The sequence below is a fragment of the Heterocephalus glaber genome, unplaced genomic scaffold (genome assembly GCF_053883595.1).
Source record: "Heterocephalus glaber isolate CG9 unplaced genomic scaffold, H.glaber_assembly_v1.0 deba00001523, whole genome shotgun sequence".
NCBI lineage: Eukaryota > Metazoa > Chordata > Mammalia > Rodentia > Bathyergidae > Heterocephalus > Heterocephalus glaber.
In genome coordinates, this window is record NW_028258327.1 from 26,735,929 (window position 1) to 26,880,107 (window position 144,179).

Here is a 144,179-nt window from a genome sequence, read left to right on the forward strand (position 1 = left end):
AAATTGAGTAATAATTTTAATTTTCAATAAGCAGTAAAGGCTAAAAAGAGATATTATTTTATAAATATAAAACTGTATAATAGAAGAAATACTGAATTCACAGTCTTTTAAAATTTAGTACTACATCTAAGGTCTGAAAAACTCAATTATATTATTTGAACTTTATTTTTATCTTATCAACAATAGAAATAATCTCTATTTTATAGATTTGTTATGACAATTAAATGAAATGAGATTAAAATCCTTTGAAAATAAATACCACATAAATGATTAATAAATTGGGTCTTATATTCTGTTTGTAACTCAAAAGTAGTTACTTTTTTCTAAAAACTTATGAAGATAAGACTATTCCTCTTAACGGAGAAAATATAAACAGGCTATCTAAGATTTTTCATGGCAGCCTACAATGCCAAAAGACACGTTGATGTGGTTAAATTTTGAATGAAGGAAATTATGACTCAAGATATTATAACTAGTCATCAGGGCAATTTGTCCTAAAGGCCTCAAGCGCTAAGTAACTTGCAGAGTCAATTATTTAATAAAATGTCTTTTTCTAAAAGTTGCACCAAAAATAAGTTAATTAAGTGCCAAAGATAAATAAATGAAAGAGAAAAGCTAGATATAACAATGGGATAAATTATTTAACAATTTAAATATCCAAATAAACAATTATGGAGATTACAACTACAAAAAGAACGTAAATGTTAAATATCTTGAATATGTAAACTGTCAATATGGGTTAAAACATCAAGGTATGGAAGATGTAAATGTGTATTAATCCTATTTTTTATAATATGAATTGATCAGTTGAGCAAAAAGTTTAAAAATAGTGCTTAAAATCATAACAATTTAAACTTAATCGTTTTTATTGACTATTTCTGTATTCACAAACATTAACACTCACAAATGTTAAAAAACATTAACTCTTTTTAGTAAGAAAATACAACAGGTTTAACACTGCCTTGATGTTTACACTGGATTTTTTTCTGTAAAATAAATTTTAAAATTTTATTTAAAAATATCAAAATATCCAAATGTTAACATAGAAACATTTAATCTGTTGGAAAATAAAATAGGTACTACTCTTGAAGACAAAGGCATAGACAAGGACTTTCTGAATAGAACTCCAATGCCACAACAAGTAATAACAAAAATCAACAAATGGGACCTTATTAAATTAAAAATCTTTACAACAAAGGAAATAACCAAGCGAGTAAAGAGACAATCTATAGAATGGGACTCTCACCCCAGGAATAACATCAAGAATATGAGGACTAACATCTAGAATATATAAAGAATGCAAAAAAAATTATACATCCCCCCAAAAAAGACTCAATCAAAACATGGGATACAAAATGAATAGACATTACTCAGAAGACGTACAAAGAACCAATAAATACACAAGAAAATGTTGATCATCATTAGCCATCAGAGAAATGCAAACTAAAATTACACTGAAATAGCATCTTACTCCAGAAAAAAATGGCTATCACAAAAAAACTCTAATAATAACAAATGTTGGTGAGGATGAGAGGAATAAAAGGAACTCTACCACATTACTGATGGGAATGTAAACCGGTACAACCATTGTAGAAATCAGTATGGAGATACCTCAAAAACCAAAACTAGAAATTCCATCTGACCCGCTATCTCCCTCCTAGGTGTCTTCCAAAAAAAGATAGATCATCATGTTACAGGGATACATGTATACCCGTGCTTACAGCAACAGAATTTATAATAGTTAGCTATTGGAAAGTGGGCATATGTCCCTCAACAGATGAATGAGTCAGGAAAATGTGATATTTATACACAGTAGAGCACTATGCTGTCATAAAGAAAGGTAAACATGAGGCATTTGTAGGTAAATGGATGCAGCTTGAGAATATAATGTTAAGTGAAATAAGGCAGATACTCAACCTCAAATATTGCATGGTTTCTCTTATATGAGAAATATACATATGTATACAAATATATTTGTATATATTATTTATATATATTTGTATATATAGTGCACTTGTATATATATTTGTATATGTGTATACATATATATTTGTATATATGCACATATACAAATGAAGAAGAAAATAGAAGAGAGATAAATAGGAAGTAGGGAGAAGTTCACATAGTTCCCCAAATTATATGTTCCATTGTTTTAAAACTATTTCAATATATGTGCTAATATATTATATATATTGCATTTTTACTAATACTTTATCTCAGTTTGTTGAAAAGAAAGTTTGTGTTTTATTGTTTCTTTTTTGTAAAAGTCTTTTTGGTTTATGTCTTCTACTGAGTAAGTACATTCAAGGTAACGATACACAATATAGTAACTATTGTTATTCTTATTATTCAGTTATGAAAATTTGTTTTATTTTTTCATAAAATAAATGAAAATATCAAGGTTAAATTATTGTTTTACATAAATATGTAGATATTACCACTTTCTCTTGTAAAAGCTAATTTCTCAACTTCTTGCTCCATGTCCAACTTGGAGTAAATATATAATATAGTTTTGGCCCATGAACTTTAAACAGAATTCTGCTGAAGGTAAGATTTCCCTGGAAAAAGAAAACTTTATGTTCTTGGTAAGATAAACACATCTTGATCTTGCACTTCTCTTTTCTTCATACCTTGAACAGATATACATGGATCTAAAATAGCCATTTTGAAACCATGAGGTCAAAAAGGGGGGATAGACTAATAATAAAGCAGTAATAACAAAACAAAAAGACACAGCCTTTGATTTTCTCACTGAGTATCTATACTATACTTAACTTTTAATTATGAAGGGAAGAAGTAACCTTTATTTACCTAAACTATTATTAATTTAGGTTTCATTAAATTGCTCTACAAACTTTAATTAATACACTGATGTAAAACAACAAATGTACAGATATTTGTAATGTCTATAATAAACAGAGAAATATGTAGCATAAAGTACTGTTACACGTTTTAGTAAGGTAATAAAATTCTGATAGTTTTCTGTTTATAATTTGATGAATTGTTCATATTTTTCATAATCAGAAGATATCAACTTTTTAAAGTCATTTTTCTGAGCTTTTGAGGTTTGACATCATTATTTAGTAGACAATATTAAAGAAGTTATGCTGGGCTGGGGATTTAGCTCAGTGGTTTCACCACCCGCTGTGCAAGCGCAAGGACCCGAGTTTGATCCCCAGTACCAAAAACAACAACAACAACAAAAAATGAAGTTATGTCATTGTGAACATATCTGCAAGGTATGTTTAGCCTGAAAAAGTATCGCTCATGTTAACTGCAATTTAATGGGAAAAAGACAATATTATGAGTTTTTAAATGTGCGTTGCTAACTTGTCTTTATATAACCACTATCGATTAGTAATAATAATCATTTCAGCTCTATCCATGAACTATGAAAACACAAATAGTCTTTTATTGATTTTTAGACTTGAATTTAGGCTTTGTTTATGCTTTAGTCATACATATGAATATTTACATGCTATTTAAATGGATAAATATGCTAAAATAAACATGTCCAAAGACACAGGAGAAAGGTTCCTATTTAAAAGTATATCTTATACTTGAGAATATTAGAAGTGTGCATTTATTAACAGCAACTGATTCTGACTTATCCATTATATTAATGTTAAAAATGCATCTTTTAATCTATAATATGCTTTAATTTATCTCATGTCAAAATAAATGCAATGTTTTTCCTATAAATCATTTAGGTTATCTCTCCACCTAGGCCTAAATGATTAAGGCTTTCTAATAAATGGCATAATATATCACACTCTGAGGTTTTTACTATTATATCATTCAATCAATCTCAGACTCTAATGAATACTTAATGCTAATCTTTTAGTCTTTGGTTCCATAGTGCTTTTTGATCATAATCAAATTCATACTATTCTCCTCCAGTTAAAGACTGTTTAGTTTCATTATGTGTGAAGTTTATTAGTGAGAAGTACCTTGGAAGAAAAAATTGAAAACCTGTTCACCTTGATTTGAATGAAATAACTTGTATTCTCTGAGTATTAGTTAACATACCTATAACTTAAACCAAATTAGATCAATAAGGATTTCTGCTTTTTTTCAAGGATCAAGTAAGGTAGAGGAAATTGCTTTTATTAGCACTATTTCTCAATTGTAGTTAAAATTCCAAATTAAAACACATGCAAAACAAACTAGTCTAAATTATTACTCTACTTATTTAGTAGAGCTTTCTCCCTCCCTCTCCTTCTCCTTCCTTCTCCCCCACCACTCCCTCTCTTGGGTTTGTCTTCCAAAATCTGTCTCATAAAATTCTTGGTCATTTTTTGGCATTTCTTTTTCTGTGCCTTGGAGCACTTTCACAGAATTTCTTCGGAATAAGACAAGTAACAGATACAAACGTTCACCAATGTGATTTTAGTATACAAATTAAAGCCTCTAATGGATACCACACATATGGCGTAGCAGTAACCTTAAAGAAAAGAGGATATGAAATCCATATATTATTGTTAACTCATTACATGATTTGTAATCCTTTCCTGTCTTAGGTCTAAAAAGAGCTAAAGTACAGATACCTGAAAAAGAAAGAGGAATTTTTGAAGCAAAATAATTACTCTGTGCACATGAACAAAAGAAGAAAAGTCGAAGCATTCCCCACCCAATGAAGGGGGTGGTCAGGGAGGAGTAGACTGAGCATTTTATTTTCCCTCATTGTTCTTGTTTATTGGTAGAGTAATAAGAGGAGTTAATTTTTAAAAAATAAATAATGAGAAGGTCAGAATCTTGTGTATTTATTTTCTGATATGTGTCTTGCTGTGTGTCTGTATGTGAGTCTTTGTAGTTAGTAGCTAGATTATTCATGCATGTTTTATGAATAAAATAAAATGTATTTTAGGTCAAATGTATGATTGCACAATGTATTTGATTTAACAGTACAGCAGTGAACAAAAGAAAGCAATTATACCTCATGTTGTTAAATTACTTTAAATTTCTGCTATTAATTCTTCTTGGTTAAACTTTTGATTAACTGTTCAGTATGTGGTATTGCAAGTCTGCAAGGTCTCCTAGGGTCATCACATCCTGGTTGAATACTTTAGTAGCAAAAAAAGTACATCTTTCTCTTTTAATAAATACTTTTTATGTTGAAGGGAGAAAGAAGAGAAAGCATTCCACCACAGTCCCCTACCAGCCTGAATTCTCCTACATGTTACATGCTCCACCTTTGGACTGTACCATTTTGCAGATAATATTGGGATTCTGTTTTGTTTTGAGGCAGGGTTTCACTATGTAGTTCAGGCTGGCTTTGAGCTTATCATGTAGCCCAGGCTGTCCTTGAAGTCATGGCAATCCTCCTGCTTCTGCCTCCCAAGTGCTAGGTTTATAGGCATGCACCATCATACCCGGCAAGATAATATTAAATATATGTTGACAAATGAGTTACTAAAAGAAGCTAGTTGAACTTTAAGGTCAGTGATCCTCTGAAAGAAGGGAAAGATAGATTTTAGATAGATGGAATGCCCAGAGAATAAAAGATCCAAAATACCCAATGAAACCTTGGACTTCATCTGGAAATAGTGCATTGGGAGCTATCCGAGGTACTAATCAGCCCCAGTTTACCTGGTCTGATTATTTTCTCCTTGGGAAAGAGGGGGAAAAATGGTACAGAAAAGGGAGAGAAGTTCTACCGACTCTAAAATATAAATCCTCCCTTTGATTATACAGAAAAGTTATTTAACTTTCAATTTTTTAATTCAGAAATGGCACACTTAATTCAGACACAACACACTACTTATCTCCTAAGATCTTAAGATGTCATGATAAACCCATTAATGCACATACAGCATTTAACACAGTACCTGGCAAAGAACATGCATTTTATAAATGTTAATTCATCGTTATTCATTCATTCAAAATATAAAACAACCACCATCAAAGTATCCATCTCTAGAATGACTGCATGTAATATTTTGCCAAGACATCCTCAGATTTAAATGGAGGATTTCCCCTACTAGAATTTTACATGGAGTAGGGACAGAAAGCATGCTACTTTTTTACATTATTACCTAGTGATTGATTCAAAGTAGTCTCTTAACACACACATGCTGAAAATTAATAAAAAGGAAAAAGTAATAGACTACCTGTTGTGGCTTGTATCTAAATATCCCCCAAAGCCTCATGCAGTCTTTTTGGAAGGTAGCTAAATCTGGAATGTATGATGCTAGGATTAAGTGCGTCTAGTTACTAAATCACTATGTATGAGTTATTTTTTTGTCAATGTCCTAATTGAAGGACCCTAGTTAGCAAGACAGACTCCATATTGCTGCTGAAGACCCACCTGCCTGCCCTTTAGATGAACTCAAAAGGAGGAAGCTTAGAAACCTCCTCCCCTTAGAGTCTCTTAGAAACAACAATTAATCAACTATTGTTTTACAAATGTCCTAACAGCAGGACGTTCCGCTTCTGTACCTTTTGCTTGCTTTACTAGTTCTACGTCATAGGGGGGGCCTAGAAACTGCTGGCCTCAAAGGTGTATAAAATATGTTAATCCCCCCAGTCGAGGCTCGAGTCCAATGCTTGGCTTGGGTCCCAGCCGGTAATAAACTCCTGTGTGGATTTAATATCGGTCTCTGGTTGGTTCTCTCTCACTGGGTGTAACACTAATACAGGTAGTTTGAATAAGATAAAAGGAACAGAAAGACATTGTTAAGGTTCCTTGTTGCTTTTTGTTGTCTTCTGCTGCCATGAACTGTTTCTCTTGTTGCCTTTGCTACCTTGTGCATCCCATGTTGTTTCTCTGTGATGTCTGTTTGTCATCCCTGCCTTGAAGCCAGCTGATTATGGACTGAAATCTCTACAAACTGTGAGCTAAATAAGCCCCCTTTCCTCTAACTTTGAGGGTCAGGTATTTTGTCTCAGCAGTGAAGGAAAAGCAAATTACCAATGAAGGAAAGAACAAGCTACCAATGAAGGAAACTAACACACTACCTATGAAGGAAAGAGCAAACTATATTGCAAAGGTCACTGGAACAAAATGCTAGTTTAGTAAAAAATGTAAGGGAAGACTTTAGCAACAAGATAATCTGCATTGGTATTCCAGAAGTATAAAATATTGTAATTTCTACAATATGTGTTTCAATAAAATATTTTATGATTGAAGATAGTTTTCAGACTGTCTGACCCTTTAAGTTTGTCTGTGTGTACAGGCATTACCTCAGAACTGCACATGCAACTGCACTACATAAAACCAAGCCACTTACACCTTACTGATGTTTACAGTCTCCAACTTAATCTCCTATAAACATTTATGGGGTTAAGAATCCAAATTTGCCTCTGAACTCTCTTGTACTACGATCTCAATAATTATCTTCTAGTAGATGGGGCAACTTTGCATTCTGTGCCTGATATTTCCCCCATTCCCTCATCTTTCAAATCTATTTGCCGTTATGACTACATTTTTAATTTTTTTCTGATATTTTTTTAAGAGCCAATATGGATATATATGTCAGAAAATACTACAGCTCTGTGGTTTAAATGCAAGTTTAATATCTGACTCCCATTCAATATGAAGTTATTCGGGAAGAATGTGTCTTAAAGAAACTCAGGGTAAAGAAAGATTGATTTATAATCAATTTATGTTAATTTATAATCAATACCAATTGATTTATAATTAATATAATCAATTGATTAATAATCAATCTACCTCACTAAATCCCAAAGCAACAAAGTTTGATAAGGATAGAATTCTTGAAATCTATTTTATGTATTTTCTAAAAGCCATCTGGCTTTCTGTGCAGTTACATCAATGTCATTATATTCAAGATTTTAAGAACAGTAAGTATTATACTAAAATTTAAGTATATTTACTTATAATAAAAAAATTTTTATTCTATAGAAAGATATTAAATACAGCCATTAAAGGATAATTGCTCTAAAAATAAATAATTAAAATGTAATAGTCCTATATAATTATAGTAATGATCAGGATGACCTGAGTTTGTTTTCTTATAATTTTTATGGTTGTATGAGGTTACATATGCTGCATACACATTTAATTTTTATTTTACTCATCATAATATTCTTCATCCTTTAATATATGAGCCAAAAGAGAATGCTAATTAAATATGAATATTACTCTGGCAAATAAATGTACATAGAATCATAAATTCAGACTGACTTATTTGGATGCCTTGAGGAGACCATATACTGTACTTACTTGTCAATGACTCCCATAACTGTAGATTTAGAACAAAGAGGCTAAAAAATCTCCTTCTATATACCATAATTGCATACTGTGTCGATTTGGATTTTAATAGCATGGAAAAAGAAAGGTACCAGGGATCGAACTCGGGTCCTTGAGCTTACGCAGCAGGGGGCGAAACCACTGAGCTAAATCCCCGGCCCAGTTGTGTGTTTTTTAATTCTGTTTTTTTTTGGGGGGGGGGGGTGTTGTTTTTTTTTTGTGCCAGAGATCAAACTCAGGACCTTCCCCTTGTGAGAGAGGAGCAGTGCCACTGAGCTAAATCCCCAGACCTTTGTAATTGTGTTTTCATAAGTTGATTGGACTGGTTATACATAACAATGCAAGGGAGACATGGGTGCTATAAATTGTTTAAAATGTTATTAAGAATGATTTAAGAAGTTTTAATTCAATTTAAGATGTAATCATATTACAAAGGCCAGTTAGTTATCATAGATCACATTCATGTTATGTGAATTGCCTCTGTATTCTCATTCCCATTTCAAAGAAAATAAACATAAAAATAAATGCATCATTTTATAAATTTTTTTGGAATTCTATCTTACTCACTGACTCCAGGGTGATTTTAGTAATTATATCTGCTTAAAAGTCACGTAAGGTCAGATAGTCTACTATTTTTAGTAATGAAAGTAGAGTTAATTCTCTTTGAGAGTACTGAGAACTTGAATACAGTATCAATTGTATGAGATTAAAATGAACACAAAAATATGTTCAGTAAAACAAAATCCAAACTTCTAACCTAGTATTGCATAACAATAACAAGTTAATTAACCTCAACTTCTTTTGTTATGAAAAATTATTATTTCAGAAATTATTTCAGCCTAATTTTTAAGTATTTAAATTAGTCAAATAATTCTTGTTCTAATTTCATAGTGTCTAAACAATTTGACTTCTGTAAAAGAGATTTCTGAATAGGATAACATGTAGAGCAGCCACCATGAGTATCTTAATTCACATTATGTTGTAAATTTCTAAAGGTTGGCCATTCTTAGGGAAGCAGCCAAAGTAGCATGACCTTTTCTGACCCACTTTCAAAGATCACGCAACTCCCCTTGTACTAAATTCAACTGGCTATAAATGAGTCACTATGGCTAACCTAGAATTCTATACTTTTCTCCATGGCGTAAACACGTGTATGTGTGTGTGTGTGTGTGTGTGTTATTCCTTGTTTTTAAATCTGCCTTCTTGCAATAAAGTATATATTTCATGAATGCAGGAATTTTGCTGTTTGTGGTTTGTTCATTGACTCAGCATTAAATATTTCTACTCTATAATGGAAACTAATAAATATTTATCGAATTGACCATTGAATGAATAAATTTTCATTTTTGGTTAGATGTAAAAATAAAGAGATATTATAAAACAAAGTGAATTGTCAAAGCTGGCTGTTATAATAGTTCAAATCTTTAGTTGATGAATGATATTTCATCAAATACCATATCTAAGACATTCTGTACAAAAGGCATTTCACAGACAGGTGTGTTGGTGAGATTTGAATGCCTGTTAACTCTAGGAAAATCACTCTGAAATTTACCACATGAACAATTCCTAAAAACATTAACATTAAAAAATCTTAATCTTGTTCAATTTTCTTTCCCCAATTTTTTTTTTTTTTTGTACTGGGGATCGAACTCAGGACCTTGTGCTTGCGAAGCAGGCAACGCAACCACTGAGCTAAAACCCTGGCCTCTTTCCCCAATTTCTGTGGAAACATCTATCACCTATGTAGCAGACTAGTTACTTAGTTCTCATGAAGCTAATTTTTCACAGAACACATTTTAGCCCAATTCACTCATCCAAACTTAATTTATTGTTATTTGGTGCTGAAAGCATCACTCTCTGATAGTACCACAACATTACGAAATGAAACCCTGGGCTTCACTTATTGGAGAGCAGAGGAAGATTACTGGAAAGCTGAGAACACAAACTTAGTCTCCTTTCTCACCATACCTTCTCATATTTGTAGACACAACACTACCTTGTACTCATCCTGGACAGATGGTTATTCTCTGCTTAAAAGCCCCCAGAGGTAAAATTCATAATTATCCTCAGTAGTCTGCTGCATTATTTACCAAGTCAAACTCAAATTGTAATAGGGTGAAGTTCCATTCTACAGGGAAATCATTTTGTTTGTCTTGTTTAACATGTTCCATTAAAAATAATAATTTGTGATAAATTTGCAAGTACAATTTTCACTTGTGCCTTAGCCAATAGGGTGGTGGGGCTTGGAGCAGCGTCTTCTGCATGTACTCAGTCCTTGGCTGCAGGCCCCAGTTTAATGACAGCCTGAGTCCTGACACTCGCAAGCCCTGCCCAGTGAGGCTCCCAAGGGTTTGTCATAGTCATGCACATCAGTCAGTCACAGGAACGGAATGTGACATGGTCCACAGTGCAGTAGACCCTAAGGCACAGGGTATCCCAGTTCCAAAATGCAGACAAACAATAAATTGTTTAATAAATAAACAATTTATTGCCTTTTTACTCAAAAGGCAAACTCTATATACCCTACTGAAATAATATGCACACCATAAAATCATTAAATTATCAAATTCTATCTTATTTCCTCAAAGATTTTTTAATAATTCCATTCACACAAGGGCATAACTTCATTTATAAAGATATTTTCTTCAAGTAAGTATTCATCCATCTGTTCCATTATGAGATATAATAACCAGCACCTTTGGAAACTGAAGATAAAGCACTATGCAAGAAATCTCTTAGGCTTTGTATTCCCCCGGGTCTGGTTAAGATTCAATATCTGCCTCATCAATTGCTCTATAACCTTTAGCAGGTTTCATAACGGAGACAGGGTTCACATGTCTATAAAACAGGTATAATTTCACTGTTGTTTGTTTGTTTTGTTTTCCAGTACTAGGGATGGAATTCATGAGCTTGTGGTTGCAAGGCAGGTGTGGTGCCACTAAGCTAAACCCCCAGCCCAATTTCACTTCATTTTTATGAAAACTGAATAAAAGTACTTATTTCAAAGTCACCAGCATGACAACACAATTGGTTTACAATATTCTTTCCTGTTCTCTTACATAAAATTAGAATTATATTTTAAATCCATTAGAAATTTAATCATTAAGAGAAGTTTAACTCTTTAGGTAACATTATACTCTCCAGTTCTACCCATATTTATGCAAATGGTAGGATTTCATTCTATGACTGAATACTATTCCCTGGTGTATATGAACTTTATTTTTGTTATCCATTCAACAGTTAACAGATATTAGGGAAAGTATACATATAAAATAAAAGGAAGCATATCATTGAAGCTCTCTGTGTAAAATATTTTGGCAAAAGTGGAATGATAGAAGTCATGTATAACAAAGAGAAGAAATATCTATGACACAGTTGTGATAATAGGTGATCTTTGGTATTGACCAACTGATAAAACTGCAAACTTCCAATGTCATGTTTATAAAGTTACACTGATACATAACCAGGCATTTCACTCTTTTCACAGAAATGTGTACATATACTTACCAAAACACATGTGCCAGAATATTTATAGCAGCACCATTCATTAATAGCACCCATATAGGAAACAATGTAAATGCTTGTCAACAGTAGAAATAACACAAATTATGATATATTTATACAATGAGACATTGTATATAATTGGTACCAAATGATATATGACAAAGAGCCACATTGAGGAATCTCACAAACATAATGTTGAGCAAATTAAAGTACACACACAATACAATTCATTTTAAATAAAGTTTAAAGACACATAGAACTTTTCTATTAATAGAGTGATTATTCTTCTGAAGGTAGTAACTAAAAGGGATTTTGGGTTGCTGATAACAACATCTGTTTCTTTGGTTATATCTAGTTTGTGAACATTCATAGAGCTGTACACTTTCATCAAACTGTTTTACACTTTAATAAATTATCATAAAAACTTTACAAAACTAAATGTTTTATAATTAAAACAAACTAAAACATTACTTCTGGCATGACCCAAATATTTACGAATCAATTTAACATCAAGAAGATACTAAAATAAAAATTTTAAATAAAAAATAAAGTTTAGAGTTGAGTTTTTTAAGAACTACATATAATAGAGAAGAAAATATCATGTACTTGAGATTGTGTCTAAACATTTCTAAAGGAAAAAACTAATTCAATAAACTAATCAGGCTAAAGAAAAATAAAGCTATTAAAATAATTAAATAACTAAGCTGCAAATATTCATTCTAGAGATTTCATGTAATTCCATTTATGCATATTCAGTACCAGTAATTGGAGATGTTCAACACAGTAGAAGACTTCTGTATCACCTAACGAATGAGCATCACACAAGAAATCGTCTCCCAGTTAAAAAGAAAAGTACCGTGTGAGTTAAATTCCCACTGCTGGGATCTCTAAAGACCAGCATATTTTTGTAATTCCCACTATCTGTACAAATTCACAAAATTTGGGCCCCATGCTACTTCCCAGTTTTTGCTGCAGTATACCTCTGCTACGTCTGCCAATTTTGCAGGTTTCTTAAAACCTGTCTAGCTCTAACCAGTCTGCTCGCTTTTAGAAAATGGGTCTTGTTCCAGTTCTTTTTGTTATGGACTGGTAATTTATTTTAAACTTCTTGAATTCTCTTTGGATCCAAGAACATGCCACCAGCCTAATTGGAAGTACTCTATTTCATTTGCTGCTAAATACACATCAACCTGAGTAGGCCTTTTAGCTATGGATATCATCACAGATCAGTCTGAAGTTGCATTGTAAGCATAAATATTACATATTTGCTTTGTGAGTGTCAGCCCTAAGCCAGGCCATTCCTCCAGAATGACTTATTTGTTTCTGATAGGCCACCATTGTGATTCATGCCCTATAGGCAAAGCCCATGCAAAATATGATATTGTGGGTAAAGGTCATAGTACATATCTTTTGTTAGAGATTCAAACAAATGAAAATATACTAAATTATTTTGAATCTTAGTAACCCAAAAGCATGGAAAATTCTCTAAATAAAAATAAAAACATTTTGGCCTTGCAAAACATGCAAAATTCAGATGATGATTGCAGTTCTAAACTTTAACTCATTTTCTATAAACATGTACAAACATTAGAAGGTTAAAATTCAAGTTCACTTGTGTCTCCAACTATAGAATCATTTTGTATCAATTGTCAACCAAATCTGCAAATTATAGTCATGTAGGGAAAAGAAACATACTTTGACATCTCACACCAAAAGTATACCCTCTGGGCATGTTCAGATGAAGTAAAATTGTTTATTTTAACAATGTAATCTGAAAGCAAATTAATAGTTACATAACCTAATCTGAAAAGGCTAAGATTTAAGAAGAAAAATTCAAAATGCTCAGATTTCTAGCTATGTATCAAAGAAACTACTTGGAACCAAAATTAAATATCACATGGTTTCTCATGTGAGAACCCCAATAGATAAATAAAGTGAAAATAAAGAATAAACAGTAGGAAATAGTAAAATGCATCTTTTTCATATGAGAAGGGAGCCAAAAGAGAGGAAAGGGAGCAGGGCGCAAGGAGATTAATAAAAAGAGGGTTGGGATTGTAAAGTGCTGTATTTTTGCACCAAGTCCCCGTGAGGAATATGATCATCATGTACTACACACATTCATTTAAAAATATACATATATAATATATGTATTATGTATATGAAAGAGTTCAGGGTGAGGGAGGGAGAGAAGGTAAAATAGGGGAGAACTGAGAAATATGTACCATCTCCTCATGAGGAATGTAATTATAATAAACTACACACATATACCAATAAAAATGAAATTTAAATTTTTTTCAAGTAATTGTATTACACTATTATCAAACTAAAGCAATTCAACTGGACTTTATTGTTTTATTATTGTGCAGTGACAGCCTTGTTCAGATCTTATGAGTCCATTGGCTCCTCTTGGTATGAGATTTCTACTGCACCATGGTCTACTTGGCCTAACAACCACAATTCAGGCAATGAGCAAAATGAATTATTGTGAAGTGATGTTATTTTTCTCAGGATAATGGTCAAAACAATGATTGATGTAGGCACACATATAGGTAGATATGCCAGTTGGATACAACTGAGAAAAATTCTATATAATGTCAATAGGAATACATGACTAATTACCAACAGATTCAAATCTCTAGCTGCTTTAGGATTTAAGTGGCTGCAGGATTGTGTAAGTGGCAGCATTATCAGAGCATAAGTTCTCAGTATCTGAACATAGGCAATAGATTTGGCATAAAGTGTTGTCAGGGAGTTCTGTAATTATAGGCTAAACTTGATAAGTTGGAATGCCTAAAGCATGAAATTGGAAAAAAAATTCCCCAGTCCAGTAAACATGTTTTCTCTGACAAAAAATTTAGAATAGACAACATTTCTTCATTAAATCTTTAAATATATGCTATTGGCACACTCAAACATAATGTTTCTAGTTCATTCTGCTTAATAGAAAAAAATGGCAATGCAAGGTGTTACTCTAAACAGTGACATTTATCTCTTTTTCTACACTCATTAAAAACTACACTAATGATGACTTAGGTACATTTTAAATAATAAGGTACAAATTTTCCCAATTTATTATTTATACGAACCATTTTGTATACTGTGCAAAGCACCAAAAATTTAAACCTTTTTAAACATTAGCATTTACATTTAAAATTTATCCAAATTCAAGAATCATTACATCTCCTGCAGCAAAAGAGGATAATTACACCAAAATATAAGATTAGTGCTTCATTTATTTATTTTTTAAAAGTTATTTTCCATCTCAGATACAATGTAGAGTATCCTAGAAATGTAGTACAAGGATGAAGAGGACAAACAAGGAACCCGTATCTCTGCAGTATTACATTCCATGGAAGAAGGAGAAAGAAGAGAAAGAACAGCTGGGCAAACCATGAAAAAGAAAATTTTAAGAAAAATATTGTGGCTTGTAGTAAATGCTGAAAAGGAAAAGAACTGAGTGGTAATGATGGGAAAAGAGGGAGATGGGGCTAGTTTAGGTAAGGAAAGGAGAAGTTTCTGGTGTGATCTGAAATCTGAAAAAGCTTTTTCTCCAAACATAAAGTTAAACTTGGGAAAGTCAAATGGAATATTTTTGAGACAGAAGACACAGTAAGTATGTAAAGTTCCAGAGGCAGGAAGGTTTTGTTATTTTTATCAGGGAAGAAGTAGCTGGAGTATAGACGGAGTACAGGAAATGAGGCAAAGATCAGTAAGAGAAATGACGTGAGGCAGTAGAGAAAAAACTATCTAAATCATAATAAGAAATTAGACTTTTATTTCAAATGAAACTGGAAGGTTTTAAAATCTTTTAAGTATTAAGATGAAGCCATTTGATTCATGTTTAAAAATATCAGTTTGTCTGCTTGGCGGTAAATGGACAGTATAGGAGGGAAAGAACAGAAGTTGTGAGAAGACAAGAGACAGCCATTCCTCTGGGGCAGGGAAGGGAGGATGCAGTGGTGACAGGAACAACAAAAATATAATGAATTTGAGGGAATTTAGAGCAAAACATACAAGGCTTATTGATGAATAGGATGATATAAACGTTTGAGTTTCTTGCTAGAGCATTTGGCTAGATGGTTTGATATTTATTGAAATGCGGAAACCTGGGATAGGAGTGTGATGAAGGATTCTTGTTGAATTACTTATTGATGATGTTTCCATTGTTATTTCGTGGATAGAGGGGGAATAGGAATCAAGAAATCCATTTTCCTTATAAAAAGTGAAATAATGCTAATACCTAGATATCCAATAAGATATTGGATATATGATTCTGGAACTCAGGCCAGATAGATAGATAGATAGATAGATAGATAGATAGATAGATAGATAGAAATAAATGGAGGTCATCAGTGTGAAGATATGACTGAAAATGGAGGTTAACTCAACAGGAACATGAAGAAAATAAAATGAAAGAAAAAGCTGTCAGTTGAGGTATTAGAATCCAAACAAAGGGACCAAGAACCTTGGGCTAGAACTATGGGTAAGATCAAGAAGAATGTGTGTCAAAAGGCATTTTTCAAAAAAATAAAAATGATTTTATTAGAGATACAAAATAAATATGTATCAAGAATTTATGTAACAGATTGATTAATGAGGAATCAGAGAGATGCCACAATCAATTCAAAGGGGGAAATTAAAGAACTACAAGTTTATGTGGAGTAAAGGAATGTTGAAATAAATGTACAAATGGAATAAACTAGCTTTTTGTGGGGAAAGGAGGGTTGCGAGAATTGTTCTCCCTATTAGAATCTATTTTCTATTCTATAGACAAGAATTATTTCCTTTGCTTTCAATTGTCTATCATTTCAAATTATAAAATATCTCAAAGGCGAGGCTCAGAGATCCAAAAAATCAGATAATCCCTAAAGCCCACACTGCATTGAAAATACATCCATCAATCTTTTTTATTTATTCTCAAGGCAAATTATGCCTTACATGACTAACCAAGAAAATAAAGTGTCTTAGAAGCCATGAGAGAAAATTATTTCAATACAGAGTGAGTGGTCATCTATATTGAGTATTGCTAGGAAGTACAGAGAAGTGAAGACAGAGAAGCATCTTTTGGATATGATAACATGGAAATCATTGGAGTTTAGGTAATGAAAAATTTAGAAAGGAAGAAGGAAAGCAGAAAACTGGAAAGTAAGAATAAGTAAATGGGAACTAATGAGGAGATAGTTTATTTATTTTATCTTATTAAGTAAAATATTCAAATAGAATATGAAAGCAGACTTGTAATAATGGATACATTTTTGCTTTTTTGTGATTATATGGAAAGGCTATTGATTGTATTTGAATCTATGAAAGTCAATAAAAATATCTAGGAAAGGGGGAGAAGTTCTAAAGTAGATAAGAAAAAGAGAATAAATATAGAGTAAAATCATTGCAAAAGAAAATTAGTAAGATCAAATCTATATGATAGGGCATATATGACAGGAATAATACAAGAACAAAAATGGAGATTAAGTGGAACTTTTCATTCCCAGGTGAAAGAATTCCCCTCATGGTATCGAAGTTCTGAGACTGTCTTTCAATAATCTTCCCAATTACCAGTTTTCTTCTTCAGTTTTCCCATTATCTGAGAATCATCCTGCCTTCTCTCCCTGTATGAAGCCTGAAACTCTGTCTACTGTTGCATTTCTAGTTGTCAAATTCACTGTCTCTAATCCTTGATCTGGATTCATCCACTGTCTTCTAAAAGGATTATCAGGACTCTTTAACTTACTTTGTGCTTCTGCCTCAGGACAGTATTCACTTTGTTGTTTGCCTCTTGAAGGATATAAACTTTTCAAATCATCCTACCCTCTGGTGCTCATGGCTCCATTCTGGGAACACGAGGCTCTGCTCCCTGGTCTTTGTAGATGAAGCATGTCCTTGGTTAAGATTCACCATAAATTCTGTCATGGGGCATCTTCACTAAAGAGTTTTGACAAGTATCATAAAGGCAAAAATTATTAAAAATCTTATAATCTAAATAAAACTTAGAAACAGTATCATCAATTGCATAACACTATAAAAATCTTTCTCTTCTAGATTAATTTATAGAAAAATAATTATGTGTCATTAAATCCTACCAACATGGTCTTGTGGAACAGAAATACATCTATCTGATGTAATCATATTACACTAGGTAAGTGAGGGAGAGCCCAGAATTTCCAGATGTTTTCATATTTCAAAATAATGGGTAGAAAAATTTTCCCCTCCATTTTCTGGAGACAGTGGTCCTGATGATCTTCAGAAACAATCAGCATAAATGATAGCTAAATAACTATGTTGTGTTAATCTTGTCAAATCATCAAAAGTAGCCAATTTTTGATAAATTACCTTCTCTCCACCCACAAAAGAATATGTTGGGTTTTTTTATTATTTCCATGGACATTAAAATATTCAACTTCATGGAATCCTTAATAAGATCTTAAATATCTATTCATAAATTTTAAATATTGCAATTCTACTTAACAAGTTTATATTAAATAATAGGCCTAGGGAGGGCCTATTTTGTATATTTCTAAACCTTCATTTATACAAGTTAGTATGATCTATACTGAAGCAAAGAGACCATTGGTCAATCTAGTTCAGTGAAGTATTTTAAGAGAGATTCTGCTGTATTTTATCATTTCGAAAGGATATTATTTACCATGGCAATAATGTTAGTACAACACAAGATTAGCATTAAATTTAATATAAAGTTAGTATTATGTTCCCGGGATAGGCTTATATAAAAAGAACATTTGAGTTAAATCTCAAATCATATACAACTAGGCCTGAATCACAAGATCACAGTGTCTGGGTGCCTTAATTATGAGCTCTCAGGCCATACTACTTCCCTGAATTCACATTTTCTATATGTAAAATAAAAAAACAAACCATTCCCCTGTAGAGATGATAGAATTGAATAATATATTACTTGTGACCTACCCAGGTACCGGCATATGCTAGATGGTCGGTAAATATTGATACCTTCTCTTCAAATAAGGAAAACAGTTGAGAATTGTGCAGTGAAGCACACAGTGCCCCACAAACAAGTCAAGCAAAGGAATCCAAATCAACCTCCTTTTCTTCACTTACAATAACAATAAATTTATTTGAAATATGAAAAGTACAGTCAACCAATATGTTCTGTTTCTAAATATTAACATGATTGGTTACATACAATAATAACAGCTCCTTGTTGAAGACTTCACCCTCCCCGAAATCTCAGTTAGCACTCCAGAAATAGAAATGATCTGGGACCAGACATAGGCAGGATTGCTGTTTCTCCACAAAGTTCGGGAAAAGGATCTGTGATGATGGGTCAGTAGCGCCATCTATGTGTGAGAAAAATAACATGTTTCTTGGTGACATCTTTTTCTATAGAGTACTGTTTTTTGGTATTTAAGAAGGAAAACAGTTAGACTACTTCTTAGATTGTGAAGCATGAAGTTCCTGCAGGGACCATGGTCAACTTCTTCAATTTTCTAAGTTGGTAATTTAGATTACGATATAAACAATTGGACTAGGCAGATATAGGAAGTGGTTGAAAAGAATTGTATCAGGAGGAAAAATATTTTATGAATAAATAATAAAATCTTTGGAAATTTCATGTCATAAACTGATATTTATATACGCATGCCTCATCTAAAAGGCTAGTAAATTCCTACATAAAGAGAAAAATTCAAATGTTTTATATTATATTAATATTAAAAAGAACTTTGATATTATTCACTCATGTATATGAATATTTATATAAATATATTATAAATACATTTCACAACATGAAATTTGCCATTTTAAAACACTTTTAAGTGTATTGTACATTACTGTTTACTATGGGTATAATAGAGTGCTAGAACTCAATCATCTTGCTTAACTGAAATTTTATGCCCATAGTTTAGTAATTCTCCCTCTTCCAAGGTACTGGCTATTAGTTTTCCACTTTTTGGTTCCATTAATTTGATTATTTTCCACCTTATATAAATGGAATCACACAACATTTTCTTTTCTGTGACTGGCTTGTTTCATTTACATATGCTTCAAGTTTATTCATATAGTTCACTCATATATTGAGAATTTACTTCTATTTTAATGGTAAAAAATATTCTTCCGTGTGTGTGTGTGTGTGTGTGTGTGTGTGTGTGTGTGTATGTAATGTCTGTTTTTCTGTCAATAGATCTTTAGGTTGTTTCCACATGTTGACTAGTGTGAGTAAGTATGCAATTAACATGAGGAATTTTTTGGAGATCCTGATTTTATTTCTTTTGGATAAATACGCAGGAGTGAAATTTCTGTTTCATATCAAAGTTTTATTTTTAAACTCTATACTGTTATCCAAAGTAGCTATGCCAGTTTTTTATTCCCATTAATTCTGGGTAAGGAATTCATTTTCTCCAATGCCTTTTTCCTGCCTTTCTTTCTCTTCTTTTCTTTCTTTCCTTCCTTTCTTTCTCTTCTTTCTTTCTATTCTTCTTTTCTTTCTGTTTTTCTTACCTTTCTTTTCTTCTTTCTTTCTTTATTTTCAATAATAGACATCCCAATAGTTTTGAGGTCGTGTCTTATTGTATATGTTTTACATTTCTTTGAGGATTAAGAATATTGAACAATTTTAGTTTTGCTTTTGGCCACATGTATCTTCCTCATAGAAATCCTTACATCTCGCCTTATTCTATTATATTTTGTGCTTCATAATACAGTAAGGAAGATTATTAATAATACTTTCTGCCTTTAAGGTAAACTACCTTAAATTGTACTATTTAAATCAAAGCAGAACAAAAATACTAAAATGTCCCTCAACAATGAATAAAATTCAAGAATATTTTTAGCAAGTCAGTGATATTATTAGTAATGCTTTATATTTTACAGTATACTTGTCATTTTTATTTAAAAAAAAGTATTGGTTTTTCTGAAAAGTAGCTTTGTAATTTGCTCTCTGTAACTAAACTTGAAAAGAAATATTTTTCAAAACACGTAAAAGTTCATTGACATTTTGAATTAGGTAAATTTATCTCTGATAGTTTTCAAGTATTAATTTTTGCTTCATAGTAATAATTAAAACAAGTATGGAGAAAATAATAACTAGAGCTATTCACATTTAATATATTTATATCCTCACTTGGAGAAAATAACAGCAAAAGCTGTTCAAATTGACTATATTTATATCCTTATTTTTCTAAAAAAAAAGTTGACATGTCAGATGGAAATCCTTATTCCATTAAATTTAAGACTAAAATAATGTCTGAGAATCTCTCATTAGCCAATTGGAAAGGAGAAGAGAAAGAAATCACATCCAATCTCCTGATTTCGTATCTTCCTGACATTATCCTAAGTCATGTGGTCACTTGACATTTCTTTTGGCTTTGTCTAAACCTGAAGTCCTTCCAATATTATATCAGTAAATTTGAAACATATTGAATTTGCCAGTATGTAGAGAATAAAACTATGCTACTTTAAATATTTTGCCAAAGTTTATGGTGTTCTTTGTTGACAAAATCTCTAGCTTTCATGTGTATTAACTGTTTTTTTTGTCTCATTAGTACATTTAAATAGAAAGGGTGAAAGGTAAAAGAGACTAACAATTATTGAACAACTATTTCTAGGTACTTTACACAAACTGTCTTACTTAGTCTTCCCAGCAGTGATTCAAGAAAGTGCTGTTGTTTCCATTTATAGATGGAGAAATGGAGGACAGCAGGGATTGATTTATCAAAGACCAATGAAGTTAGTAAATAGCAGTCTAGATTCATATTCCAGTTAGCTCAACTTAAATACTCATGTTTACCTTGGTACCCTGGTCAGCATACATATAAAGATAAGAAGTGATATTAAAATATCTGCTAATTATAAAAACCCAAGCAAATACAATGCCTTTTAATAAAGTGTTCCAAAAATTAGGTAAAACTAACTTACAGTGAGTGTTTGAAGTCAGGACAGTGGCTGACTTTGGGGGAAGGGATAAAAGGAGGTTCTGGGGAGCAGATAATGTTCTGTTTCTAAACCTATGTGTTGATAATTCATAAAAGATCACCTTGTAACAATTCAGTAAGTTATACATGTATGATTTCTATAGTCCCTGTATAATGTACTTTTAAAATATTCACTTTTCAGTAGGTTGAAGCATCTATTATGTGGCATTTAAGATTGAATTAATTTCTTCAAAATACATCTCTTTAGCTTATTTAAAGTCCAAAAGTCTTGTATTTGAAGAGCTAGTCAGAATATTTTTCCAAATTGTCTTGCATTTAAAACATCTGTAATTTTATTTCTTATCCCATCAGATCCTCAGAGGTCAGAGATGAATACTTTAAAATAAAAATATGAGCACTTTGTATACTGCCAGTCACATTACAGGTGACTCAGATTGAGAATTGGGTTTTGTTGAAGATGATGTTTTTTACTGTTACTGTATCAGATTGCTTGGCCCAACCATACCTTGAAGATACACTAGTACTGATTTGTCTTTCAACATTGAATGTGGTGTGGTAGAATATGAAGGAAGGAAAGAGGGAGGGAGAGAGAAAGAGTTAGGAATAAGTTTAATTCATGATGTATCTCTGCCTATCACTTATTGCCCGACTGAATGGGTCCTTTATCCTGTCTTTATAGGAGTAGCAACTTTTATGTAGCAGACAATTTATAATCTTGGGATTGAAAAACATAAAGGAAATGATAGAAAAATAAAAGAGAAAAGAAATATTGGATAACGAAGAGTTAATTCTATTTTTAGAACTATATTTAAAGTTTTTTGTTATTTTATAATTTTTCTTCTGTCCCTATTTTAGAGATAATATTTATATATTTTTAAATAACAAAATTTAAATCCAAAAATATTAAAAGGTATTTTACAAATGTCAGTCTAAGTTATAATTTTAAAATGAGATATAAATTAAACAATTCTATCAAATACCATCAAAAATATTTAACTAGAATCCCCTCAAGCCTTCGCGTCTCCTTTCTAAGCTATAGGAAAGACAAGGTCGAGAGGAAAAAAATGAATCCACACTCCAACAACCTTCATTTGCACTTTCTCAATGTTGGCCCTGAAATCTCAGGTCCTAGGAAACTGTAAGTAGTAGACAAACTAGGAGAGTAGAGCACATTTGATAGACAATCAAGACAAACTATCAATTATCTCATTTTAATAATATTTTGAAATCTTTCCCATTTAGAAGTAAGAATATTGTGGATTTGACTTTCTGATGATTCTTCTGCCAAATGGAAACTTCTCTCCATTCTGAATTAGGTTTTTGCATAAGCAGTTTACTTCCTACATGATATCTCAAAGTATTAATCTGTTACAAATCAAAGCTTGGTATATTAACCTAAGAAGATACTTTGGTAATATTCCAAACAATCTATTAATCCTCCAAAATAATGAATCTGGCATGGATTATGAAAGAAGACTTGGATTCAAGCTATGATTTTAGGATTAGTAAAGTGGCTTTATTTTTTAAAAATTGATATATTAATGCCTATTTATGATCAAATTATTCAATATATTTAATACAAAGATTCTACTTTGAAGATGCATTTTAGAATCATGTCTTGTGATCTAGGAAATCCCCTATTAATTTTATTAATTAATTGAAAAAGAAAATGTGTAAATGACATCACTGGCCACAAAGTTCTGCAGCTACATCCAAGAGAGACAACCAAATGGACCAAGCCTGTCAAGAGAAGAATGAGAATCAAGATAAACATGAATGGCCTTTCAGTAGTCAGTGGTGAGTACAGAAGGTAGCAAGTTTACAGAAATTAGCTGAGAAAGGTTGTTAGCAGTTAGATGTAGGAAAGCAACTTGCAATTAGATATGAAAAGTCATGCTTTCAGAGATATTCAGTATACCATGAAACACGTCTTAGTCCTAAAGTTAAATTCTGGGCTTAATTTAACTAAGGAAAGAGCTAAAATACAAGAAACACAAGTGAAGGACATGTGGAATGACATTTTCCTAACACCCCTCGAATGTGAATACTGGAAATGTGCCACATAGCCAATATGTTTTTAAAGACCTAACAAATAGAATTGCATTATACATATTTATTCAAGTGTTTCCTATGCTAACTTTTGGTAAATTAAATAATACTACTTTAATTTATACTGTTTATTTTCTATATTAGACCTGAGAATTTTTTTCAAGTTCTTACCTTTTTATTTCAATGTAGTTTTCAAAAGCTTTGCAACTGTTTGTACAACGTTTGTTAAGCTAAGAGGATATTTTGGTAATATTCCAAACTATTAATCCTCCAAAATGATGGCAATAGATTGACCAGTAAATACCTTAAAGTAAATGTCAAGATATAATTTCAGAAATTATACTATTTGCTCATAATCAAGGTTTGCTAATTCAGACAGCAAACATTAATACATGTATGAGCCAAAAGATATAAAGAGAATTCAAAGAAGAAATTACAGGGTAATACAATGTGTACCTTAGATTTGGTACAGATGGTGTTTACAGACTATTGATTCACAAAGATTAAAGAAAACTGAACTTCCTTGTCAGTATTATTTTTACTTCATTGATAAAGCTTCTATGATGAAAAGACAAAACCTATTTTATTTACTCTTATTGATAATTCTCCAAGTGTTCAATACAGATTGGAAAATATTACTGACATTCATCTGTACTTGAAATCTTTATTAGTAGCATGTAGACCAAAATTTTCTTTTGAAAAATATCATTACTACTGAGAAATTATTAAGCAAACAAACTGTTTAAATTACCTTAACTTACATGTAAATCAACTAACATAATAGTACCCAATGCATTCATTATGTTAGTTATCATTAAATTTGATCTTTTTTTTTCTTTCTTCCTTTTTATTTTTGAGTGGTCACCAATGAACATGTCAAAGCTTTAAGTGACAGCAGCTTTTTCGGTTTTGTCTTTTGAAAGTTTTATACACAAACAGCAGGATCCATTTTATTTCATAGGAGGTCTATTTCCACTCGGGCATTAAATTTTTATAGAAGTATGTTCACTACAGTTAAAGACTAGTTCTTGACAAAACAGGAAAAGAGGTTGCAGCTTTCATAATGCTCAAATTTAAGTTTCTTAGGAGTTCTTTAATTATTACTCACTTCCCATTTTTCTGGCACCACTAGATTCTTGCCACCACTCACCAAGATTTTTGCCTAACCTTCCTATGTGGTCTTAAAGCCCTCAATGTTTTTATTAATCAAAATTTTCTTCATCTCTACTGAAAAATTTTATCTGTCTAAGCAAACTTTGATCACGTAAATTCTCTACTTAAAAATTGTTGACAGCCCTAATTAAGGACCAGCCCATCCCCTATTCAAGCCCTTCCTCAAGAAACACTATTTTCTACCCCAGACTCATGTGATAAATTGTACAGAAACCTTTGTCAGTCAAACTGATCTGTTCATTCTTTTCTAATATGCCCTAAACAATTCCATCTTTTCTTATCCATCAGAAATGTGTTCTTCTGAATAGGCAAAATTTTTAAATAATTCAAACACCATTTAAAATACCATCCCACTCTAATATCTTCAAACAGATGTCATTCATTCCACCTTGAAAACCTCATGTCACTTTGTTTCCCCAGATGTCATTTACTATACTCTGTCTGTGTTACTATTATAAGAAAACATTATACCTTCAGTACTTAGATGTTCTCTGAGAGAGGGTAATACATATGATAGACATTTTTTATGCAAAAGTACCTAGTACTGCTAAGCATATAGAAGGTATCCAGTAAAAGGTTTTCTTGTTTGTTTGTTTATCCTGAGGGGGGATACAATATATATTAATATATATTTCTATACTAAAACATTGTAATGCTATACCATGAATCTGTTTGTACCCTTGATAAACTATCACTACTAATGCTTCAAAATACACTTTTAAGTTATACAGGCTCAATATTGATTTAAATACTTTCACTTTAGCACTGATCAAGTTTCTTTTCTTCTCTCTATTGCCATCTGTTGTAGTCAGGGTTTTGGCAAAAGAATATTTACTACAGGACACATAATTTATAGGATGATTTTATAATAATTACCCAAAAAGTCAAATGCAAAGGACTGCAAGAGAGATTAACGACACACTAGAGGCCCAAAGAATCCATCTGATAGCCTGGATCCCATACAAGTCCAGCTAAAGGCTTAGAATCCAAGGCAGTATCCTCCATGAGTCCAGCCAGTGGCCTAGAACCCACAGCAATGTCTCATGCTTGTCCATTTTGAGGATCTGTACCTGGAAGGCCCAAAGGCCAGTGGTGGAAGCCAGAAAACCTATGTCAGTGGGATGAAGGATTTGTGCCACCAAGCTGAGGGATCTACATTGGAGCCAGGAAATAATACTCATGGTGAAGATCAGAACTCCCTGATGAAAACAACAACCATTCCCAAGCGACAGCGAGAAGGAGAGAAGCCCGAGCTCCTCCTCTGAGAACAGCCTAGTTCACATCAGGAAAACCATCCAAAGCAAGCTTCTCCTAGAAAATCAATAGGCCAAGATCTTCCCCTCCTGTTCTCTTTTTATGGGTATTGACAACAATCCTCAGGTAGATCCTCCACACTCAGACTACGCTGATGCAGTTCAGGTGGGCATTACAAGTTTACCATTAGGTAATCCACTACACATCTATTTGAGATCCTTAAATTATATGATACAAAAGTTGTATACAAATCATTCCTTGGTTTATCTTAAAAATTCTCTCCTGTGGTATTTGAGCTCACAAAATAATCTCAAATAAATTGTTAAGAATAATTAAAGACATGTTTTAAAATTACAGCTTAAACTAATTTGAAAAGTGATACCAAATGTCAGCATACCATAAGGCTGAGCATGGGAAGTCTGTGGAAGGAAGACACTTTACAAAAAATTCTCCAAGATGTTAGGAGACTTTTGTTCAGTTAATTCAATAATTTTGGAAAGAATTTTGTTCCTCATACCTAAACACTGTGTACTAGGAGACATTTGCTCCATTTTTTTCAAAAGAGTGAAACTGAAGAAAATCTAGTCTTTCAATATTGTGTTGCACATTGGGCTTTTTAAAATTTATCTATATGGCATATAAAAATAATCCAGGGACAAATTAGGGATTAATGAGGTTGTCTTGGAAATCACTTAGGGAAGCTCAGTTATTTCTCATTTAAATAATAGTAACTTTTCTTGAGCTCAAATGTAGCATGTCATAATGCCAGCACGTCAAATTGTTCATGATTTTCATTCACTTTTGTAGCTATGAGTCTCCTGAAGTTTAATTTACCATATTGCATATAGAAAAGTCAGGAGAAAAAACTATTTACATTTTACAAATTGGTTCTCTCATTTAAACAACACTCACAGGGTAGAAACAAGTCACTAAATCTTACACAAAATGCTAGCTGGTGTTCACTAAAATTCCTAGCAGCCACGGATATTCATTTTGGTTAACTATATAATCATTCTTTGCATTTTGTATCTTTTTACAAAGGGGGAGAAACATGGCCCTATATGAATCTAGTGCCAAGAAAAATGTAAGCTAGTGCTCATTAAAATGCCTGCTCCTTGCCAAATCTAAATTCTGCCTCAGAATTGTGTGGGAAACACCCATCAAATGCTTTTGGTGCCACAGTAAATTGTTTCAGCCATCTTCCTGCTATCTAAAATGTGAAAAAAACAAAACAAAACCATCTTCTTGAATGCATTCATTACCTTGAAAGCACTTGAAATACTGGTCATGCTGAAATGTGTATGGTATTGTAGCTTTTGTGGTATAAAACACTTTTGCTTCATTATAGTCTCACGACAATGTATGTTATAATCTTTCACTTAACAATTGCCAACAAAACTTTCCATTGAAATTTTCACCCTATAGAAACAAACTTACCTGTCTTATTTTTAAAAATGAATAAGATACTTCTTACCAAAAAAGAAAAAATAATCCTTAGAAATGAGAGATTAATTGCATGGTTTGAAGAGTGCAGACTCTTCACCATTTCAATATCAGGACCATACCTGCAGATAACAAATGGAGAAAATCAAATAAATTATGAGTTATTATTGTTAATCTTTAGTGAGTGCTTTGGTAGAATCAAATTTAAGATTGTCATGGGAGAGAAAGATATTTTAATTGTATATAAATTGCCTTTACTTTCCCTTATACTATATTCTTTGTCACAAATAATGAGCTGATTTTCTTGCTGGAGTAAATGCTAATCACTAGTAAAGAATAATATGCTTAAAGAACATTAATGATTGAGAAAAGTTGAAGTGGATTTTTTTATAAAAATTAAAGAAATCATATTTAAACTAATGGTATTCAAAACCAATTAAGTTTCAACTAAATAGTGAGTTGGGAAGATTTCTTACCAATAAAAAAATTACTACTCTTTCTTTATAATATAATTATAGTATGCTATTCCCTTTTACCAGGTAATGAGTCTCGCCACAAACAACCAGAAAACACCTGATCTTATTGTGATATACAGTGCCTACATTCACCTCTCTTGCCCTGGCTTTTGGCATGTTTGGCCACATCCACTTCTCTGCTGGCCTCATTATGCCTCCACTTATGCTAGTATCTAAACTGCTCTTCCTTTGCTTTTCCTATGCACTAACTATCAACAAACATACCGACTTGGGTCAAGAATGACTTTTTTCTTTTTTGAGTACTAGAGATTGAGCCTATAGCCTCACACATGCTAGGCAAGTGCTCAAAAATTAACAGATTTTATTAAGACTTTACTGGCACTTTACATAACTGAAGAAGATTTACTTTTTAAATTTATTTAGGCCATTTAAATATAATACATATAAAACTTTAATGAAGGCATCAATTTATATTCCATTTATCAGGGGATGAGGATGTCCTTCGGTGCTTGCCTAGCACATGAGAAGCCCTGAAATTGATCCCCAGTACTGAAAAGAAAGAAAGAAAGAAAGAAAGAAAGAAAGAAAGAAAGAAAGAAAGAAAGAAAGAAAAAGGAAAGGAGGTAAATTTCTTTTATCCCTGAGAAAATGAGAAAATCCCATTGGTCCTACTGCTAAATATATCTTAAGGTCACTCACTTCTCTTTGCCTCCTTTACCACCATTCACCTCAATCCAGGCCAAGCCCATATTCGGTTTACTGACTCCAATATGTGTGTGTGTGTGTGTGTGTGTGTGTGTGTGTGTGTATCCATTTTCTTTCCTTTTATTTTCAGTACCTGAAATATGCTTTTGAGAGGCCACTGGGCAGTATGTACACAGTTAAACCATATAATTGTTCTAATAAGAAGTCCTGTGAAGAGTTCAATTCAAATTGGATTTAACAACTTAGTAATGTAAATGTACAGACAGTTGTAGAAAATGCATCTTATTGTTTTCCATCTTCTATAATGTTAAAAAATTTTTGGTGTTTACTTTTAAAAAGTAAAAACCAGCCAAATACTTAAGCAGTATGTACATTTAAATTTTTGGTGGTGGTTTGTATTTTAAAAGAAACAGCTTCCTCACAATTTGCCAAGAGAAGCACATTCAAAAATACTGATTTACTTTGGTACCAAATGGCTGTTCTTTGAAGGTTAACGAAGGTAGACAAGACCATTAAAGTGAAACAGGCTATTTCAAATACTCAATACTGCACATAGAATTTTTTAAAATATTTTTTGTAACAGTGAAGCATCTGTATCCACTGATAGCAATGCAATACCTAATAATATAACAAAACAAATGCCCATAAGAAAAAAAATTCTATTTTAATTTTATCTAAATTTACTTTCAGTCAATAGTCCAGCAACATTTTCCTTTCAATAGAATACTCCCTCTTTCTCTATAAGGCTGTTCCTGGGAGCCAGACAGTTTAGATAAATTATTTAGGAGTAAATGCTTACAGTTTTAAACAGACAGTAATTTTTTTGCTTCCTTCTTAAGGTGCTAATAGTTGTGTCTAAAAAAATACTATTCTTAAATTTTAGGTACCATTTCTGATTTCTGTATTATCTGTAACCTTTGGAAACTAATCACATGAAACTATAAGATTAGCAAATGTCTTGAAACCCGTATATAAAATATAAATTACCTCTAATTTTAGACTCTCAATTATTAGTGTACCACTCAATCTTTAAAAAGAAAAATCTGCTCCAAAGATAGTTTTATATCATTCTTTTAAAAAGGAAACTATTCCTTTTAATTTTACACCCATTCCACCCCCCAATTCAAAACACATCATTTAATTGTCTTGGTTATGGACATTTCCCATAGCTTCTGGTTATCAGAAAACCAATGCTTTCCTTTATTGAAAGAGTTTGGTCGGGCTGATGTTGGCATATCCCTTCCAGTATTTGTCATCCTCATCTTTGCTTCTGGAGGCATTTCCTCTGGTTCACTATCTTCATATTCATTAAAAGCTGGTGCTACTGAAAGGTTTTTGGACCAAGAGGTGGAACAGTTTCTTTAGGCTTATTTGATACAAGTTTGACGGATACAGCTGATGTTTTCTTTGTTGTCTGACTACCTACGGCAAATCCAAACTTGGCGATCTTTGTAGGCTTTGTTGGAAGGTCTGCAGCTTCTTCTTCAGCTGATTGCTTCTCAGCGCTGCGACTGGAGCTTTCTCCTCCATTACTCCGGCGGCTCCAGCTCGCTTGGACTTCTCAGACTCCTCTCCCGCCTTTCTGCCTTTTCCCGACCGCTGCCACCTTGACTCCAATACCTTTATAATTTACCTCTCTTTTTCTACCCTGGTTCTTTTCTAACCCATATTCCATATAACCTCTGGAGTAATCTCTTTAAAACGTCATCAGACTAGATCAGTAACCTATTTTAAGTCATCTAATATGTCCCTATTGCTTTAAGATTAAAAAAAAAATCTAATGTCCCTCTATGGCCTGCAAGGCCTGCTGTAAATCTGGCTCTACCTGTCTTTGTAACCTCTTCTCAGATCCTCCTCCCTCCTCAACTCCTCATCCTTCTCAAACAACACTAGGGTCATTCTGTTCTGCAAACACTCAAAGTTCTTGCCTGTATCAGAACTTTTCTGTTGCTGACCTTCACAACTTCTAGTTTTCTTGTGGCATTTTACTGTAATTTTTCAATTATCTGTTCAAATGTCATGTCTACAAGCTTTCATCTTCAATGAAAGGTAGCCTCACCTTCTAGATTGCATCATCTTATTTTTCTATAATACACCAGACGCTATGTGTTGATTTGTTTACTTGCTCACTGTATGTCTTCTACCCTAGAACCTGAGAGCTCATGAGGGTAAGGCCCTTGATTGATTGAATACTGCTGCATCCTCCCATTTTAACTCACTGTGTGATCCTGGGTGGATGCTTATTAAACATTTGTCTCATTAACTTTTCCATTTACAGCATGAATTTGAAATTTAGGATCATGACTTACTGCATTTGATTTATATAATCTAGAAGAGTGCTTAGCATAATTTAAATTATCCATAAGTTACTGTGGATAAAATATGTGAAAGACTATATTTTTAAATGTGGTTAGTATACAACATATATAGACCCAGCTCTCATTTGAGGCATTTAATAAACTTTTGTTGAATACAGTATGAACAGTGATATCTTATTTACGATAGTACACTTGTACCTTAAAATATTCATGACAAACTGGGACTTAAAAACTCAATACTAAGAAAGCAAATGAGAAGAGGTCATGATTTGAAGTTTTGGGGGGTTTTTAGTAGTTAAAATCTATCATTTAAAGTACAATGAGTTTCAGGTGTTAATGTTTAGTCTTCTTCCCAATTATAATAAAATGAGAAAACATCTGGAACTTTATATTAACATAGTCTATGATTTCTGAAAATATTCCTCAGTCAAATATTCTGGCCTTGAAAACACTTTTTCAAGTAAAAAAGATTAATTTGGCAAGCATTACTGCATGTTCTCTAATCATAAAAACTTCTAAATTGTTTCATTGTCATTCAGAACAATGAAAAGAATTTCTTTGAACCAAGTGGTTGATAACCAGCCCATAGTCTGAAAGTGAATGTGGGATTTGGAGGGATGTGAGGGCAGGGGAAAAACATTCTTTATAAATATTTTACTTTAAGAAAAACATAAAAGATGTGTTGGGATTGAAAGCAATTGTCCATTCTTACATATAATTTCAAATATAATCTTAAATCATAATCATAAGATTAGAATCATAGATCCTAGATGTAACAAAAGATCAGTTTACATTAAAACAACAAAAAACAAATGCAATGAAAAATCTTATATTTGCCTATTACCCTTAACTCTTCCTATAAAACATACTTTTGAAGTCTGTTTTCACAGGAAAAACACCCATCCGTTCTTTGCTCCTTAGAATCTACTTCCAAATAACTGCATATATCTATTACAGAGTTAGGAGATTTGAGTGTCATACAAAATAAAATTGTACATGAGATATATTTGATTAAAATTCAAGGTTTGTTTTTTTTTTATAAGAGAAAGCTTCTTCAAGGGAATGAAGTCAGAAAAGACGAGCATTTTTTTCAGATGAGTATTTTTTATGGAAATTAAAGTGATTAAAATTGTAGTGTCATGATTGTGCTCTCTTGCTTGGCATCCTCCATTGTGTCACCCCTCCCACCACAGCTACCTTATATTGATTGTTACTATGAACCAGATTCTCCACTAAGCACTTAACATTTACTATCATTTAATCCTTACTCTGAGAGTCAAGGTATTATATCTCCTCTTTCTTCTTGAAGGAATGAGGCTCAGAGAAATTCAGCCATTTGCCATTTCTTTTCAACATCTTCATTAAATTCTCCAAACCTATCATGTTGACATATTCTCCATATCACTGTTCTCACACCAGCATGAAAGTTCATACCTAAGACCTCAATAGTCATGCAAATTCTGAGGCTCCTATTCTATACCTACTGAATTAAAAACACTGGGATTGAGTGTGTAAATCACAAACCTGTGTTTTAATAATCCCTCTGAGTCAATTTTGCTATATGCTAAAGTTTGAAGGCATTGTTCTAATTATGGCAAGCTCAGCCTGACTAATCACATTGTTCTGATTTCCATTATTATTGTGGCCTTAGTATTCAGCTTTCTCCAGGAATGGTGTGTTCAAGGTCAGGTTGGGCCTGAGGTCTATTATAGCACAAATATTAAGGTTTATCTAGATACTTTGATCTGCCATTTATTATGTTAAATAAAGGTAATACAGGCTGTGACTGTGAATATTCTTTAGACAGAGTCACCTTAATCATAAATAATCTCAATATCACATTACCTTTTTAACCAGAAACATTGGCTATAATAAACATCAGAAAAAGAAAATACAGAGTTGTAGTTTTCTTAGTCCAATATCAAAGTCACAGAATAGTAGCATGATCCATCCAATTACATATTCAGGCATTCGGTAGAAATTAAAAATACAAACAAATTGTTTGATGGTTGATCAGTGATTTCACCAGTTATTTATATTACTTTCTGGAGGCCATAAATTGTTGTAGTTCAAATCCAAAATGAGCTGATTATTAGAAATGATTTATAAGTGATTTTCTCTAAATTTTAAAAATTTTCAAAAAGGAAAGGGCCGAGGATTTAACTCAGTGGTTACGCCGCCTGCCTCGCAAGCCCAAGGACCCGAGTTCGATACCTGGTACCAAAAAAAAAGGAAAACTAACCACAAGAATCTTTAAAAAAATCATATATCATATGATCATCATATATTATAGGGATCATCATATATCTTCCATGCTCACAGTGTTAATGTCCTCAAATAGCTGATAGAGCTCTATGGCAGTGGGAGACTATTTATACATTCCAATTGTATGATCAAGATTTAAATAATTTTATTTTACTATGATTGACTTCCTAGAACTTCCCTGGGAAGAAAAAGCATTAATCACAGAAACCTTAAATCAATGAACTTCTATTAATTACACCACAATTTAGTAGCAAAGGAGAAGAGATAAATAGATGCTCACTGTCCATAACTGCATTAGAAAGGCAAAGGAAAATTCCTGCATGTATTTACTCTTCCATATATTTTTTTTCCTTGTAAAACAATGGAACCAAACCAGACACAGTGGTGGCATGTACCTAGAATCCCAGCTGCTTGAGAGGCTCAAGTAAGAGGACTGCTTGGGAACAGGAACTCAAAACCAGTGTGGGCAACATAATGAATCCTCATCTCAAAACAACAGACAAAAAAATCCTAAGATCTACAATTAAAAAGCAATTATGGTGAATTAGGAACAATGGTGCCCTACACAGCCTCATTTTGACATATTTTTTGTCCTTTTATGATTACATGTTTTTTGAGAGGCAGAAAAATTACCCCTGGGATTTTAAAATACTTCCATAATACTTCCTAACAGTACTAGATCCTAGATGCCAGTGCTAACTCTGAGTCATCAATCCATAAACAAATTCCTGTCAACAAATTAATGTCTAAGGCAATTAGCACCAAGAACAATATTGAAGTCTAATTTTTATGTAATCCCTAAAGAAAACAAGAATGGAATACATAAAAACAGCTCATTGACAAAGCAGTAGAAAAAGCGGAAAGAGTTTTAAAAGGAGTCATCAAATTTTATTTTCAATATGACCCATAGATTTTGCTAAGGAAATTTCAACTTCTAAACTTTTTTAAAAGAAACTTTCTCTACTTTTTAAAAATTTCCAAATATGTACAGCTGCTCAGCTCTTAGTAAAGAGATTAATAAATGAGAATATGTGTCAGAATTTCAGAAGGAAAACATCTATCCATAAATTTAGCAAAATGAGTTATGTGCTTTCTCAGCTGAAAAAATTCATTCTAATAAAGTATTTAGAAGACAGTGAGAAACCAAGGTTATCATGAATAATTTTTATGCACCTATATTTTTATGCATAATTATCATAACCAAATAAAATAATTTGAAATGTACTTAGTAGTGTAATGATTTTTTTTGCAGGGTTGATAAATTGAACACTGCTTAAAAATATTTATTTAGATAAAATAAAGCTATTACCAGATTATTAACTCCCCCAAATACTTCCTTTTCACTTATATACTTATTTGCTACTTGGTTTTTGCTTCGTTTTGACAGTCTGTTTTTAAGGAAATATTTGTAACTCCTTCCTCCAATTATGCAAACATAATCTTGTGGCACCAAAACCAACTAAAATCCACAGAGAAGAAAATAGAGTTCCACTATTGTTTGTACCATTTAATACAAACCACTTAAAGGGTGTTTAGCAAGTTATCAGTTGATTGGGGAAATAATACACAATTTTTAGAAGTAATAAAATGGATACATAATTAAAAATTGAATTTCAGCTATCAGCTTTTGTGCTTGCAAAACTTTATTTCAAAATCTTTTAAGTAACCCATATTTCTGCAGAGTCAAGAAAATGAATAAAATTTAACTTCTGTGAGTCAGAGATGATTCTGTTTTTTCACTGATATGTTCAAAACGCTGACAGCAGCATCTAAATCATAGTAAATATTTAATAAATATTTGTTAAATAGAAAAACAAACTATGCCAAACCAATTAAATTGTTGTTTCACAAATACAAACTTATTTTAATAAATAAGAGCTTTGATTTAATGTTTTTGACAGTTGATTTCACTATTTTGTCACTTTAATAAATATAGAACCACTAGTTTCATGTATAGAAATTGATGTTTTTAAATTTCTCATAAAACATATTTTTCTTTCAATAATTACAAAGTTCTGTAAAGTAGGAAACATATTGTCACCTTTCAATTAATAAAACTTGTTTGTTGAAGCATAAAATGTTCTGCCCCAAACCATTCAATTATTAAACAGAGATATTTAAGCTATGATATAACTATCATAATATTTCATCCTATGATTTTTTTATCTGTGTGGAAAAGTCAGAGTCTCTTCTCAGTTGATACATGCATGTGTTAGATATACTTGGACTATGAGGCTTCAGCCTAAAATCCTGCAGAGGAAGAGTGAGTTTAGAGTACGGGAAATAACCTATAATCAATTCAACTAACTTTCAGGTTACATAGAAGACAGAACCACCGCTTCAAGTGGGACTGGCCCCAGGGTAAACGATGGATTCTGAATTTTAGAATTGATGGGAGATCTTGAAGATAATCTCTTTCACCTGCTTCACTTTATATAAGAAAACTAAAGTTCAATGAGGATAAATTAATTGTCTAATATCACATAACTGACAGACCATGAAAGTAATTAGAACTCCAGATGTATGACTCTTTCCAGTTCAATTTTTACATAAAGAAACATGGAAAGGAATCATAAATTTTTCATAATCTTCATCTTGGAAATAAATTCTTAAAGCCTGAGAGTCCACACAGTAACAATGCCAGGTTTTTAACAGTTGCTCATATGAGGAACTGAAATGGTGAAATCTGCCTGTTCTCATGCCATAGCTGCCTGTATAGTAACTGGAAATTATTGGCCCTATACCATTTCTATCATTTTCTTCATGCTTCATGTCCCCCCACCTTTGCCACCCTAACCTCATTTCCTTTGCTGCTTTAACGAGATTGCATTTCACATGTGTGAGAAGCTGATTTCTGCTGTAACAGCAGAATCTAAGCTCAGTGTAAGAATAGCAAACTATATTTCTGCTATGGACCTGGAATCTGCCAAGTGGCTGGCTTCACATGCTGCCAGAGAATGAAGATTGAAGCCATGTGTCAAATCCTCTCCTCCCGGAGAAGCTCAAGTACAAGCTTTGCTGCTGACGAGAAGATGGACTTGGAAACACCCAATCTGCAGTATCAAGAGCAAATAAAAAACAAGGCAATGGTAAAAGGTGAACAGTGCATTAAGTTTTTTAAGAATTACCAACTTGGGCAAGCAGTTGTGTAAAGTGAGTAATCAGCAATCCCTAGTGGACTTGAGGGGAATGATATCACACTGACAACTCACTAAAATTAATAGAATAAATTCAGATAATTCCATTTACATCATTGCTTAAAGATTTTATTTTCTGGAGAAAACTGACTCAAAAATAATGACTTGGGCCATTATTTCCTTTCTTCTGTTATCTTCTCAGTCACTTATTACTACAGGAACACAGACCACCCACAAAGTTCCTTCATTCTAGCACCACCCCAGAAATGCCCAAAGGAATAACTTCAGCATTATTGCTGAGAATTGGACTCAAAACTCCTTCCCTCAAAATAGATGCCTATTTCTACTTGTAGAATACTTTTTGGGTGGCTGTGAGGTTGTGGTTCCCCAAACCTCAAGAAAATATCTATTTTAAGAATTGTTATATTTTGGTTTGAGAGAAATTTTATTTGATCTGGGTCTAAATAACTTATGGGAAATCTACTTGGCCTATGTCAATCAGTGGTCAAATTTTGCTGTAGACACCTTGCATCAAGTTACAGTGACTTCAATCTCAGGTTAGTTTCTTTTTTAAAGTTATTTTACAAATGGTGAGAATATAACTGAAAAGCAATTTTGCAAAGCATGTTCATCTCTAAATTTTAAATCTATGTTTCTAGTTATTTTATAAAAATGCCATCAAGTATTATTTAAAGGAAATGTTATGCATAAAACTTAAGTATCTTAGAGATACTTTTAAAATATATTTCTAAAAGGTGGAGGTCATCTTTAGAGAAAAGTAAATGAATTGAAATTTAGATCAACTATCTACACGTAAGTATATTAGGTAGGTTATGGGCTTGCAGAATTAAATGATTTCTTGATAGCCTTTCACATCTTAAATAAATATACAAATAATTTTATAGAGTTTTTATTCTACCACCACAGCTAATATTTAAGCATATGCAATATTTTAAAAATAATTTTAAATATTTGTTTGTTTTATAGCATGTTTTTAATGTCTAAGGTAATATAGAATATTTGTAATAAATTTTAAAGTAAAAGCAGGTGAAACAAAATGAAGATCAAAGTAATGTTGCTACTAACATAATCACAGCTAAGCTTTGTGTTTTATGTCCTTCCAATTCTCTCATGAATACTTATGCATGCATTATTTTTAAGAAAATTATAAAATGTTGTGGCTCTAATAGTTTATACTTTTAAATAAATAATTCATTGTAAACAGTCATTGGTGTGCAACATAATGTTAATATCTAAATAACAGTCTATTGTATGAACATAAGTAATATGTTTAATATAATATGAATGAACACAGAACATTTCCAATATATATTCTTAATAGTATTATGAACATCTTTGTATAAATATTTTGTATCTATTCTGATAATGTCCTTAATATACTATTTACCTATTTAAATGAAATTTCTAGCCTAATGAATATAAGGATTTTTATCTGCTTAATTAATATGCTTAATTAATTTTACCAATATATGCTCTCAAGAAATATTTCATATGTAAAGTAATATATGTTTATACATATGTGTGTATATATATGTGTATATATATATATATTTATATATTCATTCCTTCTCCTTAGTCTTTAGCTGTACTAAACAGTAACAGTTTTATTTTACTCTTATGAGCGTTTGTTGATGGGAGAGAGGAGTGAAGAATAGTTCTATAGAATGCTATTATTTCCCTGAGTTGCCATGTTTGCTCTTCTAGTTACATAAATCTGTTAAGTGAACCTTTTGTGGGCTGGGCTCTGATCCAGTAATGTCTCTTTCTCTTTTAGTGATGGTAGCAATATTTAATGAGTCCCAAGAAGTGTTTTTAATTTTTTTTGAGTAAAAATTCCTGGTTATCAGAACTTGGAAATTTCCTTGAAACACCCTATTTTAAGCTCCTGTTTATTTCAACTTATGTAGTAAAATAACAGAAAATACTAATAAGTGGTTGATAGGCAGAGCTGAACACATCTAACCAAGTCTTGTGCACTTCTAAGTGTTTTTTAAAGAAGTGATTCTTTTTTGAAATAGTACCAATTAAACTCCCAATAATTTTTAACAAGGTAGACCCTTAGGAGTGGTAATAGTTATTGAAGAAGCTCACCTCCAATTTGATGATGATGATCTGCTGCCATTTCAAACTATTTCTGACTTCTAATTTTCTGTCTTTCTCAATGGAATAGCCATTGTCTAAAGTCAGAAGAATTAAAGCTCATGAATCACCCTTTACTCATTAGTGTGTCAATTCTATGCATAATGTACTTGCCCATTTCTTTCCTTCTGTTTCCTTTGCAATCACTTTAGGTCAGGAGTTCATAGCCTTTCAACTTCACCATGGGCTTTGGAACTCAATTTTAGGCTTTAGAACAAACAAAAGAAATTGGTCATAGTCCAGAGAAGAACATAGTGACCTTGACATCTGAACCTTTCTCTGCTTTAACTTGATGTAATTGAAGGGTTTATGCATAGGGTTACTAGATTATGGAAAAATACAATAGAATTTGCATATCACATAAATAGTGAAAACTTTTGGTCAAGGTATATTTCAAATACTCATGTAATATAATGTACCAAAACATTACCATCACTTATCTGAACTCCCTTTCAAACCGAACAGCCTGTACTTTATCTGATAGGCCTAATTGTGAGTGGAAGGAAGTTTGTTAAGTGGTGATAGTACCTAAGTCAAAAATGCAATGTTCCTCATGTATAACATCTAAAACAGAGCCTTAGTAGAGCAAAGCAGGGGGATTACTTTTCACAGAAGACTAGATTTTAGGGGCCAAGATCTTTTGGAACTTTCAGTGATGTAGTTGCACATCATTGAATATTGATAAATATTTGAAACCACTCTATAGAACCTAGAGAGTCTAGAGCATTCAACTTGATTAAGTGGAATGAGAAAGAATTAAATTCTACTATTAAAGCCAGTATAGACTTACCCAAAAGAAACAGTTTTGCTAAATAGATAAAATATTTCAGGATATGAAACTTACTGAAAGAATAGCATACAAAAATTATGTGTAATTCAACATGATAAAAGCCATTTATGCCAAGATCATATTAAATGGGGATACAACAAAAGATGTCCATTCTCACCACTTCTGTTCAACATATGCCTAAAAAAATTAACCAGAGTAACCAGGAAAGAGAAAGAAATTAAAGGGATATGTAGAGGAAATGGTGAAGTAAAAATGTCATTATTTACAGATGACATGGTCCTCTACTTTCAAGACTCAAAAAATTCCACCAAAAGACTGATAGAGTTAATAACCAAAATCGATAATGTAGTGTTATACATAATAAACACACAAAAATCAATAGCATACTTAAAGACCCATGATAAACTCACCAAGAATTAAATAAAAAATAATAGCATTCACAATAGCATCAATAAAAATTAAACACCTGGGAGTTAATCTAACAAAGGAAGTGACAGACCTGTACAATGAAAATTACTTCACTCTGAAAAAGGAAATTGAAGAGGACATCAGAAAAAAAGAAAGATATCCCCTATTCCTGGAAATGCAGAACCAACATAATCAAAATGCTTCCAAAACTGATAAGCATATTCAACACAATCCTAGTCAAAATTCCAACAGTATTTCTCAGAGATGTAGAGAAAAGAACTCTAAAATTCATAGGGAACCAGAGAAGCCTCAGAATAGCAGAAACAATCCAGAGTAACAAAAGGAAAGCAGGAGACATCATAATCCCTAATTTGATGTTATACTACAAAGTTGCTGTGCACAAAACAGGCACAAAAACAGGTATGTGGATCAGTGCAACAGTATAGAGGAGGCAGAAACACCAGGCACATTCAACTATTTAATCTTTGACAAAAGAGACAAAGACATACACTGAAGGAAAGATACCCCTTTAATAAATAGTGCTGGGGAAACTGAATATCCACATGCAGAAGACTGAGTCTAAACTCGTATATCTTGCCACGTACTAAAATAAAATTAAAATGGATCAAAGATCTAAATGTTAAAACAAACTCTCTGCTGAAAGACACAACAGGTAAAACTCTTGAAGACATAACTGTAAGAGATGGCTTTCTGAACAGAAAACCAGTAGCACAATAAGTAATACCAAGAATCAACAAATAGGATTATATCAAATTAAAAATCTTCTGAATAGCAAAAGAAGCAACAGAGTGAAGAGAAAATCTACAAAATGTGAAAAAATTTTGCCAGCTATTCCTTAGACAGAGGACTAACATCTAGACTATATAAACACTCAAAAATAACTAGACCCCTCAAAATAAAAGAACCAATCAAAAAATGGACAACCAAAATGAACAAACACTTCTCAAAACACATGAAAAAATGGTCAATATTTCTGACCATTAGATAAATACAAATTAAAACTTCATTGAGATACCATCTTACCTAAGAAAGAATGGTTATCATCAAAAAATCAAATAAGAACAATGGTATCAAGGATGTGGGGAAAAGGAACTCTTCTAAATTGTTGGTTAAAATGCAAATTAATACAACCACTATGGAAATCAGTATAGAGATTCCGTATAAAGACTAAAAATAGAAATTCCATTTGACCCAGCCCTCCTCCTTCTGTGTCTTCCCAAAAGTATTAAAGTCATCATAATAAGAGACACGTGCATACTCATGTTTATAGCAGAACAATTAACAATAGTTAGATCTTGTAAACAGCATACATATCCATCAGCAGATAAAAGGACAAAGAAAATGTGAGGTTTATACAAAACGGTATACTATTCTACCTTGACAAAAAAATAAGCATGAGGTATTTGTAGGTAAATGGTTGCAACTTGAAAACACAATGTTAAGTAAAATAAATCAGACACATAAGCTTAAATATTGCTTGGTTTGTCTTATATCGGGAAACTCAAAATGTAGATAGATAGATAGATAGGTAGAGAGATAGATAGATTGTGCAAAAGAGAAGATCAATAGGAAATAGAGAGAAGTTAAAAGTAATTAAGTTATCTATGCCATTGTTTCAAAATTATTTTAAGTTGTATGCTAATTTGTTTCATTTTTACTACTAGTTCATTTTTCTTCATTGAAAAGAAAGATTTATCTTTTTGTTTGTTTCTTCTTTGTAAGTAAGAGTCTTTTTTGTCTATGATGTGTACTTTGGGTAATATTTGGTCATTTTTTTGACATAATAATACACAGTATATTAACTATTGTTATTATCTAATTACTTTGTCATGAAATTTTATTTTATTTTTTTAGGAGAAAAGGAAGACCTTTTTATATTTTCTTTATTAATATGTACTTGTAATACATCAACATAAAAATTTAAACCATGAAAATAATCTATGCATTTAATACATGTATTACACATGTATAAAGAGAATATAATGATACTTTTTTTATATATTTTATACAGACAGACATTTACACAAATATACATAATAAAAGATTAGAAGAAAAGACAAAAAAATTAACTCTGCTTATTTCTGGGTGATGAGCATACTTTTTTAGACATTTTCCAAGTTTTCCCCCACAGCCCTCAAAATGCAGATTCCTAGTGTTGCCCAGTATCAGTAAGAAATTTTATTCAAATACATAGCAAAATGTTTTAAAATATCAAATTTTCCAAACTCACAAACACTCAACATATTTCCCAATGTCTTTCTTTTCAAACCACGTACGAAAATACCCTCAAACTTGACTCTACTAGTCAAAACACTTTTAGTTCCAAGTCTTAGATAACCAACTCTGAATAAATTAACTTGGAGAAAAAAAGAAAATGAAAACACATTGGTTTATGTAACTGAAAAGTCCAAGGGTGATTTTAACTTCTTGGATAGTTATATTGTCAGGTTGGGTTTTTATCATACCTTAGAGGGTGGATTCTGTCAACCACACCAATTATTCACTGGGAAATTTGGCATATTACTATTCCATTATAAAAGTTACCATCTGAAACAATTCTTCAAACTGTGAGTTCAATTTACACATCATTTATTCTATTTATCACTGAGCCTATTTCAATAATCATTTGTAACTTACATTTTGCATTAGAATTATGTATATTCCCTTAAATATTTCAAACTGTATTTGCAAATTTAATATATTTTATTTTCTTTTAAAGTATGCTCAGATGAAGTGAAATAAATCTTCTTATGTATTTCAGTAATTATCATAAAGGTATGCTTAGAAATATGATGATTTTTGAGATTTTGTACATATTCTATTATTGTTTTAAAATGCTATAAAATTACAAGTTTGCACCAATTATTCAGTTTGTCACTCAGTTATTTCTTTGTTATGGTAATAGGATAAAATGTTTAAGTTTTTAAAAATGTTTCAAATGCCAAAGCTACACAAATTATACTTAATCACAAAGAATGAAAATAGTATAGGTTTGACTTATTTCATCTCTCTATAACTAATTCTCAGAACTAGAACTTTAATTTTTCTCAGAGATAAATACATGCAGCTCCTTGAAGGCAATGACTTCCTCAGCTATGAGAAAGAGGTTGCTTGAAGAGCAGAGCCCTAGCCCTGGACATGAAATCTGGAATTGGACATTTCTAGGCCAGATATCATACTCTAAAGGTTAAGTTAAATTTATTTTTAAGATAAGTGTGTCATGAGGATTTCTTATAAGTTCACAAAGTCCACATCTTTGGGATAAATGCCATTATTTCCTACTTCTGACCTACTCATGGAAAATTGAAACTTTTCAGATAAATCTCACTATCTAGAGTTACTAAGGTATGAATATAGATAAGCATAAAGATGTTAGATGTAAAGTTATATATGTGTGTATCTACATACTATGTGTAATTATGTTCATAATATATATATAGCTTTTGTATGTGTATACGCGCGCACACACACACACACACACACACACACAATCCTTAAAGAATGTTCTGGTCTTGTCTTCTTCAGCCCTCCAAAGATGTATCTATGACATCTACTGCTGTTCTAATGTTGAATCGGCAATGGATATGCAAAACTCCAGAAAGCACCATGGCCATAGACTTCAATGTGAATTAGACCTGAAATTGTGGACCTAAAAGGGACTGCCACAAAACACTAAAGCTTATATTTGGGTCCTTGATATTCTTTCAATTGGATAGAATTTTTTTTTAACAAAGGAAAATGTTTATGAATTTAGGGTAGGCAAGAACTACCTAGGACACAAAAAACATGATGTATAAAAGAAAAAAATTGATAAAAGAGATTCCATCAAAATTTAGAACTTTAAATGACATCATTAAAATGAAAAGTAGTCCTTAAACAGACCATATTTACAATGCATATAACCTATGATCAGAATATATAAACAACTCTTACAGCTCATTAATAGATAACCCAATTAAAAAGTAGACATAAGAAGATGATAAATAGCCAGTACAGCACAAGGAAAGGTGTGCAACTCTAGATTCAGAAAAATACTAATCAGTACAATAACAAGATTGAATTATATACTCATTAGGGAGATGAAGTTAAAATTTTTTAAAGTCTTGTCATGACTTTTTCTTTTTGTTGGATTCTCCCCCTTTGCGTTTAATTTGTCACACCCAATGGATTCATTCTGCTGTGCTTCCTGGAGTTGTGATCCTCATTGTCTTTTCCTAGGGTATTGTCTAAAATTTTTTGGAGTGCTTGTTTGGTATTCATGAAGTTCCTGGGGTGCTCTTTATCATGAAAGCATCTTATTTCTCCATCAGTTTTGAAAGACAGTTTTGCAGGGTGCATCAATCTGGTTTGGAGGCTGTTTTCCTTTAGGGCTTGAAATACCTCACTCCAAGCTCTTCTTGCCTTGAGGGTTTGCATTGAGAAGTCTGCTGTGATTCTGATGGGCTTTCCTTTTTATGTGATTTGTTTCTTTTCTCTCACTGCTTGTAGAATTTTGTTCTTCTGTTGGATTTCTGGAATCCTAACTATTATATGCTTATGTGTAGATTTTTTTGATCAAGGCTAGGTGGAGTCCTATATGCCTCACTTATCTGTATGTCAAGTTCTTTTCCTCTCCTTGGGAAGTTTTCTGCCACCACTTCTGTGAACAGTTTTTTTATGTCATCTACACTCCCTCTTGTTTCTTCATTGACACCAATCAGTCTTATGTTATTCTTCTTTGCATTGTCTAGCAGCTGCTGGATTGATTTCTCATGTTCCCTTACAATTTTAAAGCAATTTTGCTTTTCCTGGTCACTGTTTGCAATCTTATCTTCTATATCTGAAATTCTAACCTCACACTAGTTTATTCTACTGCACAGACTTTCAATGGAGTTTTTAATCTCTTGGAAATCTGTTTGCATCTGTTTTATGGATTCCATTTGTTTCCTATGTTGGGATTCCATCATGTTCCTCAGATCCTCTATTTTTTTATCTGTGTGCTCTCTAGATTTATTAATCATGTCTCGCACCATGAGCAAAATTTTTGCTGTTATCTGAGAAATTATTTCTGATTTCATTTTTCTGAAATCCTCTTTTGTTGCCAGTTCAGAGAGTCCAGGTGGTAGAGTATCAGATTGTTCCATCTCGTTTCCCTTTGGGGTTGCTGTAGGTGATTTGGAAGTCTGTTTTTGAGGCTTGTTTATGTGTTTTCTCATTTCCACGGGGTGGGGAGGGGGTGCTTCTGGTACCTGCACGGCCCACTTTCTCTGCCCTAGGAGCGTGGAATTGTGGCGGGAGAGCCTCCTTCCGGGTGCTGAGACTGGCTCACCTTCTCTGCCCTAGGAGCATAAAATGGCCCAATTTGATAGAATCTTGCATGACTATATATTTTTTTCACCTTCTAGGCTTACAACTCTAAAATTACTTTAAAAACCACATTTGATTAGATTCTCTCATGTCTCTAAAAGCTTAGTTTTAGCTTTTAATGTCATTCCAATGACAACCCAAAAGGAAATAAAAAGTTTTTCAAGGGAGATCTACCCTCACATATAACTGGCTCTAAGACTCTAAGACAGGCAAGGGTCTCTTTCCATCTCTTATTTCTTATTTGTTCTCTCTCTCTCTCTCTCTCTCTCTCTCTCTCTCTCTCTCTCCTTCTCACCCTCCCTCTCTATCTCTTAAGCTAATTCCTAAGCAATCTCTTCAGAAATAGCCAAGAAAGTGAACACCAGGAGCTCTATAAAAGTTAACTGCTCACAGTCAGATTCAGAGTTAGAATCCAACCCTTCTCACTAAATTACTGTGAGATTTGGGACAAGATATTTAATCTCTCTGTGCCTTTCATAATAAGAATAATAGAGTTCTTCCAACAAAAAGCTTTTGTGAGAATTAGTGAGGTATACATAAAATTTTTAGCATAATAACTGACAATGTATATTTCAACAAAGAATGTGGAAGAGTTAAGAATATACATGCACCCCAGGATAAAAATCTTAGTCACTCTTACTTTCTAGATTGTCCCTTCATTCTACCAGTTTCTTTCTTCTCTTTCTCATAGAAATCCCCAGTCCTCTGTGATTGCTTCTTTTTATTTCCACTGCTCTTCTGGCTAACAGTAGTCTCACTGAGATTCAGTAGGTAATTCCCAACATGCCAACTTTCATGTTCAGCAAATACCAAGGCTATAATTTTTAAGAAACACAAATATCTTTCTTAGACTATATCTTTGAAATTGTTTTCATGAGCAGAAATTAGATTGAAAGCAAAAAGAGAAACAGAAAAATATTTATTTCAATTTCTGAATCTTTTTATATTTACAGAACTCTAAATGCTCAGGTTCTGTTGATGTACATGATTACTGAGTAAATTCAGGGTTGTTTCATGCAAAATCACTATTTTCCATTGTTTGTTACAGTAATTGTGTTTCTTCTAGTAAACTATAATAGAGATAAGTAGAAGTCAAATACAATGAGTTTTATATCTTTCCATCACCCCTAAAACCTAGGACAGACCTCAATAAATACCATAATAGCATATGCCTACCTCCTGCAAAATAATGGAACAAAAATATGGTTAATACAGTGGTGCAATTCAAAAATGATCTAGAAATAAGAGGACGACTTTATTTAATTAAATGATTAAAATAAAATGGAAAGAGATTTTACAATAGTATAAAATGATAGGAAAATCTATTAAAATGTAATAAAGTATTGTCATTTAGAAAATACAGTGGGCCCTTGAGTTATGAACTCAATTCATTCACAAGGGCTTGTTGTAACTAAAGTTGAAACTCAAGTTCAAGACTGTACATCAAGTGTATTTTTCTCATAAGAAATAATGGAAATACTCATAATGCATCCTGAACCTCCCAAAGCACCACTTGACTAAACTTTTCATCATAAAAAGGGTGGTATAATGTGTATAAATTACCAGAAACACCATTAATTTCCCTAATGTATTCACCAAAATCTATAATATGTGCCTATTTTATCAGAGACAGCAATTTCATACTGTACTCACCATTCAAGTTGACATCTTTGGCTTGTAGGAAAGGTGAATGAAATGGAAAGTGGTTATCGTTGGAAGGAGAGGGAGGATGAAATGAAAGGTGATTATTGTTTGGAAAGAGAATCCCCCTCCATAATAATATCAGAAATCTGGCTCTCCTGTGTCCTTTCTCTCCTTTGGAGAATCTGTAGGCCATTAGGATCTGCTTCTGGCTTACTAAGTCTCAACCTTTTCAGAACTAAAAACTGGACTATAGTTGTCTGTTTCTATCTTTTCTTTAACACTATTTTGTAGTATGACATGGCATTGTCTTTTAGCAAGTGAATGCAATAATTGGTTTTTTCCTTGTCTGGTTGGGTCTTCTCTACAAATGTTTGTATCTCTGTCCACTTTTTCAGGACTTCCTATATTTCACCAATTGTTGATACTTCTCCTTTTCTTCAGAAAGTTCCTCAGATGCCATTCTCTGTTGCTGAAATTCCTCTGTAGGCAATTCCTCCGAGTGTTCCTCCATCAGTTCTTCAACATCATCACTGTCTACTTGCAAGTGTATGGACTCTGCTATAGTGACAGTGTCATCAACCACATGGTCAATTGAAGGCTCCAGCTCCTCTACACATTCTTCAAAGTCTCTCTCCTGTAAAATTTTAGGTCATACCCTTCCAGGCAGATATTAGCGTCCTTAGAGAGATATTGGCCCAGGGTTTCTCACACAGGAAAGGATGTTGTAATTTTCCTTCTAGAACTCCTTAAGGGTTAAATCTGTATCTGAGATCATCTGAAAGCACTTAAGGAATGGTTCTTTGGTGTATAGCTTCTTAAAGTTAGCTATAACCTGCTGGTCCATAGAATGCAGTAGAGGAGTTGTATTAGGTGGGAAGAACTTGACTGAGAGTCATGGGAATTCTTTAGCCAATTCTTCCAAATCTGATGGGTGACCAGGAGCACTGTCCATGATAAAGAGAGCCTTGAGTGGTAAACTTTTTTCCTCCAGATATTTCTTAACAGTAGGACAGAAAGTCTCCCTGATCCACTCAATGAAAAGTACTCATTACTCAGGGTTTTGGATTAGATCTCCACATGACCCCTAACCTATTTTTCATGATTTTATGTTTTCTGAACACCTTAGAGGTCTCAAAGTGATAAAAACAAGAGAGGCTTTATCTTGAGATCATCACCCATATTGGCACATAGCAATAAGTTTAGCTTCTTCTTTATAGTCTTGTAGCCTGGTATTTTCTTCTCTTCTTGGGTAATGTATTTTCTCCTGGGAATTTTCTTTCAGAAAAGGCCAGTTTCATCCCTGTTGAAAACTTGATGAGAGCAAATGCCATTTCTCTGTGTCATCCTTTCAAAGTAGTGTATATAATTTTCAGCAGTCCTTTTATCAGCACTGGCTGCTTCACCATGCTTAGTCTTGCTCTAAAATTGTGAAACCACCCCTTACTGACAACAAATGCTTCACCATTATCACTTTTTGATGGATTATCCTTTGCAAGATCTGCATTTATAGCCCTAGCATTTTCATAAATTGTAGACTTAGGCTATAACCTGCCATCTGCCTTTCATTTATCCACACTAATAATAATAGCCTTTCTACCTCGTCTAACACTGTTGTTCATGACTTACTTATTTGAGTAACACCTTTAGCAACACTAGCTTCCTTATTCAAATCTTTTCTCTCTAAGATTGTTGACATGGTTGATTTTGACACACTGTACATATTAGCGAGATCAGTCACATGAACACCACTCTCGTATTTCTCCACAATTTCCTCCTTCTTTTTGATTGTGATTGATTTCTTTACCTTCCCTTCCTTCCTTAACTTCTTTTCTAGCTTTTCTGGGACCATTTTGATAGTAGTAATTGTAGTAATTATGTAAAGCACTGACCAAAATCACATCCACAAACACATGCATTTGGGTCCAGATTGAAGTTTATATTTTTCTGGCATCATAAATCTTTGTTTAAAACCTCACAACCAGCTGGCATTAGGTCATAACTCGAGATATTTGTCATAATTTAAAACTAAATTTCTGGTCTTAATCCAAGCTGTTTGTATAGGAGGCTGATCATAACTCAAGAGTTCACTGTATAAAGTATGAATAGGCATCTAGAAATAAAAATAAAAATTCTAGAGTAAGAAAAACTTTTGCTGACTACAAGAAAGAATATCTTTTTTTCCTTAGATTCTTTCATTTGTACATTTTAGGTATATAATACATTTACATTTATCACTGGGTACTTGTACCTATATATGACATACCTTGGTTCTTATTTTTTCCCCATTCCCTGTCCTCCCTTCACCCCCTACACCCTATCTTTACACAATTTTGTAGATTAATCAGGGCAAGCTTATTTTAAAGTCATCAATGGATGCTAAAAACATCCCCTAAAGTACTTCCCAACCCAAATTACCATTCTACACCTTCCAAACTAAGCCCTAAGTTGAAAATCACTGACCTTAGGTACAACATCATATTCGAAGAGGTTTTCTGTCCACACTCATATTGTCCAAAGAAAATAGATTAGTAAAATGAAGTATATTGTCATAGTATTTCATAAAATTTTTTTACAAATGTCATTTCTTTTGATCTTCACCATAACCCTTTGAAGTATTCACTAGTCATTCCTGTTCCCATTTTTAGCCAAGAAGAGAGACTGATTTTTTCCCCAATTTTATAGGAAGAGACAGACAACATTAAAACCAAAAATGATGGCAAAAATAAAGTTGGTATTACACACCTGCTCTGAGTGCTTTCTAATAACAAAATACATACTGTACTTTAGAGATATAGGTGAAATTCATTGACAGAAGTACAGGAAAATCTGCCAAGAAAATATTATACTATGCCTAACTGTAAAAATGTTTCTTTACTTTTTAAATGCCCTTTTTTGCTTGCTTGTCTGTTTTCAAAACTTAAGCTAGTGCATAACTTACAATAATTAGTAGTTAATATATTACATATCAAACATTGAATGGAATAATTAAAAATTAATAGTCCAAAATATGCTTTCTTGAATATTCATTTCTTCATATAAGCGTAACAGTACTTAAAGTCAAATATAGCCCTATAAATAACTCCATTTAGTTAAAAAGGTATTTTGCTATAATAATAGTGATCACTCAACACATAAAAATCTGCAGTTGAATTTTAAGGAATTTCAGTGTATAATTTGAGGGCATGGCTTGGCTCAGATTGTTGGGTTCTGACCAGACCGTAAGAACTGAGAAACACATTTATCAAAAGAGAAAAATATTCAATGACTCTTTTTACTATGTACTGAATACACTGTGTACCTATAGTGATTATGAGTTTATGACTGAATGTTCAGTCTCCTTGGTTTTGAACATAAATGTGGGTTTCCATTTATATCCTAGATTATATTTTTCAGGTAATATGTGATATTTCCCCAAGGCAAGTGAATTGAAAATATAAAGAAATCCATGTAAATGTGTGATGATTAGTAATACTAATTCCAACTCATTTTTGCAGAAAATCATTTGTAGAGTAACTGAAGGGAAGTTACAAAGTTATTAAATAATGCACTAGAGATGTATGGATAATAAGTAAAATAATCTTTACCTACAGTATTTATTTGCTGAAGTTTTGTTCTGTTATTCAAAATATCAAACCCACCCAGAGTCTGTGGGCTGATTCACTGCCTTGCTTTACTGTGAAGGAACTGTGGCCATAGCATCAATAAATCTTCATCATTACTCACTATACTCTTCTTTTGTGTCATTTAGAATAGCTTGCTTTTTGTATTCACCTGATGATTTATTTTATTAAATCTCTCATCCCTCCTCCACTGGATCCCAGGGTTGGGGGGACAAAGATCGTGTTTCTGATTTGCATAACATTGTACTATAGAGCCCAGCCAAGGGTCTTCCTGGCCCATGGAAGAGTGGCCAAAAGGACAGGAGATGTAGCTGAAAAGAGATCTTCAGTGCACTGAATGCACTCACAGCACATCTAACATGGCTCACTTGTCTTGGCAGAAGGGGCAACTACTATGTTTGTGTATGTTGGGTGGATACATGCATGAAATGTCACAACACTTTGTGCCCTTTCTTATAATTCTCCAACCTTCTTGTTCTCTTTACTACATTTTTGATTTAATGTTTAACAGCAAGAAATTATGTCTATTCCTGAATATCTATAATTGTCTTTGGGAAAGGTGAAGTTGAGGATACTGGAAACTACAGCAGTGCTCAGGGAAGAAGAGTAATTTGGGACTTTGTGGGAATAAAGAAATAAATGGGTCAACAGAGTCCTGTGGCCAGAGGAAAGACAGGGTGGAGCTCTATGAAAGAACCAAAGCACTGAGTGGAAAATAAAGGAGGCCAAGTGTAAACTATCTCTAAAAATGACAGATGTGGCCCACCATCTGCACTTTTATCTCATAAAGCATACAGTATGCAGAAGGAAATCATCTAGCTTTAACATATTTCAGTCCAAAAAGCAACTGCAAGGTAGCATGCTATATTCTTTATAGAAAGAGACAGGTTGCCATTTTACCTCATTGTTCCTTCACAATTTTGGAAACCTTAATGTTTCAGACAATATGTATACCTTCTCTGGTACACAGTTCTACTTATTTATAATTCACAAAAAGTATTTCAAAATTATCAAGTTCACATACAAGGGTTGAAAAGCTTTGCTGCTCATGATTGTATCTCCAGATTCCCCCATCCTTGCCTTTCTTAGTCATCTGATTTTTCCCACTTCAGGGAACCCCAACTGCTGCAGAATCACAGCAGGCTAAGAGAACTTCACTTGCACATGTTCATGCAGACATCAAAAGTCAGGGTTTATTTGCAGACTATGTCTTTTACCCTATAATACATTTTCATACCTTCTTATTTTCTGCATTTTCAATTCTTGTAGTAATATACAGGAGTTGTATTAAATGGAAAAAATAAAAATACAATAGTAATAAAGCTCTACATAAAGTAAAAGAATCAATGTCCTTTTGCACCTTTAAAGACTTCTTTCTTTTGCCTGCCATTGCAAATTCAGTTGACCTTTTAAAAATATAGGGTTAGGATCACCAAATGCCCTGGAATTGAAAATCCAAATATAACTTTTGACTTCCAAAAAATGTAGCTACTGATAACCTGCTGTTGACTAAAAGCCTTGCAGATCAACACATGTTTTGATTTATATGTACCATACATGTAGAAAAATATGCAGGAAACCTAGGAGATCATTTTTACCCCAGTTCACAATTTAATAGAGAAAGAAACTGCTTATATCAAATAATTAGCCTCACCATTGGCACTGTCTACACTAGTAATGGGGTGTAGATACAGAATTATTAATGTTCTATAGTATGCTACAGTTATTTTATGTAGTTAAGATGTCATACTGCATCCCTATACTTACATTTCTCTCAAATGGGAATGGTGTTATATGGAATCTCCAAAAGTTCATGTGCATAAATTTTGATACATTTTAACTTTTCATAATAAATATGTGTACTTTATATTAGTGAATGATAAAGTACACTTTTACCTATATATATTTATGACACATCTAACTACAGTAATCTTAATATTTTCAACATTTCTAAGCTTCATAGTTCATCTGTGAACTTTTTTCACTGTGTCAAAAAAGACCACCCATATATAAGGGGTATTTTAGTTACTTTTCCCATTTCTGAGACAAAATACCTGACAAAGTTAGAAGAAAGGTTTCTTCACCTCAGAGTTTGTAGGGGTTTCAGTTCATAGTTGGCTGGCTCCAACGCAGGGTGGCATAGCAGGGAGTCATCACAGAGGAGAAACAGTTCACAGTGGGAAGCAGGCATCAAGGTAGAGAAGTAGCCAAGAAGCAGCAAGCAAAAAGCAACCAGAAACCTTCTTTCTGTCTCTTATATCTTAACCAGGCTACCCACTATTAGGGTGGATAGCACTCACGCCCAGGAGGGGGCAACCTTAATCCTACCCAGAACTATACCAAACCAATCAGTGGACTGATTTAATAGCCACATACCCTTGATCCCAGCATCACACACTCCAGATACAGCCACCTCTGAAAAGCCCCACCTATGATTGCATCTAGCTTTGGGAGGATGTCTAGACACAAACCATAACAAGGGGACACATACATTTGAAACTCGTGTTATTCCAAACTCAACTGTGTTTTACTGCCATCATTTGCTGTCCTCTACCAGAAGCATAAGTGTGGGCTCTTGAGGGATACATCTGTGACAGAAAACATTCCCTTCATATGCCTTGATCCTTGGTGCTAAAAAGTATACACTGTGAGATGCAATTTTTCTCAGTTGTAAATCATTGTAAATTAACAACAAAAATATAGTCAAAAGAGATGATGTGATTTACAGTAGAAGAAATAAAGATCTCAGAAATACTGTTTTAAAATCTTATTTTTTAAAGCATTCTGTGATCTCAAGTTTAATCTTTGCCTTACTTTATCATAACCATTTTGGAATTTCTCTGAAAAATTCCAAAGTATATTACATTTGAATAATTTGCAAGTACATGAATCATTCATTATCAAATGCACTGCATTTAAAAGAGAAGATTAAAGGAAATAAAAATGTACTGTGGAATTGAAGTATATTCCTACACACTTTAAAGATTTAAACTTCCAAAGCATGATCCACGGCCACATAATGCCATTGTTAACTTTAATAAAAAAGTTGTACAAATGATATTATATCAATGAAAAAGAAATCACAATGTCAATTATTAAATGCTTTTTCTCATTATACACCTTGTGAATCATTTGAAAATAAAATATATGCATGCCATCTTTGACTACTGATAACTTTAAATAATGAATAAGTTTGTGAATCTGAATAACATCATATGTTCTCTAGGAAAAAGTAGCTGAAGAAACATTTATGTTTTCTTCCTCTTAAACTTATTTTATTTTCTATTCCAGAGGTTTATGATCAGAGGTAGAGTATAAAATTAGGTGATTAAAATTAATTGTTTAATGCTAACAACAAAACCAAATAATTTTTTTTTTAACTTTTGAGACACATTCTTGAAATTAGAGCTGAATCAAAAGCATAGAGTTCAAGACATGTCAAATATGGCAAGGCAGATGACCCAAGGGTGTCCAGCAACTCATAACAGTGTACTCAGCACACAGTGCAGACCTCCACCAGATTATCAGGCTCACCGCTGCATCAGGGACGGGCCTCGCATCATTCACTGACATGCTAACAGTTCAAAAGGGAGATAACATTATCTTATCACTTTATTAAAGGGTCACCCCTAAGTCTCCTGAGAATGAAGTAGCAGATTTTTTAAACTTAGTTATTCAACCTCTAACATGGAAAAACAGGAAGAAAGAAATTAACAAAAAAAAGATTGTTACCTGGAAAAAGTGTGACATTAGTAGCAGTAAGAATGGCCATTCCTAGTGATGTATATGAATGGAGAAAATGTTTCTAGAAATTTGTGAATGATAGAAAGGGCATAAAAGCACTTTATATCAGATTCTCCAATGGGAAAAGTTGAAACAAGGTTCATTTTATTTCAAAATTATTTTCTGCAAGTTTCTTAACCAAACTGCGCCCATTCCTCTTACAAAACATTCAGCAGTATACTCTTACACCAAATCCTGGAAAGGCTGGGCCTGTCAAGTGCCCCACATTGAAATAATTTGTTCATAAATGTTCAGTTATAGATTTCATATTTTCACCCCAAAATCTTAACAGTATTTCTGTATTCCAGAATCTGTTGGATATGACTTATTGCCTGGCATATGTTATATTCCACTTATGATGAAAGAAAATTAGTCAGCTGTTGCTAAAACATGTTATTTACCAGATTTTATTGCCTTTCATATTTAGTGAAACCCAAAAACCTAAGACAGAAATCTGGAAGTCATCCATCCTCTTGCCTGTCTTTCAGCACCCATATCACACAGATGTGCTTCCTTATCTATCACAATGATATCACTGTCAGGATGCATCAGTGTTACCCTTGGGCCATAACATAATCCCAAGCCTTCATCCTGCTTCCATTTGTACCCAGTCCCTTTTACTGTCACATTCTTGTCCAGTGCAATAGCTCTAGAGCTCAGGTGTGATCGTCTTATTCTTTCAAGGCACACTGGATTTACGATCTTGCTCTTCATGACTCAGTTTTCATTCTTGCCTCCCACCTTGTCTGCAACGTATCCATAATCTGCTACAATTTCTGTCATATATTCAACATGTCTTGTTCTCTCATACCTTGTTATTCTCTTTATATGGAACACCCTTCTCTCCATTACATATCATTACTGTCTCTTCTCTATAAAACCTTTCATATTCTGCTTTCTTTTGAATTAACACCCCCCTCTAAGTTCTCTCAAGCATCTATATACCTTTAGCATTCCATTTAAAACAATATCCACTGAAAGCTATGTAAAAGCAAGATCTTATTCACCTATAAATTTTCATAGCCCACCAGATATGGCACAGAGTAGACACAAAATAGATTTCTGCAAAATTGAACTGAGTAAACCGAGTTGGATGTTTTTTCAAGACTAATCTTAGGTAACGCCTAGTCAGGAAACAAACTGAAAAAGAAACAAAACTAATAAAGTGACACTGCAAGCAATTAATATTTTATCCTCAAGATATTTTGCAAAAAATTCTACTAAGGTAAATACATAAAATACACACTTAAACAATATGTCTCTACTGTACAATTATAGTAAATAAGGTCCTATTAATGTAAACATGTCTTACTTTGTTGGTTCCACTTATGGACTTATCATCATTCCTTGTAACATACGACCTGTATCTTAGACCCAAATTCATGCCATTGACAACAAAGTACCTCAAAACCCAGACTGTTTGCTTCAGACTGTGATAGCATAGGGTGGAAGAGGCCAAAGAAACCTCAAATGTAGGTCCCAGATTTCAAGCCCAGGTGCATTGTTCCACAGGAAAGCAGTTGTCCAGTCTCTACCTTTAGCTAATCCTTTGATCCAAGGTTTCCTAAACTCCTTAAAACTATCAGTTCATCCACTAAGCACTTTCTGACCATTCCTTTAAAAGCTTGTCAAAGAAAATGCTTTCTAGACCTGCTCCATGATAAATCCAAGTGGGAGAAGAGTGGATTTATTCCCTTTTTCATTACTTTGTTGCTCAGAGTTTTCAATGTCTTTCTCATACTTTGTACTTGTATACTAGTTGGAGACATTGCAAAGTTTTAAATCTTTACACATCTTAACCATTTTGTTCTATGCCAATATCTTCTGATTCCCTTCTTCACATAATACATAAATCTTCTGGGGTCCTGCTTTACTCCTGTGTTTCATACCACAAAACTCAAGAAACACAAGCTTTGGTTCATATTCTCAACTGTTATGCTAAAACACTCTAGAAGATATTTGCAGCCTGACTAGCTCCAGAATATTATTCAGTATTCAATATAATTCACATTTCATGGAATTGGTTTATATGTGTACATATATTCACAAAAATCTCATCTATAGTTTTGAGTACTAGGAGGAACCTTTGGAATTCGACCACACAGTACAGACACCTATTTTTCAAAGTTTTGACAGTTTTGATCCCTTGAATGGGTTTTGTTTCTTTTGCAGAAAAATCTATGTAAATGCAAAAACTGAAAATAATATCTATATTGACATTATTGTTAATTATTGTTCCATATATTAATGAAAATAGAAGCATTTAATGTCTGTGTCAGATGGCCTTGTGCAATTACAAAATGGTCTGGGAATATCAGTACAATTTCTTTCTAAAGAATATTTTTTAAGTTCTATTAGTTGATAAATGGGTGACTACTTCTTGCTTAACTTCTGGAAGTTCGTCTACCTTAACATAAGGTAAGTGCAATTCTATTATCTACTCTCTGGATGTATTTGTTTCTAGAAAAATATTATTTCATAATCTGTAACAATACTGGGATAAAGTTCTAAATTGCAACCAATAATCTATTTTTGGATGAGTGACCTATTTTTAGTTTTAAATGAGTGAAGAAACTTGTCAGTGCCTGTGGTGGAAGCTAGAACACTCATCAAAGATGCCCAGAAATTATTCCTCTCCATTTACCAGCTTCCCTGCAGAGAAGTGCAGCCATGTGACTTGCTTTGGGCAATAAAATGAAAATAACAGTGAAGCGTACCACTTTAAGGTAAAGAAAAGCCTATTTGTGATTAGACCGTCTTCCTTTTCTCTATTGCAGGAACCGGAAAGTTGTGTTTAAATGAGGCAATTGTAAGATGCTAGAAGCTTTATATGGATCTGATTCATGTGTGACACACAGAAATTTGTACTCAAGTTCATTGTAGTTTGGAAACTTGGATAATCTGAGCTTTTACAAACCATAGTAATTCAAAACACTGAAAATTTCTTGCCTTCCGAGCGACCATTGGAAATCTCAGACAGGATTTTACTGGCTTTAGTTTCACTTTAAGATATTTTAGTTTGTCCTTATTTCAAAAACATTTTGAACCTTTCTTTTTCAATATTAGGGATAGCTCAAGGTCAAAAACCAAATCGTCTTGTACAAATGTTCCTAAACCCTTCAAATCCTAATTAATATTAATTGAAACCCCTATTAAGTTGGAACTATCATAAATTGAAGTGCATTTAATATGCTGAATCTACTGAATATGGTTGTGTGGTAACAGTACAAAGTAAAGTGGCTACTGGGAACTCCAGCTCACAGCAGGTGCCTAGCATTTGGTGCAATTTCTACTGAATTCATACCATTTTTGCACCATCATAAGGTAAAAAAGTGTATGTATATATAACTTGAACCATCATAAATTGATGACTGTATCTGGAACTAATGTATTTATGTTACATATTTAAAAGACATGTCTAGTTGCCAGATTCTGACTACAATCTCAAATTCTGCTTTTTTTTTTCCCGTAAGTATTCAGGGTCTTGAAGCAATTATTGTCAACATTTTAGTCTGACTTTAAGTTAATATAGCAAAAACACTGTGACTAGTAGTCCACCAAAAATATTTGCTTCTCTTCATACATGTAAGAATTGAGGCTGAAAATTAGCTGGCTTTCCATGTCCCACATTTCCCCAGTCTTTCTGGAATTAAGGGTGGCCATATCATTGAGTTTCAACCACGGGTATTTGAATAGAAGCAATGAGTGCCACTTAAAGTCTGACTCATAAAATTCCCCTTTGGGGTGCTCCATTTTTCTCTGTTTTGTCATTGGAAGTCTAGAATGGAGGGAACTCTGACAGCAACCTTGAAAGCTGGATGTTAAAGAGGGCAAAGATTCTATAAACCTTGGTCCCTGAAAAACTATATAAAAAAAGAATGACTCAATGTTTTCATCCATCCAGCGCTACCAGCAGAACAAAAATATTATAATCTCTGATAATAAATATGTGTCTATTTTCTAAAGAGGTTAACCGACTTTAGCTAATTGAGAAAATATCTATTTTGTGCAAATGGAAATTGCATTCCTTTTTGAATGTATAAATGATGCTCAGTGTTTAATAATTATGACTTTTCAAGTGTGAATTCAAAAGCATAAGATATAAACTACTTCTAGTTCTTTTTCCTTTACTATGATTGTCCAGTGATGAATAAAACAAAAAATTGAGATAGATTCTTTCCACATAGAGGTATCAACCTGTTCCCAAGATTCCTGTTCAGCATATTGTCACACTTATGAACTCCATATTCTCACTGGAGTTCTGTTATTGGTGTTGGTTCAAATATTTTTCTAAATTGTGACATTTTAAGTACTATTTTTATGATTATTGGTATGGACATTCAATTAAATACTAAGCAGTAAGACCTATTAGATGCGTTAGAAATACAAAGATGAGTAGGACATAATTTCTGATCCAGACTTGGTAACTATCTAATCTAGATATTACTTAAATGTCTTTTTATATACAATTTTTCTTGGGAATGTGGGTGACTTTTAAGTGAACAAAATGCTACTTGTCAAATAAATGTGAGATAGCATTATGTAAGAGCATAGACCTAGAAATCAGAATGCAGTCTCAATCCTATCCGACTTCATGACTGTGTGAGAGTTATTTAACTTCTCTATTTTGTTTTATTTGTAAAATGTAGAAAAAAACTTACCTTCCTACATTGCAAAATGAAATCATAAACTTGAAATGCTTAGTACATAACTTGACATGTAGAAAGGTATTGATAAATATGTGTTATTCTCTTTTCATTTCTTTTTTGGAGAGTTACAGTATGCAATAGCATAAGAATAACCTCTAAGAAATACCCTAATAAATGAAACCAAATCAGAAAAACAATTAACAACAAAAACCCTACACTACATAAATGTATATCCATGTATGTATATATGTATGTGTACATATATGAGATTGTGTATATATATATACATATTAATGAGGAAAGATTTTATTTTTATTGGCATTATACTTATTAGCATTAAACAAAGAAATATTCTACTAGCAAAATTTTGGATGCATTAGTTAATTCACATGTCATGAAAGGACTTGCCTCCTATGGTTTGGATAAATATCCCCCAAAAGCCCATGCGTTGAAGGCATAGTCCCTAGCTCATGGCACTACTGAGAAGTGGTAGAACCTTTAGAAACTTGGGATTAGTGGAAGAAATTTGAGAGCCTAGTTTCTTCTCTTTCTTTCTTTTTTCTTTCTGGCCACCAAAAGGAGTGCAACTTCTTCCCTGATATGTTCCCCTCTTGATTTGCTGCCATAGGCCTAAAAACAATGGGACAACTACAGCCAAAATTTCCAAAACTCTGAACTAAAATAAAACTTTCTTTCTTTTTAATTGGATTTTCTTGGGTATTTGCTACAGCAACAGAAATCTTACTAACACATTGTTCCAAACAGAAACATTTCTTTTGAGTAGAGAATGTCCCAAACTAACTGGATCTTAAAAGATTCCTTAAGGTATGAAACTTAGGTCAATGACAACTTATTTAATAAACAATGTAATGCTCACATCTCCTTCACAGATTATATCTTTTTTGCAAATTATCACAGGCTGAATCCAACACAAGTTTACCCCTATTGCTCAGATCTGACTTTCTGGTTAGTTTCTTCTAATCAGCACATTTCCTCTTCTGGTGGAAAAGTCTAGAATGCTTTACTGTTCAAGACCCTTGTGGTACTTTTTATGTCATGTGACTGTAGTTTATGGTCTTTTCTGGGGGGGGGATTTCCTGCACAAATTTTTAAGGAAAATATTTTATTAAATAAGGTACTTTATTTAAATTTAGCTGAGTACAGTTCTGAAATACATATAATAAATAATGATGTTTTTTCTATTTTGGGTCCCTTTTGTGTATGACATTAATTGTCACTCCAAGATGATTTTATGACAATATGAGGTTTTTATAAAATGGGTATTAGCTCGTTAAAGATTCCAGCGATCCTGATAACACCTTTAGGTATTGATATAACTCATTGTTTAATTTGGTAAAACAATGTGAATATATTCCACCGAGCACGGTGGAATATACCTGTATTCCCAACACTCTGAAGTCTGAGGAGGAGGGCCACAAGGTGGAAACTAGCTGAGGCAACTTAATAATTTACCAAGACCATGCCTCAAAATGAAGAATAAAGCACTGGGGATTTAGCTCAGTGGTTCCACCGCCTGCCTCAAAAGTGCAAGGTCCTGAGTTCAATCCATGGTACAAAAGAGAGAGAGAGAGAGAGAGAGAGAGAGAGAGAGAGAGAGAGAGAGAGAGAGAGAAATGAACTAAGAATGTAAAATAGCACAAAAGCCCTGGATTCAATCCCCAGTATTGCCAAACAGAAAACAAATTTAATTTTTAAAAACTGGAATATGTTCACTTCTTTTCAACTTCGATTAAAATAGATTTAACAATAACAAATGCTGGCGGGGCTGTGGGGAAAGAGGAACCCTGCTCCACTGCTGATGGGAGTGTAGACTGGTGCAACCACTGTGGAAATCAGTATGGAGATACCTCAAAGAACTAGGACTGGAAATCTCATTTGACCCTGCTATTCCACTGCTGGGGATCTTCCCCAAAGAATTAAAAGAATCATACCACAGTGATATATGTGCACCCATGTTCATAGCAGCACAGTTTGTAATAGCTAAAACTTGGAAACAGCCCAAATGCCCATCAACTGGAGACTGGATAAAGAAAATGTGGGTTTTTTATAAAATGGAGTACTACTCAGCCATAAAAAATGAGAAATTAGAGACATTTATAGCTAAGTGGATGCACATTGAGGCGATACTCTTAAGTGAAATAAATAGGACACACATGAATAAATATCAAATAGTTTCTCTGGTGTGGGAAACTGAAAGTGTAAATAAGGACTAAATATATAATAGGTAATGTGAAATAGGAAGAAAGGGGGCAAAGGGGAAGAAAGTGGGAGGGCTAGGGGAAAGGATAGAAGGGAATTGGATTAATATGAGAAAATGGAAAAATAGGAACCAAATCTTTGTAAATAGGGAGGAATGGAGGAGTTGAAGGGGGAGGGCTGGGCAAGGATGAAAAATATGAACCAAGAGAGACTATGTAAAGGTGCAAATTTCCAATGATGAATGTCATTATATTGTATACCTAAAATATACCAATGATTAGAATGAATAATCGATAATGCAAAATAGGAAGAAAAGGTCCAAAGGGGTAGGGGTAGTAGGAGGGGCAGGGGAAAGGAAAGAAGGGAAAGGAAAGATGCTGAGAAATGGAAAAAATGGAAATAAAGTCTTTGTAAATAGGGAAGGGTGGAGGGCCTGAAGGGAGGGCTAGGAATGGGGAAAAAATAAGAACCAAGATGCATTATGTAAAGGTACAATTCCCAATGAGAAATGTAATTGTGCTGTATACCCACAATGTACCAATAAAAGAATTTAATTTAAAAAATAGATTTAACATTTTGTGTCATTATTATAAGCATCAGTTACTGTAGAGAAATAATTAAATATTTGTAACTAATAAAAACACAGTAATTTGCTTCTGAAATAATGATTCTAAATTATTTTTCTGTGCTTCTGCTCACCGTTGCTGTTTATTTCATTATTATTATTTGCTTTGGTAAAAGTATTAATTCTGATTGTTTCTTTGATTTTCATTTTTTTGTAAATCTCACATCTCTCATGGCTGTTTTTAGTTTGTCTGGCTGTGATGGCTAATGTCTCAGCTTCTACTATTATTTCTAATATTTTTGTAATCTTGGAAAGCAAATAACCAAATTATTAAACTTGAGGTTAAAATGTACATAAATAAGATATGAATGCAACATTAAAATAATTCTCTGAGAAATTACTTGAGCATTTGGTGCAGGGAATTTAGGGCATCTACCAAATTTGACTAACAAAGTTTTTATTGTTGTTATTGGTTAGATTCTCAGTAGAAGTGCAGAAAATGACAGTCTAGAGCCTGGAATTCTGGTAAGGCGGTATTTTACTGTAATATTAGTGAACAGAAACAATAGAAGACACAAAGTAAAGATAGAGAAATTAAAATGAGAGGTATAAGATTACACTTTTTTGTATAACTTGTCTTGCTATTTTACGACTCAAAACTCTGTGTACTATATTCAATATGTTCAGACTATAAGTTTGAAGAATTTTTTGCAAGACATGGAATAATATAATTTACAAATCATCTTTCATTCATTGAATACATACAATGAAAATATTTCTTGAAAATTTCTGTTTATTCTAGTGCTTTCTCAGAGGAAGTTTTCTCAGTGAGCAAAAGCAGGTTTACTTCCTACTGAGCATATAATGATTTTCTTTGAGCATGAAATTTTCCTTTTTAAAGCAGTAAAATATAAAAACATAAAATACAATTATCTCATATTTCAAAATGTTGTTAACATTGATTATAACTTTTGATTTGTAGTACATAAAATTTATGAGTCAATGGAATCAAGCAATTGAAAAGTGTTCATAAAAGCATGTTGTAAACTCATGTTTTAATGGAAACAATAATTTGAAGTTAATTTTGAAGTCTGATTGACAAAAAATTCATTATATTATAAAACAAGACTTTATACAAGAATTTAGTTAGAATGTAAATTATGAGGATACCGGGTGTCTTATTTGGAATTTATGTCTATTGTAATTTTGTTCATTTATTTTAAAATTCTTTCTTGTTTTAACTGGAAAGAAAAGGTGATGCTCAGATTTAATCATTGTAAGTGCACAAATTGTTTTGTTATAATGAAAATACATGTGTATAAAAAATTTTTGAAAAGGTAAATTATGAAATTACTTCTTCCTCTCATATTTTTCAGTTTTCATTACTGATTTGTAATTCTTATTATAGCCTTTGCCAGATATTTCTATAGTACATATTTTAACAACACTTATACAAAAAACAATTAATTATCAAAGATGGAAATATGATGTGGATAATTAAAATAGTGTATTGTCTTAAAGATGACTAGTTTTCCTTCCTAGAAATTTAGGGTATTTAGAAATTTAGGTAAAATTGACCATTTGACCCTAACTAGAGAAGGTGAATTTTATTCTGATTTCTCTCAACCTATGAAATAGTTACAAGCAATTATTCAAATGTAACAAAACATATCACTCACATGCATATAATCATGACTTCCCCATTTAATTTAGAGTCATTTTCAAATATAATTACAATATATCATTGTAGTAATTTAGTGAGACACTGTCTCAAAATCAGTGGTAGAGTACTTCCCAGCCTGAGCAAGTTTGCACATGTATACATAGTCCTTACGCTCACTGGTTACCCATTGCTCAAACAGATGCTCAAACAAATAGAAAAGCACAATGCCCTCAGAACCAAGGGGTCTCATGGGTGAAGTAGGCTGGGGCAGGGCTCCTAAGGAGGCAATACCTGAAGAAAGTGAAGGTGTTAGGGCCTACTTGTTTGTTTTGTGGCTTTGAGAAAATTGCTTAGATTAAATTAACCTTAGATTTTTGGATTGAAAAATGAAAAATAATAGATTATTGTGAAAATTAAAATATATCATGGTTATAAATTACTTAATATAACACTTACTATATAGTAAATATCAAATATTTTTATGAAGACAGTTCCTTAAACTCTTTGTTACAATTTGTCATTGTTTCATTAATAATCAACATCTTAACTAGGAATTACCAAACAGAATCTTAGATCTCACTAATATTGCAACAATTTCTTCTCAATAATACAAAAAGTAATTTTTTTTGTTTTTAATGAATAGACTACAGTGGAACCTTGGTTCACAAACTTGATTCTTTCCACAATTCTGGTCACAAGTCCAGTTGGACAAGAACCGAATCAAATTCAATGGTTAGGTTCCATGTTGATCTTATGGGGAAATTTGACTCAGTTCTCCTCCAGTTCAGTTTGCAACCAGAATCATGGAGAGACTTGCATTTGTGAACCAAGGTGCCACTGTATTTTTTTTTATTAAATTCTTTTATTAGTACATTGTAGGTATACAACACAATTACATTTCTCATTGGGAATTGTACCTTTACATAATGCATCTTGGTTCTTATTTTTTCCCCATTCCTAGCCCTCCCTTCATCCCCTCCACCCTTCCCTATTAACAAAGACTTTATTTCCATTTTTTCAATTTCTCAGCATCTTTCCTTTCCCTTCTTTCCTTTCCCCTGCTCCTCCTACTACCCCTACCCCTTTGGACCTTTTCTTCCTATTTTGAATTATCGATTATTCATTCTAATCATTGGTACATTTTAGGTATACAATATAATGACATTCATCATTGGAAATTTGCACCTTTACATAGTCTCTCTTGGTTCATATTTTTCATCCTTGCCCAGCCCTCCCCCTTCAACCCCTCCATTCCTCCCTATTTACAAAGATTTGGTTCCTATTTTTTTCATTTTCTCATATTAATCTAATTCCCTTCTATTCTTTCCCCTAGCCCTCCCACTTCCTTCCCCTTTGCCCCCTTTCTTCCTATTTCACATTACCTATTATACATTTAGTCCTTATTTACACTTTAAGTTTCTCACACCAGAGAAACTATTCTGTATTTATTCATGTGTGTTCTATTTATTTCACTTAAGAGTATCGCCTCAATGTGCATCCACTTAGCTATAAATTGGAGTACTACTCAGCCATAAAAAATGAGAAATTAGAGACAAAAACTAAATTTTTGAAGAGCTAGGGATAGTGATCATGCATGCAATCCAGCATTTGGAAGTCTGAGACACAAGAATTGCAAGTTCCCGGCCAGCCTGGGCTACATAGCGATTTTTTTTTTTTTTTTGTACCAGGAATCAAACTCGGGCTCTTGCACTTGCAAGGCAGGCAGCGGAACCACTGAGCTAAATCCCCAGCCCTGGGCTACATAGTGAGTTCAAGGCCAGCTTGGATTATACAGGGAAACCTTGTCCCAAGAACAACGATGATGAAAATATTTGTCATAATATTTTTCATAAAGTAGTCACTTAAATTACATTAAATTTCCAGTTTTGTAATTCAAAAGATGGTAAAAATTACTAGTTCACATGGTCCAAGACAAATATTAAGTTATAATTAGTCTTGCTATGAACACTAACTTCTATCAATATTTTCATGAAACTTGGTACAAGCACTAATTTATATATTGACCCATTTCAGTTTTTCTTTTTTATTTACTCTTCTCATAAAAAGGTCAGAAACGTCCTTGTACTAAATTTTCTTCAGACATTAGAGACAAGCTTTAAGGATTGTTTTACTTCTGTATGATCAAATTGACAAATCAATTGTGACAAGATGATGTTAAGAAACACCCTGAATTTTCTTTACAAATTTGGATTCTATTGATAAAGTCATTTTCTTGTAAAGAAGATTAAAGACAATCTAAACATAGAGAAAGTGCCTTACAATTTCCCTATTATCAAATAATTAAGGGAAATTATTATCCCCCTCATTATCCTGACCTCAGCAAATTCATCTATCTTTGTGTCTCCAGGTATGAAAAAGGAACTTCCACATAAAATCCTCCAAGATATAGTTGAGGAAAACAATGTGAGTGAGATATATATGGAGATAATTATAAATTCAGGTCAGAACAATGGCACATTTCTGAAAATATAAAAGATAAGGACCTGTTAGCCACAAATCACTAATGTGGTTCATGTCAGCTGAGCACTTAATAGGCTTAGATTTACTCATCATCAATTGAAAATGTATGTAAATGTTTCCTGTTATATTTTAGTACAATGTTTCAACACAAATTTACCTTCTGAGTAACTGGCAATTATTTGAGAGAAAATATTGTGCTGAAAAGATACCAGAGTTGTGATTTAGCCCCTCTTGCTTATTTCACATAACTTATATTAACACTTATCCAGAATACTTAAATTTTAAAATCTACTCATTTTCTTAGAAAAAGTGGCATTTTTATAATAATCAAAATGATGTTGATTTATGCAGCAGATATATTAAACTTACCCTTACTCTTAATTTTAAAAACTCATAAGTATTATCAGTTTTTAATGACGATAATAAGTCAGTAGTCTGTTTTCATGCTGTAGATTTGTCAAAGTGTCACTCCAGAAGAAAGCCTGGCTTAGACTGGTAGTGTGCAAAGCAAATGCATGCACTGCAAATGATTGAATAAAATGTGAGATTATGGTTAGTCACTTTGTGCACTAAAATAAACACTTATCCAAAACTGTCTCTCAAATAAATCCAATGATAGAGAAAGGAAGAATATAGATGAATAGATCATAAACCTACTGATAAATAGTCACGTAAGCATTCATAGGAGTACAACCAAGGCATTACTTCTAGTAACTATGTTTGATAAAGTTGTTGGCAAATGAACTAGCAAATACTAAACTATTGCTCCTAAGGGAGAAAAAAGGCTCTTATGATCCTATGGTTATAATATTTTCATCAATCATTCATGTTTTATGTATTTCTGTTGAAAATCAATTTAATGTAGATATTGGTTTCATAACATTAAACTCATAGCCAACAGCACTATAAATCATGTCTGAATGAAAATATCTAACTTAAGTATTTTCTTCATAAGACTTGTCACAGCTTTCTTTTACTTAGAACCATTAGCAGCACCTCAACACTACATTGAAGGACAATTTTAAACAGTAAAATCTCCCAACAAAAAAGTACTAAAATAGAAAAGATGCAGTGCTAAGTAGGCCATAAAAAAGCTTATGACAACTGACATAAAAATACAGATTATTGCCAGTTGGTGTGGTGCATGCCTATAATCCCAGCACTCTGTATGCTGAGTCAGGAGGACCACCAAGAGTTTGAGGCCAGCGGGAGGTATATAGTGAGGTCAAGGTCAGCCTCAGCTACATAGCAAGACCTAGTCTCAAAAAATAAAAAATAAAATTTTTTTTTAAGTTTTAAAGAATACAGATTATCATCCTGTTTGACAGTAGCTAGGAACATATGTGTCAGATGACTCCATTTTCAATAGTCAGTACATATCTGAGAATTATAAAAAAAAATGCTAGGAGTTAGACATGACAAATTTTAGCAAACAGGCAAATTCACAAATACAGAATCTTCAAATGGTAAGGTAAGGATTAACTATAACTACATGCATAATTACATATAAATGGATGCATCTAATATGTTCATATGCATAATATTATGTAGCAATTACTGGTCCTTTCAGCTTAGAAAATACATTAAGACCTTTTCTGCTTTAGAATCTCAGAAAACATAATAATCTCTTTTTTTTTTTCTAGAAGAAAGTTCCTTAACCTTTTTGTTTGGCTGTGTCTTCCTCATCTTCCATATTTCCACTGACATATATCATTCCAAAGTGTCCTTGTCTGACTATACTTTCAATCTCATTTCTTTTATAATGCTTATTGTTCCAGAAGATTCTTGTGTTTGATATACCTCACTGCAGCAGATGCCCAGGAAAGCACAGGATCCCTCATGAGAGGAGGTCAGACATGCACAGAGTTAAATCATCTAACATTTAAAATACTTTGCTATGTAATGAAAAATCCGTTGACTAAAATTTTTCATATATACTAAAAACCTTTCAAATCATTCTATTTCATATGAATATGTATAGAATTATAAAATAGTAAAAACCAAATTTGTTCAATTATGAATATGTAAATTTGACAAATTGGTTAACCTGAAAAAAATTTGGATGTATCCCCAAATTTTGAAATCGGTAATACTAAAAATGACTTTAAAAGAGATCAAATAGATAACATAACTTAAAAGTTCCTATATGAAATATATTGTGTTTATCTTTAAAAAACTATAGTGATTGAAAATACCAAGAATAATACATCTGTGAATATACTTCTGAAGTATACATTGATAAAAAAAGAAATTCATATTTCACATGATTTTAGATGTTGATGAAGAAGAATGCATCAAAAATATCCCTGAAAAATGTATTTTAACATATTCAAAATTATTTCTTGAATTTTGAAAAACTGAAAAGAACAAAATCTGAAAGGAAAAATTTATTGGAGGAGCTAACCAGGAAATCTGGCAGAAGACATCGACAAACATCAAGAACAAAAAGGGATGCCTATAATCACATCATAGGAACTATAATTTCAGAGGTGTAAAAGTAAGGGACAGGAGTATTTGAAAAAATAATGGCTAGAGTCTTAACAGACTTAATGAGAAACATTTATGCACAGATCTAAGAAATTTAATGTGTTAGTTACTTTTGTTCCATCGCTGAGACAAAATACCCAAGACCCAAAGTTACAGGGGAAGGGGTTTATTTGGCTTACAGTTCTTAGAGGTTTCAGTCCATATTCGGCTGGCTCCAAGGCAGGGTGGCACATGGAAGAGAGGCATTGCAGAGGACAAAGCATGACACTCATAAAGTAGCAAAAGTAACAAAACAGTTTATGGTGGCAGAAGACAGCAAAAAGCAGCAAAGGACCTCAACAGTGTCTTTCTGTTCCTTTTATCTGATTCAGACTACATAGATTAGGACAGTCCCAACCAATCACTCATGTGTAGTGGTTTAGTAAACTCACACTCTTCCTCCTAGCATCATACATTCCAGTTTTAGCTACCTTTGAAAAAACTGTATGAGATTTTGAGGGGACATCTAGACACAAGCCACAACACTTAACAAACTTCAAGGAGGATAAACTCAAAGTGATACACAGTGGGTACCTTACAATCAAACTGTTGAAAGCCTAAGCCAATGAAATAATCTGGAAAGGAATTTTAAAAAGGGTGATTCATCGAATATAAGGGATCCTCAATATGAGTAACAGCTGATTTCATCAGAAACCATAAAAGCTGTAAGGTAATTGGATAACATACATATTTAGAATGTTAAAACTAAAAACAACTGTGAAACAAAATTTTCCATTCAGTAAAATTACCATTCATAAAAGAAAAATTAAGATATTCACAGATAAACAAAAAGTGAGAGTTCATAACCAACATATCTTCCCTTCATGAAATTCTGAATAAATTCTTTCTGGCTGATATGAAAGAACAGTAGACAATAATTCAAATTTACAGTTAAAAATACAGAATACTGGGAAAGGTAACTGTATAGGTGAATATACAAAGGAGTATGAATGCATATTTTATTTTAACTTATTTTCTGTTTTATTTAAAAGAGATCTATGTAAAGCAAGGTTGGTGAGCACACACTACATAAAAATTTAATTTATGGCAACAATATATAATGGTGGGAGGGAGCATACTGTATATGTGAGCCAAGTTTTTGTATACTATTAAAATGAATAAGGCATTAATCTGAACTAGATTACTATAAATTAGAGTATAAAATGTAATCTCTGGAGCAACCATTGAGAAAAAAACAAAATAATTTAGCAAGAGAAATAACAAAGAAATTAAAGAGAATATTTATGTAACACAAAATAAAATGCTAGTGTAGAAGAAACTGAAGAACAAATACAGTGGTATCTCGGTTCATGAAAATAATTCTTTCCACAATTCTGGTCACAAATTGAATTGGACAAGAACTGAATCAAATTCACTGGTAAGGTTCAATGTTATTGAAAACAAAAGGGCCAAGAAGTGCACATAATTGGATTATTAGATGTTTTATCCTCACAGTGTTAAAACATCAGAGGAAGAGGAGAGGTGCCAGGGAGGAGGAATATCCTGGAATTAAAATTTCCACTGGCTAAGATGACAAGAGTGAAGACGACACCAACAAGAAAGGAGGGGATGTTCTAACCAAAAGAAGCACATGAACAGGTACCACAGTATGGCCTGGAGTACTGAAGAATGGAAAGAAAGACATTAGCCAAGAGGATGCCTGTGTTATTTAACAGAAAAGTCAGCTTCTAGAGAAAGCAAATGGAAAGTAGAGTCTGAGGTGGAACAGAGTGGAGTGGATTTTAGGTACATCTAGTAGGTTATGGAGATATTCACACAAAAACAGACACATAACAACATTTACACACACAATCACACAAATTTACCTATTCTACCAATCTTTCAGCACTATTCCTCCATATAAGATTGATAAAACTGAATTCTGTAGGAAGTAACCATTAAGAAACACATTAAAGAGGACAACCCCCTGGGCAGGCACACCAGCTACCAGACTAACCTTGCATCAGACAGGGTAGCTGTGCCCTGCTCCATCTGGCTTGCCCTGCTCACTTGCATCCAGGAGACACCCCCCCACACACACAGGCCCACTGGCCACCAGCTTGGCCACATTGGCACCTGTAACAACAGCTCTCCCCCCCACCCTGCCTCTGGCCTCTTGACTGTGCAGCTACCCGTTTGCACACTACAGAGGCATGGGGTACATAAAGGTCATTGTCCTTAGTCGCAGAGGTGAACAGCAGAGAGAGGGCCTCCTTCAGGCTCCTTGATGAAAACTGAAGCCCACTGGAAAAATGAAGATAATCTCTGCAGTATAGGCACATCAGAACACCGAACTTGGTAACTTGGAGGGATCATCACCTCCCATTTGATCCTGGACAATTTTCAGGGGAAAGACAGCTAAAACCTATAGTAGAGCCTTGTGGAGTTCAGCCCTGTGGGAGGGCGGGGAGTTCAATTTGGAACTTGCAGTCAGAAGTCTGTCTGAATCTCACAGGTCTGTTACTGGCTTACTGGGACTCATTGACTTATAACTGACAGTACCAAAAACAAAAATGAAAAGACATTTAAGCAAGTCACAAACCCGGGCTTCCACCCCACAAAAGGCAATTTCTGGGGAAAACGAGGTGAAAAAGTCTGGACACCCTGCACAGGAAGTAACAAAAGAGATGAATGAGGCTCTAGAAAAATTCAAAGCAGAAATAATCTCCCAGATAACTACAGAGATGGTGAGCAGAGTGAAAGACATAATTAGAGGCTCTAGAACAGAAACAGATAAAAAAATAGATGAGCTCAGAACCATGCTGGAAGCCCTGAATGCCCAGCATAAGAAAGAAACAGAAACCATGATCACCCAACATAAGAAAGAAATGGAATCAATGAAACAGATTCAAACAGGTATCCAGGAGATTAAAAATTCCATTGAAAGTATTCATAGCAGATTGAGGGAATGTGAAGATAGAATATTAGATATAGAAGACAGGATTGTGGGCAGTGACCATGAAAACAGAGGTTTCTTGATAATAATACTAAGGGACCATGAGAAATCAATCCAACAACTGCTAGATGATGCAAAGAAAAGTAACGTAAGACTGATAGGAATCCATGAAAAAGCAGGAGAAAGTACTAATGACTTAAAAAACTGTTCACAGAAGTAATAGTAGAAAACTTCCCAGACAGAGGTAGAGACTTTGCCATACAGATAAGTGAGGCATATAGAACTCCAACTAGCCAGGATTAAAAATAAATCTACATCTAGACATATAATAGGCAAGATCCCAGAAACCCAACAGAAGAACAAAGTCCTACAAGCAATTAGAGAAAATAAACAAATCACTTACAAAAGAAAGCCCATCAGAATCACAGCAGACTTCTCAAAACAAACCCTCAAGTCAAGGAGAGTCTGGAGTGAAGTATTTCAAGCCCTAAAAGAAAATAACTTCCAACCTAGAATGTTGTATACTTCAAAATTATCTTTCAAAATCGATGGGGAAATTAGATACTTCCATGACAACGAACACCTGAGAAATTTCATGAATACCAAATGAACACTCCAAACAATTCTAAACAATATCCTAGAAAAAGGCAATGAGGGTCACAATTCCAGGAGGCCCAACAGAGCAAACCCTGGAGGCAAGGCAAGAAACTAAAGGGAAAGGGGAAAAAAATAAAAAATAAAAGAGTCAACAACAGTAAAACATCAGGATATGGATGAGTCAATATCTACTAATTATAATCATCAATGTTAATTGACCTCAATTCACCAATCAAAAGAAATAGACTGACAGAATGGATTAAGAAACAAAACCCAGCAATATGCTGCATACAAGAAACACACCTAACTCAAAAAGACATTCATAGACTGAAAATAAAAGGATGGAAAACAGTTCTCCACATGACAGGAAACTGGAAAAAAGCAGGGTTAGCAATCTTATTTGCTGACAAAGTAGATTTCAAACCAAAACTAATTAAGAGAGACAAAGATGCTCACTACATCCTTGTGAAGGGAACAATTCAAGAGGAAGAGATGACAATCCTAAATATATATGCACCAAATACGAATGCCCCCAACTATACAAAACAAATATTAATGGACATGAAAAACCAAAAAAGCACTAATACAATTGTAGTGGGGGACATCAATACCACACTATCACGAATGGACAGATCATCTAGATAAAAAATTAACAACGAAATTCTAGAATTGTGGACTTAATAGATGTTTACAGAGTGTTGCACCCCACAAAATCAGAATATACATTCTTTTTGGCTGCACATGGGTCATTCTCCAAAATAGACCACATGCTAGCTCATAGGACATGTTTGAGTAAATGTAAAATAATTGAAGTTACCCCCTGTATATTATCAGACCATAGTGCAATAAAATTGGTGATCAATAGCATAAGAAACCACAAAACCACCATAAACATGTGGAAATTGAATAATACTCTTTTGAACAACCAGTGGGTCACAGAGAAAATTTAAGAAGAAATTAGACAGCATCTACAAGTAAATGATAATGCCAGTACAACATATTGGAATCTATGGGACACAATGAAAGCAGTTCTACGCCAGAAATTCATAGCAGTGAATGCCCATATTAGGAAAACAGAGAGATCTCAAATAAACAACCTAGTGCTAAACCTCAATATCCTAGAAAAAGAACAGCATGACAAACCCAAAGCTTGTACAAGAGAGGAAATTATAAAGATCAGAGCAGAAACCAATGCAATGGAGATTATGAGAATAATACAAAAAAAATCAATTAATCAAAGAGTTGGTTTTTCAAAAGAATAAAAAAAATCAATAAACCTTTAACCAACCTTATCAAAAAAGGAAAGAGAAGGCTCAAATCCATGCAATTAAGAACGAAAAAGGTGAAGTCAAAACAGATCCAGCAGAAATCCAGAAGATCATCAATACCTACTTTGAGAACCTGTACTCTAGCAAAATAGAAAGCACAGGAGAAATGGACAGATTTCTAGATACATATGAATTGCCAAAGTTAAATGAATAAGATATAAAAATTCTAAACACCCCAATTACAATGAGTGAAATTGAAAATGTAATAAAAAATTTACCAACAAAGAAAAGCCCAGGTCCTGATGGCTTCACTGCTAAATTCCAGAAGACATTTAGAGAAGAACTACTGTCATTACTCTTTAAACTTATAAATGAAATTGAAAGGGAAGCAAGGCTTCCAAATTCATTCCTGGAAGCAAGTGTTACATTGATTCCAAAATCCAGGAAAGACTAAACCCAAGAAGAGAACTACAGGTCAATCTCCCTAATGAACATAGATGCAAAAATCCTCAACAAGATACTGGCAAACAGAATATAGAGGATCATCAAGAAGATCATACACTCTGATCAAGTCAAATTTATCCCAGGGATGCAAGGATGCTTCAACATAAATAAATCAATAAATGTAATACTATATTAACAGAGTCAAGGACAAAAACCATATGATCATCTCAATAGATGCAGAAAAAGCATTTGACAAAATCCAACACACATTCATGATGAAAACGCTACAGAAAAATTGGAATAGAAGGTCTTTATCTCAACCTGTTTAAGGCTATCTATGAAAAACCAACAGTCAACATCACACGAAATGGTCAAAAACTGAAAAACTTCACACTAAAATCAGGAACAAGACAATGATGCCCAGTATCACCACTCCTGTTCAATATAGTTTTGGAAATGTTAGCCACAGCAATTAGAAAAGAGAAAGAAATAAAAGGAAAAAATACAGGAAAGGAAGAAGGTAAAATGTCATTATTTGCTGATGATATGATACTTTACATAGAAGACCCAAAAAAATCCTCCAAAAGACTTCTATCCTTAATTGACAGGTTCAGTAGAGTAACTGGATACAAGATCAACACTCAAACAATCAATAGCCTTCTTGTACACAAATAACAGACTCACTGAGAGAGATATTAGGGAAACAATTCTTTTTATAATAGCATCCCCCAAAAATGAAATATCTAGGAATCAATCTAACAAAGGAAGCAAAAGATCATTACACTGAAAATTACAGCACTCTGAAAAAAGAGATCAAAGAGGATATAAGAAAATGGAAAGCCATCCCTTGTTCCTGGGTAGGAAGAACCAATATAGTGAAAATATCCATACTTCCAAAACTGCTATATAGATTCAATGCAATGCCAATTCAAATTCCAACAATATATTTCACAGAACTAGAGAAAACAATCCAAAAATTCATTTGGAACCAGAGGAGACCTAGAATAGCAAAAGTAATTCTAGGCAACAGAGACATGGCAGGCGGTATCACAACCCCCAACTTGAAACTGTACTACAAAGCTGCTGTGAGAAAAACAGACCTGAGGATCAGTGGAATAGATTATAAGATGTAGAAATAACTCCAGACATATTCAACCACCTCATCTTTGACAAAGGAGCCAACCACTCTCACTGGAGGAAAGATAGCCTATTCAATAAATGGTGTTGGAAAAACTGGATTTCAACTTACCAAAGATTAAAACTAGACCCATATCTATCACCATGCCCTAAACTAAGATCGAAGTGGATTAAAGATCTAAATATTAAAACAGAAACACTAAACTTGCTGGAAGATAAATTAGGTAGAACTCTTGAAGACATTGGCATAGGAAAAAAATTATGAACAAAACCTCAGTAGCACGCGAACTAGCACAAAGAATCAATAATGGGGCTCTCTTATTAAAAAAGCTTCTGCACAGCAAGAGAAACCACCAACAGAGGTAAGAGATAACCTACAATGAGGGAAAAAATTTTTACCAGCTGTTTCCTCGGACAAAGTTCTACTATCTAGAATATAAAGAACATAAAAAATCAGACCCCTCCAATATAAAGACCCAATTCAAAAATGGGCATCTGAAATGAACAGGTATTTCTCAGACAAAGAAGTAAAAGCAGCAAATAAACATATGAAAAAATGTTCAACATCACTGGTCATTTTAGAGATGCAGGTGAAAACAACACTGAGATTCCAGCTCACCCAGAAAGAATGGCTGTTGTCATGAAGTCAACCAATAACAAATGTTGGAGGGTTGTGGGGAGAAAGGAACCCTTCTTCATTGTTGGTAGGAGTTCAGACTGCTGCAACCACTGGAAATCAGTGTGGAGATACCTGAAGGAACTAGGACTAATGGTACATTGGATCCAGCTATTCCCCTGCTGGATGTCTTCCCAAAAGAATTAAAAGAATCATACCACAGTGATATATGTGCACCCATGTTTATAGAGGCACAATTTGTAATGGCAAAAGCTTGGAAACAGCCCAAGTGCTCATCAACTGGAAACTGGATAAAGAAGATACAGTTTTTTTTTATAAAACGGAGTCTTGCTCAGCCATAAAGAATGAGAAACTGGAGACATTTATAGCTAAATGGATGAATATTGAGGCCATACTCTTAAGTGAAATAAATAGGACACACATGTGTAAATACCAAACAGTTTCTCTGGTGTGAGAAACTGAAAGTGTAAATAAGGTTTAGAATGATTAAAACAAATAACTGATAATTTGAAATTCAAAGAAAATGTCTAAATGGATAGGGGAATTGGGAGGGGAAGGGGAAAGGAATGAAGGGAGAGGAAAAATTGTAAGAAAAGGAAAAAATGGAAACAAAGTCTTTGTAAATGTGGAAAGGTGGAGGGAGTGAAGAGAAGACAAGGAATGGGGAAAAAATAAGAACCAAGATACATCATGTACAGGTACAAGCACCCAATGATAAAGGTAAATGTGTTGTATATCTAAAATGTACCAATAAAAGAATTTAAGGAAAAAATAAAATGAAATTTCTGAGAGAGAGAGAAAGAAAGAGAGACTGACTCTCATTCTCACCATTGGATACCAAATGTCTTATGTTATACCTGTTCATTGAAGTGTTTAGTTAATATTTTCCAATTAATGAACTCAGTGGTTATCCCTGCCAAAGGGTATGATATCTTACTGAGTTTCCTGATATACTCTTCCATTTTGAGCTTCACTTTTGCTTTACCTCAAAATTATTTCCTGTTTTCAAATTATTTTAATTTACTATATTATGTATCTCCTTAAGAGATATCATTCTAATTTTATTTATTTAAAATAAAGTATAATTAACCTTACTTAGAAAGAAAAAAATCTTATTGAAAAATAGTTCCTAAAATATTCTATTGTGTGCTATAAAACATAATACTATGAGTTCTTAGAAGAGCAAATAGAATTAATAAGTGTAAGATTAAAATTATCAAATAAGATAATTAAATTACTTAGAGTCATACCTGGTGTAGATTCATATAAATGCCATTAAGTCTTGTTAAAATAATATATTCCTAGAATTGCCTATTAATATTTTCCCTGTCTAAACATCAGAATTTTGCCCACAACAGTCATTTGGGACCAATTCAGTCCAGATACTTATTCATAAGGTTTTAGGTTAGAGGAAAAGTAAAAAGCAAAGTAAAAGAAATAGTCCATTAACCAAAATTTTACTTCAAAATAAAGGAAGTTCTGTCTTAGAATTTCTTGGCAATTCTGAGTGTGCATTCATAATCATGTTGTATCTGAGTGGCTTAACTAATTGATAATAATAAATTATCAATTTAGTAGTAATAAATTGATAAAAAGCCTATGCCAATAGGATGTAAAATGATAAAGACATTATTCTGGAAAATTCTATGGAAGTTTCCCCAAAAGCTAATACATTTACTCAGTGACCAGCCATAGCACCTCTACATATTTACCTAAAGTAATCAAAATTTATATTCACATGAAATATTGTACATAAATGTCTGTAGGAATTCTATTCCTAATCATCTAGGCCTGGAGTAAAATAACCCTCCAATTTTCTTCAAAAGGTGAATGGATAAGTAAATTGTGATAAAGTAACATAATTTCATGCATTGTGATTGAAAATAAAAGATTGAATCAACGACTTGGATCACCCAAGAGTGAATTGTCTTAAAAATTCATTTACTGTATGATTCTATTTTTATAATAATCTTCAAAATAAAAATCTGTACTGATGAAGAACTGATTGGTGGTTGCCAGGATTTAGGGGTGGGAAAAGTTTGTAACAAGTGAAAATTCAAGAGTGTTTGGAGTAGAGAGTGAAGGAACTCTGCAGCCTTGCTTTAATGTTTGACATATATTTGTAAGGGTTAGTTTACAGAGCTACACTCTAAAAATGGTCATTTTCAATATGCTAATTGATTTTGAGTCTTATTAAGAAGAGCAAAATTGCTTACTCTTCTGAATTTGAAAGGTGATTTGTTCTGTCCTCTGAAAATACCCGCATAATTTTAAATTATGCAAAAACAGTTACCATTTATCATTTTCTAACACTAATTATGGGGTTTTTTTTTGGTATCGGGGATCGAACTCAGGTCCTTGTGCTTGTGCAGCAGGAGGCGAAACCACTGAGCTAAATCCCCGGCCCACTACTTATGTTACTAATTAATATTTTCACAAGAAAAACAGTAAATGCCAGAGAATTTCCATGTTTCCAGAAATGGCAGGCAAAAGCATTAGTAGTAAATAAGGGATTCAAATACATTAAATGGTTCTTATTTCTCTAAACTATACACAAACATATCAGTCTATGCGTATTCATCATGGTTATAATGAACTAGTTTATCTAACTCCAATCTATTAAATAATTTCTCCAATAAAATAGACTTTCCAGGGGCTGGGGATTTAGCTCAGTGGCACAAGGTCCTGAGTTCGTACCCCAGTACCCCCTCCAAAAAAAAAAAACTTGCCAGGCACTACCTAGTGTGCTGTCCCAAATGAGAAAAAGAAAAAGCTGATTCAGAAGTAGCTGGTAGTCTAAACACAGTCAGATAGAACTTACAGTACCTTTCCCCTCATAGTCATGGTGATCAATAAAGCAAGGAACTAAAAATAACTGCACAGCAGATGGTAAACATAGCGACAATACCTAATTCTGTAATGGTTTTCATCAGTGCTAACCTGAAAGCTGATGCTATGTCAGGAGGGACAGTGTTGGTAATATTCTTGATATTAAACAGTAACATAATAAACATGGATGACTTGTCCTTGGCTACTGCCTAAGATTTTAAATTCCAGGAGCTTAAGAGATCCAGAAAAAGGATGTACTCTTTTTTCCAATGTGTATGATAGCCTCTGGCAGTGGCTCCATGCACAGTATACTCAAAGTGACCAAAGTGTAGATTCACATCTTAGCACAACGCCATGGTGTGAAATGTTACAACTTTGATGTAACAGCCAAGAAAAACTTGAAATTAAATGAGATGCATAAAAAAGCTGTGAAGCATGAGAACAGCATTGGGAAAAAATAGTCTTAGTCCGTGATCACTTTGACCACCCAAAAAAAGTCTCACCATTAGAAATAAGTTCCATTGTACTTACAATTTCAATGACAGCCTTATTTACTCAATTATCTATTAGGAGCCCTCTCCTCCTAGCACTTTCTTGCTTTTATCTGGCAAGAGATATAGACACTATATTGTTAAGATGAAGACGTGCTTTGGGGGAAGTTTAATGGCATATTTCTCTTTATAGCTAAAAAGATATTGTTAATTTAACAAAGACTAAAATAAATGAACTGTTGCTTGAGTATAGATTACTAGTGATATAAATGTTAGGTTTTATGAGAGTTATTGTTCATAGATGTCCAGTTATGCATGTAGCCAATAGACAAATAAGGACTAAGTCTAGTCCAATTTTATTTATAAGGGATTCCTGTAAAATAAAGAGCACTTGTAATTTATCTGCTGAGGAAAACTATTTTTCCCTAGTTCACATAAACATACCAGTAAGCAAATACAGACCTTAAATATGAAAACAAATAATTAAATGAAAAGAATTTACATATACAATAAGAGCCAATAAAATAAGAAAGGAAAATAAAAATGGAAGGTAGAATATTTTTTTTTAATGGTCCAAAAGTTTGGACCTTGAAGAAAGAGGCAAATTTGCCATCTGGAAACAAGATTGTGAGTATTATAGAGATTGGAGTTAGTTGAGACACAACCCAAGTATTCTCCAGAAGCTGCATTATTTATTTAAAATTGAGTGAGGCATCACAGTGGACTGAAATGTATGAGAATGTATCAGCATCTTTGAACTGTGCTTTCACAGTTCTACTCTCTGCTTTTCTAGAGCTTGTCTTTATAGCCTTGTCAATAAGAAGTTAGTTAACATCCCAAAGGATCATTAAGAGAATGACTATAGGAAATGGAAATAGCAAAGGCCAACTCCACCAGTATGAGAATACAGGCATTCTCTGTCATTCATTCCATCCTTGAAGTGATGCTACAAGAAAAAGAGGAATGTATAAAACCATCAGCAAGTAACTTAATAAAGCACATAAAGCCTTCCAACAGGCATGCACGGAGAGTGATTTCTCAGTAAAAGAATTATAGCAAAAGGCTAAGAATGATAACAAAAGAACACATGAACAACAGAAACAGCAGCTGTCACTTCAACAAACAATCATAGGCCTGCTGAAAGAAGCTTCGTGTAAATTTCAATTGAGATAAAAGTTATGGATAATGTTTTCCGACTTGAGCATAGTGAAACAAGGAAAAATAATTTGACTCTTGATCAGCCACACGATAAAAGAACAAGAATACCAAAAGAAAAATAAAACCCTAAAAATATAGTTGACATATTCTGTCTCACTCTTGTTGTGTCTTGACATAAAAGACTGTCCCACCAACATCAATAGCTAAGAGGATGTTTCCTCCCCTACAAAAGACATTTCACCAAAAATTCTTGATATTTCTTTATTCCATGTAAAGCATAAGATAGAGTAGAGTTTCCGGTATCTGAAAGCAAAAAAGACCACTTAAGTAAATTTAATATACTGGCCTCTGCAACTAAAACACACTGTAGTGTGACTGCAATGTACAGGCAAAACCAATAACCAGGAAGCATTGCTTAACCCTCAGGCTAAAGGGTATCTAAATGAAGATCCACCATGCATTACATCTATCTCACCAAGAAACTTTAGTCCAGAAAAAAGGAAGCAAACTCTTTTCAATCACTTGCTAAATTAAATGTCAAATTTCAACCTGTGAGCAGTGACTCTACTTTTATACACTGCAGTTTGGAGAGACCCAACAGCCTTAGTCCTGGTGCATTGGAGGCAATGTGCCAGAAAGAACTTCCTAGGGGCTCAGAGACAATACAGAAACTTTATTAAAACAGAAGAAACTATTTGAAATTTAGTGGATTGGACCCATATCTTCACCTATACAAAACCTTGAAACAACTGAGAAAATAAAATCCTCAAATATCCAAAGACTTGTATCAGGACAACTTTGGGTAGATCTTCACGTTTGCCACCTGCAGAATATAATAATCATAACCCATTCTCACTTCAAGACCCACCTGAGGTACCTTTTCCTTGCTCAGTACCCCAGGAAGAGCTGTGCAAAGGCTTCAGAAGCCTCTTTCATGCTTTTTTCCTAATCACAACAGTGATTTAGTGATACTAATGGCACAGAGTCAGAATTACATGTACCTTCAGTGTGTGAACTCTGGCAAGAAATTTTCTACAATCCATTATCTACAGAAGGGATTTCTTCCAGCATTTTAGTTCACACTTTACTGGGGAGACTTCAATCCATTCGAAAACAGACAATAAGTTCTACTTGATGATTTTGATTTATAATACTATAAAAGCTTGATTATAAACTAAATTCAAGATTTTGAGAAAAATCTAACATCACAGCTAATTGAGTTTTTCTAAATTTATTTTGTTACTGATTTTATCTTATAAAAGATCACTTCATTAAAAACTAACTTGTATTCATTACAGTGTTTGTTACCATAATTCAAAATTATGCATGCAATTTACAGAATGTATGAATATAATTTGTCTCTAATATCTAAGGTGATTGCTGGGATTTCTAAAGTAATCTGTCGAATTTGCTATGTTAAACATTTTTAGAGTTTTCCTTCATTTGAACATTTGTACAAGTCGAGGGGTTAGGGGAGAGGAAAGAAGGGAAAGGAATAAATATGAGAAAAGGAAAAAACAGAAACAAAGTCTTTGTAAATAGAGAAGGGGAGGGGTGGAGGGGTTGAAGGGAGGGCAAGGGAATGGGGAAAAAATAAGAACCAAAATATATCATGTAAAGGTACAAATTCCCAATGATGAGTGTCATCATATTGTATACATAAAATATACCAATAAAGTTAATGAATAAAAAAATTGGAGCTATAGGAGATCTTCTTTTTAATGAACCTACAATAGAGAATCGTGAACAACAAAAATAAGTAGGCAGCAAACATACATTGCATGATGACAAACTCACTAGCTGAATTATTAAATATCTTTGATTATTTTGTAATAATATATATGGTTTTAAAATTACTATGTATAAAGCTACATGATAAAGTGAATTAAATACTGATTTGTTTTTCAAAATAAAATTTGGTTGAGATTAGATCTGTGTCCAATAACTAGGACTTTATACTTTTATCACTATGGGAAACACTTTTATATTTTAAGAAAAATATCCTAAGACATAGAAACATTTTTACATGTTTATTAGAAAATACATTTCACTCTGAAATTTGTTTCTTAGTAGTATAAAGATTTGGGGTTTTATAAAAAATAATTTAAAAAGTAAAACAATCCATTGATTGTTTTTTTGAAAAATACTAATTCTATTGAATAGTCATATGTACAGATTCCAGAATGTACATTAAATAAGATTATCAGGGTATTGAAAAAATATAAAACACTAGCCATCAAGATATTAAAAGTACCAAAATGAGTGATTTTTTTCATTCATTATGTTTATTGGTACATTTTAATGTGAGGAAATTATTGGGGAAAAGAATGTGCTTTTTTCTTCACACAGATGAAGAAATTTAGAATACATTTAAAGAATAGTCTCACAACATTGATATAGAATTTCTATATTTATACCTATTTTAATATTTGGAGTCATGACTCTTATACCTAACCTAGTATAATGTTTCTTGCACTCAAATACGTCTAGAAATAAATTGGATTTTTTTCATCATATTTTCTCTTTCCTTTCTCTTTCTAAGCTATCCATAGAGTCAAAAAATACAACCATATTGTAATAAATATAAGGGAAGTGACCAGGAAGGAAAAGATGACATAAATGAAGTCCTTTGGAGAATAGAAAAGTCCCATAGGGTCTGTTTAGTGCCACTTCCTCCTCACATCTTTTATGCATTCAGGTTTCCTACCACTCATTCTCTAGCACTTGGTGCCATCCCCTTGATGAAGTCTTACTTGGTTTCCTATTCTCTGGTGCTTCAGAGCACTCTATTTAACCAACTGATACAGCACTTACCACAATTCTTTGTGAGAAAAGGACCATGTCTATCCTCAGTCTACCATGAAAATTGGTTAAAATGGAAATAAAGAGTGAGATAGAAAAGCACAAAGAAAGAAAAGAAGGAAAAACTGTGTGTGGAAGGGGGAGATAAATTCTGAAGAAGAGAAGTCATAAAATATGATAGTTTCATCTACATTTAAAAAACTCCTGTGTAAGAAGCCTCATTCTACATGGTTTATGGAACAAATAAATGATTCAGGTAAGAAGAATCAAGAGTTTTTTATTCACACTGTATGAATGAAACTGCAGTTGTAACAAAGCATTATGCCCTTAGTCTCTGTGACTATCCATATAAAATCTGAAAAATACTTTCAAGAGAAGCTAGTGTGGAATTTATACAATAGATAATAGTTGGACCAGAACAAAGATAAAATACACTCAAATATGAATTGTCTTCTTTCACTAAATTCTAGCTAATTTAGGCAATACATTGAGACTTTTTCTCTTTCTTATGTTCTAACCATTCAGCCCTGCACAGAGAACAGTATTTTCAATAAATATTTATTTTACAAATCTGCATTGGTCTTCTGAAAGAATTAAGGACATTTTATGAAATGTTTGTGGTAAGTTAGGTTATCACATTACACAGATTGACATCTGAAAACAGTTTTAAAAGTACAAAGCAATGAGACATACCACAAACAAATATTTTATGCCTACTATACATGAAAGAAAAAGACATTCAAGATATATGAATCATATTTCACATAAAAATGTCTGTGACATGTAAACTAAAACTATGAGGAGACTACTTTTAATAATTGGTATAATTTCTAAATATAGTAATTACACATTTATATCATGTTTTTAGTTTGTAATGTGCATATATCTAGATTGTTTTGTGTTGATCAAAAGTTGCATGACTTTTTTGCCAATATTTGGATTTTGGCAAAACTTGAAGAGAATTTTTCCATTATTTATTAAGCCCATATGAACTTCAAGGATTATTTATGAGAAAGGTTTGATTAATGTGGAAAGGTCCTAGTGATGGATTTGTTTACAAACGCATATTAATGCCTAGAAAATGTACTCAATTAAACAAATGTTTCAGATGAATTTTCCATTCAAGGAAAACTAATTATGAACTTACCCAAAGAGAGAATAAGATCCAAGCTCCTAGGATATGTTTCATTGGTAGAACAGCTATTTGCTGAGTACCAACTCCATGCCAGGGACTTTATATGTGTACCAAGGAAGCCCTGGCTGACTTTATCCCTAAGAGATTTCCTTTGTGATTTAGAAAAGACTAACAAGAAATTGGACTGAGCTTGATGTAGCCCCATGTGAACTAAACAGCTGATGTTCCGCATATGGTATTACTTAAAAAGTAAATAACTCTGACCTTAAGAAAAGAAACTGTCATTTGACTACTATTAGAACTGGGTACAGTGTTATTGTTGGTTTAGGACCAAACAGAGAGTCCCTCTTTGCCCCTCCAAAAAAAAAATGGAGAAAACCTACTAATTTTCTATAGACCTTGAAACTACACTTTTCATACTAAAAATACCAGACTTCTTTACTCAAAATCATAAGTAAATATTAATAAAAATGCAAAGACATGAAGCCATGCGTAACTGTTGATGCTCATAAAGCTTCAGAAAATAAAGAATGTTTAGCTTTAATTGTAGTATAGAAAAAAAAACTTGTACGCAATTTTATGGATAACCGCAAATAAATGTGTGGTACCTTTAAAAAAACACTTATGTATGTTAAACTGATGACTCAATCTTCAGTAGAAGCCAACCTAGAAAAAAAAATTAAAATATGGAGGGGAATTCAACCACTTGATTCAGAAAATATTTAACTATCAACCTTCCCCAAAATTGTTTTTAAACATGTTAATGGTGTTTTATTCCTATGTGAAATCCACAAAAGGCTGAGTGCTCTGATTTCATGACCTGTGCTGGGTGCAGATGCACTGGGCAACAGGAGTATCTTTAAATAACGTGTCTAGAAAGGAGATCTACAAAGTAGTCATCATGTAATATGCAGAAAGCTTGGTAGACTGGGATGAATGTCAGGAGGATGAGAATTTTTAAAAATTGAAGACAATTGTTTCTTTGACTCTTTTCATTTTGAAGATTGTTTTCAACTTTCTTAACCAATAAATTACTATCTTCAGTTTCTCTTTTTTATTTCTTTTTTGCTGATGTTTTTCTTTTTCTAATTTCAAGTGCCCCAGGGTTTTACTGGACAGCTAACCTTTACAATACAAGGACTATATTAAATCCACATATGATCTAGGGACTATGGGGTAGAACCCATTCCTCCACTCACCATTTATACTTATGTAATAACACGTACTATGTGCCGAAACAAAACCTAGAAAAATAAGTGCATGCTACCCTGCTTCTCACCTTGTTCTTTCCTTCCTCATTCCCACTAGGACATAATGTGTTCTTCTTTTGCCTCTAAGTATCCCCATGTTGCCTAGCACTATGCCTTGTGCTTTATTATGCCTTGAGTGTTTATTGGATTTTAAAATCTACACTAAAAAGAAACCATAAATTATCAATAGAGTAAAATGAGAGAGAGGAAAAGCTCTTTCAAAATACTTGATCTTCATAGTGTCCCTTATCAGAAATCAAGTGCTTTTTCTTAATTTCCTATAATTTCAGGTGCACAATATCCCCAAACAATGATTATCTTTTCACCCGTCAGATAATACTTTAGAATAAATGAGGAAGTGAGAGAAAACTTTAAACATCTTAATTAAAAATTTTCCTCAGAAAATCTAAAATAGGAAAAGCTATTTTTATTTCAGTATATTAGCAGATACTGTAGGTTGCTAAAAATGCCCTTTCCATTACCCTACTCTACTGATTACATCCTCCATGATAATTTGAAAATGCTAGCCATTCAACTCACAAATTCAATTGCCAGTAGAAGAGCCACAACAGGATTCCACAGAGATGCTCTGGTTAACAGTTTTCACTCAGTGATTTAAAAAGAAATGCACAAGAGGATATTTCTCTCACCCAGAATTCCCTTTCTTTGTGCCTTTCCACAGGTCCTGCCCTCAAGCATAGACACTAATCTTGCAATATGGAGTGGAGAAGACATACCAAGGGCAAAAGACAGATTGTGGTTGTGACATTTATCTGAGTGTTGTGTGCAATGTAAGTGCTCTGATGGACACTGAATATGCATCAGTTCATTGCATTCTTATCAACCCTATGAGGAAATATCTGCAATCCATTTCAGTGACTGACAAAACTTTAAGTTCTGTAATTTATACCATAATGCTTATTAATCAACTTAGTTTTTATTGATTCTCAATTTGAAAAGGAAAACATTTACTCAAACTAAGTCAATCTTGAATGCTTTAAAGAGATAGCATAAAAAAAGCAATATTGGGGGAAATTCTTAGGGGATGTCTAATTAATTACTACTCATCACCTTGAAGAGTTTTCTGCATCCACACATCATAATATTGGGACATAATATAGTTTACCAAGAGACTGGATATCACCTCTACTCTGAGACTATGCTTTGGTGACGCTCAGCAATGGCAGTTGCACAGAAGGTACTCTGTAAATATCTATGTGTGGATGAATTCACAAAGGAGCTGACCCTTGAGATAAATCAGGAACTGTACACACACAGATCAGGTGAAATGAACACTGAAGAGCCAGAGGAGGCTCATGTAGAAAGTAATAAATTAAGCATTTTTTGAAGAAAGGAAAGAAGGGAGAGGGAGAAAGAAGGAGGAAGGGAGGGAGAAAGGAAGCTAACAGAAATCTTTGTGACAATTTAATTGTAGCCACATTTGGCTACTGTGGCACTAGGTTAAGTCCCTCTATCACTTTCATTGAATTTTAGGGTTTTGCATGTCTCATAGACAAGAGCACCTCTCATACTTTAGTCTTGCATCGTCCATCAGTGGGTTTTCTGAGGTTGGCTTTGGGTATCTCATGGAAGGAGATATGATCCTTGCATCTGGACTTCCATGGCGCTGTTTGGCTCCATATGATTTGTTTCAGTTTTCCTTTAATTATAAGTTTTACTTTTAGAAACCCAGGTTCACATTTCTCATTCTTATTGTCTTTTCTCAAAAAGAGATTTATAGTACAGTTTCCAAAATGACCTTCTCTATGATAAAAAGATTATAATTTAGTGACACATTAATCACATCCAATGATGTAATTAGTAACTCAATTCTCCTGCCTCTCCACCCCCAGCAAAATCTGTACACAAGACATCAGAGCCTTCTGGTGGGTCTAGAGTATGTCCTTTCACACCTCCTCCACAAAGATAGAAATCTGAGTTTTTAATCCAGGCAGTTCATTGATCAGAATCAAGACGACTATCTCAGGCTCCTTTGCAGGTAGGTGTGACCACGTGACTAAAATCAGCCAATGAGAAATAAGTGGAAACACCTAGTGGCAGTTCTTGGCAGCCATTCTTGAAAATCAAGTCTGCACATGCCCTTTTCCCTGGGTTTCTTCATCCTGCTGACTGATGTAGCTATGATGACTTAACAATCATTTGATCCTTTAGATGATTTCTGGCAGAGGTCAGAAAACTACTGCTCATGGAACAAATTTAGCCAGCTGACTGTTTTTTTTTTTTTGGTACCCAGGATCGAACTCAGGAACTTGTAGCTGACAAGGAAAGAATATGTTTTACATTTTTTAGATGCTGGAAAAAAATCAGAAAAGAATAGTATTTCATGACATGTGAAAATCATATGAAATTCAAGGGTCAGTGTCCATAAAAATTTATTGGAACACAGCCACATTCATTCATTTACTTACTGTTTATGGCTGCTTTTTTCCTACACCGGCAGAGTTGAGCATTGCAACAGAGACCATATGCCCCTAAACACCTAAAATATTTGTCATCTTGCCCTTCACAGGAAAGAAAAGAATTGACTCCTAATCTTGGAAATAGAGGCCAAGCTAGGCAGAGCAAGATAGAAAGATAAGATAGAAAACAGAAGACTTTATGAAGTCTTTTGCAGTACAATCCTGAATTGAGTACTTTTATATGCTCTTGTGAAAGAAAAATAAACTTCTGTCTTTTTAATCCACTATTCCATAATATAATCAACACTCAATTTCTCATCCTTCTCTGAATCCTACTTGCCATATGTCTTTAGAGTTCAACTCACAAAAGGAGGCCGATATTTCCCCATTTCCTGCCCTTGGTATATGCCAATTGGATGATAGCAGACAATACATGACCAGAATCTTGAATGTGATGATGCACCTGAGCATGTCCTCTTTGCCATAAGAAGTTGGCCTGGTAAGCCATTCGATCCCTGAAAATCGAGAGACAGATGGACTTGTGTACTTTGCAATCTGCAGCTGAAGCAGAACCATGCCAGGTGACACACAGACCTTCAGTCTTAGTTCAGACTACCCCAGCTGATCTGATTTGTGTGCATAATAATTTCTTAATTGCCACATTCCATGGAGTTTTAGGGTAGTTGGATCTGCAACAAAAAATTATTGATATATATGTCACTATTTCCTGCAGTGAAATTTAAATCTACATTTCTGTCTATGACAATTTTCCTATAACAGAGAAAGAAAATCTTAAGCTTTATGAAATAGCATAATATTACTGTGGAATCTTGCGGACTTAAGTGTTCTCAATCATGGATTGGGAAGAAAAGTACACGTGGATGATGGCTATCACTACCGGACTCCATTGTCTCAAATCCAACACACATAACTGCTAACAAGAGTGGAAAGAATGTGTGAGCAAACCAGCTCTGTAGAGCTGTCAGAAGCAGAATGTAGCCAATGGTGTTACAAATTTGCAGATACAAATACCCGGGGAGTCCAGGTAGTTAATATGAATTTAATCTGAAGCAAAAGCATTATGAGTATAGAACTGGTAAAGCCAAGGAGGAACCTAAAAGGTAGTGTAGGGTGCTGCAAGAAGAAATTCAGTCAGCTTCTTAAACACATTCATAGACACACACACACACACACATGCTTAGGTGCATGCACTTACTCACAGAAATTAAAAAACTATAGCCTGGATTAAACAGAGCCACCCCCTTTCTGTGACTCATCAGTTTTCTATGTCTCTCTGGGACTCAAAAGTTGACAACCATACTCTGTGAGAACTGTGTGCAAAACAATTATTCAGAAACCTTCAACATAAATTCCGCTAATGTAGCTTTTATCACATACAGCAAAATGATACTTTCCTCACTGTAACAGAAAGTTATAAAATTCTCTTGATGTCTTCATTCCCTCTTATCCTTAATTAACCCAATATAGCTAACCAAAATGTCTGCTTTGTATTTCAAGCTACATTTTTTTGTAGATTCTGTATTCCTTGTGAACACAAAGGTGCCCTGCTTGAAAATGTTAATCTCCAAAGCAGTATTAGTTACTAAGTTACCAACTCTATTTCCATGGTTTTAAAAAATATCTCAGACAGAGATTTGGAATGAAGATTTCCAAAATCTGGGATCAATCAAGAAATCACTCCCTAAAAATCTTGTTAGCTCCATTAAGTGTTTCCATCTTAAAAACGAGTTTTACTTTAGAACAATTCCAAATCCTCTGAATTAATTTTCCATTTTCCTTTTCACTGTTCCAGCACTTCTTTTCTTATATGCCTCCCCCTTTTTTTCCAGCCCCAAAGATGTTTAAAAATTGTAATGAATAAATTCAAGTTCTTAAATTAGTTCATAAGAATAGGATTATACAATCTATTTTTGCCAATAAATTATCACTTTAAATTAAATCACTAAGCAACTAGAATTCGTACTCATAAAAATCAGCAAAATACACCAGAGACTGTCTAAATATTTCATAATTGTTTTGGAATGTGCTGTTGCCAGTCTTCATAATCTATATAAATGTATGGGGTTTTGCCATACATTTTTGGTCAGCTGTCCAAATCTTATCAAAGCCCGAGAAAAGGCAAGTGATACTTATGGTTCATGGTTTAAAGCATACGTGGGACACTATTCTTCTAAATCAGGGATTTCCTTACTGTGTTCTAGAGTTCTTGGATTTTAAGAACAAGGGCAGGTCAAAGTGGCAGATTTCAGACCCTATCACTTCCACCTAAACCAAGGTATTTTTACTTGGGACTCTGTTAAAATGTTCATTTGAAAAGAAACTGGGGATTCTAATGCTTAAAAATTATGAAAACTCGCACTGTAATAATGGTAGATTTTCCACTTGTATTAATCCCAACATCAGAGATCTTTATGATCAAACTATAAAACATTGATTTCAAGACAGTAATGATCTCAATATTGTTAAGAAGCCGATCAAAAAACTATACTGCGACATCATCAGGGCAGTTATTGTGAGTGGTTATTGAGATCTCTGTCCACTGCATATTTTCTTGCCTCTCAGATATAACAGCACTTGAGGAAGTTATCATAGAGATAAAAGGCAAACAAACCTTTACATAACAGTATTGGAGAGAGCATATCCAAGCATATTTCCCCATTTCTTTTTATTTCCTAGAAACTTGGAACCAAACACATGCCTAAGAGATAACCACTGTAAATGACTTTAAGACTTAAGATCCTTGTTTTCTTTTCCTCATCTATGTGTTAACATTTTCACCAAGCTACTTTTTTTTGCCATTTTACTCTTTTATCATATAGTATATTGTTTAAGATGTGACCTTGATTATATGCAACAGAAATCTGAATAGCTAGATAGAAATGCATTTTTCTCTCATGTAAAAGAGCTCTGCTTCACAAAATTTTCCAAGGACTCACTCTTTTAAATCTTCAACCTAGTCGTCATGTGCTTTGCTTGTGATGAAGTATCCACCATGTCCACATCACACACAGCATGAAATAAACTGGACTGGGAAAAAAACACAGCCTTTCTTCTTAGGACAACACCAGGAAATTTCACACATCAGTTCCACACATGCAACACTGGTCATATCTGGTCCCATACAGACTTTCTAACTATATCTTCAACTGTGGGTTCTCTTAATAGAAAAACAAATAATAGAATAAACACTGGAGTGAAAGAAACTGATTTATTTTATTTAATATTATAGCTTACACCACCAGTTCTCAAACATTAGCATGCACTAAGTTTACCAATAGAATGCTTATTTCATACAAAATCTCCTAGGCTACACTTTCTGAAATAAGATTTCAAGAAAAGAGATCCAATTAATTGACCATCTAACAATCATTATAGTGGATCTTGACCATCAGATAAATTTAAAAATCCATAAATTCTGTTTGTTTTCAATAAAGTATGTAAGTGAAACAAAGTAACCTATGTATCAATATACTTTTAAATTATGTCGAAAGATAAAGTGGGAAAGGATAGATATTACCTCCAAGCTTTATTTAACACCCAACATGTACTCTCCACAGGAACTGTTATCTAGTTAATTTCTCTCTTTTTACTGTGCCAGCCAGTCCTTCCAAAATTAGGCTGTTTAGGCCAGGCGTGGTGGCACACACCTGTAATCCAAGCACTCAAGAGGCTGAGGCAGGAGGATTGCCACAAGTTCCAGGCCAGCTTGAGCTACATAGTGAGTTCAAGGCCACCCTGAACTGCATAGTAAGACTCTGTCTCAATTAAAAAAAAAAAAAAAAAAAAGAACAAAATTAGACTGCTTTACTGCAGTCTCACTTGAGTTCCCTTCTGTATCTCAAGGTGAGGCTCCACCACAATGCCAAAATTACCCTTGGTGGTTTATACCATATACCATAAGGAAACTACCACACTCGCATATAATAACATTCCAAGATGACAGTTGTTATATTAGAGGTATGTGAAAATTGCTTCCAATGATGAATAAATCAGTGGTACCATGAAAGTATCAAAATATGCCTCAATATGAAAACTGACAGGGATAAAGGGAAGAATAAAGAAACCTGAGCTTTGTGGACTACAGAGTCAAAAAAGGCTTTTTGTTGCCCACAAGCCTATCTCAAAACTCAGATCAGAAATGTGTGGGGACATACTATACACCTCTCTCCTAACACTTCTAATACACATTTGCCTTCAGTTTTCAAGGTGGGTCATAGACACCTCTTCTGAAACCTTATCATTAGCTCTGCATGATAATACTGACCTGATCATCATCAAAGTGGATTTTCCCTATTTGAGTTATTAAGCCAGACTATTCAGTGAGGCAAAGAAAAATTTCTTGTAGCCAGAACTCTTCATTTGCTCACAAATCCTGGTATAGACAAGTAGTCATCATGGCCAGAATAAACAGTGTGTTTCCTCTTAGTACCTCAATGGCCAATTTATGATTTTCTCCAAAAGGTTTGTACTTAATCATGTTGATTGTTTAAAATTTTACCACATCCCAAAACATGTTTATTTTCAGTTGAAAATTATTTCTTATTTCTAACTTTACAAAGAAAAAAGGAGAAATCCAAATATTAGATATTTCTTTAAAACCACATTTTTAGATGGTGGAACACACATATTCTGGAACAAACTTTTGAGCCTTCCATCTTCAGATTAAAATTAATATACACTCTTAAAATGTACTTACCAGGAGGTTGACAGTATACGCTGAAATGACTGGCTAAAATCAAGTCAAAATTGTGTAAATAAACATGTGATCTAAAGGGGAAAAAAAAAAAGTTTCTTACTGAAGTTCTCCTTAGAGGATTTCAGAATAAAAAGGGCTGATAAACCAGCAAAATCCACTGAGATATAGACCTTATAACCAACATAGATAGAAATGGTAAGGAGAATTTTGGAGTTGGTACTCCACCATACACAATCAAAATAAGTAGGCCTAGGCTGCCCTCAGTAGTAAAAAGTAATGACATTGGATTTGCTTCCTTGCTCTATGTGCTTTTGTAACACTAGACTTTCACGGTAATTAAAGCAGAACTTTCCATTGTGAATTTGGCATACAGTGCTTTCACTATAGCTAAAATAGTTCATGATTATTTTAGTAACGCTATTTCTGCGGAAACAAAATGAATTTTGAGTGTTACATATCAGAAATCAAAATCACTAGTTTCTAAAATAATGGAATTATTTATCAAAAACATCCAGACAACCAACATAACAATTAATGGATTTAATAAAAAAAACTTTACTAAGTGATGGATTCTAGAATGTAAAGAAAAAAATTATATCACAATACCATATTTCAGCAATTACTATTTATAAAATAAATTTGAAAACATTTAAATACAAAGAATATACAAAAAAATTTTATAAAATGCCTGGATAAAAGTAGGAATTTTAAGGAGTCCATAAGGACCAAAGTCAAAAGTTTTACTGAGGGATTTTAAAAGTTTGAGTGAGTACTGACCCAAATTATGCTTAGTATTTTGCACTCTATATTGTAAAAATGTTGATTCTCAATACACTGATTATCTAAAATAATTCCAGTGAAATTCAAAATAAAAATTTTAAAATATATTGAGTTGATCTTAAGTTATTAGAAATTTGGGGTGAAAATGAGCAAGAGAGTACTATTTAACATTTCAATATGTTAAAATATAGTATAAAGTTAAAATACTAGAACATCAGAAATGCATATGAAAATAAGATAATACTAAAAATAGAATTCAGTATAAAAATACTTATGCTGAGAAATCAATTAAAAATATTTAATAAATAGTGCTAGAATACTGGTTAACAATTTAGAAAAAAAGTATACACTATTTGCCAAAACACTCTAATAGGTTAAAGTGTTAATTTTAAAAACTGAAACCATATTTCAAAAAAAAAGAAGAAAATATAAATAGTTACATAATTTGGCAATGAGACAAGGCTTTAGAAGCAAAATAAGAATAAAAAGATTAATTTACTTAACACAAATTTCATAAAATTATAAAAATTTTATAGAATTATAAGAATTTTGCAGCTCTATGTATTTTAAAAGCCAATAAAAATTAAAAGGAAGATAACAAGCTAGGGACAAAAGACCCATAAATCATAGCACTGGGGCCAACAGAAATCTGACACTGTGTGCTCACTAGCTGGTCAGTAGATTCAGAACATGTTCTGGTACGACTGGCCATGTGACTACATCCACAGAGTGAAGAGAACAATTAGAACAACTGGTGTTCTCCTGTCATCCCATTATGGCCTGAGCTAAATCATGTCACCAAATCCAAAGTGGCAACTGTTCTCAGCAGTCCTGTGCTACCAAGGGATATGCTCCCTAAGTAACCCACTGACCAACAAACTGGGAAATGAAAAATTGAATATCTGGGTTTGGGAAAGAATGAAACGGGAGCACACACATTGGAAATGGGTCTGGAAGTTTATACTCAGTCAATTCTAGAACAAGTTTTCTCTTGGCTGTTCCCATAGCCTCTAACACCTCCCTGTACCTTATCATATGTCTTATCTAGGGGTCTCCAAAATGGGCCACATATACCTTAAGGCCTATGAATTCAGTCTCTTAGGGTATTGGAAGAAATGTTAGATCCTCTACTTATAGTTATGTTTATGCCCCAAACTGAATGAATATCAAATAAGAAAGGATTCATGTATTCATATATAATAGAAAGATGGTGAGAGCACTTTCTTATAGAGATACTGTGAGGGTTGGTTAATGTGTCTAGACAAAATTAAGTTCTGAATGAGAATGAGTTGTACTTATCACTGGTAAGTTGGTGCGGGTGCACTCCCTTGGCAGTAGGCCAGCCCCTCTCTCTGATTAAGTGATTGTGCCGAGTAGAGAGCCCTAGTATGAAATTAATAGTTCCAGTCCTCTCAGCATTCCATCACACAAAGCAGTTAGTCAGACTTTGATGATTATTTTGATATACTCAGTCATCATAGAATAGTGATAAAAAGATATCTACATCAAAAAGCAAAGTAAAATAGTAAATTTATGATATGGTGACCCAGTCCATAACTTCAGCACTCTGGTAGGCTGATGCAGGAAGATCTCAAATTTGAGCTCAGAGAGGGGAACTTAACAAGTCTCTGACTTAAAAAAGAATTGAGTATGTGGCTCCGTGAAAAGGGCATGAGTTCAATCCGTAGTACCATCTCAAACAAAGGTCAAGGCCAGAGAACAAGTCACAACCTTGATGTATTTAATAAACTATATTCTGAGGTAGAAACATGATGTACTAGTCAAGTCTATGTGGTTATCTAACTTTTCCCCACTGTTAATACTGGCAACTATAACATCTTTTAATTACACATTTGAAAACTCAGGAATACATTTGGATCACCTATTAAGAATTTTTACAATTAGTGTCAGCAGATACAGGGCTGATTGATTGAACATTTTAAAAGAAAAAAATAAATAACCTCTAATTAATTGGACAAACTGCCTGATATTAGAGATGATAAAAATTTCCCAGCTAAAAGATACTACAAAACATTGTAATTGGAGGTCCAGATTTACAAATGCATAAATATCCTGAAAACGGAATAAAATCATGAAAATTGAAAAAATACTACACAGCTATAAAAGCAATGATGCTGAAACACCAAAACAAGCTGAACTTTGAGCACCACATCATATAGTTTTGTTACAATGGGTTAACTATAGGATTGAGTTTTTGTTTTGATAAAGAAATCCACATTGTTCTCATCATGAGCATGAATAAATTAAACATAGAATTAAAATTTTATTACTATTTCAATTTTGTTAGGATGCAAAATATTTTATTATTAATAATAATGAAATAAAATTTTAAACATTAAGAATTAAATCTTATCTTTATTTCATTTCTCTTTTTGTGTAATTTTATAACTAAAACAGTGCTATAGTACTAGAAATATAATTAATAAGCAATAAATATGTAGCGGCTTCAGGAGCAATCAGAATAACTGGGGAAAAAAAGTATTGCTCTAGGCTTTGATACTCACAGCTGCTAAAGTTATTCTCTAATACATACTTGAATCATGCCTATTACTTCTTTAAAAATTTGTTAATGGCTCCCCATAGCCTAATGAACAAAATGAAAAGTTCTTAACAAAATATATGAGTGACCGGGTTGAACAGTTTTAGTATAATACCTATGAGGCTTTTCCCACTCTGTTGGGCACGATTAAATCCCCTATTTCCACAGCACTTGACCTGCAGCTCAAGCACTAAACTGATTCTACTGTCGTCTATTAGATGTTTCTCTGCCCTAGTGACTAGAATCCTGGACAGAGTCAGAAAGTGTCTAATTGCACCCAGCTCCTCCACAAGACCCTTATTTGTCACTTTATCTGAGTTTCAATTCATCGTTTTTAAAATGGAGACAATGAAAGGTGCAAAGGGATAGGGGAAGTGGGAGGGGCAGGGGAAAGGAAAGAAGGGAAAGGAAAAATTATGAGAAAAGGAAAAAACGGAAACAAACTTTGTAAATAGGGAAGGGTGGAAGGGGGACGGGAGGGCAGGGAATAGGGAAAAAATAAGAACCAAGATACATCATGTAAAGGTACAAGATCCCAATGATAAATGTAAATGTATGGTATACCTAAAATGTACCAATAAAAGAACTTAAGGAAAAAAAATTTTAAATAGGACACACATATATAAATATCGAATAGTTTCTCTAGTGTGAGAAACTGAAAGTGTAAATGGGGACTAAAATGTATGATAGGTAATGTGAAATAGGATTTAAAGGGGAAAAGGGGAAGGAAGTGGGAGGGGTAGGGGAAAGGAAAGAAGGGAATGGAATTAATATGAGAAAATGGAAAAATAGGAACAAAATCTTTGTAAATAGGGAGGAATTGAGGGGTTGAAGGGAGGACTGGGCAGGGGTGAAAGATGGGAACCAAGAGAGATTATGTAAAGGTGCAAATTTCCAATGATGAATATCATTGTATTGTATACCTAAAATGTACCAATGATTAGAATGAATAATTGATAATGCAAAATAGGAAGAAAAGGTAGGTCCAAAGGGGTAGGGGTAGTGGGAGGGGCAGGGGAAAGGAAAGAAGGAAAATGAAAAATGATGAGAAATGGAAAAAAATGGAAATAAAGTCTTTGTAAATAGGGAAGGGTGGAGGGGGTGAAGGGAGAGCTAAGAATGGGGGAAAAATAAGAACCAAGATGAATCATACTTGCATCAACTTGTACCTTTTAGGTACAAGTTCCCAATGAGAAATGTAACTGTGTTGTATACCTAAAATGTACCAATAAAAGAATAAATAAATAAATAAATAAAATGGAAACAATGGAAGACAAATATATATAATATATATAATGAGTACATAATATACATAATTATTTATAATATAATGTATTATATATTATATATAATGAATCACTCCAGTTGAGTTATCTGTCTCCATCAGTCATTCAACAAATAGTGGTTCAATAACATGGCAATAGTAAATTATTAATTTCAAGAACTGGATTTATATGTGGAATTTAACCAAACATGAATTATATCAGATCCTTATTTATACAGGTATCTTAGGGACTCAGAGATTCTGACTAATGAAATCTATCTCTTAATAAGAGTACTCTGTGTTATGCAGGAAAATGACTTATTTTCAAGCAATGTCAATGTACCCATCACTGCATTTAATCTTTATTCAAAACACATACTCAAATTCTGTTGCCACTTAATACCCAAATCACTGAACTTTTCCACTATTTCTGTGATTTTATTTATGAATTAGCAGAAGTTGTCTCTATTTGGTTTTCAAAAATATTCACCACTTCTCAATATTTACACAAATAAAGGACAGTTTGGATATTAAATGGCCCCAGCAGTCCCTATCCAGAATAGTCTTTCTTTGTAAACCTCTTCGGTGTGTAGCAGAAATCACTGTAGATAAAGTTATCTTAGACCCATGTGAAGAAATTTAGTTATTCAAGCAATTAAAATAAGTATGCTAATTTTTTTCAAAGTACTGGTTGGGTGGTATAAGGTTCTTGAAATTGAGTGAGCTCTTCCATAGTTCACAAGAGATTCCACCCATAGACCAGCTTAATTTGTGAAGCTTTAAACTTGCAGGCAACCACAAAAAGCAACTAAGAAGAATGGCCTCCAAGACCAATAGACCTGGCCTTTCTCTGCACAGCAAACTCCAAGCAAAAGTAATTCTTAATCACAGGACTCTCTCCAAATTCACACATATGTAAAAAATAAGTAAGAATACCCCATGCACACGTACGTGATTTAAAAGATTAAAATCTTCACACTCTTGTCTAGGCTCATATTGGTAAGTACAAATAAAGTGTAAAACACATCAGGAAGGACTGGGGATGCAGCTCAGTGTTCTAGTGCATACTTATCCCTGGGTATCATTCCCAGCACCACCAAAAATAAATTCAGGAAGTCATTTATTTATATATTAAATTAATATAGCATGCTCTGTATTCCATAGGCATTCTTCTAGTTGTATTTCATGGAACTGTTTTACATAAAGCTTCAGAAATTTGTGTGTGGGTGGCATCAATACAAAAGTAGTAATATTCTCAGTCCCTATAGAATATTAAATGGTTTTAGTCACTTCACTTGAATCCCAGCCAAAAATTTGCTGAAATTCTCTGGCTGAAAAACACTATTAATGGAATAACTCTGAAATTCTTTTATATTCTGAATAATTCTGTAAGGCCCCAGAGAGACCATTCCTGCACATTACTAGGCTGCTTCAGATCTGAAAATGTTCATATTCAGTTATCCATCAAGCAGAGCAAAGAAAAAGCCTGAAGGTGATGAATTCAGGAAATAGAAAAATTATGAGGAGAAGGGAAAGTTTACAGTGAAGCTCCAATATCTTTTATAGACTTTAATTCTCCACTGCCTTTTATTAGTCCAAAGAAGTATCCTTCCTCCATCTGCAAATCATTTTCTGACTGATCCTTCTGCCTCCCTCTTATAAGGACCCAGTGACACTGGATATGCCTGGATAATCCAGGCTCATCACCCCACCTCAGAAACCTGAATTGAATTACATCCGCCAAGTTCCTATTGAAATACATTGTAGGGTGTACATATAGTAACATGGGGTTTGAGGATTAGGGTGTAGTCAAAAAATCCAAGAACCCTTAAATCTAGGTTGAAGATAACCTATAAGAACTTTGGCTATTGTAAATAAGACTTTTTTAAAAATGTAATATTAATCTTGGGGAGAAAATAAGTAAACAAGCTTGAAATGCACTTATAATTTTCAATTTATTATTTTCAAATGATAGCCTGCTGGTGCTGAGAACCAACTCTGTTATAACAAAGTTATGTTTATGGGAAAAATACTTGAGAGATATGTCCTAATCACTTCTCATATTACACACCAGCCCCAAAACTATTCTTTAATGAATAACTATTAACGATTTAAGTTTTTCCTAGAAATTATATGGATTTAAATATTAAAGTAACTGTCACCTGAAATTTATTTTAAAGCTTTTAAATTCACTTTCTGTGATCCCAAGTGTTGATCATTTGCGAAATTCATCAAAATAACTTGGCCTATGGGGGAAGGTGGCAGTAAGGGCATTACATTGCCTATACTATGTTTCAATAATTCATGAAGCTGAAAGTAGTGCTTTTCCCAGATTTAGTTTTTATTTTCAAAATATATTATTTTGGTATTCTCAAACTTTTAGTACAAAACATTATGGAATAAGACTCCTTACGTTTTCGAGATATATAACTCAACATTTACTAATGAAATGATTGCTATCCAAGATTATCTTCAAAGTAATCCAAAGATAGGGGTTAAAGTTGAAGGGGGTTATAAAAGAAAAATAATGGCAATGGGTTAATGAATTCTTAAGTGGGGTAATAGGTATATGTAGATGGAATCCACTATTTTCTAATAATTTGAAAGTTTATATAATACTTTTAAAATGTGATGTAAAGATTAAATATAGAAATGCTTGTTAAAAAAGAATAAAAACAAGGTAAGCATCCATCAGTGGAAGTGAGAATACTGTACATTGTTTAAAAAGGTATTATAACCTTCTATTAAGACTGCACAGTCTTAATAGAATTTATTCTTAAAAATGAATATATATTTGAGCTGATATGGAAAATGCATGAATGAATTATAATATGCTCTTATTAGTGGAAAAGCTACCAGTTTCTCTATGTTTCCCCATGAACGTTCCCAAAAGGCTCATGTGTTCAGCTTTTGGGAGGGGGAGGTGATGGGATCATAGGGGCACTATGCTCATCGGTGGGTTAATCTCTGAAGAACACATAGCTAACTGTTCAGTTAGAAGGTGGAGCCTTGTTGGAAGAAGGGTGTAGCTGAGGGCATGACCTGGAAAGGTATATATGTCTTCCTCTCTAGCTCTTCCCTTCACTGACTGTCTGCTGGCTGCCATGGTTGAGCACCATTTCTTCTCCCCAGACCCATGGACCATGCACCACACTGTTTCTGCTTTAGTGCTGGCCAACCATAGACTGAAAACATCAGCCAAAGCAAAACTCCTCTCCTTTAAGTTGCGGGTGTTGGGCATTTTGTCCCAGTGACCAGAAAGTGACTAAGACAGCCACATAAAAATTATCCCAAATTTAAGGGCTCAAAACAGAAATTTACTCTCTTAAAAGACTAGGGGCTAAAAATACAAAATGAGTCATGTGTCCAAAAGTATATTTGCTGGGTTACATTGCTTCTGGAGATGCTAGAACAGAATTCATTCCTTGCTTTTTCCAGATTCTGGAGGAACCTGCACTCTTTAACTTATGACCTCTTAATTCTTCTTCAAATTTTTCTCAGATCTTCTGATCTCTTTCTTACAGTAACTGAGATGGTTACATTGGACTCACCTGGATAGTCCAGGATCATCACCTCATTTCAAAATCCTTAATTTAATCAAATGCGCTAAACCTTTTAGCTATGTAAAATTACCTGTTTATAGGATTCAAAGCTTAGGATGTAAACATCTTTGGGATGGGCCATATTCTGCCTATTACAGGTTTACAGATATATATCTTTCCAGAGATAATGTAATAACTACTAATACTGCACTCATTTGGAAAAGAAAACTTTTGGGTTGGTGATCTGAGATAGGAAAAACATTTTCTATTTCTTGTTTATCATTTAACACTTTGAATTATCCTCATGCATATGTATTATTCTAAAGCACGATGTTTAAAAGCTTACCAAAATGGTCGATCATTTAAACAATGTTTTAGAAAGATATATTTAAACTATGAGAGAGACTCAGTACATTATCATTTAAAAATATGACTTTAATAGAAAGTTTTAGTAACCTTTTGTGGTATACGTTAATTTTTAATATTCTTAGAATTTTGAATTCTTGGTAGACTCTGTTTCCATTAATTTTACAATGATTATTATCTCCTTTAAACATAAATGTGCTCTTAGAAACTCTGACCATAAACTTAAAAATAGTCATCATGAAGCTAGAATCTACATTGTTACTAGATTCTTTATGTTATTTCAAGTGAGCATATTGTTTTTTGGAAATGTAAAAATAGGAAAAGTTGAGTAACAAAAGAAAGGGGTTTATTATGGTCTATCACATATATCACCTTTGTTCTCAGGTACCATGAGATGAATAGGTGCAGTAGCATAGGAGATTAGAAATGTGCTCTCATTTATGGTGTCATTAAGAGCTACTCAGTTGCATGAAGACAGTTAAGAGAAATGTAAACATTCAAGACAGTGTGAGGGGAGCTCTTTAATAGCCCAGAATTAGAAGAATCAGAACCAATCCTACACAGGCATTAAATGCTGGTGGATGGAGGGGCAGCAATACTAAAGTATGGAATGTGAAAAAGCTTGGTTTGCTGAATCCTAGTAGAAAAAAAACAACCAGAAATAATGGAATTTACTTCCCTTATTGTAGTTTATAAGGAGTTGCAACAACCAAGTCTCTTTCCATTGGTTTGCTCCCACATTGCTAGATTCTAAATGTTGTGATGGAAACATGAGTTTTAAAGGTTGCTCTATTTTTGGTTTTGATCATTAACATTCTGTACAGAATGCCAAGGAAGCGTAAAATGAGATGTTCAGATTGTAATTCTTAGGAATAAGTTAATGAGGGAACCTAAAAGCTAGTAGCCTAGATGCCAGATTTATAAATGAACAATACAAGTATCATTGTGGAACTGACATCTCATTGTAATTTTTTCTTGTTATCTTCATTCTTAAATCTTAGTAATATTTTCCCATTATCTATAAAAGGATAAAGTTTCATTTATGGATTACTTTCAAGCTTTTATGCATGATAATTTTGATTTCTATCCTACACATAATGACAAATTGTGTTCCTATTTCTTAGAAAAACAATCTTTCTATGGTTTTATAACATGGCATATATGTAAATCTAGGTATTCAATTAAAATATTTTCAAAGTAAAATATTAAGTGGTCCATCTTATAAAATATATATGGAATATTTCTCAATAGCACAATTATTCTTAATTGCTACCTCTTTTCCCATGCCTCATTAGTGAAGTAAGATTCTAAGGGATTTTGCCCTAGAGAAGGAAGTGGAAAATCATATTTTGTGTCCTATTGTGGTTCAGTAATGCATTTTTCTACATATATTTTAATGCTTGTGAAGACTTTGTACAAGTAGTGTCATTCTCAATTTACAGATGCACAGTTTAAAATAGAAGAATTAAGAAATTTGCTTAAGAATTGTAGGCTGATGTTGTAAGCCCAACCTAATGAACAGTTTCCAAATTTACATGTGCTTTGTCCCCTGCACAGTGTCCTCATCCCCATAATTCTTCTATGTGGAATTAGGAACATGCCTACTTGGAATTTTAATTGTGCTCATTTATTTAAGATTAAAGTCACAAACCAATTGAGGTAGTCTTCTAGAACATGCCATTCTATTAAATGCTTAGAATCTTAGTCACCTTTAAAGTTTTTATTAATGATATGAGCAAGAGAAGTAATTATTTTACCCTGATATCACTTTCATTCAAATTATAATGAGTTTTATCTCGAGTAAGAATTTTAATACATGAACATATAAACATAAACTAAAATTTGGTGTTAGGTGGCTTAGGTTGAAAAGTTCAGTGAACTGGTGTTTTATCTAAAAGGAGTCTAGGTTTAAAAAGGCAAAAATTGCCAGGTCCTTCCAGCAAAGATGTGGTACTGATGAACTCCCTCTTACCTCTACGGAGACTACTTGGATGTACTCCTCCTATAGATGTGGGAGACTCTCAGCCAACTAAGAACTTCCTCCACAACACAGCTTCCCTCATGAAGTAAGTGTCGTCATAAGATGACTCACAGCCTACCAAAAAAAGTGTCAATTAACACTTCATTGCTATTTCTACTATTTTGTTTCAATTATTAGGTTTCACTGCTCCCTTTCTTATTGGTTTCTAACAGCCTCTGAGACTACATGTATTCAAAGCCTGCTGAGAGATGCAGGCTGGGAAAGCCACAGGCATTTCCCACAACCATTACGCCCAGTGTGCAATGAATTTTACAGCTGAGATCTAAGCTCTAGGGCCTAATGTGTCTGCTGGCAAACAATATGCAGCATTCTACCCTTTCTCATCCCTGCCCTCCTGGCCCCAGCCACGCTGTGGAACTCCAAAAGTGTCTCATAACACTATTCAATTTTAAATCAGCCTTCATAAATCTGTTTTATAGTTTCATCTACTTTCATCAGCAATTTGTGATTGCCCCTTCAAAACCTTTTGACAAATTTCTTTCTCATAACTGTCCTTGTAGAGCAATTTTCACTGACAGTGAGATAAAGACTATTGAACCTCTAAATATTAGCCCTTCCATTGAGTCCTTGTCTCATTATGGATATAAACTCATCTTCCCAGCACATATTCTCTGTGGGCAAGTAAAGGAAGCTAAGATTTCCAAGAGGTATTTATGAGTTGTATGTGAAAGTGATGTCCATGCCATTATTTGAGCTGGGACTTCTATAAAAACTATGACCTACATTGCATGTGGGAAAAGCAATTGACATGCTCACCATGCTCATCAGTTTGGGAACAGTAGGAATTTGGAAGAACTCCCCTTCCAAATGTTGCCCAGTAATCATGTACAGGCTGGTTAGTACTGATTGGCATCACTAGGCAGAATGAAAGGTTCTGAAATGTCAAGTGGAAGCTTTTGTCAAAGGGGTGTAGGGAGGGATAGATAAACTGAGAGGAAGCTCCTCATCTGTCTCTCCATTAGCCCAGCCCCAAGGCTGCATTCTTCTTAGCATCAGTGCCAACCAGCTTTATTATCCAGTTAAGTCCTCCAGCTGAATGAAGCTAAATAGTCCAGGATAACAGAGTTAGCTTTTGTTTTGTTTCATAATATATTTTAAATTATCCCTTGTTTTCCCAATTCATCCTATCTTTATTTTTGGGGGGGGAGGGGGGATGCTTCCCGGGGATCGAACTCAGGACCTTGCGCTTATGAGGCAGGCGGTGGAACCACTGAGCTAAATCCTTGGCCCTAAATCATCCTATCTTGATGCAGCTGTTATTTTGGTTCATCAAAATTCATGATGCTTTGGTATTTTCAGTGGATATAATAATAAAAAATGATAATATTAAAGGTTCTGTGTAAGTTCTTTCTTATTTACTGGATTCTCACAACTACCAAGTTAGAATGTAGTGGTCACCATTTTATAGACAAGAACCAAAGATGATACAAGGGTAAATGTCTAAACTACAGGCCTCAGGGTGCTAAGAATGGAACTAATTTAAATCCAAGTTTTTGTTTTGTAACTGACTTATTAAGCAAGTTTTTTTTTCAAAGCTCTCTACTGCTTCCACCATGTTGTACTGACTGTTCTGTGTCAAAAAAGGTGACCTAATTAGGGAGATTCTCATTGACCACAGCATCAGTTTCAATCACAGTCTATAAATCTGAACCTAAATATACCTAGAGGAACAACTCCTAATATGGTAATGAGGTTTATTGTATGTAAATGTCCTTCATTGATGATGGCTTTTTAAATTCTAAAATATTTACATGCTCTGCCTATATATCAAAAAATTACATTTCCCTAATGCCTGTAGTATCTACAACAAGGTTTTCTATTTTTTAAATGACCCCCTTACTCTCAGGACAATATGCATAGACAGAATTTTCTCAAAGAATTTAGTCCCATAACATTCAGATTTTTTCACTGAGGCATCCAGAAAAAATTCCAGTAATAAATTTGGTACTTAATTGTGACTTTTTTAAAAAGCTTAGTAACCAAAAATCAACATTCCTAATAGTTATCTTCTAGGAAACAAAACGGGGACTTAGAAAACTAAAGTACTGTGATTCAAGGAGCAGAAAAAGGTGTAACTGAACACACATTATTAAGATGCTCATAAAATTAGTACAAATTCTCATGACACACATTCAAAGAAGTGGAGCTGTCCATATTCCTAAGGAACTGAAAAGCTTTCAGATGGCATAATAAATTATTAATGGCAAATATCTGTCTCTCCCTTAGGTAGATTAAAATTTTTGTGCTCTTTTTATTGAATGCATTCAGTTATCTTGTTAACGCTGTTTCCTGAAATATTAAGTGTTATACCCTCTGCAAGTGAAAATGAACAAGTCCCACAAAACAGCAGACTATCTTTAGTAGATAACCTCTTTCTTCTAGTTGGTCTCTGGCTACCATCACCTCCTCCTCTTTCCTTCCCAAGTCTATTGGCATCAAGAGCACAGTGACTTTTAGATATGTTTCTCTTCAGTTAATTATTAAAATTCTGTTTCCCATCAAATTTATCTTTGCAACACCTCAGCCCATTAAAAACTGTCTTAAGCCAGATGACAATTGACTGGTAGATATTTTATGTACCACAACAATCTAAATGGACAACATATTATTTCCCCAAATTAAGGTAGAAATCCTCTTGACAGAGGCAGAGCTAATTCAGCCTGATCTTTACAAACATAGGCATCCTGAGTGCAAAAGGTTTGGACACAAGACCTGGGTCAGTAAGGTTTTCCAGAATGCTAAGGTCCAAAGGCTTTACTGGGTCATAGTCATGTTGGAGCTTGAGCTGGATTTTTAGATTTTTCTATTTCTCTCTAGAATAGCAAGATGGATTTACATATATTCAGCTTTGAAGTTCAGCTTCAGCTGTTACCAGTCAAGTGATTCTGATAGTAACTAACTCTCTCTTCCTCTCCCTAAAATCCACTTTTCTTTCTTCCATAGAATGATAGACCACCTATGTTGAGGTGAGTTAAGCAAGATTACTATGGCAAGCTCCTAGTACAATACTTTGCCCAAAAGACAGCTCTCAGAAAGTGTCCAATTTTAACATTTGAGCTTACCAAAGGAAAGTATTTTGGCTAATTATGCATAAATTTTGGCATGTTATCCATATTCATCTTAAATGATCACTTTAGCTTTAGGAATGCATAATGATACTTTTTCCCCATTGACCAAGATGATTTAAGCTAAGCTGCAGAAGTGAAATATGAAAAGGCAAAGATCTGGAACAAATAGCAATGCAGGATTGAGACTAAGGAAATGATGTAATTAATAATGCTGGTAATCAGATGACTAGGCAGCTACAAAATCAGTAAAGGAAGAATGCCCTACCTGAATAAATATCCTATAACTGCAAGACATCTGTGTGTTTGTAGATCATATTAAACCACCATGGATTTCAGAGCTGATTGAATAACTTGTTCTATGACCTTAAAACAGACTAACCATTCAAAATCTGCTATTTTAGTGTGAAATCTTATACATAGACTATAATGAGAAAATCCATGTTTTAGATGCTACAAGGGACACCAATGACCTTTTACACAAGAAAAAGCAAGAATATTTAATTTAATTATTAGCATAGGTACATCAGCATGGATATAGCAAAAGAAGTACTTTTTGCAATGAATTGTAAATGTTGTCCTTCAGAACATATATTTGGCATTTTTCTGGTCTCCCATAAATAATATAAGTAATTAAAGCTTATAAGACAGAGTGGGGGTGGGGGGAGAGAGAGAGAAATTATCTCTCCTCCATGATAACAACCACACAAATCTTCCTAGTGACAGTAGATACTGATAGACCAGGACTTAGCAAATGTATTCATGAATGTGAGAAGAGAAATGAAAAAGTGGAACTCCTTAAATTATCTCCACAAATAGGGGTTTTAGCAGACTTTTTTTTTTTTTTTTTTTTTTTGGTACCAGGGATCGAACTCAGGTCCTTGTGCTTGCACAGCAGGCAGCGAAACCACTGAGCTAAATCCCCAGCCCCATCAGCAGATTTTTCTATAATGTGCTGGATTATACCAATGTCCACACAACAAAGTGCTGATGAAAAACACCATGAAATCCTTTGTCATGAATGCTGTGAATCCAATCACAGCTGAATCTCATAGGTAGAATAATGTTCTAGAAAGTGGTGGTGTGTCTGTCAGAAACTTTCTCCTTCAAAATCCAATTGTAAATTAGTGAACTAATCCAGGCCTCTTCTGGAGACATCTAGGTCAAGGGATCAATTAAGACTTTTGTCTAAAAAGTAGGTATTTGCCATGACCTTCCCTAATTGTTCTGTTTGCCTCTAAAGCAGACAATAAACTACTGCCAGAAACACATGCCAAGATATCGGTGCCAGAACCTGGTTTAAGCTTCATTTACGTCATTGACCCATGCTTCACAAACCTTCACCTTGGCAAATTTGGGTAAGTGGATTTAGCATCAAGAATTAGCTTTAGGCAAATCTGTAAAGCTCATGTTTGACTCTCAACTCACTTTCCATAATCATCTCTTACTTCTATTTTCCATAATCCCCTGCAGAGGTTTAATGAGCCTTCTGATTCCATATGCACTGGAAAAAATCTAATTCTCTTAAGTTTCATTCTGTAGGCAAGGGAGTACATTGATTTAACTTGTTTCTAAGCACCTAATATATTCTTGTCCCACTGAAAATACTAGGAATATAATACTGTCAATATATCAGATCTATTCTAAAGGACTGTAACAGTCTAGATAGGAGGAAAAGATAGACATATGAAACAATTGCCAAACAATAGTGTACAATAAAATGTTCATGAGTCATCTCCCATGTGCAAAATAACTTAGAAAAGCAAAAAATCAGCATGAAAGTGCAAAGTGGAATGAAGTTTGGAAGGGGTGGGAATAGCAGTAAACTTTAAAGCATGAGAATAATGTGATAGCAGGAGAAAGCACTGCAGAAAGAAAACAATTAAATCATGATCAGAGTAAAATAATGGATTCAATGCCATCCCGTTTTAACAAAAATGTGACCTTTTATTGAGATTTCATTTCTTCAACTCAAACTATCCTGAAGTTCTTTCAGATACTAAACGGTGAGTACAAAATTTGGGGCGTGAAATACATTTGAAATCCTTGAAGCCATGCCTTGTTAATTCTCTTGCACACATAGACAAGTAGTAGACGACTCTGAAACCAGCCTAACATATTCACTAGGACCCCCCACACAAGGTACTGTGTCTCTTTGGGATCAGATGTGGGTCAAATACTATTTATTCTTTGTTTTACCAGAAAAGACTGCTTTCTCTCTTAAAACAAATCATTATGCACATATACATGATTTTGTTTTGCTAAGGATCATGTTCTAAGTACATGCACACAAGTGTGAATAAACATATTTTGATACCTCCCAAAATCAATGACTTGCCATGTAATACCCACATTTATATCACACTAAAACAATTAGTTTAAAAGTGAAATTTTTAGTCTTCATATTTTGGGGGCATAAGGTGGAGAAAAAAATTAAAATCAAGTTGCTTTCCTGAATTCAGAACAAATTCAGATGTTGGTTTATTTTTAAAGCTGAATCTGATCAAACAGGTATGTGAGGGGAAAACCTCTTTCCATATGGAACTACTTCCAAGGATTAAAGATAACTTTATTTTGGGAACTCAGTAAAATGCATATTCCAATCCAGCAGGTTTGGGGAGAATTCTCTGAGGCTGCCCTTCTCCCAAGCTCCCAGGGGATGTCAATGCAGTGGCAAGGCTGGGAGCATGAAGCACAGTTTTAAGACTTCCAGAGACATTCTTCTCAGCTGACACCACATCCCTATCAAGTAAAGTTATATGTACATATAACTGCAATAGTTCAAAAGAAAAATGCAACTGCTTAGTGAGTATTAACATTTTAAAATAATTGTTTCTGTCCCATTTTTTCAGAATGCTCACTGGTTGTTTTAAAGATATGTTTTTCTGTTTAATATATATTTCCCTTTGTTCACTCTCCCAAATGGAAGAGGAGAGAGAGAGAGAGAGAGAGAGAGAGAGAGAGAGAGAGAGAGAGAGAGAGAGAGAGGAAGGATAAGGATCTGGGGATCTTGCCTGGACTGTAACAGAGTCTAACTCCATTATGATAATTGGTAAACTGTGAACTCTCCCCTCTCTTCCTCTCTAGGACTGGGAAGCTGATGGGAAAACTCAAGAACTCTCTCCTTGGATACTGGCATGGAGTCCCAACCAATCGATTCCCAGTCCTCACAGGAGCCGTCAACCACAATAAAAAGTCCAAGCTAGCCTCTGCTCTCTTGCTCTCTAGAGTCATTTTGCAACATGCTGGAGAACTTCCTTGCTCTTTCCATAAAGCCTCATTATAAGAGTGTTGGAGACCTCTGTGGTCAAGTTCCAGTACCCACCTTCCCAGTGTATGATGCAGGCCTGAGAAAAAGAATCCACTAAGAGACAGAGCTAAGAGAGAGAAAGTGGGTTGCCAGGATGACCAATGCCAGTGCCACCGACAAAGGCACTGGACAGTCCAAGGCACTGGCTTTCATTGGAAATCAACTGGGGTAAAGGCAAGGTGTGGTTTCTATGGAAATTAATGTAAAGGCTCATAAAGTACAAGACAAAGCATTCTTGAATTAGGAACAGAATAGACAAAATATATGATTGTAATTAGAACATTGTCCTTCTAGTCAGAAGGTTTTAGTTGTGGGAGTGGAATTTGGGTGCAAGTTACTCTGACCTCAGCACATAGGCTTCAGCCAGACTCACTTCTCAAAACAAGCCAATTGTGGGGTTAACTCTTTACATTCTGCTTTGGGCATAATCAGTATTACAGTCCTCTGCATAAAAGTATTTGAATTTTCTGACTTCTGGGTGCATGTGCTCCATGATAGAGACTTCTGAACAAAATTTGGGGTGTGGATCCACTTTGTCTTTGTAGTGTTCCAAAAGACTGCATCAGGCACCAACAGCAAAAGGAAGGAAATCTTTAATGAAATTTGGGGAATTTTCCTTTTTCCTTACTTCTTATCTTTTCTTCCCACATCATTTATTCTTTCTTTATTTTACCACTTCTTTTTAATTTTTCTCCCTTTAATTTTTTCTTTTCTATTTTATTCCCCATATAATTTCTTTTATTTCTCTTTTATCTCTCTTTTTTAATCTTCTATTTCACATCATTATTTAACTTCACTTTTACCTATTCCTATAAACATCCTTCTACTACCAGTATCAATAGTATCTTTTGTCCCACTTCTCTCTCTTCATTTCTCATGTCATATAGTTTAAAGTTTCAAATTTTTCCTCTTGCATCCCCCCAATCCTAACCCCCATATCTTTAAGACTATAGCTATAAAGCTTTATTAATCTTTAGAAATCTATCTCTATAAAATTGCTGCTGAATTCATTTCTACCATTACCAGCGATATAGCTTTTGCATTTAATACATATTGCTGTAAGTCAATACCTGGATTGTCATAATGTTTACACAATAATTATGGATTACTTTTCTAGGGATAAAGGTGATACATAATTGGTTCTTATGGTGTCTTAAAATGCAATTTGTCTAGATTATACTACAGTAGCTAATTTGTTTGTTATTACTAGGGTTGTATAATTGTCACTATTAATCAATCAGTAATAACTCTCAATGTGAATTATCTCAATTACCTAATCAAAAGACACAGATTAGCAGAATGTATCAAAATAAAACCCAACAATATGTAGTATACAGAAACTTATGTAATTCAAAGAAAAATTCACAGACTAAAAGTCAAAGGATAGAAAACAATATTCCATCCAATGGGAACCCAGAAATGCAGGAGTAGCTGTGCTAATTTTAGACAAAGTAGATCTTAAGACAAAACTGGTAAAAGACACAAAGCAGATCATGACATACTGGTTAAGGGAACAAATCAACAGGAAGAGATAACAATTGTAAACATATGTGAACCAAATACTGGCACATCCAAACTCACAAAACAAATGCTAACTGACATTAAAAAGCAACACAGTTGTAGTGGGGATCCTCTATACCCTGCTATCACAAAGAGACAGATCAACTAGATAAAAAATAATCAGAGAAATATGAGAGTTCAACCAAACCTTCAAACAAATGGACTTAATAGATATCTACAGAGGGTTCCACCAAACCACAACAGGCAGATTCTTCTCAGGAGCACATGGGACTTTCTCCAAAATAAAGCAAGTAATAACCCAAAAAACATGCTTAAGTAAATGCAAAAGAATCAAAATTATCCTATGCATATTACCATATCACAGTGCAATGAAACTAGAAATCAATGGCAAAACAAACCATAGAAACTATGCAAACACATGAAAATTAATACATGTGGGGAACAGGGTAAAGGTACATTCCTAGAACCTCTGTAATAAGACCTAGTCTCCTGCGAGTCATGACAACACAAGGCTAATTAATTAGATAGAAAAAGTAGAAAAATGAGATTTAAAGAAGAAGCTGAGCTTTGGCCCTGATCAGTGCTGCTCTGGGCAACAAAGATGAAAGATCCTGAGCTTCCAACACCTTTATTCAGTACATTGTGGGTAACAAATGTAACAAGTGATTCAAAGGGCAGCAGTGGGGGAAAATCTTAGAACAATGAGGAACTATGCAGATGAAGATTTGTTCCTCCCCAGGATGTCTTCAGCTGGTGTAATCTTGCCCTGGAGCATCACAGCATCACTGGACCATTGAGCTTTTAGCTGTGACCTGAGGCAAAAATGGAGTTATGTCTTGACATGCAATAACTGGCCTGTAGGTAGGAGAATCAGGCTTAATCATAATTTTAATTGTGAAATGATTTTTCCCAAAATTTTTTTTTTTTTTTTTTTGGTGCCAGGGATTGAACTCGGATCCTTGCACTTGCGCAGCAGGCTGCAAAACCACTGAGCTAAATCCCCGGCCCATCCCCAAAATTATGTAGAATTGTTCCTAACACCCTCTTGAATAATTAATGAGACATAGATGAAATTAAGGAAGAAATTAGATAATTTCTACAATCAAACAATAATTCCAGTATAAAATACTGAAACCAGTGGGACACAATGAAAGCAGCTCTGAGGGAAGTTTATAGCAGTGAATGACCACATCAGAAAAACATACCTAATAATGCTCCTCAAGGTCCTAGAAAACTAAGAACAATCCAAATCTACTATGAGAAAACAAATTACAATAACCAGAGTGTAAATTAATGAAATTGAGATTATAAAACAATAATAAGAATCAATGAATTGAAGAGTTAGTTCTTTGAAAGAATAAACAAAATCAACAAACCACTAGCCAATCTTACCAAATAAGAAAGAAAAGACCCAAATCCATGCAGTGCAAAAGGCAAAATCACAATGGATTCTTCTGATATCCAGATCATTGGTCACTACTTTGAGAAACTGTAATCTAATGAAATGGAAAATTAAGAAGAAATGGATAGATTCCTAGATATATATGAACTACCAAAGTTGAATCAAGAAGATACAAAAATTCTGAATAGTCCAATATCAGTTAGGGAAAATGAATATGTCAAAACAAAACAAAACAAAACAAAAACTACCAAATAAAGCCCAGGTCCCAGAAGACTCAATGTCAAATTCTAAAGAACTGCAGGATCTAATGCCAATACTTATCAGATTCTAAGGAAATCAAAACAGAAGCAGTACTCTGAAAGTCACTCCTGGAAGCAAGCACTACCCTGATTCCCAAACCAGAAAAGAACCCAACCAAAAAAAAGAAAACTACAGGCCAATATCTTTAATGAACATAGACACAAAAATCCTCAATAAGATACTGGCAAATAGAATGCAACAAATTATCAAAAAGATCATACCTCATGACCAAATAAGATTCATTTCAGTGATGCAGGAATGGTTCAACTTACACAAGTCAATAAATGTAATACACCACAAAAACAGAAGCAAGAACAAAAATTATGCTGTCATCTCAATAGATGCAGAAAAAACATTTGACAAAATCCAACATCCCTTCATGATAACAGCCCTGAAGAAAGTAGATATAGGAGGTCTTCATCCTAATCTACTAAAACCCATCAATGACAAACCAATAGCCAACATCATATTAACTGGAGAGAAGCTGGGTGTGGTGATGCAGGCCTGTAATCCCAGCACTTGACAGGCTAAGGCAGGAGGATTGCAGTGAGTTTAAGAACAGCCTGGGTTACATAGTGAGTTCAAGGCCAACCTGAATTACACAGCAAGACACTGTTTCAAAAAACCAAAGCAAACAAAACCAAATTATATTAAATGGTAAGAAGCTGAAGGCTTTCCATCTAAAATCAGGAATAAGATAAGGATATCTGCTATCACTACTCCAGTTCAATATAGTTCTCAAAACATTAGCCAGAGCAGCTAGGAGGCAGAAAAGGAATAAAAGGGATATAGATAAGAAAAGAAGAAGTTAACTTCTCATTATTTGAAGATAATATGATGATGTACATAAAAGGCCCCAAAAATTCCACAAAAAGACTCCTAGAATTAATAACCAAATCCAGTCCTATAGTAGGATACAAGGTCATCACTCAAAAATCAAAAGCATTCCTGTACACCAACAATAAACTCACTGAGAGAAAAATTAGGGAAACAATATTATTCATAATAGCATCAAGAAAAATGAGATACTCTGCTTAGAAATTAACCTAACCAAGGAAGTGAAAGATCTTTACAATGAAAACTACAATACTCTGAAAAAGGAGATCAAATAAAACACCAAAAAATAAAAAGAGATATCATGTTCCTGGATAAGCAGAACCAATATAGTCAAAATGGCCATACTTCCAAAACTCTCATGGAGATTTAATGCAATCCTAATCAAAATACCAATAGCACTCCTTACACAATTAGAGAGAGTAAGCCTAAAATTCATATGGAACAAGAAGGGACCTAAAATAGCTAAAGAAATTCTGGCCAATAAGGCCAAGGAGGAGTGCATCACAATCCTGGACTTCAAGTTATACTATAAAGCTACAGTGATTAAAAATAACATGGTATTGAAAAAAACAGACTAATGAATCAATGGAACAGAATAGAGGATACAGAAACAACTCTAGAGATGCACAGCTACCTTATCTTTGACAAAGGTGTGAAATACTTTTGTTGGAGGAAAGATAGCCTCTTTAACAAGTCGTGTTGGAAATACTGACTATCCACATGTTGAAGATTGAACTTTGACCTATATCTCCCACCATGTGCTAAAATGAAATTAAAATGGATCAAAAATCTAAATATTAAAATAGAAACAATTTGCTGGAAGACAAAATAGATAAAACCCTTGAAGACAAAGCCATGGGCAAAAATTTTCTGTACAAAACCCTAGTTGCATAAGAAATAATATCAAGAATCAACAAATAGTATCACATCAAATTAAAGCACTTCTGTACAGCAAAGTAAACCACCAACAGAGTGAAGATACAAGCTATAGAATGACAAAAACATATTTTCCAGCTACTCCTCGAGAAAGGACTTGTATCTAGAATATGAAAATAATTTAAAACATTAGACACATCCCATATTTAAAAGCCTAATCAAAAAAATGGACAACTGAAATAGACACCTCTCAGATGAAAAAGTACAAATGGCCAATAACTATATGAAAAAAATGTTCATCATCACTGACTATTTGAGAAATGCAATTTTAAAATACTGAGATTCCATCATCTAGAAATAAAATAATAAATGCTGGAGAAGCTGGAGGGAATCTTCTTCAGTGTTGATGGGAGTGTAATCTGGTATAACCACTAAGGAATCAGTATAGTGATGACTTCAAAAATTAAAAATAGAAATTCCATTGACCCACCTCTTCTCCTTCTAGATATCTTCCTGAAAGAGACAAACACATCGCATTACAGTGGTATATGAGTACCCATGTGTATACCAGAACAATTCATAACAGCTAAATTTTTAAAGCATCCTATATGTTCATTAATAGATGAGTGGATAAAGAAAATGTGGTATTTACACACAAATGAATCTCTACCATAAAGAAGAGTAAACTTGAGTCTTTTGTAGGAAAGTGGGTGTATCTTGATAGCATAATGTTAAGTAAAGTAAATCAGAAACACTAGGTTAAATATCACATAGTTTCTCTTATATGTGAAACCCAATATATAAATAAAGGGTAGATAATATGAAAAAAAAGACAAAAAAGTTATTGTAACTCAGCTTGGCTGTCTAAACCTAAAAGTGTGCCTTGACTTAATATAATTGCTTTATGTGTTTTAAATGTCTTTTAGTCTGTTAGTTGGACTGTTAATCTGTGTTTATGATAAATAATTTGATAAACACTTAAATAAGTCTGATGCTGGCAAAAATGATATCTTTATTTTGTGAAAAAAATTCTCATTTCAAGATATATATATATATATATATATCATATATAAGATATATGTGTGTGTGTGTGTGTGTGTGTGTGTGTGTATATATATATGATACAGTTTATTCTACCTAAAAACCACTCTGTGGAACCTAATACATATTATGACATAGTCTCACACAGAAGATTTACAATTCCAGTAATACAAATCAATGTGTGATCTAGGATAAGAATCAACTACACTTTTGGATGAGCTATCACAAGTGTGCCACATAAATTACCCACAAATTTAGTTTTCTTAGAAGGCTTTAGTTCTTCATAGAGATCAACAATATTCATCCATTTATCCCTCACATATATATGAGCTCTAAGGAGTTTTTCATCCCACTGCAGATTCCCAGAGCCTAATGGAGTGCCTAGCAAATAAGACACACTTGGTAAATATTTGTTGAGTGAATCTCGATTTTTCTTGATATCAGTCCTATACTTCCATCTGTTCATACATCTAGTCATTTTCTATTGAATGAAGAGAAGAGTTGTAAGAAAGGAAGGAAAGAATGGAGGGAGGGAGGCAAGAAGGAAAAGGAAAGAAATGGAAAGGAGGGAGGAACCACATAATGCTGTCTGTTACTACACAGGTTTCCCTCATTCTTCCCTCAGGCAGAGTAAAGGGATGAAGTCAGTCCAAAGAAGATACTGAACCTTGCTGGAGCTAGGTTTTAGTTGTTGTAAATCTCTATCTAAACCTATTTCTCAGTTCCTAAGACATGACTCTTCTAGGATTTTAAGAATTTTGTAGAGATACTTTGGCTTGAATTTTCATGTTGTTGACAGACTATTTCTTTGAAAAGTATTTTCAATTTAGATGTTATATCAAATAATGTATTGCCTAAGCATTTTCATGAAACTATATTAAAAATAAGCCAACATCAAAATTATGAAATGTATAATCATATGGTTTATACTTTTAGAAAAATACAAAATTATCTGTGAATCACCTGCATCATATCTACCTAAGATAAATCTAAAATTGTATTTCTTTGGCCTCTGTTCTTTATTCTCTCTCCATGCCCTCCCATCTACTGATTCACAATATCTAGGGCTGAGGCTTCAAAAATTAGCACTCTCAACAAGCTTCCTATGTACCTTTGCTTCACACTACTAACAGAATAGATTTTATCTCTATGAGTATGCAGTAATCATGTTCAGGACCTCTTGAACTGTCTGTCTTCTACCTCCATCACCCATTCTTCAGAGTATGCTTGTCTACTGCTACCTATCCTGTGCAAAAGGAGAGGTGTCCCTACTCTTTGCCAAGGTGTTCTTCATCCCCACTTCTTCATGATCAATACCTGCCTTCCTCCTGCAGCCCATTCTTTTCAATGACAACATAAAGAACCACTCTATCATATTTTAGTGGGCCTGAAATTATGGTCAAATCTATCTTTCAAGTTGTTTTAAATTATGGGCTGTAAAGTGGCAAGAAAAATTTCAACAGAGGATAAAATAAGATAAAAGGTAAATTAATGTTTAAACAATAACATATAGATACACAGTGAGTCTTTAAGAAGTTTTAGTCTATAGTGGTTCTTAATCAAATGCTGGTTTCAGACTATAAATGGTCTGCATCATAAAGATCATACCTTGTCATTGTCCTTATTCTGTTCCTCATGCCAGAATCAGTTGCCAGAGATAAACACTAATAAGAAGCTCCCTCCATTTAAATATGATGTTAGGAACCCAGCATGATGGCCCATGCTTGTAATCCCAGAACTTTGGAGTGTGGGACTGCATAACTCTGTAATCATAAAACTCCCCTAGCCCCAACTGTGAATGTGAATAAATAAATAAAGATGCTTGTTAGTTCAGGGACACTAGATAAGATCTGTATCAGCCATAAGGCTCCAAAGTAAATTACTCAATTCTTTGTTCGAAACTGATGTTCCGGACACCGCTGATTATAGAACAATCGACAAACATCTGCTGACCATAAGTCCGTGTCAGCTGACCACTAACCTCTGTTCCTCTTCTATAAATTTTGCCTGTTAACTTCCCCTCCAAACCCCTATAAAAAGAGCCTCGGACTCTGGGCTAGACGCCTCTCTAAGCTACTTTGCTTTGGGAGTGCCGTCTGGCCAGACTAAGGTCTGTTTTACTTTCCGACTTGTCCGGCGTGTTCCTTCCCAGGTGTTCTTCACTGTAGTCAGCTCCTCAGAGCATTTGGTAAGGCCCTCAGTCTTACATTTTGGAGGCCCCAGCGAGATCCCCGGGCAGGAACCCCGATTCAGCCAAGACTCTGTGGCGGGATCCAGCAGGAGACTCTCGGGCACAGACCTCAGAAAACCTCCGGAGGTAAGTTTTTGGCCAGTTGCAACCATTTGTTAAGTCAGGAGTGAGGTGGCTGATGGGCCGGTAAGCCTCCCCTGACCCCAAGGTTCCTGATAAGGAACAAGGGAAGATTTAGTTTCATTTCTGTTGTGGCACCTGTTCGTCTTGTCGTTTGTACGTTAGTGTCCTGTCCATTGTGTGTTTAATTTTGTATTTCTTTCCAAACCATCAGGGCAGAGATGGGAGGATCCTGCTCCAAGAATACCCCATTGGATTGTTTTCTCACTAATTTTAAATTGGCTTTTCCCCCTGAACAGGAGGATGAATATGGGGTTAAATTCTCTTGCAGAAAACTTCGTTCCCTGTGTCAATTGGAATGGCCAGCTTTCGGAGTTGGATGGCCAGCTGAGGGCTCTTTTGACCCAAGCCTCTGTCGGGCTGTATGGAAAAAGGTCACCGGTCACCCTAGTCATCCTGATCAATTCCCATATATAAATATTTGGGTCCAGGCTTGTGAAGAGCCTCCAGCTTGGCTGCAGTGCTGTTCCCTGAGAACAGACACTCGCATTCTGGTTATGGCACCAAGGGGACCCCAAGAGGTCAAAACTCAGGCTCCCAAGCTAGTGCTCTCACAAGATCCTGATCCCTTAGACCCCTTTATAAGACCTCCACCCTATGTGGAGCCATCCTCCTCCTCTGATAAAGCTGGCCCCAGATCTTGAAACCCTTTCTACCCTCTTCTTCCTGAAGAGGAAAAATCTCTGGATTCTGTAACCTCCCCCTCCCACACACAAACAGGGGCCACTTATAGTCCCAGCAGGGCTCCCACTGAAGGGGCTGGTTCAGTACCTCTTTTACCTCTTTGGGAAATAGAGCAGGGTCATTATATCTATATCCCTTTTTCTACCAGTGACTTGTACAATTGGAAACATCAAAATCCCCCTTTTTCAGAAAAGCCCCAGGCTTTGATCTCCCTCCTAGAATCTGTTTTTCATACCCATGACCCTACCTGGGATGATTTGTCAACAACTCCTTCAAGCCCTTTTCACCTCCGAGGAGAGAGACAGGATCTGAGGGCAAGCCATAAAATCAGTGTTGGGAGGAACAGAGGGCCCACTCAATGAGCAACAGTGGGCCCATGTTGAGGCACAACTTCCGTCCCCCCATCCCCCGTGGCAAGTTAATTCCTCGGGTGGGAGAGAAGCTCTCCACAACTACTGTCAGCATCTCCTAGCCAGCTTGAGGGGAGCCACTCAGAAGCCTACCAATTTGAACAAGGTAAGCGAGGTCCTCCAAGGACCTGAGGAATCCCCTTCTGCCTTTCTGGAGCATCTGTTGGAAGCATACCGTATGTATACTCCAATTGACCCAGATGCCCCTGCAAACCGACAGGCAATTAATTTGGCTTTTGTCACTCAGTCGGCCCCAGATATTAGGAAGAAATTGCAGCTGATGGAGGGATTTGAGGGAGAAAATAGGGAAAAATTGATGAGCGTGGCAATGAAGGTGTTTAATAACAGGGATCCTTTTGATGACAGAATGGCTAAAAAGATAGGAAAGGCGAACATTGCAGCCTTGGCAGATGGAGGTTTTATCCTAAAGGAATACAGAGAAAATAAAAAAGAGGGTAAAAGTAAAGTACGGCCCTTGTTAGAGAAGGATCAGTGTGCATATTGCAAAGAGAAGGGCCATTATAAAAGGGATTGTGAGAAGTTGAAAAGAAAGAGAGAGAAGGAGACTAAGAAAGAAAGAGATGGAGTTCTTCTAATAGATAAAGAAGATTGACGAGGCCAAGGTGGGGATCTCCAAACATATCCACCAACTCCAGGAAGCCGGCATCTTGATCCCTTGCCAGTCAGCCTGGAATACACCCCTGCTTCCCGTGAAAAAGCCTGGCACCTCAGACTTCAGACTGATACAGGATTTGAGGGAGGTAAACAGCCGGGTGGAGACTGTCCACCCAACGGTACCAAACCCCTATACTCTGTTGAGTCTCATCCCTCCTGCTCATGTGTGGTACTCAGTATTAGACCTCAAAGATGTGTTTTTCAGCCTCCCTCTAGCACCAGTGAGCCAGCCCCTCTTTGCCTTTGAATGGACTGACCCAGACACCGGGACTACCAGACAACTGACATGGACCAGGTTGCCACAGGGATTCAGAACTCCCCCACCCTGTTCAGGGAAGCTCTCAGCAAGGATTTACATGAGGTAAGAAAAGTGTTTCCCCAGGCGACTATTCTTCAGTATGTTGATGACCTCCTGGTGGCAACTTTAACCAATAAAGAATGCATTGCAGCCACCAAGGGCCTCCTGAAAGCCCTCCAGGAACTGGGATATCGGGTGTCTTGGAAGAAAGCTCAGCTTTGCTGGACCAGGGTAACCTACTTGGGCTATATTCTTGAAAAGGGGAAGAGGAGGCTGGCAGAATTGAGGGTATCCGCAATTCTCCAGATTCCAGAGCCGAGCTCAAAGAAACAGGTGTGAGAATTCCTAGGAGTGGTTGGCTATTGCATAATTTGGATTCCTGGCTTTTCTGAGATTGCCAAACCCCTGCATGAAGCCACTGCAGGAGGAAATACACCCCTAAAATGGACTGAGGCTTGCCAGCAGGCATTTTAATTGCTTAAGACTGCACTTGCATTGGCACCAGCCCTGCCATTGCCAGACTTAAACAAGCCCTTCACTTTGTATGTAGCAGAGAAAAATGGGGTAGCTAAGGGAGTGATTACTCAGCTTTTGGGGACATGGAAGCGACCTGTGGTGTACCTCTCAAAGAAGCTCAACCCAGTAGCCCAAGGGTGGCCTACTTGTCTGAGAGCAGTAGCAGCAGCAGCTGCTTTAACCTGAGAGGCTGACAAATTGACCTTTGGACAGGATTTGACTTTGATCCCTCCCCATGCCATTGAGCCCTTGTTGAATAGCTCACCTAGCAAGTGGCTGTCTAATGCCAGACTGTTACAATATCAAGGACTCTTGTTAGAACAGCCATGCATTAAGTTTGCCACCACCACTAGCCTCAATCCGGCTACTCTACTCCTGGAATCTGATGAACAAATGCCCATCCATGATTGCCTTGAGACTCTTGAAAACTTGAGGGAAGGACATCTGGACTTGACGGACCAGGCCCTCCCTCAAGCAGAGATAATGTTCTATACTGATGGGTGCAGTTTTGTTTGTGATGGTGTGTGGTATGCTGGAGCGGTGGTGGTCAACCAGGAGCAACAGGTGGAATGGGAGCAGGGGCTACCTCAAGGGACATCAGCACAGAGGGCTGAGCTGATTGTTTTGACTAAGGCTCTGGAATTGGGAAAAGGAAAAAGGATAAATATATTCACTGATAGCTGTTATGCTTTTGCTACTGCCCATGTACATGGGGAGATTTATCAAAATTGAGGGCTGTTGACCTCTGAAGGAAAGGAAATTAAAAACAAGACTGAGATATTGGCATTACTACAAGCCATCTGGATGCCCCGAGAGGTTCCCATTATCCATTGCCGTGGGCACCAAAAGGGGCCTAGCCCCCAGATAACTGGTAATAATGCTGCTGATCGAGCAGCAAAGCAAGCTGCCCAAAAATCAGTGGGGAAGCAAATGGTTTTGCTACCCACACCAGTACTCCCAGAAAAACCTGAATACACGGATAAAGAGGTGGCAAAAATGAACGGGAAGCACTGGACTCAAGGAAAACATGGATGGTGGATGACTAAGGATGGAAAGGTGGTGCTCCCCACCGCTGTAGCAGACACGTTGTTGTGCGAACTACATGAGTCCACCCACCTCGGTGAGAAAAGGATAATGGCTGCCCTGTGACCCCATTTTGTCAGCGAGGGGTTGGCCCAAAAGGCCCAAGACATGGTGAGACAATGCCCCACCTGCCTCAAGGTAAATGCTAATCGGGTAACCAGGCTCCCCGGGGTCCGACACAGAGGATTAACTCCAGGAGAACATTGGGAATTGGACTTTACTGAAATGAAGCCTGGCATATATGGGTACAAATACCTGCTAGTTTTTGTGGATACCTTTTTAGGATGAGTAGAAGCATACCCCACTAAGAGGGAGACAGCTGAAGTAACAGTTAAAAAGCTCCTGACAGAAATAGTTCCCCGTTTTGGTTTGCCCTTAGCTCTGGGGTCCGACAATGGTCCAGCCTTCACAGCCAAGATATCTAAATTAATTAGTAATATCCTTGGAATAAAGTGGAATCTACACTGTGCCTATAGGCCTCAAAGTTCAGGACAGGTAGAAAGAACAAATCAAACTTTAAAGGAGATTCTGACTAAATTATGCTTGGAGACTGAACTAGGTTGGGTAGAGCTTCTCCCTTTTGCCCTCCTCTGAACGAGGTGCACTCCCAAGCCTCCCCTCAATCTGTCCCCCTTCCAGATTTTTTATGGATGATCTCCCCCAATCATTCCGTTAGTAGATGTAGAATTAAAGGAAAAGTTTTCCCACCTTCAACTCCTTAAATCCTTAAAAGCAGTTCATCAACTTCAGTCAGAGCTACATGCGACATTACGAAAGGAAATGACTAGTCCCAATGAAAAACCTTTACAACCTTTACCCTATAAGCTGGGAGATTTGGTTTTTATTCACAGGTTTGATTCCAAGACCCTGGAACCTCATTGGAAGGGACCAGTTCCTGTTGTCCTGTCAACTCCCTTGGCGGTGAAGGTGGCTGGACATTCTGCCTGGATACATCACAACCATCTGAAAGCAGGACCCCCCATGGACGTCAAAAAGGACAAATGGAAGGTTATCAGCCAACCAGGTGATCAAAATCTAAGACTGGAGCAGGTTGGAGATGTTTTACCTTCATGATAATATTCTCTGGGACACTGGCAGTATTGCCCCCAAGAGGACTAGATCACACAAAAAATGTATGGATTCAATTGGCAAACTCAATTTGTCTGAATTCTGTCTAAATGTTGATGTAAATTTCCATCATGTATTGGGGACATGGCTCATGTCATAAACCTAAAAATGCTGTCAAATTATATACACCCATGGTAATTATGTCAAATAATACCCAATGTGCTATGTATGAAAATTGTACAACCAAATGTCTGAGGATAAAATGGTCAGAAGGGATGCCCTGCCATATAAAACAAAAAATTGTGTATAATGATTGCCATATCTCCCTGCCAATAGGATGGTTTTATACCTGTAAAGGAACAACTTTCAATTATATCCCAGCCAATTTAACCAAGACCCATTGCTGCTTGAGTCATCTAGCTGTGGTTCTACCAGATAGAACTGATTTGATTATGCCAAACAGAACTAAATGTTGGTCACCCTATACTGCCCCAGGATGTGATGATGATGTAGGTCTGTTGACAGATGCTGAAGTAATAACTATGATAGCATCTTTTGTTGCCTTGCCTTCTATAGGAGTCCATGCTGAAAAGGCAGTACAGAAATTAGCATGCAAGGTGGTCAAAGGGTTAAATGCTACCTCATCCACCTTGGCATTAATTAACCAAGAGTTACAAGAAGAGAGACAGGCAATCTTAGATAATGGGGCAGGGATAGACTATTTGCTGCTCTTCCACCACCAAGGTTGTGAGAAAATAAGAAATATGTGTTGTTTCAATCTTACTGACGATAGTCCAAAAATCAAAGAAAAGGTAAAACAATTGGAAGACCTGGCTCAAAGGGTACATAATGAAGATGGCTGGGACTTGTTCCAATGGTAACTAAATGGTTGACCAACCTACAATGGTTAAAACAACTTTTTCTCATCCGTTATAGTGGTGTGTATATGCTTACTATTGTCATGCTGTTGTATACAATGGATGCCTACATTTATATGTAAGATTACTTAAGTTGTAAAATCAGTGGGGGATGTGGGACTGCATAACTCTGTAATCATAAAACTCCCCTAGCCCCAACTGTGAATGTGAGTAAATAGATAAAGATGCTTGTTAGTTCAGGGACACTAGATAAGATCTGTATCAGCCATAAGGTCCCAAAGTAAATTACTCAACTCTTTGTCTGAAACTGATGTTCTGGACACCATTATCTATAGAACAATCTACAAACATCTGCTGACCATCAGTATGTGTCAGCTGACCACTAACCTTTGTTCCTCTTCTGTAAATTTCACCTGTTAACTTCCCCTGCAACCCTCTATAAAAAGAGACTTGGACTCTGGGCTAGTCGCCTCTCTAAGCTACTTTGCTTTGGGAGTGCCGTCTGGCCAGACTAAGGTCTGTTTTACTTTCCAACTTGTCCGATGTGTTCCTTCCTGAGTGTTCTTCACTGTAGTCAGCTCCTCAGAGTGTTTGGTAAGGCCCTCGGTCTTACAGGAGGCTGAGGCAGGAGGATTGCCATGAGTTCCAGGGCAGCCTGGGCTACATAGTGAGCACAAGGCCAGTCTGAACTACATAGCAAGACTGTGTGTGTGTGTGTGTGTGTGTGTGTGTGTGTGTGTGTATGATGTTAAGTAAGAGAGAATAGTATTCTCCAAAGAGAACTTTGGTTCACCATTATTTTGCTTTGATTTTTTTTTTTTGAATGTCTAATATTTAAAACCACCAAAGAATGAGAAAAAAAGGAAAAAATGGAAACAAAGCTTTTGAAAATAAGGAGGGGAGGAAGGGCTGAAGGGAGGGTAGAGAAATGATTAAAAAAGAGAAAAAAGGATCAAGACAAAAAACTGTCAGGTAAAAAGGCCAAAAACCAAGACCAGACAGGCCACAACAAGCCTTTATTACAGGAACACAGGAACAGATCTTCCAGGCTGTCTCTGAACAAAGGAGAGACAAAGGCAATATGGCTAGGGCAGGGAGTGTCTTTTATAGAGACTGGGGTGGGGTTTGTAGGAGCTGAGGGAGGGTTGAGTGAGGTAGTGACTAGGGAATGGAAGAACTGGTGATGTCACTAGTTGGTAAGAGGTGAGTATTAGGTTACTCTCTAGGTGGGAACAGGGGCATGCTGGGAAGAGAGGTTTCTTTTTGGTGGGAGCAACCATCTTGGTGTGACTTCACACAGGGGAGGGAGCAAGGCACAATAGGAAGAGGACAGCTACTATACATAATGGCCACTGAGGTAATGGAAACCTATAGAAAACAATCACCAAAAATGTTTTTTAATAATAAAAGATCTGCTTCTAAGACCTACCCACATTTATACAATTGAGTAATTTTTTGTTACTAATCAATTTCTATTGCTACATTATTTTACAACTGTAAAAGTAGGAGGTTCTTTTAAATTAATTTAGCTAATCATTTTAAATATTTTCCATTTAGACTAACTGGTTTTATTTTGTGTAGGCCGTGTGTGTGTGTGTGTGTGTGTGTGTGTGCATACATGTACCTGAATATTTGCTCACTTGCTTCCTGGGTATTGAACTTAGAACTCTGCATCTACCACTGAGGTATACTGCAGACGTTCACCTTTGCATTTTAAGACAGGGACTCTCTAGGTTGCCTAGGTTGGCATGGAACTTGCAGTTTTCCTATATTAGCCTCTCAAATGGCTGGTAACACAAGCATTGCCAGGATGCCTGGCATAATGGGTATTGTAATTCTAACTTTGGACACATTAAATACTAAAATGGTAATTATTACATTTTAAATGTTATGCCCTTCAGAGAGAAGCTGAGCCGGTCCCAGCATCCAGAAGGAAGCTTCCCCACCACCATCCCAAGCTCCTAGGGAAGAGAAGGTGAGCCATGTGGGGTGCCAGAAGCACCCCCCTGCCTGTGGAAATGAGAAGACATGTAAACAAGCCTTAAAAACAGACTTTCAGGTCACCTACAGCAACCCCAAAGGGAAATGAGATGGAACAATCTGATACTCAACTACCTGGACTCTCTGAACTGCCAACAAAAGAGGATCTGGGAAAAAGGAAATCAGAAATAATTGCTCAGATATCAGCAAAGATTGTACTCATGGTGCAAGACATGATTAATAAATCTAGAGAGGACACAGATTAAAAAAATAGAGAATCTGAGAAACATTATGGAATCCCAACATAGGAAACAAATGGAATCCATAAAACAGATACAAACAGATTTCCAGGAGATTAAAAACTCCATCGAAAGTCTGCTCAGCAGAATGAACCAATGTGAGGATAGAATTTCAGATATAGAAGAAAAGATTGCAAATAGTGACCAGGAAAATAAGAACTGCTTTAACATTGTAAAGGAACATGAGAAACCAATCCAGCAGCTGCTACACAATGCAAAGAAGAATAACATAAGACTGATTTTGGAGTCAACGAAGAAAGAGGAGAGGGTGCAGATGACATAAAAAAACTGTTCACAGAAGTGATGGCAGAAAACTTCCCAAAGAGGGGAAAAGAACTTGATGTACAGATAAGTGAGGCATATAGGACTCCAGCTAGCCTTGATCAAAAAAAGTCTACACATAGGCATATAATAGTTAGGATTCCAGAAATCCAACAGAAGAACAAAATTCTACAAGCAGTAAGAGAAAAGAAACAAATCACATACAAAGGAAAGCCCATCAGAATCACAGCAGACTTCTCAATGCAAACCCTCAAGGCAAGAAGAGCTTGGAGTGATGTATTTCAAGCCCTAAAGGAAAACAGCCTCCAACCCAGATTGATGTACCCTGCAAAACTATCTTTCAAAATTGATGGAGAAATAAGATACTTTCATGATAAAGAGCACCCCAGGAACTTCATGAATATCAAACCAGCACTCTAAAAATTTTAGACAATACCCTAGGAAGACAAAGAGGATCACAACCCCAGGAAACCCAGCAGAATGAATCCATTGGGCATGACAAATTAAATGCAAAGGGGGAGAATCCAACAAAAAGAAAAAGTCATGACAAGGCTTTTAAAACTTTTAGCTTCATCTCCCTAATGAGTGTATAATTCAATCTTATTATTGTACTGATTAGTATTTTTCTGATTCTAGAGTTTCACACCTTTCCTTGTGCTGTACTGGCTATTTATCATCTTCTTATGTCTACATTTTAATTTGGTTGTCTATTAATGAGCTCTAAGAATTCTTTATATATTCTGGTCATAGGTAATATGCATTGTAAATATGGTCTGTTTAAGGACTACTTTTCATTTTAATGATGTCATTTAAAGTTCTAAATTTTGATGGAATCTCATTTATCACATTTTTTCTTTTATACATCATGTTTTTTGTATCCTAGGTAGTTCTTGCCTACCCTGAATTCATAAACATTTTCCCTTATAATTTCTTCTTAAAGTTTTATACTTTTAGGCTTTCTTATTTAGGTTCATAGATCCCTTCAAGTTAGTTTCATGTATGGAAATAAAGGGTTGTTAATTTTTTATATACAGATACCAGATGTTCTAGTGCTGTTTGCTGAAAACACTTTCTCTTCCTCTTGAATTGAGTTTATATTCTATAAAATGCTAAAGTTAAATAATCTTTCCAAACTCAGTGGGTGGACCATATATATATGGTTCTATTTCTAGATTCTCTGTTTTATTCCAATGATATATATGTCTTTCCTTACACCAACAATGCCTTGATTACTGTAGCTTTAGAAGAAGTCTTAAAATTAGGTACTAAACATCTTCCAACACTGTTTTTGTTTTTTGTTTTGGGGGGGGTTGTTTTTTTAACTTTTCTAGGTCCTTTGTACTCCTACATAACTTTTAAATTTCAATATCCAATTCTTCATTTATAGCAAGTATACACAGACCTGAATTTTTATATATAGCTTGTGTTTTCTAATCCTGCTAAATTCAAATACAAGTTCTAGGGGTTCCTAGAGATTTCTTAGTATTTTCTCTGTAGATGATCATTTCATCTACATATAAAGATTTTGCTTCTACCTTGCCAATCCTATCCTAATTGAGTCATTTTATTGCCAGACTATTTTGGTGGGGCCTAGGTTTCAAAGTTTAATGGACAGATAAAGAGTAAGCATATCTGCCCTTGTTCCCCAACTTAAAGAGAGAGAATTGTATCTTCTCCATTCATATAAAGCATTCTCACTGGAAGTATGGAGTACATGTCTTCAATCTGTTGAGAAGACTCTGTTCTACTTCTAGGCTCCTGATAGCTTTTACCATGAACAGCTGTAGAATTTAGTCCAATACTTTTTCTCCAACTAGTGACAGGATCATATGGCTTTTTCCTTTCCTCTGTTAAAATGAGGACTTTCGGGGGTGGATCTTCCAATGCTGAACCAACACTGCCATCCCTATAACAAAACCACTTTCTACATACTGCCAGATCTAACTTCTAAGAGTTTGTTTTGTTAAACAAATGTCTATCTATGTTCATACTTTTTTCTTCTATTATCTTTATCCAGTTTTAGGATTAGTACAATGTTGAGTTCCTAATATGAGGGGAGAAGTGTTCCTTCTTTTCTGTGCTTTGTTTGATATAATTTATCATTTAAAATGTATATGAGCCTGCTGTTGTCATATAGGTAGGTTTCCAAGCTAGGAATATACTTTCTTTAATAGGTGCTATTCAAATTTTATATTTCCTCCAGAGTTAGTTTCATTAATTTGTCTTCTGAGATACTTCTTAGAAGTTGTCAAATTTATTTCAAAAAAGATTTTTGTAATATGATTTCTATATCCTTTTAAATTCCATAAAATCTGTGGTAATGTTTCCTAGATCTTGATATTATAATTTTAAAAATGCATAATTGATATTGTGTAACAGGAAGAAAAGGTATAAAGGAGCAGGGGAAGTGGGAGGGGTAAGGGGAAAGAAAAAAGGGAAAAGAAAAAATATGAGAAAAGAAAAAAATGGAAACAAAGCCTTTGCAAATAGGGAAGGGTGGAGGGGGTGATGGGAGGGCATGGGAATGGGGAAAAAAATAAGAACCAAGATACTCATGTAATGGTACAAGATCCCAATGATGAATATAACTGTATTTTATACCTAAAATGTACCAGATTTAGCTATCTCTGACCTAATGAGACTTTGGGGGACATCCAGACCCAAACCATAACAGCAAGCAAAAGACCAGGAACTATTTCAACTAGCCCTTCTCCCTTCCTCCACCCCTCCTGCAAGATCAAGATCAGATGCCCTTCCTTTTTGTATATTTGCAATAAAAGAAACCAGATTGGCCATATTGACAACAAATATTTGAAATCAAGACTGACTTTCTAAAGGGGCAAAGGGGAAGGGGAATTGGGAGGGCTAGGGGAAAAGAAAGAAGGGAATGGAATTAATATGAGAAAATGAAAAAATGGAAACAAAGTCTTTGTAAATAGGGATGGAGGGGTTGAAGGGAGGGCAGGGAAGGGGGAACAATAAGAATGAAGAGAGATTATGTAAAGGTGCAAATTTCCAATGATGAATGTCATTATATTGTATACCTAAAATGTTCCAATAAAATAAAATTTAAAAGAAAGAAAAAAAATGTTATGCCCTTCAAAAAATTAATTAAAATATGATGTCCATCCAACTCAAATATTTATTACTAAATGTGCCTCTCCTAAATGTAAATGTTTACTGACCTTTCCAGTCAAATATTCTCAATAGCATAGAAGAGCAGTATGTTTCCTGAGCAAATGGCTTGTCATCTTACAAACACTGAATCAATAACTCTTTAACTTGATTACCTAAAAGCTCAAAGGCAAATCTATGGCCTACCTCCTCTACTTCCTTCATGTAAAAGAAGATTCAATTATGCAAACTGTGAAATAATTTCACCTATATTTGCTATTTTAAATTTATTATTGTCTTTTGCTCAATTTGTTCACTTAGTTGTAACATATGTATTATCATAGAGTGGCTTAAATAATTTAGGGGACCAAGTGGAATATAGATAAATAAATTTTATCCCAGCATTGCCACAATTCCAACTAAACCAAAGTTTTGCCTCATGATGCTCACCTCCTACTGGTTGACAAAAATCATTAACAATAAAAATGTCTCTTACCAATTGCCTAGACATTTACCAAGGCTTTAGCTTCATTTCTGCAGTTATATAGCATGGCCATTTGTTCCCATTAGTGTTCCATAATGTGCAAAGAATATGACCTCCTTCCCAGAGGCTAATCAGAAATCTTTTTGCCTTCCACCTGCCACTTGTTGAGTATTCCATGTTATAAAACATTCCCAGGAAGACCTAAAGCCACAAACTTGGTTCTCCTGTTCCGAACATGAATGATTTAAGGAAGCACACAAAAAAAGATAAACAAACAAAACTCTATGGCTCCTAGGGGCAGCATTTGCTGTTTTTCTACCTTTAGCTGTTTAGTGGTTCTTGCCATTACCTGCTTCTCAGTACCATGTTTGTTTAAAATGTTTGTACAGAAAACCAGCTCTCTCTCTAAATCCTATTTGTATGGATTTTTGTTGTTATTAGAGCAATATATCTTAAAAGGAAGCTTTGAATTTAGTATTGTCATTTAAGAGCATTTGAACCTGTATGCAAACCCAAAATAAGGGAATGTGTTTGTACAGAAAATGTCGTCAGAACAAATCAGTGTGTTCTTTTCAGGGAGCTCCATCAAATGAGCAGATCACTCAGCAACGTACAATTGTGTGATTGAACTTTTACTCAGGCTGCTAAGGAACAAATATCTTTGCAGTGACGCAAGAAGCCAAGCAGGAAGTGCCAGCTAAGTGTATTTATGTGACTCATATCCCTTTGCTCTCCAGCTCATTCGCAGTTTACTCATTAGCATCAGTGCTGGGGGGTAATGGATACTCAGTAGGAAGTAATTTTTCTTTGCAAATGCCCAGCAAAAAATAGAAATGCAAGCCCAATGAGGATTCTGTTCCCAAGAAAGCTTTCCAAAAATTAGAGGTTGTATTTTGGGAGGACAGTTTACAGGGATGAGAAGTGAATTTCAAGTTCTTAGGACTGATTGCCTTCCAAGATGTGTTTCAAACACACACACACACACACACACAAGCATGTACACATGCACACAGTGTAGGTAAAGGTAAGGGAAAGAGGTTGTATTTATCTCTATGGTCTATTTCTCTCAAAAATTTTATTACAGAGAATTTTTTAACTACCATGCACTCATTAGACACCCAAGCTCTCACACAGTAGTATACTGGTAAATATTTAACAACTGTCTCCAGGGAAGAAGAAAAGGCCCTGATTGTCACTGTTTGCTGATTTTCCATGATGTAAATACACTAAGCAAGGCCAATTTCAAATGGCAACATGTCCCTAATTGCATAACTGGGGAAAATTGAGAATAATTAGCTTTCTTGCAAGCTGATAAGAGCCACTTCTGCCACATTTCACTGCCCCTTAAAATAAATGGGGATTTCTATTCATGTAGAATGAAAAAAATGTTGATTTTTCACAAAGGGTTCCCCCAAAACTCAAAGGATAATTCTATTTAGCTAATGGCCACATATACTTGTATTATACAATGTTTTTCAAGTTTCTGCTTCTTTTATTTTCATTTTTGACTCAATCAGAAATCTTGTGTCTCTTTTTTTGCAGTAGGAATAATGTTTGAAGTGTTACAAAAATGAATAACTTACTTCAAATGAAAAGGAGGATGTTCTGATATTAAGTAGGTAAGTGTGTGTTTGTGTGTGTATGGGTGTTTTAACTACTTTGAAATTAAAAACCACATAGGTTGTCCAAAATATACTACCAAACTATTTTATATTAAAAGTTCAAGATGGGTACTATTTTAAAATAAAAGATAACTAAGAATAAAACTTGTGAAGCTGTCTGACTCTGTCTAACTTCTTGTTGTTCAAGGACTAGCACAGGGGTTTGAGCTCAAGCCCTATGGCCATGTAGCTCTGTCTGAATGCTGGCTCTTAAATTTGCAAGATGTGATATCAAGCAAATGGTTCATCCTTTCCATGCCAGTTTCCTCCACTGTCAACAGGGATAACTTTTTCATTGGGTTCCAATAAGTCTTAACTCTGTCAATATGTAAAACACCTCTGTAGGCATCTTATAAGTAACATATAAATGTTTGCTTAAAAAAAGCATTTTCTAAATAAGCTTAAGGGAGAATTTTTTAAGTCTAAAAAATAAGTGGATTAGAGGGCAAATCTAAGCCTTTCAAAAGAATTGCTTTATAGAAGAAAGCATAATTAAGTCTAATAAATTACTAGACCACTCAATATTGCTCCTATTCCTCTGTTCATGAAAGTAAATGCTAATACAATACATTCAAATATAAGCAAAAATTTAATAACCTAAGTGAAAGAAGCTATTTCTTTCTGTTTCACTTGACCAGAGAACTTTCAAAGAGTTGAAAGGGTACCCTTGTGATTATCAATCAAGACCTTACAGACTCACCAGACAGCCAGGATGTTTAATGACAGTGGTGGGGGTGGATGCATGTATTACTGTTCTAAAGAGTTTTCAAGCACTAATAGTTACATCTGAAATGTGTTAAAAGAGCCATGATTCACACCTCCTGGCAAAATTCAGTCATGTAAAAGATCATAACTGTGTTTATGTGAGGCATTACTTTCTACTCTATAAACTCTCCCTGTGTGATGATAATGAAGTGCTTTGGTGTCTTATTAAAGAGACAGCTATGTGCTCTATCACATTAATACTTCCTTATCCTGAAAGTCCCTCCTTTGGTTCTCCCAAGCTCTTCCTTCCCAAGCTTACCTCTACCTTCCCAAGCTTACCTCTACCTAAGCTTCAGCTCTTCTCCTCCTGAACCAGTAAGGTGGACCTTGGGCTGCCTAGTTTCACAGAAATCTCTTCATTAGAACTCTGGTACTACATTTATTAAGATTTTTTTAAAATTTAGATGAATTACTAATGTTTCCATCAGAATCTTTTTCCAAAGAACACATTTAGAACCCTGTAGAAATATATTCTTTTAATGATTCTAACAATGGGCATTTTAAGAATTTTTCAGACTAAAAACAAAAAAGAAGAATTTTGCAAACTAGTGTATGATATTTCAAAGAAAATATGTTTCTAACTTCCCTTGCACCATACTGTCAGTCATCACTTTCTCTACCTGATAGGATTTTCTCCTGTATGAAAATTCCCAAAAGCATTAAATATTTCTGCAAGTTAATCCAGTTTTATTACTCATTTGGAATTTTTCAAATTTACAAAAGTTAAATGAATATTTTTATAACTTATTTGCTTCTTTTTTTTGCTTAAATTCTTTTATTGGTACATTTTACATATACAATATGTTTACATTTATCATTGGGTGCTTGTACCTGTACATGATGAATCTTGGTTCTTATTTTTTCCCCATTAGCTGTGCACCTTTTGCCCCCTCCACCCTTTCCTATTTACATGAACTTTGTTTCCATTTTTTTCTTTTCTCATAATTTTGCCTTTCCCTTCTTTCCTTTCCCCTTCCCCTCCCACTTCTCCTACCCCTTTGGACCTTTTCTTCCTATTTCAAATTATCAATTATTCATTTTAATCATTTTGATCCTTATTTACACTTTCACTTTAATATCAAGCAAGTGAAAATGAAAGACAATTCTCAAACCACATTAGATAACAAATTTTATAAAAATCAACTGAGAAAAAGATTTCTTACATTCTTTCAGCCTGTGTATTTTTAAAAATAATAATGATTAAATAATTTATGCATCATTGACTTGACCATTGCAAAAAGTCTCTTGGTTCTTAAATAGTAATAACCACAAAACAGAGAATAGTAATCATTTGAATGGATAGTATGTGTCTACCACATGGATGTCCCCTCAGAGACCATCTGAAAAACAAAAAGTTTCCCAAGTAGCAAGCTTTCGTGATATCTACTCATTGTCTATCCTTACCTTCTTCTTTGGAAACTCACTAGGAATAATTTTATTTATAAAGTCAACCAGTTCAGCAAAACTATAATGTCCCACATTCCCTGTGGCTGAAGATGTTTTTTCATGGATCTGACCAATGAGGTGAAAGCAATAGTCTATGAAACTTGATTTCTTCATCAAAATTTAACTAGCATGTCCCTTGTGAAATCTACCTTTCTCTTGTTCCTGCATAGACATAGATAAAATGCTTTTTGTGGTAGAATCATAAACATGAAAACCACACACTAAGGAAATATGAAAAGAAGAAACCCAGAAAAATGAGAGCATCAAGAAACAGACATGTCAGGTCTGAACTATCTAGCTCCAGACTTCACTATAAATGAGAAAAATAAGTCCTTTGTTTGTTCAACCCATTGTACTAACATTTGTATTACATGTAGCTAAATACAGCAGTATTTTCTATATTCCTTTTTCACATAGAAGGAAACACCAGCTTTGGAACATTAAGCAGCATATTCAAAGTCACAGAGCTCCAAGACTTGCAGTCAGCTCTTTTTCTTTGATGCAAAGCCCGTGCTATTTCTACTATTCCACACTGATTTCATAGACAAACACTGCACATTAGATTTGGAAAATATCTCAGAGAACACACAACCAAAATCTTCACTTTAATCAAGAGAAATGAGAGGCCCAGTATAGTTAAAAGATCTGTCAATTTGAAGTCTAAGCAAGAATGAAATAGAGCAATTCAGAAATCATATGATGAATCAGATGGAAAGTTAACTTGATGTCAAAATTAAATGCCTTTCATTTAGGAAAAAGAGAGTGAGGATGAGAATCTATTTAAGAACACAAGAAAAAAATTATAAGTTCACTACAACAGATTGTGTTTGCAATGGTAGGCAAGGCCAATCCAAAGTGGCTTCTAAAATTCAAGAAATCAGTATTTGCAATTCATCTTCTGAATATGTTCACAGTTCAAGTCCTCTTTCTTGCCTTACAACCATATTGTTACACAAATTCAGTAAAATAAAAGAACAGGTTAAGTATGTACATAGTAACACATATATACATGGGCACATATATACCCAGATACAGGAAACACTGAAAATCAATACAACAAATATCAGCAGTGGTTATTTCTAGAAGTGAAGACCATGACTGATTTATTGTTCTCATTGTTTTTCTATATTGTAGATTTCACTGAATATACACTAACTTTATAATAGAAAAATAATTCAAGACATATTTAAAAAGTTGTTTAATAACTATATGGTACTACAGGTACAACACAAATAGACAAATACAATTTAGGATTATTAAATGTTTACACATTAAATGTCAATTTAATTCTTACAATGAACCAACACATGTTCCAAAAAGATCATTCAACAGTTTTTTAATATTTGTTCACAATCATTTTTGACAGTATATGAAATGAAAATTTATAAAGCATAGTTAAATGTATTTTCCATAAAAACTAAATTTTTACTTTTTCTAATTTTCCTAGTTTTTAATTAAATTGCAACCTTGGGTTACAGTTCAACATATAAATGCCACTCGAAAGCTCAGTAAATTACTTATTCTTACTTAAAACCAAAAGCGATTGAACTCATCAGTGAAATTATTAAGCATTAAAATTATTTATGAAACTAAATATTTTGAACCTTGTTGAGATATTGAAAGAATGTCTCAAGAAATTTATCACAAAACATTGAAAGAAATATTTTCATATAAACAATTTTGGATGTTTATATTGAAAAATATTTACTACTGATAAATAGGGAAACATTAGTACAAATGTTTTGTAAATAAAAAAACTCATATTCAATTCATAGAGTCACAGGTTAAGAGACATTTTACTTTCAACAAAGTGGGATAAACTTGAAGAAAAATGAGTCATTTTTAAAAATTTAAAACTTTAGATATTGATGTAAGAAAAAATGTTTTACAATAAACACTTGTCTTTTTGAGTTATGCAGCTGTTTTCCTCTTTGAAGGGCTTCCAAACTAACAAAGCCAAAAGAGGTGGTTGTTCCCTTTCTTAATTTATAATCTTGTGAAGACAGATACTCAAATTTGGGACTTAGATTCTGTTGTTAGTGACTCACAGCCTTGACCCAGAATGCTATTAAAGTGCCTAGTGCTAAAATGAAAGTTCTGTGCCATGACAGTGATTTTCCCTGAGGAGCGGAGTCTAGAAGTGGCCACAGTAAGTAGTCATTCATAATGACAATAACACTGGCATGACAGATTTATTACTTCTATCATCACATTATTGGTTGATTTTGTATCTAGTTAGTTTCTGTTCATTTTTCTTGTCTAGTTCTGCATGGTTGATATCAATTTTGTGAACTATTCAACAAATATGATTCTCCTTTTAAAAAAATGCTCACACTTTTTAACTGGCTTGGTCAAAACTGAACACTTGACCATGAGATAATAGTGCCCATATAATCCAAATTGTTTTAGGTTTTTCAAAATCATTTGGATGGGCAAAAGATGTCGTAAGAGAAAAATATGTGTGTTGGTTAGGACAGCCAAAGCAGTAGATGATCTTGAACATTTGTGATTTGGGATGTCCAACAAGTAATACTTGTTATAGTTTATATCTATATATCCCCCCCCAAGGCTTATGAGCTCATGGATGGGTATTTTGGAGGTGATTGGGCCATGGAGGCATTGTACTCTTCAATGGATTATTCCACTGATGAATTTATGGCAACATGTGATGTTGGGACGTGAAACCTCGTCGGAGGACACAGGTCACTGGGGGTATGGGTGTATATCACTCCCTCATCTATTGGTCTTCCTCTGTTTCCTATCTGTCATGCCATGAGTTTTTACTCCTCTACCATGCCACTTTCTCTTGGAGCCAGCCAACGATGAACTAAAACCTCTGTCAACTATGAATCAAAATAAACTTTTCCTCTTCAGAACTGTGAGTATAGGGTATTGTACCACAGTAACAAGAAAGTAATTAAGACAACACTCTTTCTATATGCTGTCAATCCTAAAACAAATGGGAATCAAGGCCTCAGCTGAAAGTATGGAAGACAGATGCTTCTTTCAGATCTCTAAAAACCAGAAGATAAATGTAGACTCAGCCAATGGGGTATTTCTACCTAAAGCTTAGAATATGGAGGTTGAGAACAACAGGGAGAGAAAAAGACATAGATCTTCATTACAAATGTAGCTGAATAGAAGATAGACCCATAGAACAGCTAGTGTCCAGAAATGGTAGTGCAGAGTCATGACTCCATTCTCAATACAATAGCAAAAGTGGTGTCCTGAGCATTGCTGTGGAATGACCTGGAAGCATACTAGCCTTTCTTGGTTCCTGCCTATTTTTTAAACCTGGTGTTTCAGTATTCCAATGTTTTCATGAACTACTCATTTCACTTCAACAATGTCACCTTACATAGATAGCTGTTTCTATTGTTTGTATCCAGATACTTCAATTGTTAAAAGCGTCAAAAACTGAAAACTCCAACAGTTAGTATATTTTTCATGAATGCTAAATTTGTAAGTATTAGAGGTAGCAATAAATGTTATAGAGTTATAATTTTGTAGTTTCATGGTCCAGAGTTCCAATTTCTCCTTTTACCTTTGTTAGATGTGCGAACTTACATGAGTTTCTTGTCTTAGCAAAGATAGAGCAGTACCTTCTTCTCCTAATATTTAAAACAATGATACTGTCTACCATATGCTACATAGATAGTATGATGCCCTGGATGTAACAATTATTTTTCTTTTTTTAATTTTAATTTTAATTTTTATCAAAATTTTTTCCTTTACTTTTTATGAGATCACTTACCATTGGTTAATTAGTCTCCAGCCTGTTCTTTCAACCCATGGTGTTCTTCCCTCTTCACATCCTAGCTGATCCTTCCATATTCCCTAGCTCTCACCATAATGTTCAGTTCCTAAATTGTGACAGCCTGCAATGTCCAAGATCATGTCAAGTCTTTTTATGTAAAGTATGAAATTTCTTTTATGTGCAGTATTTTTCTTTCACTTAATAAGTATCCGATACATGCCAAACACTACTCTGGAGGTGTACTGGTTAAAACATGCTTCCACATATCATACTTTCTAGAAAATAACAGGTCATAAATAAGTACAGAAGTGTAATCCAAAAGAAAATGATATTTTAAAAAATAAATGAGATTAAGTGATCAAAACTTTAGTTGGAATAAATCAGAAAGTAATTTTTCTTTAAAAGTATTATTTGAGCTAAAAATAAATACTAAAGGATAATCTAGAGGAATAGAATTTCTGGAAAATTCTAGAGGACTGGCACTTCAGGAAAAAAATTAAAATATAATGAGCATCAGTCTGGAATGAGCATGGTAAATTCAAGGAACTCAAAGAAACCGAGTGTGGGTGAAACATAGTGAACAAGGAGAAAAGTCAGAGATAAAGTTAGGTAAAGAAAATGGAGCACACGACAGTTCATTGGAAATATGGGAGCCAAAAAGTCTAATTTTAAGTGTCTCAGTAGCCCAGTTTTCAAAACATAAAAAGAAGCATTTAAAATTAATATATTAAAAGTATATTTTATTTAATCTAAGATATTATGTAAAAACTATTTGAGAATTTGCAGATTTTTAAAATTTAACTGATGTTTAAAATCATCAAAATTGTGCATGTTAATGGTGTACCATATAGTGTTTTGATACAGGTATACATTTCTTAATGTTTAAATCAGGTCATAAATACCTATCTCCTCAAATATTTATCATTTCTTTATGATAAAACTTTCAAAATTATTTTTTATAACCTCTTGAAATGCTTACTTTATTATTATCATCGATAGTCACCCTACTGTAAACAGCACACCAGAACTTCTTGTTTTTAACTAAGTTATAACTTAGTACACATTGGTCAACCTTTCCCCATTTCACCACCCCACACATATACTTCTCCGACAGAAAAAAAAAAAACTATTGCTGTCAAATTTTCATTTCATTGATTTCTTCTTTATTAAACTTTGAAATCTGTTACATAGTTTGTATGTGAATCACATCTCATCTAATTACTTCAGTTAAGGCAAATATTAAAATAGCCACTTATGGCCAGTAGCTACCATATTGGAGAGACTGGAAGTAAATTAGTTTGGCCTTTTATGCCACAGTAAGGTTTAGAAATGGCTAAGGAACCAAGAGAAGGGAGGAAAGGACAGGGCAATAATAAGAATTAATATGTGTTATATACATCTACCAACTCTCCACGATTAATGTAATCATTTACTACAAAATGTTCTAGTAAATTTTTTTAAAGTATTTACATAAAGTGAGAATACACTGGATGGTTTTAAATGAAAGAATAATAAAATATAAATTATTACTGTAACCTTTAGGGATTTTCCTCACATTTAAATATAAGAAAACTAGAAAATATGTTGTTACTATATTGCGAACTTAATATTTTGCCCCAATATAAAATAATTATACTAATTCTCACTCATTGAAAATGTATAGTAAAATAGTCATAAAACCAACCAATTATCAGAACTATCACCCCCACCATGTCCTGGTCCAATCCCTCATCACTTTTAGCCTGGTCCAAGATGTGCCTCCCTGCTCCCCTCCTGCCCTTCTGCAGTCTACTCAATATAACAGCCAGAATGATGTTACTGAAACCTAAAAACCACAGTAAAAATTACTGATGGTCCTCATCTTCCTCCCTACATGTCTTCCTGAGACCCTGCCTAACCTGGCCTCCTACTGAATCTCTCATTACATTTCGTACTGGTTGCTTCTTTGTTTGCACTTCCACCACCTTTCTAGTCTCCCTGAAACCCCGAGAGCACATCAGGTGTCCTCCTATCTTAGATCATTGGCCTTGTTCTCTTTTCTCCTGCATATAAATATCTCTTACTCTTTCAGTATGACTTTACTGACCACTTTATTTAAAATTGCACCTGAGCATATCACCACTTTCCATAGCATCTTCGTGAGGCCATGGTACTCATTATCATCTGATATGTTTTGTATTTTTACATTTATGTTTATTTGTTTGAAACTTTAGTAAGAATATAAGCTCAATGAAGCCATGGATTTTTGTAGGTTCTTTTTATCTGTGTATCTTCATTGTCTGTGAAGCTGATAGGCCAACAACATTGCCATATATATATATATATATATATATATATATATATATATATATGTGTGTGTGTGTGAATTATTTTATCAAAATCTATCATTCCCCACTGTACTTTAAACCTCCATAAGTACAGGGTCATATAAATTTTTTGTTCACAAATGAGTTCTCAGGGACCCTTGTTCAATAATGTATGTATGTATTATTAATATGTATCTTTCTTGAGAGATGAGACAACCTCACAAAAAGATTTCAGAACCACTGAGAAGATAGAATTGAGAAGAGTCCAGTCTGTGGTGGCAGTGAGTGCTGGAGGTAATAAAAATGCAGAGAAGGGTTCACTATAAAATAGACATTAAAGTGGCTTCCAAAAGGACAGTCCTCTACAATTCTGGAAGAGAGAGTATGGGTAATAAAACCAGTGAAGGTTGCATGAAACATTGTTTTTATGTCAAAACCTAGTGTTCCCAATCCCTGGGCACTGAATCCTTGAGAATTGGATTTACTATGAGAGATATGTCAATCTATAAGAACTCTAGCCTATCCTCATAACTGAAATAAATACTATTCTCCTCATATATATTGGTACATGGGCCTGAATATGATTTTTTTATTTTCTTTAAGAACAAAGCTTGTTTCTGGAAGTCATGGTAATGATTGCATACCCAATTCTTAATAACCATTTTCCAATTTTAGAACTTGTTCTGCTTATTTGAGATTTCATGCATATAGTCATAATGGAGGAGAATTGAGAAGGAAATAATGGAATATTATGCTACATCTGAACAATGTCATGTTTGTTTGATAATTGTTTTCCTTTGCATCAATTATTTCAGTTGCTGTGGCTGTTCAGGTAAATATGTGCACACAGCTAGACATAATTCTGCAGTGCTTATTTCCCTGTGAAAACCGCTATTTGATTCAAAGGACTTCCAACAAATACTTGACTGGAGATTCTTCCAGGTAATTGCAATAGAATCTTTATTCCCCTGTGAAAGCACTTAGCTTGAGTTTAGAGGAAACTAACATTAATGTGGAAACACAGGGAAGCACTAAATAGAGAGATGAGTCCTAAACACTGTCTGGCTGCCATTTTGACACACCCACAACATTAGTCATTCTATCCGCATTTTCAGTTAGATTGTGCATAGCAAAGAAAAGTTAGCGGTATCCAAATCAGTAAGGATATGGAGAAATAATTGCTACTAGCTCATCTTTCACCATGAATTCATCTCACAGCCTATTTAATAACTCTCCCAAAGAGAAATTGAGGAAGAAAGGAAAACAATTACTTGAATAAGATAACAGTTTTACTTATTTTATTTTATTTTGTTTTTCCTAGAAGCCCAAAACAGGAGTATTTTCTACCCTAGCTAATTCAGTTAAAGTCTGCATTCCTCTTTTCCAGCCACACCAACACCAAGTACACCACCCTATGCAAACACACGGGCACCACAAACAAACTTTTTAATTTAGAAATATTATGGTGCAGTTTAACATTTGGAAGGAGTTTTTACCACATGGTGTGCATTGTCAGCTCTACATCAGAGGTTCTCAAGACCAAAGTCAATACTTGTACACTTTTGTTCTTGGTGAAAATACCAGAGATAAATTTCAGACATGGTCTGACTATTCCACCAGATGTCTAAGAGGCCCCAAGTAGAGCAGAAAACTTACAGGACTAAGAGTCATGAGAGCCAGCTTAAATTCAACTGTGCTGCAAGTCCTGCCTAATTTGTCAAGCACTTTGACAACCTGAATCTCAGATTTTTGTCCTAAAATGAAAGACTAACAGTAGAAGATATCTACCATCTCTGAGAGTAATTGAATTCATTGCTTCTCTGAGCTGCCTTCCAACTCGCTGAGTGTTCTGTATCATTCATATTTTCTCAAACAGGAGATAAGCTCAGCATAATTTTTCTTCTCAGAAACCATCTAGACTTCACTTTAAAAATATATGCTTATATTCTTTCTGCCCTTGCCTTAACATATGAGGACATAATTTATACACTTATTTAGCTGAAAGTATGTGTGTAAAATGATATGAAAATATGTGTAGAATGAGGTTATGTTTATAATCTATATCAAAATGCCAGGGTAACTTAATAAAATCAGTGAAATACTCAAAATGTTTATTGAAGGGAAAATTCTAATAAATGACTCAGTCAAAGTGTTAGGCAGCTTAAAATGGAACAAAAATTATCAATGTGTGTTTCACAAGAGTTAATTGTGCCTCTGTCAAAAACCAAATATTGATTACATATTGTATACATATGTCAAAATGCTACATTATACCTGATAAATATGTACAATAATTTATAGCTCAATTATAAAATTTTAATGAAAGTAATATTTATGTGGTCCAACTAGTTTGGTAGTAGATAAACTAAATGTGTTAAGCAATTTTTATTTTCTGCAGAACTTCTAAGAATATAGCATGAAGATTTTCCTAAACTCACTAACTATGGAAACATTCTTTCCCAGAACAACTAATAGGATCACTATCAAAGAAAGATGCATGATACAATGCCTAAAATAAATTATGGAAAAAATATTTTAAAGAACTATCCCAATCTGTGCTAATATTCACTAATAAATTTGCATATCACTTTAAGAGATAAATTAAATTTGATGTTTAAGATTTTATTCACTTGGAAAAAATGATCTGTTTTAAAATGACATTTGTCAGATTCTAAATCATTGTCCAAATTTCTGCCATTATATTCCAGTACAAATATGTTTTGTGAAACTTTTGAAATGGGCTTTGAAAGGGGCTGGGGATTCAACTCAGTGGTTTCGCAGCCTCCTGTGCAAGTGCAAGGACTGGAGTTCGATCCCTGGTACCAAAAAATAAATAAAAAGAAAGAAATGAGATTTGATATTTCTGGACTGATAAACCAAAGGGAAATTAAAAAATGATTTTTAAAAATGATCTATATTTTTCTTCCATGAAATTTTTTTCTATCTTTTTAGAAAGAGAAATTCCTTAGCCAATTCTGGCATATCTCAGGAAACTACAAGCCAGGATAAACCAGGAGTCTGATATAGCACTTCATTCTTATGCATTACTTAAAAGGCATGCACACTTTCTCTGATTCCAGCAGTGCTAGGCACATGGTCATAGGCATTATGTTAGTACCCCATAAATAATGCTCTATCTCATCATTTAGGCTTTGTGAACACAGGAACTTTGGGCAAGAGGGAAGTCATAGTGAAGAATAAAGTGTTCTATTTTGTGAATGAGTTGAAGATGTAAGGCCTACAATCATAAAAGACAAGAAAGGGTCTATCAAACAACATGTTCATTTTTAAAAACTAAGAAGTTTTTTTTCAGAAATCATGGTTAGGAAAGCTCTCGATGTTCTGTAGGTAGATGAAGTATTGCTTTAACAATGAGAGATTTTTCCCTCTCTCTGAGATCCAAACTAAAGGAAAGACCCCAAGTTAGTATAATAAAGAGATGAGATTTTCTGGGATATCTGTGGATAAAGCACATGACATTAAGCCTAAACAATACTCACCTATGTCTGGGAAGCCTACAAGGTATGCCTACTAGGGAGAATTAGAGGAGACTGAACTTTCCTTTAAGAAAAACTAAAGAAAAAGGAATTGAGGCACACATGTTTGGTTCAAGGATGGTGTGCCAGAATGAAAGGAAAGAAAAAACCCACAGGTATAGCATGCTGACTCATAACCAAATACTAGAACACGAAGGTATCCACTAAAGAAAACACAAAAATGAGAACAGGCTGGGCCAATATAAGAACACAGGGCAACCACAGAATCAGGGCTAGTCTCATTCCCACAGCAGGAGATATTGGTGTCTAACACCAAACTAGATCATCAGTAGCCACCAGCAGCATGGGCACAGATACTATGAAGAATCATCTTCATACGGTGGTATTAACATCAGAATGGCTGTCAGTGATACCACAGGAAAGGAGATGTGCTACAGGGGTCAGGATGAGAAAGAAAACAGAACATAGGATGCCACTGGGGAGTTAAAAGGGTAAATTTTTTGGTTATATATGACATTCATCTTCTAAAAATACTATAAGTATTTAGTATAAATGTAAGGGAGTCTAGAGTCATCACATAATGAATAGGAGCAAGACTAGAGAAATGCCAAATTTAAACATTTTATCCCATGTTGGTGTGGCTAAAGAATCAAAAATTGAAACAAGAAGGAATTGCATAAGGTTGAAATTGCTTGTATTGGACAAGAACACTGGCTGGCTATGATAGTCCTTATAAACAATGGGAAACCTCACTTATTCGATTGGATTAAGGTTGGTCCATGGTAAGTGATTGTGAATTAACCTGGTAAGGTTAATTCTTTAATCACTACAAATATCCTAACTCCCAAATATCAGAGGACTTTGGCTTATTCTGAGTTAAGGTTTATTATTTCCAAGCTGTATAGAGTATAATAAAAAAATTCAAACACCCACACTAATCATCTACCTGAATATTTTTAATATCAATAAATAAGTTTAACAATGAGAGTCCATATTTTTACAGTATGCTAGAGGTTTCTTCAAAATTCTTCTATTTTATCATGCAATCCTATAAGAAAAAGTAAGCTATTTGGCATATAAGGAAATGAATTTATTGAATTGACCAAGAACAAGCAATTACTGAGTGATAAACTTGGGCTTAGAACTGACATTTCTGGGTGCTAACTCAAGCTAACTTATGAACTATACCAAACAACTTCTTCTGCAGTACTTTCTCACAATTTTCTGGTCACTTTAACAAAAGTAAATGTCCATACATATTTCACCAAAATATCTAAAACATTAACAGGCTTTTTTAAGCTAACTTACCAAGAAGTACCAGGCAGTTAAATCTCCCTAAAGGTTTAAATTCTTTTAAAGTAAAATGTGCTTTTTTACTTCAAGTTTTCAAATTTTGCTTTATTAATATCTGAAATGAACTGAATGCCAACATAAGTTTATTTATTTTTCTTCTGGATGTTCTTACAAAGCAGAGTGCTGTAATGTTCTTTCCATGAATTGCACAAGTCAACAATCCAGCCAGAGGCCAGAAAAGGTAGCCCTTATGGAGCTCCAGCAGTCTGTGATTCTATGTGTCCAACACAAGGAATGACCACATTCTAATAA

At 34.3% G+C, this 144,179-nt stretch overlaps 1 long non-coding RNA gene across 1 annotated transcript; it reads left to right on the forward strand.

Annotated features, from left to right (window-relative positions):
• The first annotated feature begins 36,750 nt into the window (after window positions 1-36,750).
• LOC147825009 (uncharacterized) lies at window positions 36,751-109,367 on the forward strand. The gene is made up of 4 exons (XR_015441460.1): window positions 36,751-36,995; window positions 85,641-85,749; window positions 106,957-107,071; window positions 108,801-109,367. It is a non-coding gene; the product is annotated as an uncharacterized LOC147825009 (long non-coding RNA).
• The last annotated feature ends 34,812 nt before the right edge of the window (window positions 109,368-144,179 follow it).